Source organism: Ammodytes marinus (assembly GCF_949987685.1).
Source record: "Ammodytes marinus genome assembly, chromosome: 19".
In the NCBI taxonomy this organism is placed as follows: domain Eukaryota; kingdom Metazoa; phylum Chordata; class Actinopteri; order Uranoscopiformes; family Ammodytidae; genus Ammodytes; species Ammodytes marinus.
In genome coordinates, this window is record NC_137223.1 from 13572941 (window position 1) to 13703279 (window position 130339).

The 130339-nt window shown below is 40.8% G+C and overlaps 6 protein-coding genes across 6 annotated transcripts; 4 read left to right on the plus strand and 2 right to left on the minus strand.

Annotated features, from left to right (window-relative positions):
• The first annotated feature begins 6922 nt into the window (after nt 1–6922).
• On the plus strand, nt 6923–13145 carry eif2b4 (eukaryotic translation initiation factor 2B, subunit 4 delta). Its single transcript, XM_080047920.1, has 13 exons — nt 6923–6959; nt 7473–7510; nt 7617–7803; nt 8046–8258; nt 8357–8439; nt 9348–9439; nt 9557–9671; nt 10330–10406; nt 10585–10687; nt 10799–10926; nt 12161–12338; nt 12450–12630; nt 12808–13145. Exons 1-13 carry the CDS (start codon nt 6938–6940, stop codon nt 13005–13007), a joined length of 1617 nt encoding a protein of 538 aa, XP_079904046.1. The 5' UTR covers nt 6923–6937; the 3' UTR covers nt 13008–13145.
• Nucleotides 13146–14240: 1095 nt separating this feature from the next.
• On the minus strand, nt 14241–16772 carry atraid (all-trans retinoic acid-induced differentiation factor; the record flags this gene model as incomplete). Its single annotated transcript, XM_080047921.1, has 7 exons — nt 14241–14378; nt 14816–14916; nt 15039–15160; nt 15270–15341; nt 15749–15817; nt 16365–16498; nt 16680–16772. The coding sequence occupies 7 exons, from the start codon at nt 16770–16772 to the stop codon at nt 14274–14276; spliced, it is 696 nt and encodes a 231-aa protein (XP_079904047.1). The 3' UTR covers nt 14241–14273.
• An 811-nt stretch (nt 16773–17583) lies between these two features.
• Nucleotides 17584–45203, plus strand: snx17 (sorting nexin 17). Its single transcript, XM_080047366.1, has 15 exons — nt 17584–18323; nt 22147–22221; nt 24030–24147; nt 25712–25776; nt 27359–27469; nt 29464–29554; nt 32589–32676; nt 35895–35964; nt 38033–38125; nt 38316–38519; nt 41146–41274; nt 41742–41819; nt 42047–42121; nt 42917–42958; nt 43099–45203. The coding sequence occupies exons 1-15, from the start codon at nt 18264–18266 to the stop codon at nt 43216–43218; spliced, it is 1419 nt and encodes a 472-aa protein (XP_079903492.1). The 5' UTR covers nt 17584–18263; the 3' UTR covers nt 43219–45203.
• A 417-nt stretch (nt 45204–45620) lies between these two features.
• Nucleotides 45621–55727, minus strand: znf513a (zinc finger protein 513a). Its single transcript, XM_080047618.1, has 5 exons — nt 55624–55727; nt 54499–54635; nt 52268–52402; nt 48671–49462; nt 45621–48511 (listed from the first exon to the last, which is right to left on the minus strand). The coding sequence occupies exons 2-5, from the start codon at nt 54536–54538 to the stop codon at nt 47577–47579; spliced, it is 1902 nt and encodes a 633-aa protein (XP_079903744.1). The 5' UTR covers nt 54539–54635; nt 55624–55727; the 3' UTR covers nt 45621–47576.
• Nucleotides 55728–57856: 2129 nt separating this feature from the next.
• Nucleotides 57857–77393, plus strand: LOC307265623 (E3 ubiquitin-protein ligase RNF19B). The gene is made up of 10 exons (XM_080047397.1): nt 57857–57969; nt 64990–65661; nt 67357–67883; nt 69522–69727; nt 70064–70211; nt 72440–72602; nt 73007–73121; nt 74979–75110; nt 75389–75659; nt 76511–77393. Exons 2-10 carry the CDS (start codon nt 65509–65511, stop codon nt 76776–76778), a joined length of 1983 nt encoding a protein of 660 aa, XP_079903523.1. The 5' UTR covers nt 57857–57969; nt 64990–65508; the 3' UTR covers nt 76779–77393.
• Nucleotides 77394–79821: 2428 nt separating this feature from the next.
• On the plus strand, nt 79822–124162 carry LOC307265958 (low density lipoprotein receptor adapter protein 1; the record flags this gene model as incomplete). Its single annotated transcript, XM_080047814.1, has 10 exons — nt 79822–79957; nt 103858–104000; nt 105922–106034; nt 114484–114598; nt 115019–115091; nt 115446–115532; nt 116915–117042; nt 119963–119997; nt 123294–123322; nt 124116–124162. Exons 1-10 carry the CDS (start codon nt 79873–79875, stop codon nt 124160–124162), a joined length of 855 nt encoding a protein of 284 aa, XP_079903940.1. The 5' UTR covers nt 79822–79872.
• Nucleotides 124163–130339: the final 6177 nt, after the last annotated feature.

Consider the following 130339-nt stretch of genomic DNA (forward strand, 5'->3'; position numbering starts at 1 on the left):
CGGATGCAGCATGTTTTGTGAAAGTTATTAAAATGGGATTCACCAGATTTGTAAACGGTCACTTGACCGATGATTGGAACGGGAACATGTAAATCAGAAGAGGGGTTGACAGATGAAATACAAATCACAGTAAGATGAGATCTTTTGCATGACGCGTGACACATGATGAAAGAGAAACAGATGATTAGATGGGAGGCTTTGGCTGGTCTGTCTGTTGGCAAGTCCTCTGGCCTAAGAGCCGGTAGGTGACAGCGATCAGCTGTCCCCGCAAAGAGGGAACAGTGGGATTATGATTTGTGTCTTAACCATTGTGTCCGGTGTGAGCGACCAGGAATCCATTCAACTACAAAAGATATCTGATATTCCTAACACCCCGATTTATATCTGGCAAGGCCGTGGCACATAACTGACATTAGTGGAAATGTTGCATTTGTGATACACCCTGGCTGGGGGCCATGGGAAATCTTGAACAACTGTCGAATTTAGACAACATCCTGTGGCGGACAAAAACGGGAGCTATAAAGATGCGACGGGATGGCTATTTGTGGACGGCGAGTGCCTCGAAAATAGCGAGACTATTAGGTTTCAATATAAGCCCCCCTCTCTGAGCTGGAGCTTTCTGTGAATGAGGCCCGGGTTCCTATCACACCCAACCCCAGTGCTGATTTTAGAACACAGGTGTTGACCTTAGTGGAGCGGCTTGTGCTTGCAGCAGAGGAAAATGAACCCCAGAGCTCCTGCCTCTACAGTATTGGTCACTCTATGGTCTCACAGATGCTCCAAACAGTCATATAAGGATCTATGGAATCTATATGATTATGTAGAAGATAATAACATTAGGTATTATGAAATAAATATAAAACTCTTTGGCCAAATGGTTTGACGATGGCTGATGATAAAATGTTGCTTTAATTGGTAACATACTATTTTAGTTGATAGACATTTCTTTGCATTTTCAAAGATCTTTCCTGATTTTTACCCTCCCCACAAATGCAGCTCACGTAACTTTCAGTGTTATTTTGTATGTCTTATGATGGCAGGGTGGTCACCTTCTGGCCACTGGAGAATTTATTGCTCTGTTTTATGGTGTCAGAAGAACCTCCATATAACTTATTTGCACTCCTCACATAACATTGACTGCAGTTCATGAACAGAGGTTTACACTGCAACTTACCCAAGGATTGAACACATTTGGTTGAAGCACGCTAGTTTGCTTCTTTGGCTAACTTATACCTCACAAGGGGTAACCATCTTCAGGCATCACGTCAACACACAGAAATGGCTTTTGTCACAGTTCTTCGACAGCCGTGAATGTCACTTTTTTCCCTACACCGTAAAAGATACAATGAAGCTAAAGTGAAGCGCAAACTGGTGGTGAAACTCAAGCTTCAGCTGTGGCTCGTGGCCCGCCGTAACTGCTGTTCTGACTGTACCCCCCCAAAACCCAATAAAACACGCCCATCGTGCAGTTGCTTCCTTGTTTCTCTGTATCCCTCTTTCTTTCTTCCTTTTTTTTCTCCAAAAAGAAGCCATGACATTCGGTGTAAAATACAGGCAGGGGTGGGGTGGGGTATAGGCTTGGGGGGGTGGGGGGTGAACAGAGAAACGGCAGGGGTGTAGGGTGTCTCGAGCCCAGTGTGAACAGCTGAGAGGTGTGATTTCACAGGCTGGCTCCCCCCTGTCAGGGCCCTGATTGGGCCGGACAGGAGGCGCAGGAGAGGCCCGGGCTTCTAAAGGACACCAACAGGTGGGAGGCCGCTTTGGAGGGGGGCACTCCTGGCGGGATAGAAAAGGCAGATCTGCAAGGCCTGTTGAGGGCACAATCCACTGGGCCAGATACGGAGGAGGGTGGTCGACCGCAGGATAGCTGAGGGTGAAGAGAGGCGTGCTGAGGGATAGTTTGAGATGAGTTTTTTGGGTGATTTAAGGGTGGAAAGGGCAGCGGCAGGGGGAAGGAGTAAGGTTTGTCTTTTTTGTTTTTGGCGTTTTCCAGTAACTGATTTCCTTTTTTAAATCTCTGCCTTTTTGTTGGTAGCTTTTGTTTTTTGTTTTGGTAATGTAAAAAGTTTCCATATTTGACCTCAACAAAATTGGCGACACAGAGATGAGGTCTTCTGTTCAAGTCAAAAGTCTTCTAGATTCAAACGTTGCACACTTTTCAGTAGTTTCCCTTGATTTGCAGCACCATGTGGGTCAAATCAGGCGTTGAAGCAGTTGTTAGAGGTTTTCTGTAGTGTTCTATTTTACGATAGACACGGCACACTGCGGCATGCAGGGCCTGACACCTCTGTCAGGTGAGGGGAAGCTTGAGGTGTGATACAGGAAAAGAATCAGGGAAATTTGGTGACTTGACATAGATCTCTCAGAGCACAGTCTTATCAAAGTGGAAGGGCAACTCTTACTAATGGCCATTTGGTTTCAGAGCTGGTTGACACAGCAGCGGTTAGATTTATTAAGGAAGTTAACACCATAGACAGTTTAGAAAAGGCTGGCCTCCAGTTTAACTCTAGTTCCTCAACACAAGAAAACCAAAAGAGGAGACGCAACGGATTCAATGAAGGTGAGTTAAAAAAAGATTTCAATGCACTCCAGCTCTTTTTTTGTTGAAAATATGCACCTTTTTTACAGTTGTTTCTTATTATTTCTGTTCTTAAAACAGTTTAAAAAAATGGTTTACCCAGTTGTAGGTATCAAAAAGACTCTACATGGCATAATGTTTAGGAAAGAGGACAGAATGTGACCTCTATCCACTAAAAGTCAGAATTTGCCTCGCCCTCCAGAGTTATTTAAGCACAAGAGATTCATCATCACTGGCATTACCCATCACAGAGTTACTCATCAAACCATTTTTAATACTTGTCCTCAGGGACCAACAGTTTAGTTTTCATTTAGTATTTGAAAGTCCTACATGTTGCTTGTATTAGAAGGCAAAAGCAGGAAAATTTGCCTCACTTTTAATAAAAATCTAAGTTGAAATTTCCCTCCAATTCAAACGAAACCATCCAATTTATATCAAGTCAATGGAGCAGATGATGGAAAGTGCCATCACGTGTTTTCTGTAGCTGTCCACGCTCTGTCACAGTTAACCATTGTTAAGGCGGGTCGTTCCCGCTACTCTACAACTGTGGCTATGAAAGGGTGCTTTGTGTCCGAGGAGTGGCGGCGAATCCAGTTGTTGCCCCTTGTGAGGACATGCTTCCTTATATCGCCATATTAATACACCACTTATGGAATGTAAGGAAGTGTGTGGTTTCAAGGGGACTTGAGCACCAACCACACTGGGAAGAAGAGACATTTCTGATTTTATTCTTTATTTAACATCTTTAAAAAAAAATGTTTTATTGTATGACACTTATAAAAGATGGAAACTTCATTCGGCACAACTGCTGGAGTGTGCCTTTGCCTGTTTTATGAGATGGGAATGGGGGTGTCAGGGTTCATGATTTGTGTGTTTGTGTGTGTGTGTGTATGTGTGTGTGTGTGTGTGTGTGTGTGTGTGTGTGTGTGTGTGTGCTTGTGCGTGTGGCAGGACAACAGGTGTAAAGGCCTGTTCCCTCTCTGTCAGCTCAGGCACGTGTGCAGTTAGCATTACTCCCAGGGTCTTAGGGACTTCTTGAAAAAAGAAAAAATTCCTGCCCTGCCCCAATGGCTGACAGTCAAGGAGGATTGACAGACCGCAGCTGTCACCCATTATAGCAACGGCAGCGGGTCTCTCAAAAAAGGAAGGGGGTTGGGGGGGTTGGTTGATCTAGAGATGTGGAGCTGTCACCGATGGGCGAAGGTTTGGCTCGTGTGTAGGCCGGATCTGGGAGGAAACAGGGCGATGTCACACCGGCTGCCAGGGTTCCCAGAGCTCTAAATAGGAACTATATGTCTATGTGGGAACTATGCAGGAAATGTCTGTGGTGTCTCAGTTATGATATTCTATTTCTCCTCTTGTGTTTCATCAGGTAAGGCTGAAGAGGACATGACGGCCCTGACCGCCCGCAGATGATGTCCATCCACTTCTTTGGTTCTTTCTCCTGTTTCATTTCCTCCTGTCATTCCATGTCCTCCACCTCCTGTAACTCTCTCTATCTCTCTCTCTCTCTCTCTCTCTCTCTCTCTCTCTCTCGCTCTGCTGGTGCAACACGCCTTGCTGTGGCTGGTCAAACGGAACCAAGTCAGGTGTTTCTGTGAGGTTTGGTCCCCTTCAACCAGCTACTGCGTCGTGAATTCAGTCAGCAGACACCGGCGTTGAAATCAAAGACAGAGTGGGGTTGTGGTGTATGCTGCCTACTTTAGACGTTGTGGTCTATGATGGCAATGGTAGATTCATTATTTTACATGTTTGGTGTCGTTTTTCATGTATGACAATGATTGTGTGGAGAAGCAAATAAAAGATGCCGAACAATGTGCAGAGGTGAATAAAAATGTGTACCTTTTTGAAAAGAAAATGATTGTTGTATTTATTGACAAATTCACAGGCATTTTTCCTTGTGAAAGCCTATTCTAAACTAGGTGAACGTAGATATAGAATGGTAGAAAATGTATTACTTATTATAATTTATATACTTTTTTTTTAAGATATTTTTTTGGCATTTTTATGCTTTATTTGATAGTGTAGAGACAGAGTTGAAATGAAGCGCCCCCATAATGTATATACTATACTTTTATCAAAGTCTTATTCTGATAACAGTATGAGGGGTTGTCATTATAGAAAGTAAAAGTCTGATGATAATATTTTGCATTGCACTACCAATTTATTCAATTAATAAGAGATTAACACAGTATGCAAAACACCACATTCAGTAAAAAACAGCTCCACTAAAAAGTCTTAATAGACTAGACAGAAAAATAGTGTTCTGCGTGATTATGGAATTACTTAATAATGAGCAAAACAAACAAACAAAAATTTGAATTGGATAGTAAGAAGAACCATACATGCACAACATTGAGAATTGCAATACTCCTAGAACTGATGTTGTTGTTTCCTCCTCTTTTATTTTTTAAATGTATTTATTGTTTGTTTATTTTACATCAGTGCACCCTGAGCCTATAGGCCAGAGAATTCAGACCATTCAGGAGACAATGCAAGACCGACTGAAAGCTGCAATTTAAAGCTATAGTGCATAACTTTTTCATATGTATGAATGTCAGTTACATTCAAGGCATTGTCAAACCAGATGACACAAAGTTGATCAAGAGTATCAGCTCCATAAGACTCTCTCTGTATTTCTCAGTATGGCAGCGTTAACAAACTTGTGTCACACCCCACGGGAGCTCAGAAAAATCCCAAGAAGCGCCCAAGACATTTTTCAGTTGTTCTTATCTTAACTCATGTAGATGGGTTGACAGTGTTGTTGTAATTACTCAGAATTCCTCATGGGGGCAACAGATATAACGCACTATAGCCACAAATAAGTTAGAATTAAAAGACTGTGTGAGTGTTACTTCCATGTGTTACTTGTTCAGGGCAATACACTACAACAGAGATAGTGGCTGCCCACTGCTAGTTTGGACCTTCAGTATGAATTCACAACAAAAAATAATTGCAATTACCAAATTTAGTTTTCAAAGCTGCAGAGGTCCTAGTAGTTACAAAGCATACAGTTCACAATGACTCAATCAACACTCATAGCTAAAGGGTGTTCATGTAGACTTGACGGCTTGTTAAAAAGTGACTTAAATACCGTACACAAACTGTTATAAAGTATAAGTTTACTGAAAAAAGTTGTATGGTAGCCTATGTATTTTTTCAGAATTCCGAGGTTGTTTTCTTCTTGTTTTCTCCCCTTGTATAGCCTATAAGAAGATAATTTTAAAATATCGGAAGGAAAAACAAAAGTAGCCTACATTTAAGAGTTAATGAAAATATGACCATAGAAAATACATTGTCTGAGGATAATAATAAAAAAACTATTTAAAGGAGTAAGTGATATTCAAGTTTTTAATATACTGCTCGTTTTTATCCATTAAAGGTGCACTGTGTAATATGACATCATCAAGAAAGTTCTAGAATGCAATGCTTCCTGGGTAACCACAACCCTTTTAATAACAACAGAAGCTACAGTGGCCTTCAAGTAGGCCTACAAGAACAATTCTAAATTTTAAACAATGCACCTGATGACATTCCAAAAACATGGATTCCTCCATAAGACTTGCCTGCTCAATGTACAAAATGTAATATTAATATTTGTAATTCTCCGCTCAGGAGGATAATTCAGATTATTGGCAGAGGCGATTTTACACCAATGAGGACATATTTATGAATGAGGATATTGATTTTAGCTAATGAATTACTTAAAATGTTACACAGTGTCCCTTTAAGGAGACAGGGCGTTACTAACGTGAACGATCCATGGCGACGCTATCTGAGAAGACGGCCGCGAATCCATGTGGTGGTGACATAGGAATGAGTAAGGGAAATGCAAACTACAGTTAATGACAGGAAGTTAGCTAAAAGGACCATATCACTTATTACTTCTCCTTTAATGAAGTAGGCCTATAGAAATACATAGCCTATATGAGGCGCTATGATAAATAAAACTCCTCTATAGATTTGGATTAAAGTACAAGATATTAAAATAAATAGACTTAAATTACCATTATTGCGATCAGAAATCTTATATGAAAGAGTGACTGGGATGTAGTGTAACCTACAACAAGAGCGAGAGCCCAATAACTAGTAGGCTACTCAATCATTCATTGCAAATCCTTCATGATTAGAGATGAATAGAAAGCTAATTAAATCATATCATACCACATGAATAGAGCAGGATCTGTTCTCGGTCCAGTAATTTGCAGCAATGCAACCTACCTGTTGCCATGATGATGAAAGAAGACGACGGAGGATAAGAGGAAACGGCAGCGCTACGTTTCTCCACAAGAGGGAGCCACACATTTCTCCTGGCGTTAGTTTCTGCAACAGCAGAGGAAGTGAAGCGGCATCGTAAACATGGCTGACAGTGGGGAGACAGGTGAGTGCGTGAGTGTGTAACAGCTGGACTTTTATAACCGTCGCCAGTTTTTGTTGATAACTTTGCTGCGCGCGCGGTGACAAAATGTCTCGCGCTTACTATTCGTGTAACGGGGCCTTCGGGTTCAGGCTTGTGGCAAAGTTATTTTCTTTATGCTAGTGCTGCTATCGTTAGCACCGAGAACAGTGGGCTGGCTGTGACAGCAGCAGTTTAACGGCAGACATCGCGATGTTATTGCATCATCTTTTCAACTAGTTATTTTACTTAACACAACAACTTAAAAAATATATATTTTACGTTTTCACTGTGCTGTGAGGATAATGGCAGCAAACCAAGTGGTGTGACTGATGTCGTTACCGTGATGCAAACCTAAACTTAACATACACAGCCATATACCAGTATCGTTAACAATGAATTACTGATGCTATCTGAAAGCTGACTATTCTGTATTACTGAGAGTGTGAGCTGAACTGATGTAATCAATCATATAATCATCCATTGGTTGTTTTACAGATGGACTTGGCCCAAAAGATGGAATTCAACAAGCCAAGGTAGGCGTGATATTGATTTTAGCCTCTGAATAATATCGGGCTTCATATTTGGTTTTATTTGTTATGCTCTCCCCACCCACCACCACCTTCCTTATTTGCTTCACAGACTGATGGCAAGGAGCTGACCAAAGACGAGAAGCAAAGGCTGCGTAAAGAGAAGAAACAGCAGAAGAAAGGCAAAGAGAAAAAGGATGACAAGGCGTCCAACGAGAGCGAGAAGGAAAAGAAGCCTGTCGTCAGTTCAGCTCCTCCGGCTTCCTCCGTGCCCTCAACGCAACCCACCACACAGAAAGGTGAACATTATTACATGGACTTGTTGTAATCGAATGGCATGGAAGAGTGTCATGATAATCATTCATCAATCAAGTTTTATTCATATAGCGCTCTTTCATACAAGTGACGTGTAATTCAAAGTGCTGAAAGTAGATACTTCTATAAAAGCCAGACTAAAAAGATGGGTTTGAAGTTAAAGTTTAACAGTATCAATAAGGAAAATACGTATTAATTTCTTGCTCTCAACCCTGTCCTCCCTCAGCTCCTCCAGCAGTGCCTGCTCTGGTTCCTGGGCCCGCCTCAGAAACCTCCGCCCTGGCAGACAAGCCAGCCAAGAGTAAAGCAGAGTTGAAGGCTGAGAGGAGAGCTCGCCAAGAGGCCGAGAGGGCCTCCAAACAGGGCAAGAAGGGAGATGTTGTGGGACAGCAGGCGCCAACCAGCAAACCCAAAGCAGTTCCCAGTGAGCTGCAGCCAGGTACTGTGAGACAATTGACATACTGCCTGTACAATCTGAATGTATACACACTGCATGCTGTGGAGAAAGTAATTTTTTTTGTGCGTGTGTATTTTCAGTGGTGAAGAGGCTCCCAGAACATATCCAGCTGGACAACCCTGACGTTTTAAAGAAACTGGCAAAGAAATATGAAAGACAACAGGTTAGCTACTTTTATTTGCCCTCATCAAAAACCTTTGATCGTGAAAGTATGCTTTGTCTGAGTCAAAATAAGTGTAAACACCTAGAAATTATAATAGTACAAGTAAGGAATAAATATAACTAATTGATGTGTTGGCAATTAAAACTAATAAGGAATGACCTGGATCTTGATTGTTTTAATCGGGCACCTGTTCCGAAGACACATTATTTAATGTATGTAATATAATTTGTGATTTATGACGTTACACATAGTATATAATGTGCTTTATTATGTAGTATATACTGTAGGCTAACAGTTCCATCCTTGCAAATGATCCTTCTTGTAATAAATGACAAACGTATTTGGGGGTCCGGCAGTAGTTCGATAATCATGTTTATTTATCCGATGCACTCTTGCATTACCATGAGTCATAACTGCATGTGATTGTACCTAACGTTTCTTTCAGACACCAGGGTACAATGCTGCTACTGAGGTCAAGGTCTGATGTTCTGAAATGAGTGCCTTTTGAAATTTGTCTTTTGTTTTGTTTGCTTACATGTTATTGTTATTGTACTTGTGACACCACTCGTAAGTTGAAGAGGTAGGAATGCCAACCTGTGGTTTGGTCCACTGGGGTGGTATTTTGGTTGGATGTGTTCTATTTTTTTGGTTTATTTTTATTTAACCACAACATCGGAAGTGTTTGCTGTGTAGGTTTATTGTTGGGTTTTCTTTTAAATATGAAGTGTTGGTGAATTGTATTTATTTAGTAGCAAAGGTATTTGGATCTATAGTGACCTTTGTTTCTCCCTGTGGTCCATTGAATTTTACTTAAAGACTTAAGCTGTTTATTCTGTGTTAATCTTCTGACCTCAACTCTTAACTACCGGGGATTGACGGTGGTGGATTTTTAATTTGCTTTATTTCAGATCCCACTCCGGTCCGACTACGGATACAAAGTCAGCCTGTTTTCCCATCTCCACCAGTATAGCCGCAAAGCCCCTCTCACACAACAAATCAGGTAAACTGACAATATTCAGTACAGCACAGTAACACATGTCATGAGTCTTGTCTGTCGTTGCCAGTAATATGTCCTTAAATGTCACAGATTGTTATCAACTGTTGTTGTCTGTTGCAGCATACCTTCCACGGTGATTCATCCTGCTATCGTTAGACTGGGCCTCCAGTATTCACAGGGCATTGTGGCCGGGTCCAACGCCCGCTCGGTGGCCCTGCTGCACGCCTTTAAACAGGTACAGTGCTTAACCATCCCATAGTGCTCTCTCTCTCTCTTCAGAGGGGAAGCACTGAGGAGAATATTATTTATTTATTTATTTATTTATTATTATTCTTTCGGACAATTCCACACAATACACAATTATCTCTTTCACATCATACATCTTAATTTGTGTTGTCCGAAGGGTGACGGAAGAAGCCTAAGGCTTATCGAGTCCCGCCCCCAAATTATGAAAGTGCAGGCGATCAACTGATATTGGACTAAAGTCTTTGTGAATATGTCTCAGCACCGTTTTTTAAAAATTGAAACATAGATTGTTTTGTTTTTGTTTTCCAGAAAACTGAGACATTGTACATTTTGCAGTGTGAGCCTCAAAGGTTTACTTTTTGACTTTCCCATTGACTTGAATATTAACTCGGAACAGAACTTTCAGGAGCTAAGCAGAAAAGGTTACTTTACTAACTTTTCTAAGACAGGATTTCTTCCTAAATTTCCTGACATCACAAACACACTTTAAACAGCATTTAATTTAGCAGAATTCAGACAATAGTAATTGCTTTAGTTCTCAGCTTTATATCTATTAACATCTCGCTTCCATCTTTTCAAGAAACCTTTAACTCCTGTCTGTTCAGTATCAACATGATTTAAAATTGACAAACTTGTTTTTTCTTCAGGTAATAAGGGACTATACTACACCCCCAAATGAGGAGCTTTCTAGAGACTTGGTCAACAAGCTGAAACCTTATATCAGGTACAAAACATTGTTCCAGTGCAAGTCACGTATCAGCACCAGTTTATTTGAGTAGATTGCCAGATTTGATTACTAACTGTTCTCCTTCTTTGTCACTTCATGAATGAAATCAATTAACTGTTAAATTTGAGAGCTTCACGCTCAAAATTATTTATTTAATTACATTTTTTTCTTGCAGTTTTTTGAATCAATGTCGCCCTCTGTCGGCCAGCATGGGCAATGCCATCAAACACATCAAGAAAGAGATCTCCAATATACCTAGTCAATGGAAGGAAGAAGAGGTTACTGTCTCACTTTTTCTTCTCCGTATTTTGCTAACAAATATGCAAACAGATGTAGCTGCTATTCCGTCTCCAACCCCAACACTCATGCCTTGTCCCTTCTCTATTTAGGCAAAGAGGAGTCTGCTGTCCGGCATCGACAGCTACATCAACGAGAAGATCATCCTTGCCGCTGAGGCTGTTGCAAAGTCCGCCATCGAAAAGATCAGTGATGGAGATGTCATCCTTGTTTATGGATGGTAAGCCACTTAAAGAGGATACATCTAATGCTTTTGCATTAAAACTTAACTAAATGAAATGACCAATGTTATATATATATTTCGAATTCTTTACTAAACACATCACAAATGTTTCTATCAATTTTCAAAATCAGAGAAATAATTCATTTGAACAAAGTTACACCGTTTCACCCGGTCGCCTGTCAACTAAGTCTTCTTCCTGAAAATCCCAGTCATCGTGATGGACCCCGTTTATGCTTTGCCCTCGCGTTTGTTGTAGAGCAGGGGTGTCCAAACTTTTTTCACTGAGGGCCACATACAGAAAAATCTACGAAGGGCCGGGCCACTTTGCAAACATAACACATTTATCAGGACATGTAGCTGCTCTGATGTTTAGTTTCATAGTGTCTTCGTAAATTGTAATCCTTCTTCACGGCAACACTTTCCTTGCACATTAAACAGAAACATTCCCCCTCTTGTTCAATGCCATTGATACACCGAGTTTTTTCTGCTTTTGCGTCCTATGTCCAGCTGGGTGAAAATAGTAGCCAGCCGAGATCCCGACCCTCCTAGGGGGGTCCGGGGGTATGCCCCCCCGGGAGATTTTTTTAAGTTTTTAAAGTGAAATGCATAAATCTGGTGAACTTTGAGAGGGAAATTAAGAGGCTAAATCTGAAGAATTGTGTTTGAAAAAAAATGGAGACACTGTGTCAGATGAATTAGAAGCTATTGGAAAAGGACACATGGATTTTCCATAATAATATTAATTTAAAATAAAATATTATGCAGGGTCCTCTGGGATGGGCTTGGTGCTCTTTTTCTTTTATGGGGACATATTTCTCCGTAATATAATGAGTGCATTTAAATTATTTAAAAATTAAAAGGGCCATATTACATTATATTTTAAAAATGTGCCACGGGCCAATCAATCAGTTTTGACACCCCTGCACTAGTGGGTTCTAAGAAATGCAAAAAAATAAAATAAAAAAATTATTATAATTTTTTTTTTTTCAAAGGGCCATATTACATTATATTTCTAAAATCGGCCGCGGGCCAATAAAAAGCGGGCCGTAGTTTGGACACCCCTGTTGTAGAGTGTGCAGTTCCCTGTTTCTAAAAATTGCTTAATAGTTTGTCACCCAAAGTAAATGTAACATTCAAGCCTCTTAACACTTTCTATTCCCCTTTTTTTTTTTTTTTTTTTAACCAACTCTCATTTTCATCTGTACATTCACCCCCCCTCCGCTCTGCTCAGCTCGTCACTGGTCAACCACATCCTGTGCAAGGCCTTTGAGAAGAACAGGAAGTTCCGTGTGATCGTGGTGGACAGCAGGCCTCGTCTGGAGGGCAGAGAGGCCCTGAGGCGCCTGGTCCAGAGAGGCATCAGCTGCACCTACGTCCTTATATCAGCTGTCTCCTACATCCTTCCAGAGGTAATAACACAGCCTTGCTAGATAGAGATAAGGCATTGATATTTACCTCAAAAGTCTCAGTTTTAAGCACGTTGAATGTCTTTACTCATTCCCTCAACTTGGATGTTACAGGTATCAAAGGTGTTCCTTGGTGCTCACGCTCTGCTGGCCAACGGCTACGTCATGTCTCGCGTGGGGACATCGCAGATAGCTCTGGTGGCCAAAGCCTTCAATGTGCCTGTGCTTGTGTGCTGTGAGACGTACAAGTTCTGTGAGAGGGTGCAGACGGATTCCTTTGTGTCCAATGAACTAGGTTTGGGACAAAAATGGCCACTTGCTCTTTGTACTTGACAATTGATAGTATTTATATAGCGGAGGTCACTTTAAGACATTTTACATCATACTGTACATATAGAAAAATCATACATATAGAAAAAAGAAAACAAAATGCAGACAACTGACAGAATGTATCTTTTTCTGTCCCTTCCAGATGACCCTGATGACCTCATTGTGACCCGTAAAGGGAAGACCCAGCTAGAGCACTGGCAGCAGGTGCGTTCACTGGGCCTGCTCAACCTGGTGTATGACGTGACGCCGCCGGATTTCGTGGACCTAGTCATCACGGATCTGGGGATGATCCCGTGCACTTCGGTCCCTGTGGTGCTACGGGTCAAAAACGTGGACCAATGAACCACATGGATGTTTCTCTTGTGTTCTGACTTGTGTGTGCACTAACAACACAAAATATCGTGCTTTTAGCATGCAATAAATATATATCTGAAATAGCATAAGCTTTTTAAACGGATTCCATGTCTGTTTTTATGGAATGATTGGATAATTACAGAGATTAGTCTTTTCTGAGACCGATCAGCTGAGGTGAGTACTTCTGCCCTTTCTTATTATGTTGTGTCGGCAAGATGTTTGAACAGATCTATGTTTTACGCGGCAGAACATTATTAAAAGCAGAAGAAATGTTAAACTAGGATGCAGCGTTAAACTAGCCAGAATCGGTTCCCTAATTACAATGTGAGCAGCAGTGTCTCGCAGGAATTTTATTGCTCATATAAATTATTCCGTCTAGCTTTTAACGAGCTGATCAATTGAACGTGGTAGTAGTAAAACATTTCTTTGGAAAAGGAACTTGTTTATTGGATTGTTTATTGTTTTGTCCACAAAGTAAACATGTGACACTCATGCTTCGAATTTCATATTGGCACAAATTTCAAATCTTAAAAGGGGGAAACAAAACTTGAAAGAATCACTCTTTCCCCTTTACAGTTGTCAGTTATTAAGTAATGCATTTAAGACAATTACCAAGCTATCACATGCGACTTATGAACAACCCAATCAATGAAGAGAACATTGATTATTATTGTATAACTTTAAAAAAAGAAAAAGATTAAAGCACAACTTAAAATTCTGATGGTTCACATCATGATTCGTAAAAGGGAACTTGACTTGGGTTTTTGCTCTCAGTAAAATACATGTTCAACATGCAGGAAAACAATCAGCCACATTCTACAAATCTCCTCAAATATGATTGAGGATGTGTAACATTTCCATTATGTAAACTCACACACACACATTCAGTGCAGGTTTGGCACAATTAACAGCAAGAAAATCATCAGGACTTAAACACAACCTAAATCATTAATATGTTGCTAGAGTAATATAAAAATATAAATTAAGTGTTAATTGTATTATTGCCATCTTGTTCCAAATCTGGAGCAACACGTGTTCAAATAAATTTTCTCTCTAAAATTGCACTGATGATGCATTCAATGCCAGTTTAAAAAAAAATCCAAACTTAAAAGGTAGCTGCTCTACCAAATGTGCAAAAAAAATTAAAAGAAACCCGGGGTGACCTCGGACTAGGTGTCAGTATTTTCTCTATGAGTTCGGTCAGTTTCAGCTCAGTAGATCATTGTGGATAAAAAAGTGGACTTGGGTCCAGCTTTAGAGGGACTTGACTTTACGCCTCTGGGTGACCCACAGCAGGACGGAGAGCACAACCATAGACGCTCCAAGAGGCCCGAAAACCTGGACAGCTGGGAACTCCCCCTGTTTAAAATAGAACAAATTTCATCCATAACTTTATCTAAAGGTGCAGTATGTAACTTTGTCCATGTCAAAAAAAGTTAACATTTGTTGAACACTGTTTGAAGTTAGAACGCTACCTGAAAAGTTAGTTTCACTGTTGTTTACAGCAGCAGGGCCCACAGTTTGGTTTACAAATATATTTTAGTCTTACGTTTGGTTCCAGGTTCCTCAAAATAATGTGTGCTTTGATTTACGATGACAGACTTAGTCAATACTAAGAATAACGTAGAGAAAATATGTTTTGTAAAATAACTGCATGCTCTGCAAATGTAGAAAGAATCCCACTCCCTTGAAACTGCATAGTGTACCTTTTAATGAAAAGATTCCAATGCACCTATATTCCACTAAGTAATAAAGCACATAATAACATTCAGATGAAGCCGCTTGGAAGAACTGACCTCCCGAAGACACTTGTAGCCGTGGTAGTCGTCAGCACAGCTGCACTCAAAGAAGCTGGGGCCGTAGGGAGCGCAGAGGGAGTTCTCCGGGCAGTTGATGGCTGAGGATTTTTGAACAACAATTATGAGATGAACAGATGTTGTGCATTACCAGTAGGCTGCTGCCGTTTTAAAACTGCATGCAACACAATGGATGGAAGCTCATTAGAGTGGGGGGACTCACACAGCTGTCCGGTTTGGTTGCACACATCTTTCTGGCCCTCACAAAAACGATTACCATCTCTGACCTCCACCTTTTCCCAGGAAGCGTTGCCTCCCGGACAAACTATGTCTTTTGGCAAAATCCTATAGAATAGAGACATACACAAAATGAGAAAGACATTTCATTTTTTTAACTCTATCCTCATGAGCAGCTGACATAGTTTCAAGTCAGTTTTTGTAAACAAATACTTACAAGGAATTTAACTGAATAAATCCTTGAAATGCAGTGGCGCTGATGTTGACAATGGGGTTGAGTGAGAGGTCTCTGCAAAGAACAAGTTTATAAAGTAAAACTTTTGGAAGGGCAGTGACAAATGGTTTGCACGTAGAATTTAATAACGCAAATTTATTTATTTCAAACAGTACTCAAAGTTCTGTGGGTTTTATTCTCTTAAGCTCTTTTTCTTTTATTTCTCTTTTCTTTCTCTTAAGGACTAGTTGGAAAGTTTGGATCCTTGTAAGTAGGAGAGCTTTTTTTTTTCCTGCGAGGAATGAAAACTCTCCTTAACTCCTGCTGGCAAACAATGATCCCATAAACACTAAGATCTTTCCAAAGAATGGCCGTCCGTCACACAGAGGCACCAAGGCAGGGTCTTCCTCTGTATTGTCTGTGCACTACACTGTATGTTGTATAAAAGCGGCATGAAACAAACTAGTTTCTGTACTACATACATAATTAATACTGCTGACGCTCCCTGAAGATCCTCCACCCGAGTAAGTGAACAATTGCTCAGATCCAACCTGATACAAACAGAAAAGCAATGGTGAAATATTAACAAAATAAACTTTACATTGTGTGATTATTACTTTTAAAAGCGTATTAACAAGCGACACAGGTGACATCATTAGCACATGCAGCCTACAACACACCGTGGTCTGTGTGCATACAATTTAAATAAGGTAACACAACCTAGCAATATTTTACTTCCCTGAAGCGATACAGGTTTTTTGTCTTTAATCTGATGTTGATTTCTTTCCCAAAAATTCCAAATGACCATATTGACTTAGATATAATTATAAACAAGTACAAGAAAATGTATATTATATTTATATTTTTTTGAAAACAGTTTAAAAAATAATAATGATGTGTCCTTTACTTCTATTTTTATTTTTTTTTACACTGAATTGGCTTATTTTTGTCTATCAACCTATTTATTTGTCTGTTAACTTAATTGATTATTTAAACTAGTGTTCTGTACAATAGTAACAGGCCACTATTCAACGTTGTGTACTAAAATGTAATATCTATATTTCCGAGGGGAACCTGAATGCAACTTGAAAGTCCTACCCCATGATGCGTTCGGGGTCGCTTGTGTTGTCATTTCTAAGGCAGCAGCGTCCGTCTATCCGGCCAGCGGATGAGACGCAAAACTGGCCAACTTCGGAGCTATTCAGGACTGTCCCCCTGCAGAGCTCACATACCTGGGATCACAAATGATAACGAAGCGGGGAAAAAGCCTTAACAACAATATTCACACTCATCGTCGCTGGCACCCACTGCTACTGTAAACACACCGAAACGAGCTATTTCCCACTGATATGCTGATATGTGGATTACTTATTCTAGTAGTCCTAAAGACCATTTGCAAAATCCATGTCTTACCTGCAGCTCGGGCAGCTGATAGCTTCCGTAAAAACATAAACTAAAGATAAAAACAAACACAGCAGTTTTCAGCTGGCTGACCCCAGCTTTCATTTTCATCGACTGAAGTCATATGATCCTACTGTAGCGGACATGTGACAGGAAGCTACTCCAAACACTTCATCCAGGCCAAACTCAATTCTGCGCTGCAATTACGCATACGCACATATGGAGCATTTATTTGCGTATATGTGATACATATAATAAACAATAGCACGTGAACAAACACTATACGCATCTATAATTATTTTCATTTTTGTAGAACATTGATTTGTGTCGAAATATTCAATTTTGCAGCCAATCAAAATCCTGTGTTTTCATACAATGTTTGCAATGTTTTTCACGTTTGGTTGTATGCTAATGCAAGCAATATATTATTTATGTAGGCTTACTGCACAATAATCGTTACTTTTTTTTTCAATTATCATTTTAAAATATATATTTGCAATAAAGCCAACTAATCAATGTGGTAATTTATATTCACAATACGATTTAATTAAATGTCTTAAATTAGTGACAAATTCTGAACGCTTTATTATTTTATTTTATTAGACCGTAATGAATTTGGACTGCGATTTCACTGTCACTTTGGGTTGCACCAAATAAAGTGGGGGATTCGATCTAGACATTTCCATGATATACGTTATGGAGGAGAAGAAAAGTCTTTGTCACTTTAAAAAAGATGATAAACCATCTGTATGACTTCAAGTGTAAGACATGTGACGGAAATTATGCCAGTGTTGTCTTTATTTCTTTACCCCGTGACGAGCGAAGCATCCCCCGGCTGAAAAAACGAGATGGTTTCTCCCGGACGGATTGTTGCAATGCCTCTTGATGGGCCAGTAGATACACCGAGCACAGGATAGCTTTGACGTCTCTGGTACTTGTTCCTTCTCTGCCGTTTCTACCACATTTTTTATCCATGACTCTCCGCCGTACAAATTGTATCTTCAACAAATAAAGGCGCGAGGGAGGGGGAAACTAACAAGCAACACCACAACAAGTGCAACTGTCTCCCCTCTCGTAAGGGCTTTTTGACCAACAGCTCTGCGACGCTGTGTTGTTCGCAGGAACCAACTGCACCTTTTCTCCTGGAACTTCATCGGGTTACGCGGAGGAGCAGTTACCTGCGTACTTTGAAACTCGTCCTCGACAGTAGGTGGCTTTAAGTTATCACAAAAGTGTTAAAAAAAGGACATTTTAACGCCAGTAGTGAAGGTGTAATTAGTTAACACTTGCAACATGGCTGCTGCTGCTGCTGCGGGCTCGGCGGTTAGAAAAGTTTGACACCGACGTGGGAGAAGTTTGACGCCAATGTTAGCTGGTGCGTGAGTTGTTGGCCCGGATCAAAAAGTCGTCGGGAGGACCCCACAAACCAGTGGATGAACCTTGTGAGAGCCTCCTCCTTCTGCTGCTGCTCCTCTGTAGTCACCGCCGACAGTCACTGCAGTGGACTTTGTTGGGGGGAAAAAACTCTAGTGTCTTCTCCATCGAAAGCTGTGCTGGCTTGCATCTAAGCAGCAGACATTGTCAAACTAACAAAAAATGCATTTCTCCATACCCGAAACGGAGGTCCGCTCTGGAGAAAATGGATCAACCTATGTGGTGAGTCAGGTCATTGTCTCTGTGTATTTGTTTTCTTTTCACTCAACATGTTCCCTAAGGTCTACGCTGGTAAATGATCTGATTTGCATGAGCAGTGATGAATTGCCATAGGGCAAATACAATGCCTCGTGCAATAAGAAAAGCATGAAGCCATACACTCACTTATTTTTTCTCATGTCCAGTATTCGTGTTTCATAGGGAAACTGTCTACAGGGGTGATGGAAATGTAATTAGATAATTAAAACATAAGGAAGTTGAGTCAAAGTGTTTTTTTAACCTTCAATACATCCTGCTAAGACAAGGCTATTGAGAGAAATGTAATCATGACTCAACATTATGTGTGGCAATGAACCATCAGGCTAGATGTTGTAATGTCACCTCAAAATGTTGCATTGTCTTAAGTTGGCACCACTTTGGCATGTTGTCATTTGCTGTCAAAAGCACCTGAAGAGACTTGAGTAGTGGCTTATGGTTGTGGCCCAGTTGTGGTTCCTTACCTCAGGCAACAACATGTGCTCTTTTTTTTAAAAGCTTTGAGTCAGCAGCACTTCAATTCCTTTCTGAGATGTGAAGTCTGCCACCATGGTATCACAATGTTACCTTGCTATTTATAGGCAAACAGCCTACAGTCAGCCTTGTTTGTTTTAGCTATTGAGTCAAGTCCTCCCAATTAACAAAATATAGTGTCTTTGACAGCAAATGAAGAGAAGCAATCATTTGTGTAGCCATCCTCTTACTTGATTTTCATACAGCAGGTTCCCATAGCTTAACTGTGTTTATTTTTATTTTCTGTTTTTCGCATTGTCTATTAAAAGCAAAAAGTTTCTTATGCACCATGAATTTCCATTGCGTAGTTTGGTCAAAGACAGCTCTGCCATAGTGATGCATCATAGACGTACACAATCGTTGCTCTATAAGTTAGATAATAGCATAATACTATAATAACACAATAAACTTGATTTGTATACCACCTTTCATACAAGTGCTTTACAATGATAAAATATAATTTGCTGTGAGCAGTGGCATTGGTATGAATGCGTGTTCATAAAAACATGACCATGAACGCAAGCTGTTACAATGCTAGGCAACAGCTTGGGTTCAACTTTATTTCCCGTTCAATTACGGGATTACATTTTTATTTTATTTTTTCATTGCAAACGGATTAAGAATCAGATTTCTGGAGGAATGCAGTTACTCTCACATTCACCAGATGCTTTGAAATAACGTCTGCAACATATGATTTCCATGTGACATCACACCGGCTGTTCTCAATGTCGCACACCTGTGACTATTTTCCATCGTGACTCCCCTATGCTTCAAAAGAGGAGAAAAACACATGTTTAGAATTGAATAAGCTTGTTCATATTCAAATGTCAGTGAGTTCAGTGTACCTGCTGCCTCAAGAAGTCCAAAATTACCTTTGGATACAGACTAGGTAATAACCTTTTTCTGTAGAAGCAGTGAATACAGTATTACATTAGCAGGGATTTGATTTTAATGTCATGCCATTTAATGTAGTTTTCCATCCACAATATTCTACAAACGCTTTACCGACTGTTTTTAAAGTCAACACGTGTCTAAGTTGAGCGTTTCAGGTGCCATCTCTGACACGTTGTTTTTTTGCCCGTTCTGCAGTGCTAGCAGCTTTAAAGCGACAGGTTTCTGCCTCTCAGCTGGCAGTCCTGTGACCTGTCATTGTGACCTTCCTGTGACCAGCCCACAGGAAGGGACTTTGCTTGATTACAATGCGAAGAGATGGGCTGTGTACCTTGGAACCAGTAGGCCACAGAATCTGCTGAGTTTGCACAGAGCTTTTTAACAATAACAAGGGGCCACAGTTTTTTTTTTTATATATATAGCATGATTCTTCCTGTACAAGCACAGACAAATCACACTTCCTCATGTCTGGTCGACTTGTATATTCCTCGTGTGTGTGTGTGTGTGTTGTGTGTGTGTGTGTAATCTTTTGGGCTTCTGTTATTCATGGTGACTCATTTACTTTGGACAAGGAACAGGTTAGGGGATTAGATATTAGCAAGTTCATCTCTTCAAAGTTTATAAAGCCATATATAAGTTGTACAAACGTAGATACAAAAAGAGGATTCTTAAAATGTGATCAAATGTGCAACTTCCTTTTGAGAATTCCTCATTCTACACTTACGTAATATGTGAATGAAAGCATAAATGTGCATATCACAAGCAGGTGCAGCATTTCATTAAAGATAGCCAATTACATTTTTTAAATTGAAAAACAAATGTATTTAAGTAGACAATGTTTTTCCCCCCGGTTGGATTTACATCGGGTCAAAAACATTTCAATTATAGTTTTGAATCCCAGTCGGATCTTCATTGAGTCGATACAGCAAATACCTGACTGAGATAAAAAAGAAATAAAGGGGTATTTAAAATAGCAATAAATCAGTGGCTATATTCAAAGGAATTCCACCTTTTGAAATGTCCCCGAATTAAACCGCTTACTGTTCACAAAAAACAGTGAGGGTAATTTTCTTTGCCAAGACATTTTGCGTACTCATTCCTCCTTCCTGTCTGTACTACTGCCTACACACACGCACACACACACTCTTTCTCTTTTTAGTTCATGTTTTGGCCTTCCTCCAAATACAAGTATTGGTTGGTGTTCTTATTGATCGGTAGTGTAGGTCAGCAACAGCATGTGCAATAGTGTGGTCGGGAGTCTTCAAACTATTGATTTTTTTGGACAGATAACCCACAATGTTGACTATAAATAATCATTTAGCAAGAAGGGGAAGGGAATTGAAACGCTGACCATTTTTTCTTTGACACCCAAATGGGCGCACACTTCCTGTCATCCACAGCCCCAGCTGAGCACCGCCCAGGGGAAGCTGACATTTCTTAGCATAGTGAAGGTACAAGAATTGACGTAAAAAATAAGCAATATATTTTAAGTTTCTTCAGAGGTGGTAGAACTGTTCTAGGCCATTTAAATTTTTTCCCCCCCATTAAAAAATGTCCAGAGATAGGGTACTTGTGACGAGCGTTGTAAGGAAAGGTGATCTATCATCTTCATATATAGATTTTCTTTTTTTATGAGAAAGGACAGCAACTTCAAATTGTTTAAATCACAATATGAATCAAATCTTTAGCAGTTTTTGGCCCCGAGGGATCATCAACAGATTCTGTGGTGGAAAAGTTTCTGTGTCATGTTTTTGAGGCATTCTCTCTAAAAATGAAGACAGCTTTAGTGTTTAAAGTGGCAGGCTTGACTGGTGGTTAAACAGAATTGTGGTATCTTGTGAAAAACATGACATTCTTTCACAGTTCAACAGTGCTATTCTGTAAGCAAGCCTGTGTTTTTAACCAAACTTAAAAGATTTTTTTTTCTTCTAATTTTGCCCGAAGGCACAACTAAAGTATTTTGTTTTTATTCTTGTGGTTTGGTATCATTCCCGACGCTTAATGAGTCTGACATGAAAAATAGATTTTACTTTCTGAGACTGGCTCTAAAAATGATGGAAAGTAGATATTTGGATTGTTCAAAACTCAAAATGGATTTGTTTTTTGTGGAGGAGTATCCAGTGATGGCTCACAAACAGGTTTCCGAGAAATAATTTTGAAAAATCCTCATGGGATTCTTCATTTACTGATTTTTTTTTTAACCCTCTGCATAATGCAAGAGTAGAGTCTGTTGTGATTTAAAAGCATGTAACAGCTTTTGTTTTTCTACTTTTGGAAATCAGTCCGGTTCACACTTCAGGATGTAAACACTGTCTGTCACTATAGGTCACCATCTCTATATTTACACAGTCCTTCTCCTCACATTTGAATTTGCTCTTCCCCACAGGCCTACAACATTCACGTCAATGGCGTGCTGCACTGTCGGGTACGCTACAGTCAACTTCTTGGCCTCCACGAACAGGTACGTTTTCATTGGTCAGAATACCTCCATTGCTGTCAGCTGGCTGAACGCTGTTTAAATGCCACCACATCAACCCAGTGTGACCTTTCCTTGGTCTTTGTGTGGTACAATCGATTCATCGGTCCTCCCCGTCACTTTGAATCACTACCACCATGGTGGTTTGAAGTCTTGCGCTGCTATCCCTCCCAGAGTGTAAACCAATGCGTGTAAATAGCGGGATTGTGGAGGAGGCTGGAGGGGGTGGGCGACGTGGAAGGAATGTTCTTGGCCTTTCTCTCACTTCACCTGCTGGGAAAAGAAACTTAATCTGAAAAAGAAATGTTGTCGGAAAGTGTTGAGTTGCCATGTCCTGAGCATTTACTGCTCTGTGCCTCAGTGAAGCTTTTAACAGCTATTTCTTAGAGCCGTTATCTGGCAATTAGCGTATTCAGCATCGACTTGTTTTTCTGTAGAGCTGTGGATGAAAATGACCTGACAAATTGAAAGTGGTTAACAACATACATTTTCCTTGGGAAATGCATTATAGATGCGTTGTCTGATTTTTTTTTTAGTAGACTGTTTTGAGTTTTTTGTGCTATAGAATGTACACCAAGCTATATAGCAGGCTTCCATAAGTGGCCGGTCTCCTGTTTGCACACATTAATAAATAAGCAAGCAAGGGCCGAACTTTTGCTATCTCCGTCCTCAAATCTGTGTGTTCCAGCCTGACGGTAGCTGTTGCCTGGCAACAGGGTGTGGGTAAGACACACTTGAATCTTTAAGAACCAACCCCTCAGGGCTTCTCGTAGCGTACGCATGACCCCAAAACACTGCGGTGATTGCGGGGCACACACTCTACCCTGTTATTGCAGAGAAAATCTGAACGTTAATTGTTCCTCTTGTTTTCTCTTTTGTGAGGGTTTGTTACAAGATTATGCTCCTGCTAGATCCAGATTATGTCTACACAGCCAACCCTGAAAACAGGGAAGAAAATGCATGAGCTCATATTTATTTCAGATCTTGCGGACTGATGCAAGTGTAACCTTTTGAGGCTATGAGAGCTGCTTTGTATGTGTGAGCAGCACTGGCTCCGATGTAGAGCAAATACCAAAGGGCAGCGTGAGCGTGGAGGTGAAAATCACCTCATCCCTCAATCTCCCTCTCCTTCCCTCTGAGGCCAACCTCCATCACGCCATATGTGCAGAGCCTGAGTCTTTCATAATGAGAAAGAAATGTGTCTGTGAATTCCTAAAGATGAGTGTGATGTACATCCTTCGCCTGCAGCAACAAACAGGTTAGAATGAAAGCACATTAGAATCATTAGAATGTCTGATTGCTTTTAGCTCTGCGAGAGCTTAGCTTAAGACTTCCACGGTTCAAAGCCACCAGCCCTCGGAGGAGAAATAATGGAAAGAAATGAGTCAAGAAGCTGGAAGACAAAGTAAACTTGGAATGACTAGACATTCAGGGTTCCAGATGTTTCTCTGTGTGTGTTATGCACGGAAACTCCACCAATGGAGTCGTTGAAGCAGGGGCTTAAAATAAACCTGTGATTCATCTCAAAGTACGGCATGAACGTACCTCTCAGAAAAAAAATGAAACCTAGAACTCTTTCATTTACGAGGCTGCTACTCAGCTCTGGAGTTAATTGCTTTAGGCATCTGAACTTCTACATCTGGTTTCACAGATGTTCTAAATTTGAATTAACATAATTTTTTTACTCGACCATCTAACTTTTCTCAAATTCCTCAAGAGAAGAGACATACTGGATGATGTACAGTCGGCTATCATGCAACCTCACCTTCACAGCTGGTGTTTTGTACCAACAGATAAAGAAAGAGTATGGCAGCAACATGGTGCCTGTTTTCCCTCCAAAGAAGATCTTCACACTGACTCCTGCTGAGGTCGAGCAGAGACGAGAACAGCTGGAGAAATACATGCAGGCTGGTAAGTTATTCATGCCGAATGGACTTTTCACAGATGGCTTGTATTGCGTTTCACTTCATTGCTGGGTGAATTTCAAATTTCAGCTACAGTGTGGATGTTTTTGTCAGGTACCATTTTTTAGAATTTCCGCACTCACATCCATGACTATTATCTTTCTCCTTTTTAAGCTTTGGGGAGTTTTTCTTTTATGCTTTGAAAGGGGAATAACAGCAGCCTTTCCAACACACTGAGGCAGACTTTGTCTTTTTGAAGCAGTGAAATGTTGCTGCAGAAAACACAATTTGCTTCAAATATGTGTTTTCTCCCCTACAGTCCACAAGAATGAATTTGCTTTTGTGTCTGCTGGGAGCCACAGCCACTTAAAAGCATAAAAGTCTTTCGCTAAAGAGCTGTGAGGATCGGAGCAGGGAGTGAGCTGGGACACTGAGCCAAGGAAGCCTCACTAGACCCAGTTGTGCTGACACACCTGATGAAAAATCTCTAGTCACGATTTCCGACCGTAGAGGGTTTAGTGATGGTGTGCCTACTCTATATACACACAAAAAAACTGAATGCTATGAAGAATAGTTCCTACTTCTTCGTTGTTTACAGCAGCAGAGTCACACTGATTTATTTTTTATTTTTTCATAAACATGCCGTCGCTAAACCTTTCCTTTTTCTTCACCTAACATTTTTCAAGAACCAGGTTGGGAGCTTCACAGCGCAGTCTGGGAGGTTTTCAGCATATTGCCCAAATTTTGTAAACAGGTCAAGGGTGAACTTTTCTTTGCAAAACACACATAAATAAGTGGAACTGGCAGCGTCGCAGAGGGTTTGTTTTAAACCTCTCAAGCCCTGGCAGTTACAGCTGAACAAGGAAGCGTTGTTCAAGTGTGTATTTGCTCATAGTCTGGGAGCATACGTGCACAGGGTGTTCTTGGCTACAAGTTCACTTTGGTTACATCATGACTTTTTCTACATAGTTATGGAAAATGAGCTGCCACAAACGCAATCTGCTCTGACACAGATGGCGCAGAACTTTTGACATTTTGTCAAGGGGTTGGACAACGCTGCATTAGGACAATAGAGAGAGACACTTTCTTTTTCGCAGTTAATTAAATACACTGCTCTGCAACGGAAGAATGCCTCAATTGAAAACCGAAGATATGAGCAAGAGGTTGTTAATCTTGTCTGATATTTACCAAAACTGGGGCCAGCATTATGATAAAACTGGTGTGTAATCATTTGAAGCTAATCGAGCATATGCCAGATAAAAAGTCAATGCGTTTTTTACGTTTCTTAAAGGCCTCCTTTCATGATGTGCCATTTTTTTTTATTTGAAGTTATCGCAGGTCAAAGCCCTATCATAGGAACACTATTACATTGCATGGTAAGGGGAGGAACTAGACGAATTGGGAAGGTTTGTGTTGACATACCATCCAGTAAAAGACTGTTGACTAATAATCGCTGAGTTACCAAAACACATAAGTTTATTGACTTCCCCTGCTCTTCCATTTGACTGTAAAAGGGAAACATGACTTAGACTGTATTCATGTAAACATTTCGGTTTCTTTCTTGTTCACAGTGCGTCAGGATCCCTTACTTGGAGCCAGTGAGATGTTCAACAGCTTCTTAAGGAAAGCACAGCAGGTTGGTAGATCATTTTTCCTATTTGTTGTACCTGCATTAGTACCTGCATGTTTTCTGTTGCGCTGGGGGCAGTAACTACTGCATGGTTAGTAATTACTTTTGGCAGTGTGGTGGAGTGGAGTAGCATGCATTGCACTCTTATCTTGGCCGAGACAATGACTTATTCAGACCAGGTAGCCAGGTGGATTCGTCATCGTTCAAGCTGCGGCCTAGCGTTTGCGTTCGGGGAAGGCTGTAAATCCTATAACCTTCACGGACAGATTCATCCGTCGGCAGCCACGTCACACAGCCGTTCTGCTTCCCCTCCTCTGTCTTCCTCTCCTGCGTTTCTCTCTCTCCCCTCCCCCCTACAGCAGTGTCTTGTGCACTGCAAAGGGACAGCAGGTGCAGAATAGGAGATGAGTTACCACCCGGCGTTGTCATGTCATCTGCACCTTTAGTGTCAGGGCCGTACGCACAGAGCAGCCCCCCTCCTCCCCTCCTCCCCCCCCCCTGCTGAGGGAGCATGGGAAATCACAGAGGGTTTAGCAGATGTGGTGAGAGACAGTAGGAGAAGTCAGGGTTATCCAGTTCAGGATTCCATACTTATTATTCCATACTTAATAGGTCTCTTTTGAGAATGACACCCTGTCTCTAAATGAGATAACCTGTATAAATAAAGGTTAAATGAAAAAATGTCATCAAAATAACCTCAGAAGGTTTTTATTTAGATATTTAAAATATCCACAGGTTTTGGCAGTTTATTTTTATATTTTTCTTTATTTTCATAGATTGTGTCTGTTTTTTTGTTTGTTTCCTTAATTTGTTGTGTGAGCAGAGAGCGTTGAAATAAATGAATGAGACTCGCACTGAAACAGTTTGTCAATTATAAAATTAATTGGTTGACAGAAAATGAATATGCAACGATTTTGATAATGGTTTCCTCATTTTGACTGACTCGATGAATCCAATTATTAATGGATTAATAAATTAGCTCCAATCCCGGGTTCTTCAAGGAGCAGAATATACGGGTAATTGCACATGGCTAGCGTTTTATTATGGCTATCTCTTATGTGAAGGAATAGACATTTAATTCATATTTCATATTTCCATGCAGCACTTTTTCTTGTCTAGTGATTTATGATTGGTTTTGCCTTCAAAACAAGGGGGTGGGGGCATGTCATAGTAATATATTATCAGGATGTTATCATGGAAAAATTGACTTTCGGTGAAAACAATTTTTAGTCCAATCTCGCCCAGAGGATCGATGCAGCTCCACTCAGAGAATCTTTTTTTAGTGTCAAAGTAGATTCATTGGATCGTAGTGCCAGAGGAATTCCATTCCATTTTATTTTCCCTGGTGTGATTTTTAAAGCCCTTTTTTTTTTTTTTTTTTTTTTTTTTTTTTTAACTGCTGCAACTATGGAAATTGTAGTTCATATTTTTTAGTTTGTTTTTATTTCCACTGGGAAATTAACTTCCTCTGTTGTTTCCCCGTGTGACTTAGGTGTGATTTTGTTGTTGACACATTGCATTCTAAACACCAAGCCAATGAAAGCTGATGGACCAGCCTGTTTTGTTGTGTTTTGTGTGGTTCCCACAGGAGACGCAGCAGATTCCCACAGAAGAAGTCTCTCTAGACATCTGCCTCTCCAACGGTCAGAAGGTTACAGTCAACATCCTGACCTCAGATCAGACAGAGGACGTCCTCGAGGTAAGCGCTGGAGTGTACTGCTCCTTCATAGAGTGCATAAACACAAAGCTCGTCCATCCAGTATGGGATGGTGATCGCAAAAAAGAAAAATATTTTTGAGGTTTGAAACAAAGAGATGGCCCCCTGTTTTGACATCTGGCTCATAGATATCCAGTACTTTTATATATTGAGAAAATTAGATACGAGATTTCCGAGAAAGCAGATTTAAACAAATGTGGCTTCCTTTCCTTGACTATATCTCAGTTCTGAAGGGACCTACTTGACACCTCAAATAACTTTTATTTTCAGTTTGATATTTTACATAGAAACCTGTATAGTTTGTTGTTTTTTCTATTCCATTTTTCAGTGTTTTTTCAGTATGTATGTTCATAAGAAATCTATAAATAAAGTAGATATATTTAATAAAAAAGAGTGCATAAACACAACCAGTATATAATTTATAGAGACTTTTACTCACACATTTGATTATACAAATTGACACATTGTGAGATGTGTTCTGGCCAGGGTGCTGAATGTTTCAGTCCACTGATTGATGGTACACCACTTGCAATATGTTGAGATTTAGTAACTCTCTCTTTAGTGCATAGAGGTAATATAATTATGTTGAATCAACATATGTTGATAATATAATATCCTTGGAGCTGGCAATATTGCTTTAGAATCTCTCAATTTTACAGGCACCACCAATAGTAACCCACATTAATTTACATTATATACACTCTTCCCCCAAAGCAAAGATCAGAGGGCTTTATGGGAAAATAATTAAGCATGTGTTTTCATTTATAGGTCAGGTAGGAGACTGCTAGTGACCAAACTTTTTTTTTTATTAAGCTCATTCACTTCACCTCATGGCACATAAACACACACAGAATAAAGAACTCATCACAGTATTTGTGTCATCATAATAATGTCCTTTGGCTCCTTGCCTTGAATAATGCTGGTTAGAGAGCTCTCAAAGTGAGTACTATACCTCAGTCAGAACAAGGCTGTGTTCGTGTTTGAGCATGCGTTTGCTTAGCAATTCGTGTGACCAGGAATGACAATTTTTTTTGTCTTCAGGAATTGCACTCACATTGTAGCATTTGTGTGCTTTTGCAGTTAAAGGGCAGGACTTAAAAATGCAGGTCTGAGAAGCGTTATGGTAGCACTGGACAGATCTGCAAAACAATGCTGATTTCACAACCAAACATCAACACACTTAACCAAGGAAAGTCAGTCGAGTTTGTGTTTTATCATTCCAAAATGTTAGTTTGGTATAGTCTGCCAACCGAAGCGCTTTCATCTCTTTTGAATTAAAAGGAGTTGATATTAATCATACTGAAGGATGCAACACAGTACCTGCCAAATCATCCTCCATTTCAAATCTGTCATTTAAAAGTTGCTTTTATATTTGAGACGGAAAAGAATGACTTGCTTTATCGCAGTTTTCTGTCTACTGGATATCCCTATCTTTAGTAATATACTTATCTACCTTATCCTGATCAGTTATTTCTAATCCTGTCAGTCTTCAAACACGCTCATCTTGGTTTCTGGTAAACGATGGTTGCGTTCCGAATCGCATACTCTTTCTTTTTTATATTCTACATACTACATCCGACGATAAAAATAATCTAGTTAGGATGCAGTAGGCATACTATTGGGACATACTTTTCTCTCTTATGTCATCATAACATTGCGCCTTGATCTTGCCTCTTGCTTTCATATCGCATGTCGCATCCCCGTTTGTTTTCATATGGAGGCTTCGTCGATGTTACGTCACTTCACGTGCGCACTGGATTGTGGGTCAGAATTGCCCAAATAGGATGCACTTTTCAACACTAACAATCTTGGCCGCATGAAGTATGACATCCGGGTACTTCTAACCATCCTAAATCTGGCCACAAGAATCGGGACATCCTAAATCTTTTTTCTACATACTATATAGTAGAAAGTATGCGATTCGGAACGCAACCTAAGACTTGAGTAAATCTCTTCTTCTCTTCATCTCTCCACAGGCTGTTGCAACAAAGCTTGACCTTCCAGATGACCTAGTGGGATACTTCAGCCTCTTCCTCGTCCGTGAGGGGGTGGATGGAGGTTTAACATGTAAGTCTCTCAACAGAAAAAATCCCAAAAGAATCAAGAACAATGTAAAGAATGAACACTGCTGTGATCCCCCTGGTATTTTAATACAATGTATAATCTCCCATTTATATGATTGGTTATTGGTTCATAGAAATGGTAGAGAGAGAGAAAAGTAATGCAAGCTTAAGTACATCAATATATAATTCAATACAGCTGATTATTTCGAGGCCCCCTGGAATGTATTTTTCTTCAAACACTACAGCTGCAAACCATCAGATAACCAGTTTTGTTTATTGAGGCAAAATAAAAGCACACTTGGTGCTTTACTTGATAAAAGAAATAATGTAAATTTAAACAACCTTATCAGCCCAGCCAAGGACTTTTCTCAGAAAACACACAAATCCCACAGAACTTAGAGGACAAATCATTCTTACCAAACATAAAAAGGACAGAAACTAGCCGTTGGAATTAGAAGTTGCGACGCTTGTTATGTTGCATCAAGGGAATGGGAACATCCTGGCTTACCAAACCAAAGGGAATGATGTACTTTAATGTCATGCTTTTGGATTTTGGTTTACTTTTAGATTTCCCACAACGAAGCATGCAGTTAGCTCTGGTAGTCCATTAGCTCAGTTAATCCGTCTCAGTCTTTGCAGATGCACTTTAGTTTCATTAAAAAAATAAATAGTGCATGCAATGAGAGTATTTGACTTCCTACTGTATCTCCTACTGGAGCTCAAATGCATAATTCATTTATGTTGTCCTCAGAGGCTCAGTGAAGGCCGGCCTCTGTGGGTCCTTGCAGAACACTTGTGCAGCGTTTAGAGAGCAGTGAGCTTTGCACACCCAGCTCTGTGCACAGGATAACTTTGTAGTTGTGGTGTATGCTCTTAAAAAATCTGACACCTGTCTGTCCCACCCACCCCACCCCATTTCCTGTATGCACTGGGCGTGTTTGTGCCTGGAATAAAAGTGCTCAAATATGAAATAACATGAGACAAAAATGTCACAAGGATTACCACAGTGGCACATGCGTAAAGGTTGTCCTCCCAAGAATATTTCAGTTTCCAAATCCCTTTATTTCCCATTACACCACATCCCTGTTGGACCCCACCCCCTAAACCCAAAGCTTCTCTTCTCTAGTCTTCCCGCCTGCCAAATGCCCACACACCACACCTCACGCCAAATCCATTCCAGCCAGTCCTTAAAGAGTGGTGCCAGGTGAACTCAAAAGGAATGTGTAAATATTGCAGGCATGTTGTATATATTCTTGGCACAATTGTAAATGTTAGAGTCAGCGTAGTATGAAAGAGAAGGGGCCATGTGTTAAATATGACTCGACTACTAAAATAAATCTGGCGCAGCAGGCCTCAGATCAAACAGAAGTGGTGGTAGTGTTGACATAACTGGATAGCGAGAAGAATTCAATTCCTCCCTGACAGGCGGCAAGTCCCCCAGAAGTCTGCGCGTGAATCAATATTTGCTGCTAAATGTGCAAAGACAAAAAGTCAACCAGTATGTGGTTTGAAATAGCGTGCATTTTATGTTTTATGTAACATTTATGTCACACTAGGCAAGTTTGCCTGTTCTGTGCTGCAGGAAGATTCAGCACGATTCCCCCCCTCCCCCCGCTGGCCCGTGGTCACACTGCTCGTGGCCTGGGCACGATTGCACCTTGCCTACGTCACCGTGCGCGTTTAGGATTTGGAGCGTAGTCTACTTAGGCTATACGACTGTTTGTGAATATTTTCATCCGGCCCAATTTGCATCATATATTCCACTTCCACATTAGAGCAACGAGAATCCTTAAGCTATTGTTTTTTTAAAATGTGGCCTTGACGTAATAGGTCGCGGTGGACAGTCTCATATTCGTGCAGCACGCTGTTTATTATTAATATAACGGCCCGTCATCAGACCATACGTACCGGATGGTTTTATACACATCGATCGCTCTATCAAGTAATCCAAGTCAGAACTTTTTGTAGGCTATGGGCAGAGATCGTTTTTTTAAGTGTCTTTATAAAGTTTATTGTTAAACCTTAGTGTAGGCTACTGTTTCCTTATCACCGGGCCGCGGACTCCCGCTGTTGTTTTGGGTTCGTCTCAACCGCCATGCGACAGCTGAAGGGAGGAAAAAGAAAAAAAATCATCCGACGAACGCGAGTAAACACGAAAACCTTTTTGCTTTGCTTTCTGCGCTCACCTAATTAGCTCTCCCTCTTTTATTAGCCCACGCCTAGGCCTACACACACGTTAATTCTCACACATTTTATGTAGCTACAAGTCCAAGTGGTGAGCAATTCTGGTGCCGACTAGTAAGGCAGCGGACGTTAACGGACTATGCATCCTTAATAAATTCACGTCAGGAACGCCGCCTGTGCGCTTGCTTGTGCGCTTGTCATCTCATTAGCATCTGTACTTTGGCCACGGCACACCTCTCCCAAGTGTGCCGTGGCCAAGGGGCTGTTCCGTGCTGGAATACGGATGGCGTGGTCACACTAGCCAAACGTTCTAGACTTTAGTATGCAAATGAGCTTGGGTACGGGGCGGCGGCCCTAGTGTGAGTGGCCCCTAAGAATGCTCGAAAACATTTTATGCATTCACTTTGTAGTTTATTTTTTTCTAGTATTAAATTAACACACATGCATGTAGGCCTTCTTCTGTGCACAGCATATGTCACTCTAAAGGAGTGAACATACTTTTACAAACCTAATGGCAAAACAGTAGCAGCAGCGAGCACCTGGGATCTGCTTCATTGTCGTTAGTGAACCGACCCCAGTGTAACGGCTGTGGATTAGGGACAAACAGACAGACAGACGGACAGACAGACAGACAGACGGACAGACACACACACAAAGAGGCCCATCATCTTGTTTCAAATTTTAATACTTGCACGCAAATCCCTCACAGAAAGTTTTACCCTGCTGGGTTGTGTCCGCATGGAGTTCTCCCATCCCTCATTGTGTGTTAGCATCATGTCCCTGGGACTGAACTGGACCTGTGCTTGTTCCTTACTCACTCTCTCTCTCTCTGTTTTTCTATGTCTCTCTCCAAGTCGTGAGGAAGCTGCAGGAGTTTGAGCTGCCTTATGTATCCATTACCAGCTTGCAGAGCTCTGAATTTCACATACTCCTACGGAAAAGGTACCTGCCACCTGCTCGTATCATCATGCCATTTCATTCATCACGTCCTTCTCAAAGTGCTCTCCCCCACATGTAATCATAGCTGTGATTCATCTAGCCCTGTAAAGAAGCAGGCCGGGTTTTTGGGCACTGCCTGCACTTGGTGTCATTTCATTCAGTCAACCACTAATGCACTTTTGTTTCCTTCTCTCATTCTTGGTGTTGCTCCTTTTCATTCCTTATCTGCAGCGATGCACTTGTTTCCCTAATGTGTCAGAGCAACGGTTAGCCTAACCACGGGCCGCTTATCCGACTTCACGTCTTCTGCAAAGTGGCAGTTCATTTGTAAAACAGACCCGAGTCTTGTGTTTTTGTCGAGCACAGTAGTAATCGGGACTAGACAGGTGGTGCGTTTGGTTGCCACCACGCCAAGGTTTAGACATTGACAGGATTTCGGTGTCGGGAAAGAAATGGACATGATCAAATTACTTTTATTAAACCAAATATTGCAAATGTTACAATACTGTCCATTTTAACTGACAATACTTACAACAGCTCAGCAGACTTTTCAACAAACTGATATCAGCCCAGTATCTTTAACTGGTCATGGTGTAATTTTAAACATGAATCAGAACTGAGTCAACATGAAAAAGAACATATGTTATGTAGATATGATGACTTTTATCTTGATACTGATTTAAGGTTGTGTTGTTCAGCCCTACTTTATACGTCCCTTCTGCTGTTTGTAGCATCTTCAGCTATGAATGACGAATCACTGGGAACCAACTCCCTGTAATTAGACACGTCATTTAGGTCGTCTCTAAACAATATTTATTTTCAACAGCTAATATGTTCTGTTAAAAGACTTGACGTAAAGCAAGCTTGAAGAAAAAGGAACGGCCTCAATTAATTCCCATGAAAATTTAACCAACCAACCAAGTCTCTGTTAAAATATTGCTCTTTCAGCTGAAATCTGAACATTTGAATATTGTAATGAAAAAGGTCTGTATTTCTTGAGGACTGTTGTGCTGGAAGTGTTTACACTCGGTGTTTTTCACAGGTAGGGATTTTATTTGAAGGCGGCTGGCGCTGCAGTGAGGAGGAGGAAGAGGAGGAGGAGGAGGAGGGTGGGTGGCTCCACCAAAAAAGTGTGAATGTTTCAAACTAAAATGCGAGGATACATGACAACAAAACCTCAGAATAAAACAGTAACTGAACTGCCCCTCCAGTGGCGGAGCTGACGGGGGGTTTACTATTCCCTTTGGCTTCACAGAAAAAAATGGTTAATTTATCTTATTTAAAAACAGTCTAAAGTCATTGATTAAAAATGGATGGAGGTCAGGGCTGCTTTTTTGCAGGGAAATGAGCATCCGTCACCAAGAGCTCCATGTCACATAGTCTTCCTGGGTGGGCCACGCAAACATATTTCATGCCTGGAAAAAAAACTGATTTATTCCCCCGTCCCCCGGTCAAGCCTGAAGTGAGCGACTGCTCCCCATTTCCACAGAACATTTTTCTGCTTCCTTGTGTGCCTGTTCTTTCGTCACCCTGCCTCCCGTTGACTTGCGGTACACAGGATGTTTACTTTTCTTTCTGCCTCAAGGAAAGTCTTAGTCCTCCTGACCTAGTTTCTCTGTGGAGTGTAGAGCAGCCACGGGAAGAATGAATGTAGAACTAACAAGTGGAGGTGGAGGAAAAACAGACCCCCCAGTGTATGCGATCCAGGGGAGGACCAGGTCAGAATGAATGGGAAAAAAAGCTCATTTTATGTCTTAAAAAATATGTGTGCTAAAAATGGAGCAAACTCTGCCTCTGTCCAGTGAAAACATTGAGTTTTCATAATGTCAACCCTATCCCCCAAAGCATTTATGAAATTGAATAGGAATATGAAAACTGTTAGTTTTTTTTTTGCAGGTCAGCGGCAACATGCACTTATACTGTATATTTTTTTTAAATGCAGGAGTGTGGCTAATAATAGACATTTTCTGTCTGTATATGCATTAGGAGAATTCTAAAGACCGTATTTCTCTACAGGGGCTTTCAGTGCACTTTTTATTTGAACTGCAACAGCAAAATAAAAGAACTCATCTCACTCACTCACTCACTCACTCACTCACTCACTCACTCACTCACTCACTCACTCACTCACTCACTCACTCACTCACTCACTCACCCACTCACCCACCCACCCTCCTATTGATTCCACAACTTGTACTTGCTTATTCCTCCTCCTCCCCTCCTCTCTCTGTCTCTTAATATATTCCTCTCCCTGGTTACATGCCTTGAATTTCTGATGTGGCCTGGCACCGGCTTCACATCTGCTTGAACAACTTCTCCATAATTACAACATGTTGAATTTCACACCTGTAGTGAAGCGTTGCGATACCTGAGATTTGAGCAATAGTGGAAGAAAACCAGGTACCAAACCAGAGTTGGTTAAATAAAGACAGTTCACATCCAGGGGCTTAAAGATGAACACATTGGAAGTGAAATATCTTTCACTTTGAGTTGACTATGCCGTTAAATATATGCCCCTGGCATCCAACAGATCTCTATGCCCCAGAGGTATCATTACTAGCCTCCAATACAGCTTCCAGCATTGCCTTTAGTAATGCTGTACCTTCTCACTCACATTCAGCACACCAGCTGTCCTTCAACCTCTACAGGAAATAACCCTGGATGAATGCTTACACTGCTGTCTCGTCGACACCCAGTCTCTCTCATTTCACAGATTTGACAAAGTGTCCATTCAGGTCTATATTTACCATCACTGTATCAAAGCGGATTGTCCAGTGGCCAGTTTCCGGACAGCTTTGGGATCCTATCCCTATTGTCCAAAGAAATAAAAACTATGTATCTCCTTATTTGTTGATTTCTATTTTAACAGCTTAACTGAACTTTTCTTTCCTGAGTTGAGACCATAATAATACTTCTTAAAGTAAGTAAACCATTTAAACTCAAAGTGCATTTTCTCAACGATGGAAACAAACCGTTTTCTTTCAACTCTTGAAAAGTTGTTAGTTTTTTTAGTTGCGTTGTTTTTACTGGACAGCGATGTTCCGTAGTGTTGCTTTGTATGCAGACAGTCATAAGAGATTATAGATACTTTGTGCCAAATGTGTGCTCGGGGCTTTCTAAATCTCAAACAAATTGTAACAAAGCCACTTTGTTAATCCTTATCAGTGTTTGGATATACTTGACTGACAGAAGACTGACTGTGCTTGTTTTTCTTTCTGCAGCTACTGGGACATGGCGTACGATAGTGACGTCATGGACAACAGAGTGGGCCTGAATTTACTATATGCCCAGGTAAGAGGTCTAATTTTTATAAATCAAATCTCAGTATTGGCAGTACATAAAATGCTTAAACTGTAGTTTTATTTATAGCTGCAAGAGTGATCCTAAATAAACCTTTTTAGTTAAATTCACATTGAGATGTGGAGCCAAACAGTAAATCCAACTCAGACATGGTTGTGTCTGTTTACCTCCTGCGTCTGCTGTGTTTTATTGAGCTCACCTGAGGGGTATACTACGAAGCGAGATTAAGGGCTGAGCGAGGTCTGTTGAGTCTAAAGCCAGAGTTTTCAGTATCACGAAAGGTGGCTCTCTTTTTACCTGGCTAGATCACCGTGGTAACAGAGGCTGCAGGGCTAACCTGCTCAGACCAGTTTTTGTTTCAGAGTTTGAGCTTAAATTCGGCTCTTAGAGCGCTGCCATTTAAGGAAACTACACATTTTGAAATCCCGCGGACCTGACTATATTGTCTGAGCGATACTTCTTACTGAGTAAACTGGTTAAATCAGTAAACTTATTGATCAGTAAGTTAATGAACGAAACGAAGCCGTGACATAAGGCTTACAGCAGAGTGAACTGTAACATCGCGCTGCGGCTTTTTGCCACATGCATACAGTTATTGATGCAGAAAATGTTAAATGGCCTAGACCTACTGTATGCAGCGCTACTCTGCTCTCATCTCAAATGGTTTTACCTGGCGATCTACACACACTGGCTCTTAATAAAGTGTTCTATAAAATCACAGTTTGCAACATTATTTCACTGTAGGTTTCTTTCTTTTCATCAGTAGCGATTACAGTTGGGACGTGACAGGTGACAGCTGTCACAGTTCGGACATCGCTGCAGACTCGCAGGTTAAGCTTCTCACAGTAGATTCATATTTGTCCGGAAAATACAGACTACATGTTTTTTAATGTAGGCCTATTGGTATTTGTAAGATTCAAATAAAAGGCTAATAGTCTAAATCATTATGATGTGGACCAAAACTAAAGTGATTTTCCATAGGCTATTCATTTGGGGACAGTGTCAGACTCAAATTACATTCTTAAGTGTGGGACTATAGGCGTAGTGCTAAAAATATAGCAAAGTAGCCTATATATATTAGGCTAAATGTTATAGTGTTTAAATCCGAGTTCAACGTTTCATTCTTTTATAATGTCACGTTACGCACTGCGAGAACGATCGGCAAGATAAATAAATCATGTCCATGCTGGCAGCATTCCACTCTCCTTAGCCTATTTGCAGTAAGAGTTTTTTTCGGCTCTCTGATTTCTGCTGTAATAATTCAGACTGACAAACTCTTCCTCTTGAATGAAGTTGGCGACACACTTTTGTTTTACTCAGCTGCTCACAATCAGTCCGTTTGTGTAAAGTTAGCGGCACAAGATCATTCCATTTTGTGCGGATACAGAGTCAAATGACGGGTCAAACGCCCCCTTTCATGGGGACGCGCACAGAGCCTGAAGCCGAAACCCTCGTTCAACATAAGAGGTTGATAACTTCCTTCGTGATACCGCTTAGCTCTGAGCGAGGGTATGTGTCATGTTGAACCAGATCAAGAAAAGAGAGCCGGGCTCTGTTGAGTTTGTTTCGTAATATACCCCCCTGGTGCCTCGAATCAACAAAACTAGATTACGCACTGCGTTGGGCCTCCAAATGCCTTTGTCCATCCCCTGGGTTTCTTCCATTATCGGAAAAGTGATGTCGGATTGTTTTGACTTTGCCACACCTTGACTCCTGTTCCTCTGTGATCCCATTAGTAGCAGATTCAATTTTGCAGCGACAACAGTGATGTTTTATATCAAGCATTTTTTTTTGGCTGCAATGGAGATTAAAAACAGGAACTGCTGAGTGTAGCTTCTGTGTAACAGGGTATGAAAAAAAGGACTCAAAGAAAGCTAAATAGTGTTTTCAAAGCATGTGCATGTTTCTCTGTAATTCTTTGCTGACCCGCACTGTTTACATGAAAGGCTTAAGGGCTGTGATTTTCACTCACATGTACCAAACACAAAGGAACTGCCTCATTTTGGCGTCTGTGCAGAAAGAACTTTTATTTCATTTTTTTTATCTTTTGCTTCACCAGACAGTGGCTGACATTGAGCGGGGCTGGATACTGGTCAACAAGGACCAACACAGGCAGCTGAAATCACTACAGGAGAAAGGCTCCAAGAAAGAAGTAAGTAAGCAAGGGCATCGCAGATAGTACTGCCTCTAGTGCATTCTGTGACGCTATTAACATAGTTTTCCCCCATGATATGAATTTTTAATAACACCAATGCAGTAGAGATTTTTTTTTTTAATTCTCCATGGATAAGGCAAAGACAAATGTTTTAGAAAAATGTCATGCTTTTTCTCCACCCCACCAGTTCATCCACCTAGGTCAGACCCTCAAGTATTACGGCTATATCAAGTTTGACCCTTGCATCACCGACTTCCCCGAGAAAGGCTGCCAGGTGATAGTCAGTGCCGGAAACAACGAGCTCAACTTCCACGTCAAGCTGCCCAACGAGCAGATGAAGGAAGGAAGCTTTAAGGTCACGCGCATGAGGTGTTGGCGAGTCACGTCTTCTGTGAGTGTTTTTATTTTTTAAGTTACCGTTATTCCACCACCAATCAACACTTCTAGCATCGAAAAAAGGAAAACAGTGGCACAGAAACACATAGATTTGAATGAGTAGAATCACAAGTGTCTCTGTGTTTGGGCGTGAGGGATGAAGAATGAGTGAATTCACCTTCAAGCATGGCTGTGTCTCTCTGTAGCCCTGAAACAATAATAAATTGGAATCCCTCCATCTTATTAGACTGAGCTGGCAGCGTGGAGATGCAGCAGCTCAAAACACAACAACAACAATTGGCTCTTGTGTACAACAAACCCCCCTCTCACCGCTGCACCAGAAAACAAACGTCTGCCAAGCATTAGTTTCTTTACACCTCCCGCTCGCTGAAAGTGCTGACCTCCAAGCCATTCGTCTCCATGAGTCCAATTACACGAAGAAGCAACCCACACAAGGATAGTGCTGTATTGATCCATCAGCCTCACACACACACACCAGCATCTGTTTATTCAAACTGATAATTGTCTATTGGTGAGAAGGGAATTTGGAGACATGCAGTTAGAAGATGCTACTACAGCGCCTGCTCTGTATACAATCCACAGAGTACAGTGCAAACAGCTCCACTTACATAGAGAGAAATGAATGGACTTTTAAAGAAATGAAAGACAGAGCAAAAGGTGTGGTGAAGGTTTCATGTTTGACACATGAGGCCTCTGTCTCCTAGTAACTGCATTCTTCAGCAAACTTAAGATGCTGTCATCTGTCAGCAGCAGACCAAGATTGATTGATTGCGCCTGCTTACAGTCATTTGGATTGACGGTAATTAATCATTACAGTATGTTGCCAGAGGGGAAAAGAAGGAACAGAACATATTTTCCTATTTTTTCATTCTTTTAAAGGAAACGTTGCAGGCAGGAGACACAAGCAAAACAATGTTCCTATCAAACTGTTAAGATGAAAAACAAATGGAAAAAAAACAACATTGAATAAATTACTTTTAAAGGTACATTCCACCAATTTTAGACCTAGATTTCAAGTCTTTTATTCATGGCGAGTGCTACTCTGTCTGTATAAAAATGGCACTATAACATATCTTGTAGTTCTGGATGAGTTCTTTTAAGTCGGTTAAGGACACTGCGGTATATCTTGACTCAGCGCTTGGTCGAATTTCAAATTTCATCCGGAAAAACATAAACAAACAAATAGCAGCATGTGGGCGTAATTATGTGTGTCAGAACTTTTTGTTTTGATTCTTCTCTAATGAGTCCCACAACTTTGTGGAAGTGCCATACTAAATCACTGGAGTAACCCGAGGTCCTTTGACAAATTGACAGGCTAAATTTAACTCCCTGATTGCGGCGGCATTTTAGTTCATTTGAAACTATAGCTGGCAAGAAATCCACAACAAAATCGTTGTCAGAAGAATGAAAAAAAAAAAAAAAAACTCCTCACAATCAGCATACATGCAAACACAGTTTGTATGTACTGCTTTGTGGCTGCATTATTTTAAGCTTTCGTCTTTTTGAAAAGAGAGGGCTCGACCATCTATTTTCACTTGTGAATTGCTGAGAAAAGATTACATACACAGCTCTACCCACATTCTTTCAGATAGCATTTTCAAAGATGAAGATACAGACGCAATACCTCATTTAAATGGACATGGAGGGGGGGGAAACAGTTTAATCTTAAATTGTGTTACTGTTTCGAGCAGCGCACACATTTTTTGAATCACAGAAGTTTTTGCGATTCTCAAAGTGAATCTCCACATCAGACCTGGACACATGGCAACACGGCTAAAATTTAAAATGCATCTCTTGGCTTGTCTCAATCACAGACTGAGCCCCCAAAACACTGTCCAGCATGGTTGTTCATTCCTGAGCTTTTCCTCGGAGGTCAAAGTCATTTTAATGAGCCCTTTCCTTTCCAACAAACTTCAAAACATCTCCTTCCTGGCAACGCTGCAACCCCCCTCGTAGTCTTATTTTTGAATTGCAATGCGGAAGAACATGTATAAACAGTAAGCATGTGTGTAAGACTTTTTTTTTCTGAATTTCCTCTTTGTGTTATCTGTGTGTGTGTGTGTGTGTGGTTAGCCAGGGAGGTGCAGCTAGTTCCTGGCCCATAGTCCCAGAGAAGAGCACTGGCTCTATTAATGAGGAATGAAGGCTAGTATAGTCTTTCAGGAGAGCTGAATGTGTGTCTGTCAGCGTCACGTATTTCTCGAAGGCATTTGAAAATTCTGTATTCGCACACATTTCCTCTTCTTTGCACCTTGTGTTATATTAGCATGTGTCTTCTTGAGATTCGGCTGCCTGCCGTTGGTGATGCAGCAGCTCACGAATGCCAGGATAGGAAATGCTTTTCTGCTGCTTACATGACCCCCTCTGGTCATAGAGTTGAATAGCAAGCTGCTCCTCGACTTAAGAATTCCAGTTGGATGTTGGTTGGGTTAATATGGAAATCTGGTTCAGACCCCTCAAAACACAACAAGACAAAACACAACTTGGAATTCTGAGAGAGGGAAAAAGTCCACAATAGAGTAAAGATCAATCAGTAGTGGTTGAACGTAACGGTACGTGTGGTGTGTTGTACGGTTAGATTGAAGATGATAATCTCCATGTTTCCGTCCCGACTTCTGCAGCAAGTCCCGGTCGCTAATGGTACCACCAATCCCTGCAGCTCGTCCAAAAGTGATGTCAAGCTGGAGCTGGCCTTTGAGTATCTGATGAGCAAGGACCGCCTCCAGTGGGTCACCATCACCAGTCAACAGGTAACAAAGGGACACAGGGTCAATGTGGGGGCAGAGAGCATTAAAGGTGCACAATGTAACTTTGGGTGTGTCAGAGAATTGAACATTTTCTAAGGTATATTCTCATAGCTTAATAAACAAGTTTGCCTCACAGTTAAAATGGGATCCCTGGAACACTGTTTAAAGTTAGAAAGCTACCTGAAAAGTTACTGATTAACTGTTGTTGTTTACAGCAGCAAGGCCCACAGTTTTTGTAACAAACACATGCTAGTCTTACGTTTGGTTCCAGGTGCCTCGAAGTAAATTTGTCTTGATTTGTGATGATGATTAAAAATCACCTTTTTAAGCAATTGCTGTGATTATAACGGGTAAAGCATCTTGTCCCTGCAAAAGCTCTTCACTCCAACTACTTGCAGAAACGCTGTTTAAAAAAAACAATATTGAATGGTGTTTACCCCGTTTTCTTGACTATCAGTGTGTGATTTCAGGCTATCATGATGAGTATCTGCCTTCAGTCTATGGTGGACGAATTAATGGTGAAGAAGTCAGGCGGCAGCATAAAAAAGGTTTGTGTTAAAAAAAAATCCAATGCTTCATAAGATTTTCATACTGATATAAGTAGAGGTTATTAACTTGTTTTTCTTTTTCTTTTGGTGATTATGGAGCTAATATGTCATTGGGTTGCACTGGGAACAAATGTTAATGCAAAGAAAACACAAATTGAAGGATTGATTTTTTGATACCATTTATTGTGTTCTTCACATCTTCTGCTTGTCATGTGTCACCTTTTTAGATGCTGAGGAAACGACAAAACGGCTCCATTCACCGACCAGACAGTCAGCAAGCTGTGAAATCTCCCCCTCTACTGGTGAGAAATGGGATAGCACACCTTAAAGCAGCTCTGAGTAACATTTAAATGTCTTTTAAACAGCCTCATGTTTCCTCTCATAATCATAAATTACCTTTAACAGCAAACAAGACCATCAGTGCAAAGAAAGACGTTTTTATATAGTTTTTATTACTGCGTTTAGTCTGGTCGCACACCCAGTCCGATTTTCGGTTCACGCGTGCATGCTCTATGGTCACATATCCATATTGGTCGCAGATTTCAGTGTGGCGCAGCAAAAAGCCTACTAAAACAAAGTTTACTTTGCCTCACCAGCATCATCAGATAACCATTATTCATCTGAAATAGTCATTATTTACAACAACATAACACATAACCTCATTGTGATCCATACTAACTGCCGTCTCTCGTTCATTCGCTTTGTGTGAGGACACGGAATCTTTCAGCTCCGTGAGAGGTGACACTGCATCAAGTCATTGCAATCAGGTGTGTGTAGCACTTACTGGCATTAGTTGATGCTGTGTCACTAACCACTCTCACAGAGCCGAAAAGAGTCCGGTGCCCTCACACTTTTAACACACGGACATGCACTATATTGCTTCCTGATCATTTGAATCTTGCACACCCGGCACAAGCTAGAAAACAGCTTCACGACAGCTGGCGTCGTAAAAATACTACCGCTTTTGTCCAAAGGTGACGGCAACGTGCAATGTTACTCGTAGTAGCTTTAAGTTTGGAATTTGGTTTTGAATTGATTTTGTAGATTTCAGACACAGTATAATTTAACCTTTTTTTGTGTGCCTGTTTTGGCTGCAGGACTCCCCTGACCCGAACCGTGAACAAATCGTCAAACTCTCAGTGAGTATATGTTGGACTTTAAACATTTACTATTGTGAGGTATGGTGTTTCAAAAATGGAATATGTGAAAGATGGGGTTCGAATAATGTATCAATATGTCAGTTGGGCGTTGACAAAATGCTATCGATGATTCCATTTAGACCAAGCTGAGCTCGGTGTCCCTCCGAGGGATAAGCGCCTCCAACTCAGCCAATGATATCAGCGGCAACGATTTCCATGGCAACTATGCTTTCGAGGGAATCGGGGACGATGACCTGTGACCGCTGATTGGCCCCCCGCTCCCCTCTTCATTCCACTGTCAACCAATGGGACGACACAGATTTCAAGCCGAGCTGAGCCGAGTTGAGTGGACCACACACACGTGTCCAGTTCTGCAAGATTGTAGCTTCTTCCTGGAGAAATCGCTGCCTTAAGCTCTTGTTTAATCTTTTGACAGTCTTCTCTCTCTTTAGACTGTAAAAAGCTCTCAGCTTGCCTTGTATTTTTAAGTTTCAATCATCATATTCAATCGAAACTGTATCTCCTGTGTTATCAAACTTGTGGCAACATACAGAAAATAGCATGTACGGCTACAGGTACTCAAATTGGGATGCTCTCCATCTTCGGGTTCCATTCACATGGACTACTCCCTGGTCAACAATATACGTGAAGTTCTATAATGCAGTTAAATTCCTGAGGTACAAAGTAAATTAATATATTTTAAAACAACATGAACACCTGCTAGATCCTGGATTCTTCCCTCAGCAGTTGCATGTTCCTTCCCGGAGACCAGAGAGCCAAATCTTTAGTAGACCTGGCACTAGTGATAATACAGCAGATCTGGAAGTGGTGTTCTTTTTTTTTCAGAAATGCTGCAGAGTCCAGTGAATGTCTTGAAATTAAAACTGTAAACTATTCAGAGCAACTGCTTACTTATATGGCTGATCAATGTTTAGCTCGGCTATATACCAAAATGTCATGTTTTTTTTATATGGTTAGGTTGCGCATGTGCCAAGTCAGTAAATATCTTTGTGAGATAGCAGTGGTGTTTTTAAGCTTAAGTTTGTGGCACAGTCACTCATCCTGCCTTCACAAATAGTCTGATGCCTTAATTTGACTTTTTTTCAAGACATTGAGAATATGGAATAAACGTTTTGCGTCAGCCGGTGTCACCTAGAATCTTGCAGAACTTAAATGGAAGGTTGATTCGGCCGAGCTGCTTGCACTTGCCGAACCCATGGTTTTTGCACAGTATTACAGGTGGAGATGAATGTTTGAGTGGAAAGCTTGAGCATGTCTTTTTAAAGTTGTATGGAGATTTCCTTTCCCCCTCCTGAGGGGCTCTGTAATTCCATCTATGTTTCAAGGTTTCTCATAAATGCCAAATTATAGTTTACTAAAGCATTTTGCACAAAAACATAACAAATTAAGACAATGTCACTTTTTATATTATGTACATGCAATTAAGTATTCTGAACATTTACTAATATCTTTTTATCATCAATAGCTTATTGTAATCAAATAGATCAATGTATTCTAAGCTGTATAGAACACACATTTTAAATGAACTAACATTTATCATTGTTTACATCTGTAAAGGGGAGTAATAAGGGGAGTAAATTAGTCTAAATGGAAATGGTGTTTACAAAATCTTGCATCCTGTTCTTTTTGAATGGGTCATTGCGTTGTTGGGGGGCATTCTTTGGGGCTTCAGTTCATTGTAATTTGTATGTACATTGTGCCAATCATCTCAGAGGATTTAGTTGAAAAGGCGCTCTGGTGAAGTGGCTAATGTGATCACGTTTGCTGGAATGAACAAAGTTTGTGAAGAGCAAGCAACAAAATGAACATATCCTCCCTCCGTTTTATAAGACATTTCATTCCATTTGTATTGCTGTCGGCATCTGTCGGCATGTTTTTAAAGCTTCTCAATGTAAATCGATGCCAACCTTGCCAACCTATCAACAGCTTTACTATTAACTGGTAGCCACAACTGTAAACAAATTGTTCTCAATGTCAATGTTCTTTCACTGCTGTGCTTCTCCTGTTGTATTTCACAATAGAGCGATGTTGACACTACCATTTATTTGTACCCCCACACCCCCCCCCCCCCAAGTTCCAGCGTGTTGATAAATGTATAGGTGCCAAATTACTCTAAAGTGCATTCATCATCAGCATTGCTTTTTCAGAAAGAATTTCAAATTTCATGATTGTATCGACTCGATTCATTCCACTACTCTTCATTTTAGATTTTAGTGGTGATATCAGCCACAACTGTCATGATGCTAAAATAAAACTCTGAAAATCGGTAATCCTGTGGTTCTCATTTGTCAGTTAAGGGTCAACTAGCGATGTTTTAACCATTACTAAGCATTCTTCATCAGCAGCAGCTTTTTTTTTTATTTATCTTAACTAAAACCTCATGGTGGCAGGAGAGAAAGTCATGTGATGATGCCACATTTTTGTAGAAAAAATAAATATACATCCAGTCTGTTTTCTGACATTCAATGAAATAAATCCCATGTGTTTATTTCAAAATACTCACGTTAAGGCATTTATGAGACACTGCATAAAGACAAAAATGGAAACTTAAGGGATGTCTGTTCTAATCAATGGATTCAATGTTCCATTGCATCATGGCAAGTTGGCAACCTGAAAAATCTCTCTTGCATATAATAGTAAATCAAAGAGAGTTGAGATTAATCACAGTTCCCCTTATCTTCTCATTCTAACTAAATGACATCGCACATTCAAAATAAAAACATTCAATATATATTTAAAGGTGACGTAAGCAGTTTATTTATGTTAATATAAGTGTTAAATTGCTCTTTATTAATAAAGTGATCACTTACACAATATGTGCGTTTCATAAAGCCGATCTCTCAGTCAGCTGCTCTGCATGTAATCGGCAAATAAACTTATTGGAGGATCCCAAAATGTATATCCAATCACAAGAGAGAACACTACAAACCGAAACCTGTCTCACTGCTGGTGCACGCCAGAGCGACACATGGGTGAATGTTTATGCGCCTACAATGGCGGAGCAGGTAAAAATCCTTTCCAATGTCCGTTTTGATGGTTTTTCTCATGTTTTATCACACTTATGGATCTGAGATGATGCTAGATAACTCGCTGCTTGAAGACCGCAGTGCATTAATGTGGTGACGTAGGGACGAGCGAGGGGACTGCTAACTGCAGTAACTGACAGGAAGTTAGCTAAAAGAACCATTCCGCTTACAGCACCTTTAAGTATGAACTTCTAGCAGTGTGTTACAGCCACATTAGAAAAGAAAACGACAATTACACACCTACATGCTTACTAAGTGTCATTTTTTTCAAGTAAAAAAAAAAACACGAGAATAGTCTAATTTTACAGTTAATAGTAATCAAAATGAAGGTGTTTAAGCAGTCGCCCTCACAAAAGTGAACAAATTTGAAGATTAATGATATGTAGCAAGTACAAGTTTTTTGGGGGAAACAAATCATTTCAACAACATGCTCTTTTTAAGACTGATGTCACTCCTGAATCACATCACATCTTTTTTTTTAACCGTGCGCAATTTAAGTCTTGAACCTTCCAAATGCACCTGCATGTGTATAATTGTGCTTTTTATTTAAACATACAACCAAATCTAGACTAATGAGGGCCTTTCAAAATGCTTGTGCATGCAATTTTAGTGTTTAAAAAACTCATATGTATAGGTTTGGTCAAATTTTTAAATCTGCCACATCACATTTTATAATCCTGAGCAGTTTGGCAAGAATGACAATAGAGTTTAAGACACTGGATATTATTCATGTAGGTTAACCAAACCTTATTCAACAATGTCGTTTATCAAGGGTCAAACAGATCCAGTACTATTAAGTAGCACTTTGCTAGTAGTACATACATTAGTAAACTAATCTGAAGGCATGCCATTACCAGAGCTTGAGCCCAAAATGCAATCAACTCACAATAATATGGCCCCTACAAGGACCCATCTCTACTTACAGCTGCACTGTGTAGTTTAAAGTATAAACTTAATTAACTAAAATAAATTCCTTTGTTATTAAAATAAAATTATGGAGCAAACCAAAATGTAAGTCAATTTGACAGGAGGATGGGAAACAAATCGTTTATCAGAGACATTCAAGTGAGTGTGTAATACAGAACGAAAGCTTTAACCAAATGTGTTAAAATATTAATTTCTTCTTATTTAAAAAATAAACTTTATATGAACTACACAGTGCAGCACAACTGCCTAGGTGAAAATAGCTGAGTTCCATGTGTTGAGTATTTGTTATCTTTCTCTGTCCTAGAATGAAGAACCAGATATGTGTTGTAATATGAGAGGGAAATGTCAGAATTAGCCAAGTGTTGTGCAACCTACAGAATGATACAGTCAAGGGACTTCCACGGTAGAGAAACATCCATTTGTCTCTTAACGCAAACACAGAGTACAAGACAAACTCTGGAACAGACTCATCAAAAGATTCTGAAAACAATTGTTTTTCATAACTGTGCGAAATTCTACATATAAACAATTAGCAGCCTTCGAAGACGTCCGACAAAACACTAACGACAGATACACACACTAAAACAATATAAAGGCTCTGTGAAAAAAAATAAGTTGCTGGTAGCTTAGTTTAGTGTTAGATTTTATACAATCTCAAGTTTGTAGCAGGAGTGTATTGTCTGAGCTTCCTCCCTCGACAGATACTGCCCCTCCGTTTCATTCCTGTGTGTTTGAGTGGCCACACTCATCCCTTTCCTCACTTCCTCCTCTTCACTGTTGCCGGTCATTGGAACTTTGACCCAGCCGTCTGTGGCCAGGCCGTGCTTCTTCTGATGCCTCTTGTAATTGTCCCAGTGGCCGGTGGTGTAGCCACACTCCTGACACTTGTACGGCTTCTCTCCCGTGTGCCGCAGCATGTGGCGCTTGAGGTTCATGCTCTGGTTGCAGCTGTAACTGCACACGTCGCACTGGAAGGGCTTGGCGCCAGAGTGCACCCGCTGGTGGCGCTTCAGGTTGGCCAGGTTCCCGCAGGCGTAGTCACACAAATGGCACTTGTAAGGCTTCTCTCCTGTGTGCACTCTGTGGTGCCGCTTCAGGTTGTCGAAGTGCGCCGAGGCGTAGTCGCACTGGGGACACTTGTATGGTTTCTCGCCGCTGTGGGTTTTCATGTGGCGTGCCAAGTGGTTGGGGTAGTGCGTGAGGAAAGGGCAGGCGGCGCAGGTGTACACCTTGTCGCTGCGCTCGCCGGGGCTGTTGGGAGAGGACGAGGAGTCTTTGGTCAGCATCTCCAGGGTACACTTGGCACAGATCTGGGCAGAGGAGCCGTCCTCGTCCTCCAGGACAATGCCACACAACCGGCAGGTGAAAGGGAACAGTGACGGGGGGAGGGCGGGGCCGTCTACTACGCCTCCTCTGGTCCCTCTGCTCTCCAGTAGGGGCGCAGGCTGGTGGCCAGGAGCCGGGTTAGGGGCTGGGATGGGCGCTGGTGATGCCCCCTTCAAGTCATCAAACGCTGATAGGTAGTCATTGTTCTGGGCTGTCAAACTCAGGTTTGAAGTCGGCCTCGCAACTTCTGAAACTGCACAAAAAGATTCATTGAGAATTATTTACTAAATTACTAAATCAAAGCGTTTGAAAGGGTCTGTAGTATGTTTCAAGATTGCATATCATTCATGACTATACTTTTTTTTTTAAAGCAGCTATGGATGAAATAATTAACAAATTAAGTGATACATACCTTTAGCTGAGACACCAGACACTTCCTCGTCAGCTGTTTGTCCAGTCACATGTCTCTTCAGGCTGTTCTGGCCACTGGCAGGTTGCGGCGGGTTGTCCTGTCCCGCCCCTGCATTGGGAACATGCATGCGCTGGTGCCTCTTGAGGTTGCCAAGGGAACTGCAGGCAAAGTTGCAGCGGTCACACTTGAAGGGTTTTTCCCCGGTGTGAATGCGCAGGTGTCTCTGCAGGTTGACCAGCTGGGCCGAGGCGTAAGTGCACAGCGGGCAGTTATAGGGCTTCTCCCCGTTGTGTGTTTTCATGTGACGCTTGACGTGGTTGGCGTAGCGTGAGGAGAAGCCGCAGAGGTGACAGGAGTGCAGTTTGGGACATTTGTCCTCATCCGTCAGTGCTTTGTCCCCCATGTCGCTTTCCACCTCCTCCTCTTCTTCTTCTTCTTCTTCCTCTTCTTCTTCGTCGAGCTGCAAATGTGAACCGGAGCGCATCCCGCTCATGCTCCCAAAAGGTGAACAGAAGTCCGTGCTTTTGGCTTTGCAGCACCTGAGGCAGTACGGGCCGACTAGGTCCATGCCAGGTCCCAGAGGTTCATCTCGGAGCTGTCCACAGCCCCTGCAGGACAGGAAGGGGGGAAAGCCGGGCTCGGACTGGGAGGTGCTGCCCTCGTCTTGCCTAGCGGTGTTGGTTGTTGTGCCGTGCGAGTTTTCCGTTTCACTCTCCATGCTGAGCTGGCCGTAGACGGGGCTCTCCTCATCACCCAGAGGATACACAGAGAAACCAATCTCAGCAGCTACTTCTGATCGGGAGAAGAAAAAGACAGAAAAATACATTTCTTCTTTCAGACACTCAAAATCCACTTGTCATTACAGAGCTACTGAAAACAGACAAACAGAGCATCTTAGTGACCTGCCAATTATTTAAAGTATCCTATCATGTTGTAAATATATCACCGAACTAATACATTGTGTAACAGGTTCATTACTAAACTCCCTACAATCCAGGGAAAATCCAACAATTTGTTTTTCATAGATACACAGGATGATGACGTGTCATTGGCTGAGGGGCAGCTGGGCAGAGATATTTGACAACCCCAGTGAAAAGTGACAGAAAACCCAGATAAAATACCACAACAAGATATACACCAGGGATGCCTTTTTTTAAATAGGGCCTTCTGACACAATAATAGATATTTTCACATAGAACACAAACTCCAATATGGTTTACACTGTTAGCATAAAAATAATGACACCACATCTGATAGTAGTACTTCATTTTACCGAGACATGCATACGAATGAACTAAAGTCAGACTGGGTTATAACATGAGCCATAGTTTAAAAGTGAGACACCTAACAGCACACATCCAGTTCAAACTCTATCTCCTCAATGATCTGACAGAGGAAGAAATCAACCATAGACTGTATACAAAGGATCAACCAGCGACGCTCTCTATTTTCCATCAGGTAACTTCAGCACAGAGAAAGATCTCTCTTGTCGTGGCAAAAGAAAAAAAAAGTGAATTTTCTGGGAAGCATTTGATACTCACAGTGCAAACCTGCAACGACGACTGCAAACTAAGTAAAAAATGTTTCAACAAAAAAGAAAAGGAAGAGATGCTTTTCCCAGAAAAATCTCCAAGACAGTGCACAGCGCGCTTTGGTTTGTGCATCCGAGAGCAAAACCAGCCACGAGAAAGGAGAGGCAGCTTCCTTCACAGACGAAGGCAGAGGCTGGATGTGAGGAAGACGAGAGGGGAGGCTGCCCTTTTTATCCTGCCCCCACTGCAGCCCTGCGTGGATGATTACCAAAGCCTAATGATGATGATGATGACTGTAATGGTTGAGGGGGGGAGGGGGAGGGGGGGGAGGATGATGATGATGATGATGATGATGATGATGATGATGATGATGATGATGATGATGATGATGATGATGATGATGATGATGATGATGATGATGATGATGATGATGATGATGATGATGATGATGATGATGATGATGATGATGATGATGATGATGATGATGATGATGATGATGATGATGATGATGATGATGAAACTTTAATGGCAGTGGGCCGGTGGGAGCGGCCCATGATGCTGATGATGATTATGAGTAAATGCCTTCTTCTAATAGTGTCCTTGATGGTAATAGTCCTATTTTTTACGACCATTATATCATAATGGTGCCTCTTTCTGCTCCTTTTTTCTTCTTCTTTTCCCATTTGCAGCTCACTCTCTCTGACAAAGGAGTGCCATGCTTGGGGGAAAATATGAGCTGGTGGTAGTTTCCATTGCTCTTCCCTGTCTGTCTGTCGCACATAGAAAGGGGGCACGCAATTGAGAAACCAATTCACAAACAAGAAGAGGCCTCTACTTTTCCCTCAGCCATAAAACCATTCAAATAATTCAGATTTCAGATTGAGATTCGTGATGTTTTTTTTCGTGACAGCAGGATGTGCAAATGTGTGCAGCTCACACGAAACATAATGATGCAACCTCCGTCCTTTCATCAAAGGAAGATCAAAATTGCAAAGTAAATGTGAAATGTGCTATAATGGCCAGGCTGTGTGATCCTCCCTTTTGTTTATAAATCACTAGACACTCTTGCCATATTTCGGGATGTCTTTGAAATATACAGAACACACAAGCAGGAAGGTCAACATGCATTGTTTGAAAACAGTGAGACACTAGAAAAGAGAAACTTTTTGGGCAGATTTTGCCCTACTGAAAAGTGAATGGACAGCTACAGTATAAAGACAGCTAACCTTTAAAGTAACAATCCATATGATTGTTACTTTAAAGTAACAGTTTCTTAAATACTATTTAGTGTCAGCATTTGGGGGCGGGGTTAGCTATTCAATGTGTTTTCATTCTCTATATGGTAGAGAGGGGACACCGCAATGTTGCGCTGGTAGTAAGAGCGAACCAGTGATAATAGGCTATCCTCAGACTGTCTGTCTTGCCTATTTTGTCGCGGTTAGGGAAGAGCGGGAGCTATTGGCGCAACCAAATCTTCAAAATCATACACACATAGAAACTAATTTTAAGCAACAAATAATGTATCTCTTAAATGTACTGCTGATGCAAACCAAACCTACAGGCTGATTCACATTAAAAGCATTCCAAACATGTGGTTTCTTTAATTGTGAAGTAACCACTTGAAACACAATGAACATTGTCATGCCTCTAACCACTACGGATCAACAAAAACAAGCCTGTTGGCAGACATTATTGGCAGTTTTGGTCAGTTGGTTCATTTCAATATTACATTGAGAACTGGAAATAGAAGGAGCTGTTAGAAGAAAAGTTGTAAGCGACAGGCTGCACACCTCCAACTCCTTGTGCGATGCGTAGCATGAAAATAGATCAAGGTTGCGGTTGTTTTTGACTTACTAAAAGAAAATTTGTTTTTAGGCTGTGCTGTTAAGGGATACACCAGTTGCATACACTTCTGTTATATTTCCAACATAGTTTGTTGCTTATGCACTTGTTGTAACCACGGTAACTACAGGTGTCGCCGCATCTACTACGATTGACATCTGAAGGATTATAAAGTTAAAACTTTATTATATCAACAACAAAAAAGGAAAAGAGATTTACAAACCTGAGAACTTTTCCAGGCCTAGAATCTTGTGGTCATGATCAGGATCTCCAAACTCAAGATCTTGTCCCAGAATGAAGTCTGTGTCTAAGGTGAGGCTTCCTGGAGCTTCAATGGCTACACCATCTTCAGAATCCACTGCAGTGACAGAAAACAACCAATTACCATCAAAACATTTACACCTCCTCATGGCCCTGACACATGACAGCAGAAAGGAACATGTTAGAGAAACTGCCCAGTCTTGAGGATTCTTGAGAACAGACGCAACCGGAGTCGTTTGCAGCCCAACAAAGAAATCAAATCTTCAAATACTTGTTTTATTGCCTCTAAGGAAATATCAATAGTTGTAAAGATTGTAAAGTCTGCTGCAAAATGTTATTGAAGAACTCATTATGTATGTTGAGCTTTGCTGAAGGGGAATAAATGAATAAATGGCTGAAAAAAATTATCATCATTTTCCAGATTTGCCCAAAAAAAATGTTTTAAACCAAAGCTTTTGTGATCCCCCTGTCAAGCCATTTAACGTATCCAGACGGCATTAAATGAATAAAAACTGCCAACATTTAACAGATGGTGCTCTTTTTCCAGCAGCTACAGCTAATGACGCCTGAGATTTCTAACTCGGTCTCCCAAGCCTAATGGCGTCCAAAACAGCTATCTCACAGCTGTCACTATTCAGGAAAGCTACTAGCAGGCTCATTCAAGGGCACCATGCTCAGCAGCCCTCTGCTTTGGCAAGTCATTAACTAAAAGCATCAATGCTGCCATCTACTGGTTATTTAAGTGTTTTTCACAATGACAAGAACCTAACTAGACTGTGTGGGACGTTTGCTCTTTTTCACAGAGCCACACCTCAAATAAACATTTAAAGATGGCTATGAAATAGGTGCAAAACAAATCTCAATTTCACTGGGACATGTTAGTCAAGAGAATGGAAATATTTGATTGTAAAAGAGGCACAGAAATGCAGGACATTAGATGTATTATTAATTACTTAATGACCATAAGATTAGTTTTTGGTGTTTTAAGTATACAGTATATACCGATCAATAACGAGCGCTCGGATACTGAGGATTTTCCAAGTTGTGAATATGTTTTTTTTTTTTTTTAAGATATTTCTTTGGCATTTTTATGCTTTATTGATAGTGTAGAGACAGAGTTGAAATGGGGCAGAGAGGGGAGTGACATGCAGAGAACGACCGCGGGCTGGAATCGAACCCGGGTCCGCTGCTGGCCGAGGCCCAATGGGGGCACGCCCTACCAACTGAGCTAAGGGCGCCCCCAAGTTGTGAATATGTTTTGTCGGCATGAACCGATTACTGTTGCTGAAATACTTATATAACAAAAAACTAAATTTCGATGCATCCCAGGAGGTGGTAACATCAACAACAGTACCATCTTAAAGACAAAGTGATTGTCTGGGTGTGTTTGTTAGGAGGAAGGCAGAAGCGGGTTCAACAAATACTACCCCTTTGATCATTGGGAACTTTTGTATTAAGCCACACTGATTTTGTTAGCTTTCATCATGGAATCAGGACAATATGTTTGGTGCATAATGAAACTCTGAAGTTACTGATTAATTGCTAATACGATAGAACAGGTACTACATATTGAATAATAAAAAGTATCTAAAAATGTCCCTGTTTTTAAACACAGTTAATAGCTCTAATATATTCCCATTTGTACAAGCATCAACATGCACATTTTAAAGGAATTCCAATTAATGCTGAATGTGACATTACATTTGAACTGCATTACTAGTTCAAATGTCTTTTTTTCTTTTCTTTTATTTCTTTACCTTATTGTATTTTAATATCAGGTGGACATCCCTTATAAGCCCTTCGGGGTTTCTTTTGTCCCACCCGTGCATTTATGTATGTCTATGCGCATCTTCTTGCCATTTTAATCTTGTTTATCTGCACAAATAAAACTAAACTAAACTAAACTAGTTACAGTACTTTTGGTCAGCAGCATGATCGATGGGGAAACATATCCAGTACTCAAACAGCCACGCCTGGTGTCCAGATGTAAAGCTGAGAAACAGGGCCCCATGTTGTAAACGAGCAGGCCAATATACCGATGGGGATTTAATTTGAAAAGCTAATTGTCAAGCCACAGCTGCTGTACCTTGTTAAAACAAACATGATGTGAGCAACACTTTCCAGTCTAGGAGCTCGGCTAAACATCATGAAATCACATTTTCCACCTTCTAGAGAGATCGCTGAAATACCTACACTTGACTGGCTGTGGATTCTGTTGTTTTTTTCTTGGCATCTTCCAGTCAGCCTCTCCCTCTTTTGCGGCGTCTTCTCGCAGACTTTCACAACCATCAGCTCATTCTCGTCCGTCTGGAAGTTATTCTGCAGTATTTCTGTAGATGTGAGCGAGACACAATCAGTTAGAATCAATACAAATTATTGTTTGAAGAAAAACAAATCCCTACAGATACATTTGAATAAATTGGTAGCAAAAAGAAAAAAGAGCAAATATTTACATTTGACAAGCTGGACACAGTTAATCTTAGGCATTATTTGCTTTAAATATGACTTGCATGGTTAATTGATCATCGAAATAGTTATTTTCTGTTAATGAACTAACCAGTTTTAACAAAAGGTGTCACTTCTTAAATTGAATTCCGAAATACAATAACACAGTTCAATTACTATCAGCAATCGCTTACTTCAAAGTGAAGGTGAAATCAATACAAATTCGGCTCATACACAGTAGTACAGCTTCTTTGGTCAATAACTATGTGTCACATAGATTTTTCTGGCCGCTTCAGTCAGTTAAGCCCAAGTACCAACTATATAACACCATGCAGCCAGACACTATACGAGTGTCTTACTACACTAACGACTCAATGCTTTTGGCAAATATATTAAGTCCCAATAAAGACAGCTAAATACTATAACACAGTGTAGTTAATAAACTCTTACCTAGCTGTTTATTGGCATGTGCCAATCATGAACAATGTCTATAACAATATAACTGACAGTACATGTCATTTGAGTGTGTTTACTGGGCGTGAGCTGATGTATGTAAACAAACACCAAAAAAAATGGCTAACACATTAGCTCTGGTGCTGCAAATACGACAGAGAGCATTCAAGCGAGTCAGCTAGCACTTTAAACTGAGCCCTGTCCCCCCACACAGGACACAGCTAGCGTGTGATGTCAGTGTAATGGCATTTTACACAAACAAAAAAATACGCATATAAAAACTGACAGTGATACCTAATGAGAAACTTAACTAAACGCGTCCTCATCAGCGCGTAGTAATGACTGACAAGTAAATATCAGCTTTGGCTAAACATGTTAAGCTACAGCTAAATTAGCCGTGGGGCTATCGAGCTAACTTACCTAAAAAACGTAAATATTCCAATGTGTTGAGATGTTTTTTGTCATCGGAAGATACGCCATCACACGCCTCAAATGCACGACGTCTGGAGATCCGCCATGTCTTCATGAGCCGCGGCGACAAAGAAAGGCAATTAATGGTATTTTTCATAACTTAATTGATTTTGTGATTCCGCCTGAGATCCAGCTGCAGCAACAACAATGACACTTCCGGTGCGAGTCCTTCAGAATAAAAGCGACACTCACACAAACATGGTATGTTTAAAACTTTAATCGAGCACAAACTTCACACATTATACATTATTCTCCGTTCATTTATTCTTAAGGTGTAATTAAATATGTAGACATAAAATAACAAAAATATGCATTATTAAACATTTTTACTGATAATTTGCCACTTTGCCACACAGTGTTTTGTCATGAAAAATGGATGCACAGTATAGTTATCATATTACATACATAATGTAATACAAGCATACAAGGTTTGTAGAATTAGCTGTACAGCTGCTGAATTGCTGTTTGTTTATATCTGCGCTTGGGTCCTTTCCCCGATTAATAATATTATAGGCGGCACAGATTCACATGTTCCTTGGTCTGTGTATCAGACAGAACAATGTGACATGGCAGTGTACCATTTCTGTAAAACTTGTGCATTTTAGGTAGGCCTATTGTTTTAATTTAAATTCTGTTTTAGCATTAGTAGTGCTAGTGCTGCCTTGTGCTTTTGACAATTTTTTTTGATAGACATGAAATAAATAAGTGTCATATTAATCAGACAGATTATTTAAATTGGAACTTCTTTATATGTGTGTGTGTGTGCGTGTGTGTGTGTGTGTGTGTGTGTGTGTGTGTGTGTGTGTGTGTGTGTGTGTTTAGTTATTAGTAATGGCTTTATTTAACTGGCATGACTGTTGATAACTAAATTAAAGTATTTTGAAACCATTTTTGTAATTGTTTAAATTCTTGTCTTTTATTCTGAAGGCTTGGGGCGCATACCGGACATGTCATGGTTGCTGGTGGGATCTTGATTCCATTGTTAACATCTCTCTTCCGCCTAGTTCGTGTTTCCGCTTCCGAAAGTCATTTCCGGTTGTTGTAGGCTGGTCTAGCTCATTGAATCATTAGTGCAGATGCTCTTTTGGTTTTGGTTCCTAAACTCTTTGTTATTTCACATCTCTACGCTTTTCGTCGACTGTCACTTCTGCGGACTTTCAGCTAGGCATACAGAAACCCTTCAACCAGCCTCTCACAAAAGGCTACACCATACTATCTATGGGCTACACCCACCGTGCTACCATTCATTAATTTCATTGCGTATAGGCTACATGTTATTTAACATTCCCTTAAAGCCCCAATGAAATAACTTTTCAGTGGACCGCAGGTCAAAGATAAACTTTCAAGCCACCGGCAGTGTCCATACCTGCAGTTTTTAAACTGATCGCTCCTGTTTTTTGCATTTCGTCTTTCAGCCTTTTCATGGAAATGTGGTTCACTTACAGGCTATCCTATTAGCCAACTGATATTTATACAAAAAAGAAGGAAAAAAATATATCCCAAATTTGGCACAGTTTAGGTTAAAGCGTTCAGCTTATTTGGCAATTTTGTATTTAGTAGGCTAGCTAAACAATTCATAGATAGTAGGCCTAGCCTATGTAAAAAAGAAATCCATATAGCTCAATGATGATCTTTGACCAAACTATGTTATAATCATTATGGGCCTGTGTGTCTGCATTTGAAAATCATAAGGCAGATTACCAACAAAACAAAGAAGTAAACTCTGAGCCTAATAGAGAATCAGATCGCAAGAAGATAAATAGTTTACTTTTATTTCATAGGCTAATAAGCTGCAGGGCTACATGTAAGTTTTATATTTTAATATCAAATTATCTGGAATATTTGGTTACCTGGGACAAACTATGTGTATTCCTACTAATTTGTTGTGTGATAGCGCATTTATGAATCGGAGTTCCTGGGGTTGTGCGTCATCCCATTGGTTCATGTCACTGCAGTGTGCCTCCCCTCGGGCCGCCGCACAGTCATGAGTTTGTTGCTGCTGTAGCGGGGGGGAAAGGCTCTCACCGCGGATCTCCTCTGCCCTCTGCCTCGCTCTCCTGCGGCGGACAGACGGACCGGGTGCCTAGCCATCATCATCACCGACTATAGCCGCCCTCCCTCCGCTGCAGCGTGGACGGTCTGATCGTGTACCCGTGCTGTGTGTGTGTGTGTGTGTGCAGCAGTAAGGAGGAGGAGGAGACGGGGGGAGATTTCTGTGCTAGTGTTTGGTCCTCGAGGGGAGGAGCCAGTTGTTGATTCTACGCTGCAAGGAGAAGGCGCCGCGCACACAGAGAGGTAAGACACTTTACGTAATGGGAATTATTGTGTGTTTTATCCGCAGAGTTTCAAACCTGCATTTAGACGGCTTTAATTTCGCTATCACTGCCCTTGCCTCTGAGGTGGATATCTCGAGGTGGAAGTGAATGCGAATACGTACGTAGTCTATTAAAACATGCCACTCCCTGCAATAGCATAGATGCACAGATGGACCACTCTTTGAATGATTGAAATTGGAGTATTAGAATGTGTAAATGTTTTTTTTTAAATAGATCTGGTGATTATCTAAAGCTGCCTCTCATAAGTCCTCTTTTTATAACACCTTTCATTTCCAATTGCATCCCCAATTTATAGACCTGCCCTTAGCCTAAATGCTTTACTGTATTAGATCATTGGTCAAATAATAATAATTATCTTATTGAATAAATTCAAATGGATTGGAGAGTTGTAGTGTAGCCTACTAAGAAGAAGACATACTGGCATTGCTGAAATGTCACAAACATATTGGCTAGTAGGCTATAAAATGATATCATGTACAATTTAATACTTCACATTGTGGTTATCCAATCTCCAAAAGCAGCCTGTAGGCAGCCAGAGGTCACTCACTGCTGAGCAGCACATGGTACAGAAAGTGAATGTTTTGGTGGGTGATGCTGCACGGACATGGACACAGGGAGTGTGTGTGTGTGGGTGGGTGGGTGTGTGGGCAGGCTGGCTGAGGTCACTCTCGTGCATCTGAAACCCGCATTGCTGATGTGGGCTTGTGTCCAGTGAAGAGATATTTAATAGGGTGTATCATCGGGTTTTCCCCTCTGCTCAGGCACAGCTCAGAACATCAGACCGGTTAAAAAAATAGATTAATAATAATAAAATATGACCTTCTTCTCTGTTTCAATGATTGCATAGCAACAGCTTGTTAACAAGTCTCAGAGAGAGAGAGAGAAGAGAGTTGTGATGATAGGCTAGGCAACAGTTCATTTCAATAATCCAGAAAAAAAGCATTTACCCGTTTGGCTTTTTGTTTTTGTGTTTTAAAGGAGGGGGACAGATGTGGTTGTGTAATAAATAATCCCATCAGTCATTGTTATTTCATCTGTGATCAAGCATCAACAGGGAGAGTGCATGGCTCTAACCGATTGACAGTTATTAAGGAAGTCTGAATGGCTACTGAATCAAGAATGACTTGCGTGTGCAACTAGTGACTTGATGTTCATTGAGTCCAGGTTTGAGGAAAAGCAGTTAAGTATTTAGCTGAGGAAATTCAATTCACAAGCTCCTGTTTGTTTGTAGATGTAACACGGTTAGATTAGGTACGATTTAATGCATATTCTCTCTACAGAAAGCCACATCTGTACGGGTAGAATGTCACAGTAAAAGGTTAGCAACTTCCTAAAGTGTTTTACTCCAGCGACTATTGCCACTCCAGAGATCTAGAATCGCACCTCCGTGAAGTTAGGGACACTCACAAGAGATGGATAAGAAGAAACAGCAGAGCAGATGTTTTTTAGCTCGAGTAATGGGTCAAGCATTAAAAACACAGGATCCTAAATTTCCCACACTGAAACCAGGTAGATCACTTCATTTTGAGCTTCTCTGCCTGGTCAATGCCCATGTCTGTCTGTACCCTATACCAGGGGGTCTAAGGCACGTTAAAACTAATCTAGCCGCCAGCTGGAGACTTTCCTGTTAAAATGATAACCCCAGTGACATCAACAGGGGTTGTTGTTGTTGTGGAAAATGAGGGCAAATCATTTATCACGCTTTCTGTGGAAAATGTGTTTTGAGTTTTTTGTTGTCAGCTGGAAACTGGTGTGGATCGGCACGCTGAATCATGCCAGTAGTGAGTGATGTAAACAAGGCTCTGCTGGCCAAAGCCTTCACAAAGCCTAGTTGGAAATGAATAAAAACTGACGGGATTCACTTCTGTGAATTCAGAAGAAGATGCAGTGTGGCTGAATATTTAATTTACGGGGGGTTCTGGCGTATACATAATGGAATGAGTTGTCATTCAAAGGTTAGAGGCGCCCAAATCGGTCAGAAGGTCAGACAAGCCATCTTGTCAAGGTCCTCTTGGAGCTATATACTGTAAGTCAACAGACCACCTCTCCTCACTGTGGGCCCACTTTTCGTCACTACCCCTGTACTGCTGAGACGTATACGTGATTTATAGTGACTATCCCTTTAACATCTTGAATGATGGCCTTGATTATGAGGAGCTTGTTCATGACATTGCCACTGAATTATTATCACATTAAATATGCAGTGGAGAGAAGTTAAGAAGAAATGGTCTGAAGAAGTATGTTTCATAACACATTAGTCTGGTATTAAATCATACACCTACAGGGAGTTACTCTATGACAGTGGTGGATATTCTCTTTTAAGACTACTTGACTTTTTTCGTGCAGTTTTGTGACTACTGAACTCTCGCCGGCGGGAATGGGTGTTATACCCAAACATGTAGCATACGGTTATGATTCACTTTGAGGCAGTTTTACTCAATAGCCTGACAAATACTCTCAGCTTTATCGTAGTAATTCAAAACCTGATATTTAGGTTAGAATTTCCCCAATGACGGGAGGGTGAAAAAACAAACCCTCAGAAAGAGTGGTTAAGCTCTTTGTTACTCTGTCTTGGCACAGCATTTAAAAAAAAAATGTTCCGGGACAGATTTTATGTTTGTTGTGTTGTATAGTTAACTGTAATCCCCCCCCCCCCCCCCCACACACACACGCACACACACACACACACACACACACACACACACACACACACACACACACACACACACACACACACACACACACACACACACACACTCACACTCACACACACACACAGAAAAGAAGACAGGGCTCCAACCCTCCCTGCTGTCCTATCATTGAATATATTGAGGGAGAGGTTATGACGTTTGTTTAATGCATAATCATTTCAAAGACATATTATGTATAAGATTGGATGTAAGAGAACGTTTCACTATTAGCTCAGCTACGAGTCTGCATTGTTTAGTCTATTTTTGGCGCAAACGTCTTGAGTTTGAAATTCTTAACTTGAGACAGACTTGTTGCATTTTGTTCAGTCATTAAATAATTGTTTTGTCTTGTGAAGCATTGAATACAATTGAATTTTTCACCCTGCAGGTTAACAATGGCATATATATCAACAGCGCCTATATACCGCCATGTTAATCTGCTCGTTCCATCACTCCATTAATGCTCAGTTATTTTGAGGTAAACCTAATATCTTGTCATGTATCATTCTATGCATGTACAGTATAGTTTGTTTGTGAAGTCTGGGTTAGTAGGGTTATCCAAGCTTTTGATGCCCCACATGGACCTTTATCTGTCATTGTAAGTTTTTTGTTTGGCACTACTCTATTTGGGCATTTCCACTGACTTTAGGTCAGTCTAAACAGTAGCGATCATTGTGTTTGCGTGATAGTCACTGGTCGTAGAAGACAAAAACTGCATCTCATCATTGAGAAGCTCCTCTTGCCATTTCCCCCAGAATGCCAATGTGTATGTGCACGACGTGTGTGTGTTTGCATATCAGTGGTTCATGTTTCAGCAGTTTGATGGATGGGTGATCCGATTCAAGATGATGATGATAATCATGATCTGTATAACAATACTAGGATGTTCAGCACAGATTTTGCACGGGATGATTGGAGCGAACAATTTTGGTTGTATTTTTTTAAACAACGTCTTTAATGAATTGGAGATTTAGCCAGACGTGTTCTGCCCTACTTTTTTTGCCAGTTAGTTGGAAGCCTCAGTTTGACTTTCCACAATTCTTTGGGTTTCTATGTGCTCTGTTTCAAAACTAGTCTGAGTCCTCATATCCCTTCAATATGTGTGTCTTCATGTGTGAGAGTAAATGCTATAAATAGACAGCAGTGAGGTGATATCTTCATCATCAGAGGTGTGTGTGTTTCGGCGAAGAAAGCCAATACCCATGGGAATATGGTTGTTAGGGTAATTCAAGCCGATGCTTAATGCGGTCAGTAGGAATTGGACGCAGAAAAGCTTTCCTGCATACAAAGGTTTCCTCGAGAGATTTGAGCCTGAATGTACAGGCACTACTACAGGAGACTGGTTTTCATGTTGGGGAAAGTAAAAAACTGTCATTGCACCTTTTGCACAAATACCACTGAACTCAAACTGCTTGTAAATGATGGGTATGTTATGGAGGCGGTAAACTTCAATGGATAAACAACATCAAAACCCTAAAGCTCTTCAGCTGCACTTACTTAAAAATATTTTTCTTAGTTCCTAGAAACCTTTCAGAGTAGGAAACAGTAAACGTTATATGGATACTGTAGCTGTGACTTTGTCATTGTATCCTCTGTGTGAATGTGACTACTCTACAAACATCTGACGTGTAGCCAGCTGATATTGTTTTATTCATTTTTCTGGAAGGAAACCGGGACCAGCATCTTTTGAGAGGCATCGATTGACCTCAAAGTTGCAGGCGTTGAAAAATCACTAGCATGTTATTTTATATTCTTGTTAATTCGGAATCTTTGTTTCCCTTTTATGGATATGTAAACTGGCCCTTTGAGGACTCATTTGCTCATCCCATCCAGACAAATTTGTGTTGGCACCGACCAATTTAATTGGTTCTTTCAACATCCTTTAATCTGGCTTTTAAACATATTTCAATATTTGATTTATACATTTTTAAACACAAATTCCTAGAAGTGCCATCTAAGAGAATCTTTTAATGTGGCTTGTTTGAACGTGAAAGCTGTTATAATACCAGCATAAACTATTCACTCTTGACAAAACAGTCGTTTGCCAAGTATTTCCCAGCAAAACTGAATAGGAAAAAAAAATCCCATCTCGCATCTGAAATATTAACACTAATCATCAGTTTATGGTGCCAACTTTTGAACGAGCAAGAATGTCTTTCTTTCTTTACTCTGAAATTACCATTCACAATGATGCGCTGCTGCAAGAAGAGCGTGCTTTTCGTGGCGATTTGAACATATCCACTGGACTGGAATACAAATACAACTCTAACTCTGGGTCTCTATGTAGGAAGGCAGGTTGGGCACTGCTGTGTTACTGAAATCCACATTATTTGTGCTATCCCATTTAAAAGACAAAGCTGATAAAGCTTATTGCCTTACACTACCTTTGGCCATATGCTTTGAAGCAAGTGAATCCCTTTTAAAGATCCTTCTTTTTGGGTAATTACAGAACTCCAGAACATCAAACTGTTTCAGTTCTTTTAACAGATAACAAACAAACCATCCTCGTATCCTCCTGTTGCATGGTCCGATTTGACGTAGTGGCGTTATGGAGACAGCTATTTTAATGGTCTCTGGGTTTACATGAATCACCTCATGCTCTCTTTGCTCTCTGGGCCTGATTATGAAAGCTGGCCGCTGCCTAATGGAGACAGAATGAGTAGTCTGTGCTGTCTATCACAGCCCCCCCCCAAGATCCTTTCAGTCAAACAGCCACAACTCTCTCTCTCTCTCTCTCTGTCTCTCTCTCTCTGTCTCTCTCTCTCTCTCTCTCTCTCTCTCTCTCTCTCTCTCTCTCTCTCTCTCTCTCATCCGTCTGCTGTTGTTGTCTCGTGGCTGTGACCTTATTGCTCATGTCTGTAGCCGAAGTTCCAAACTTCTCAGTGTGTTTTCTGTTTTCGAATTTTCAATTCGTACATACAGTATTTAAAGGAATCTCGGGGAGATTCGGGAGTTATATGGCATAGCTTGATTTTGAAGTAGTGTAGTTGTGTGACATTATTGGACGCCTAACCTTAAGGTAACCTGGTTACATGTCTGCTCAAGTTTTGGAGAACATTTGAGAGACTGAGCACACTATTCAATACATAATATATCTTAATGTATTCAGTTATGAAGTAGTTCAATAGTAATTCAATATTAATAGCTTGCTTAGGATGACACAGATTTATTAAACAAAATATCCTAGCACAAACTGAGCCATCTATGTTTTTGTGTTAAGTCTTGTTTGCTGTCATTGTTTTGTAGAATAGGAGCCTGAATTTTGCAGATAGAAGGAGCAAGTTCAACGATAACAATTATTTAATGTATAGTAGCTTCACAGAGAGCTTTTCTACATCACGATTTCCTACATCAATGCTTTCACATTATAAAACAAAGAAACTATTACTACAATACTACTTATTGTGAAACATGTTTCTTTAGTTATTACTATTACACTCATTGCTGTGTCTGTCTGTCTTTCCAGACATTAGTTTAGCTTTGTCGCCAGATAATGTCTCATCTTCTCCCTAGATGCCAAGGTTGTTATTGTTCACTGTGCTCAGCTCAGACCCACAACATTGATATGCTAGGCGCCCAAGCCTGCTACACATAATGCTAAAGTAATGCAGGGTGTGTGCTGAGGACAGACAGCATGATTTATGTTATCATAGTTACTTGTTTGCTGGTAAGTATTTCATAGAATCTTCCCACATGCTTTTAATAACCTTAAAAGCTCCTTGCTATTGCTATAGGCCTACTGAAAACGTGTTTTTGAGAAGTGCTATTTCAGATTTATCTTGTTTTCCTTTCCTGTTAATCATCTTGCGACCCCTCTTGGGTCCTGACCCCCAGGTTTGGAACTGCTGGTTCAGATCAATATATCCAAGTCTAAATGTCCTCATATATTTCGAATCAATATATAATCTTTTTTGGATAATCATATGTATGTATAGGCCTATAACAATATGCAAAATGTGTGTATGCGTAATAACATGTAAAATCTGGTGTTGAATGCAATACATTTTGTTCTGCTTGAATGCATTACGTTGAACAAAATCTTTAAATGTGTAAAACAAAAAGCTTTAACAACTATTTCAGTCACCTTTGAAAAAATCCCAAAAACGAAAGACAAAATGTAATCAGATCATCATGATGTCATCCCACTAATTATGCTGAGCTGTTTCTAAGCCTCTGATGCATTTATCCAGGTCCCATTTTTTTTAAGTAGAATCAAATATTTTTGGACAAAATGTAGGAATAGTTCATTAGTAATTTGGTCATGATTGTGATGAGTGTCTGTTTCCCAGGGCAAGGGACTGAAGAGGAGGCCTACACTGATGAAGGACAGTCTGCCATTTCAGCACTAGCTCAGGTCGAGGGGACCGCCGTGGAGGAGGAGGAGGAGTGAGAGAACAACGGCGAAAAGAGAAAGTAAATCACATGACCTGCAGGCCTCGGAAAAAAGACTCCAAATTAGCAATGCTTCCCTCGGGCATGGATTACCTCCTCCCCGTTGTCTGCCTCCCCATCTCTCCTGCTCGTCCTCCCCTCATACAGCAGAGCAGCCGGGCAGCTCCAAGACTCTGAGCAGTGAGAGCTCTCGCTGTGTTCCCACTCGCCCACGCAAACAAACACACACACACACACACACACACACACACACACACACACACACACACACACACACACACACACACACACACACTACACACGCACCCTCTCTGTTTCTCGGACACACACGCATACACACACACACACGTTTTGCTTTTGCACCCTGCTCATGGTCGTTGGCCTGCCCTCCTCAGCTGCTGCTCTAGTCCTAGACCATGAAGAGGCCCAAGCAGCAGACGGGGCCGCTCAGCTTCCTCAACTTCTTCAGCAGGAAGCCCAAAGAGGAGGCCAGGCCCGAGAGGCCTCTGGAAGCCTGGCCCAGGGAAGAGGTGGCCATCACTCTGACCCCCAGCGAGCATCCGGAGCAGGTGAGGTACCCAGGAAGACAACAACAACACAACAACACTGTTATTTTTTTTAAGTTTATTTTTTTCATGCACTTTGAGAAAAAAAGTTTACATTTCGAGAATAAATTTGAATTTCGAGAATAAAGATGAAATACAATATTGAGAAAAAAAAATTAGAGGAAGTAGTTTGAAAAAAATTAATGCACCTATGCAGTCCAAATTCGATGATAAAGTAGAAATTTCGTGAATAAAGACCAAATTCAACATAGAGGAAAAAAAATAAAAAATTCATCCTCTCACTTTTTTTTTCCTCTATATTAAATTACAAAGTGCTTAACAGGGGTAAGAAAGTCAGAACCCATTTCAGTTGAGAAGATAGGCAGACAGACCTAAGCACAGAAACATTAGAATATCATATATGAAAAACAGAAATAAAATAGAATATTAAAACATAATATAATCATAACAAGATGTATTTTGTCTTAGTTTTGTTTTGGATTTAGTCATACCTGGTTTTATTTTTTCCAGGTTCAGTTTTTATAAACCTTCATAACAAGCTTATTTGGAGTTTATCTGTATTGCTGGCTTTCTGAACTCTCAAAATTAGTATTCTAACTGATGAGAAAGCTATTTATATACTGTATATATGTTTCATTATTCTTACTCACTGTACATTTTCCCCCCTGGTTAGAGGAAAATGTGTTACGTGAAACAACTGAGTTTCAATTGTGTTAAAAGTTAAAACAGATTTTGTCACAGTATACCGGTGATTTTATGCACCATTACTTGCAAAAAACAAATCTTATTTTTGAAATGTGGAACATGCTCTCTACCACTTCATTATCCCACTGTACTTAAAGTAAGAAGATTAAAAGAGAAAATATGTCTTTGCCGCTGCAAAGTTTTATTCATATTAGGGATGAGACAGAAACATTTTAGATGTTTAGTTTTGTTGCCAGAATCCAAACAACTCACAAATTGTTGTGTGAGAAAGAAGAGAGGCTGTGGATCATTAACCTTGGATTTAAGCTGGCCTCCTCCCTCTCCCATGCTGTTATAGCCCAACCCCATTACAGTGTTTATTTAATTCATTGGTCATTTCAGAGAAATTTATGTTGCCTAGAAACCAAGTACACAAATTACACTAAGTGTCCGTAGACATGGACACTCGCACACATCAGCTTTTCTTGATTTCGTAAGGATAGACATTGCAGGGGACATGTTATATCCTTATAAGTCTCAGTTGTGCTCTGTGTTTTAGACAAAGTGTTGTAAAAAGGAAGAAAGAGATAGCCCCCTGTTTTGACATCTGGCTCATAGAGTTCTCCAGTACTTTATATATGCATAATATTCAATATGAGATTTCAGGGAAAGCAGAGAAGTTTAAACAAATATGGCATCCTTTCCTTGACTATATTACAGTACTGAAGGGAGCTACATGACACCTCATTGACTTTTTATTTTCTGTTTAACATTTGCCTATAGTTTAAACAATGTAATTAGAAGTTCTTAGAAACCTGTAAAGTAGAGTTCGCCATGTTTGTTGTTCCTTTGTATTAAAATTAAAAAAATGGTATTCCTTTTTTCAGTGTTTTTTAACTGTGTATATATGTTCATAAACAAATATATAAATAAAGTATTTAAATTTTTTTTTTGTAAAAAGAACATGATTAGATGTGGTCAGTAAATCATCAGCTTTTGTATTTGTTCACACAGGACCTCACCCTCACAGCAGCAGAAGAGGCTGGAGAATCAGGAGCGTCTGGAGGAGGAAGAAGAGAAGGAGGAGGAGGCCCGGCAGCACCACTACCAGCTGCTGCTGGGTCCGAGGTCGGGGAGAGCTGCTGTGGTGCTGCAGCCGCGGTGGAGTGCATGGGCGCTGCGGGCTGCGGCTCCACTGGTGTCCTGTCCCTCTCCACGTCCAGCCAGGAGCAGCTGCTGGACGAGCACCTGGTGGAGGAGTGTCCGCTGTGCCTGCTTAGCCAACCGCGCTGCCACTTCCCCCGGCTCACCTCCTGCTCCCACCGCACGTGCTCCGACTGCCTGCGCCAGTACCTGCGCATTGAGATCTCGGAGAGCCGGGTGGGCATCGCGTGCCCGCAGTGCCCCGAGTCCATGGCCCCGCTGGACGTGCGCGCCATCCTGGACGACCACACGCTGCTGGAGCGCTTTGAGGAGTACCAGCTCAGACGCTTCCTGGCCTCCGACCCCGACACACGCTGGTGCCCCGCGCCCGACTGCAGGTGAGAATCAAGACTAGAGATGCACCCATCCACTATTTTTCAGTCCGATCTGATCCCGATATCCGGCCGGTACCGATACTGTCTGATTTCATAATTATTATACATTTCTTTGTTGGTGGTGATGTTATGTGTAGGGTTAGGAAGGCTAAAGCGACAGAGCAATTCTCATTGTGTCACCTTAATGTTCATAGGTCGGTAACAGGATATGGCTGCTGATGGGAAATCCTAATGTGTGTGTGTGTGTGTGTGTGTGTCTGTCTGTGTCTGTGTCTGTCAGTGCTCACAGCCTGGCCATGATGGACGAGCAGAGTAAGAATCAATACGCGCTGATACGCTTGTCAGTTGCCGTGGTGAAATGAATATGACACGGGGCAACGGGAGATCATATTTCTGTTGGAGTTTTGAGTTTCATGTATTTAAAACTGATTGTTTGCAAGCGGAGGTCAGTGTTGTTTTAACGTGTGAGATGGTTCCCACGTCATAGAGCCTTAAGTTGGACCCCATTATGTAAACTGGTTATGCACAGTTATGGTTTGTGTATTGATTCCCCCCCATGTTCCCAACATACACACATTCCTCGAGGTCTTAGAGACAGAAGTTTAGCTGTGGAGATTATGCCGGCTCTGAGATGGTCTGCTCTGCTTGGGTTTATGTGTGCACATTTGGTCATGTTTCTACTGTAGGTGTTTTTTTAAATGAGCAGCTTTTTTTTGTTGTGTCTGCAGCACGAATACTTTATGTGGAAAATGTTTCTGTGCTTGTATTGACGTCAAGTAACAGAACTTTCAGCCAAGATGGATGTGTTTTTCTAAAAGGCTTTAGCCAAACATTGATCTATTTATGATATAACAAACGGAAAAAAATAAAGGGCAGCGTTGCCTGTCAAATGAAATTTGATTGAGTTGAATGATGTCATTGTCAGCAGCCCATGGCACGTGCTTGTGTGTGTGTGTGTGCGCGCGCGCGCGCACGCTCGTGTGCATCAAGACTGTGAGCTGCTACTGAAATATGGGCAACTGAGAATGTTCAGCCTGTCTGATTCATCTACCATTTATGACAGAGCTGAAAACCACAGAAGACTGGAGCTGCCAAACGAAAAAGCCTAGAGAAGCTTTTTCGAGTACTTATCAGACTACCTGGATGCTAAAGACCAGATATCACTCAAGTTTACTTTTACTTGTATTCTGTCAATTATCACATTATCTTTTTAGTGTGGAAATGTATGTTTATGTCCCCTCCAAGCAGTGAGATTGGGCCCACAGGCGCCAAGCTTCTTGTTAGTGTCACAATGACAGCTGGAGATCTCAGGATGGAATTATTTCTGCTTCAGGTGTTGAACTCCGGAAAGCAGTCCCACAGACGGTTGTATCTCTCTACGAATTTTGATTCACCGAAGCACGTAGTGTACAGATGTAACTATTCATGAGCAAAGAAGCAAAATGAACAATTCAGTGTGCTTGACCAGACTAAACAAATGAACAATACAAGGATTGTGTTCCACTGAAGATGTAAGGGCAACACGGTGAAATAGTGAGAAGGGAGAACATGTGGTTTTAAAGCCCCATGAATGGTGTAAATGAACACATTCATGATGTCCATTCCGTAGGTTTTTTATGTGCAGTTTTTTTCTCTCCCTAGCTATGCGGTGATAGCTAACGGCTGTGCAGAGTGTCCCAAGCTGAGCTGTGGCCGTGAGGGATGTGACACAGAGTTCTGCTACCACTGTCGCCAGCTGTGGCACCCCAACCAGACCTGTGACCAGGCCCGGCGCCAGAGAGCCCGCCACACGTCCGGCGGCAACGATGCCTCCACGTTCTACGTCTTCAATGAAGAACCCGGGGGAGGTGAGACTTTCAACAACCGTATAGGCTTCCCTTTAGCCCCTTTGTTTTGTTTTTCTGTTACATTTTACATAAGGAGGGCCGGAGCCAAAGGGGCATAAGTGACATGTTCGGCGAAAATGACTTTTATATATCATTTTAAAGGTCTTGATTAGTTCTATCAAATGGTAAAAGAAAAACGTCACTTTACATTTTACTTTTTGAAATAAAGGCTGCAAACATAAAGTAAAATTAATGTAAAATACTGAAAATGTCACTTTGCGCCAAGCCCTCGGAAATGCATATTGCATTCAGAACGTTTGGTCACACCGCTAATGTATTCCCTCACTGTTGCTGAAGATGCAGAGGAGATCAAAGCGTGCCCTCGCTGCGGCGCCTACATCATGAAGACCAACGACGGCAGCTGTAACCGTATGAACTGCACTGTGTGTGCCTGTCAGTTCTGCTGGCTGTGTATGCAGGAGATCACCGACGTGCACTACCTCAGGTACTCAGTCCACACTCCAGTATTATACTGAACCCAACACTCACATCTTACTAGTTTCAGCTTCTGAAATTGGAGACATTGCTCATTATAAATTGAATATACCTGTATTTCAGTTTGGGGCTGTTGGTTGGTTAACACAAGCTATTTGAAGATGTCGACTTTGACTCAAGGAAACAGTCAGGGACATGTTATTTGATTATTTTATAAAACATTCAATACGATCTTGTTATTGTTGACATATACAATACTGCACAAAAACCCAAGAGTAAGAGCTTCAGAATGTGATCATTCGTCTAACAGCAGCATGAGGTTAGGAAATGCTTGGTGGCACAAGCCCCCAACTGTGGCAAATTAAAGACACTGAACGCTTTCTTCAATTCTTCCTAAAGGATGAAAACTTAATAAATAACTAAAAGGAATACACAAGAAATACACACCTGTGTTTTGGTACCAATACTCCATCCATACATTTTAAATCAATGCTCGCTCGGAGATACAAACCGGGCCAGTCAGCAAAGCGCGCACAGTGTGTCATTGTTTGGAGTCTCCACTGCTTAAAAACAGTTTGTCTGGGCTTTCAATTGATTTTTCCAGTCCTGGAAGGGAGTCACTGCTGCCTTGTCATCAATTAATCAGCTCTCCGCCTCCATATTTCCAATGCGGCAGAATATGTAACTCAAGTTACGGGACGAGCCTAGAAGCTGAATTGCTGAATTTGAAGGTTAATCTTTTTCAACTGGCCAAGGTCAAGTTAAGAACTATATCATGTGAAATATGCATATGTATGAATTTTCCATGTACCGATAATTTTCCAGTTGAACACCGTAATATGTAGATGGATGCATGTCTGACAAGAAAGAGGGTTTTTACTTATCAACACTATCTGATTGAGCCACGTTATCTTTTTACACCTCCTATCCCGCCCCTTATCCTTTTCTCTCCCCTTCTCCTGGTCGGTCTTTCACGCTACAAATTGCGATATAAACGTCCTATAGAAGGGCAAAGCTTTTAGCATCACACTGTGAACCTGTCAGTTCAGTGTACCAGAGCACAACCTTTGTATATCACCATAATTCCCCACGGCCAGGCTTTTAGAAGCCCAAAGTGACTTGTGCTGCTGCGATACAAAGGCATGCTGAGAGGAATAGCGTAGCCTTAAAGTGCTTTTCGTGTTGCTTACATAGTCACTGCTGCTGCTACGAGACATCTCTGCTTCATTAAGACCAAACAGCATCAGTCAGTGTTGTACTGATTTCATTGTTTAGAATTACACCACAACCCCGACGGGTGATAGTACATTAAAGTAGCACTTTAAGGCAAACGCTTATTATACCTAGCGTCATATCAAGTGACATAGAATCGATTCCTCGTAAACAGACTCATATTACTCTTCTTTTTCATTTATCTTACAGCAGCACGTAGGATAAGTGAGTATGTGAATGGTAGCTAGTAAATGACTGTAATTGAGGGTGAGAGGCTAAAAGCGGATGCATATGAGGTAATTCCCTTTGGGTAATGATGTAATGACTGACAGTGAAGGTTGCCCATTTTAATTTTTTTCATTAAAAGCAATCAGTCAAAATGGTTTTATGTTGTTGTCAGAGTTGGATGATACTGCATGACCTGTACGATGATGATGCTTTTTGTGATCAAAGCGATGAAACTGATTTATTATTTGCGTGTGTCTGATTTAGTGAACACATATTATTTGTGTTTATTTGAAGTTTGAAGTTTGGATGAAACCAAAAATCTGCAAAAATGAGCTAAATGCTAATGTCAGCACGCTAGTATGGCACCACAGTCATGTGTATTTATCCTCCAGGGACTTTGCATATCTTTATCAAATGTCATTGCAATATAAAGCCAATAGTTACGATAGCAATAGCAATAATAGTCATAAGATTTTATCCTTCAAAACCAAATATTTTGACCTTATGTTGGTGCAAGAAGATGAGTCAGGGGATCCCCAATGTCAATATAGTCAAAGTAGTTCATGAATGTGTGTACAAATTTTGATGGCAATCCACCAACAAGTTTTGAAGATTTTCCGTTTGGACCAAAGCACTGGAAGCAACGACAGATTGTACTCCTCATTGTGGTGCGATTCTGCACAGGGGGATTGGTGCTGTGTGTTTTAAAACATACTATTTATTTTGTGTTAATTCTGTGCATAAACATTTAATTGAACCCTTATCTAATCTGATAGTGTGTGTCTGTTTTTGTCTCAGTCCCTCCGGGTGTACATTCTGGGGGAAGAAGCCATGGTCTCAAACCCGCAAGGTCCTGTGGCAGGTGGGCATGTTGCTCGGAGCACCGGTGATCATCTCCCTCATAGCGGGCCTCGCCATCCCTGTCATCATTGTGGGCATACCAATCTACATGGGCCGTAAGGTACGAAACATTCCAGTATATCCTCTGTCACGTCAACATATTGCATATGTTACATATGACTTTGAATGGATAGACTTACTTTTTGAGTTATGTCAACAAACAGTATTAACAGATGTAAAAATCAACATGAACATATTGGAAATCATGCAGGTTAGGTGAATTCTAAACTAATTAAGAGTGAATTGAGTATGCATCTAATGTTTAAAAAGTGTCAATATTTTTACTACCTTTATGTTAGAGATGTGTCATAGCTTGTCTCAAAAGCAGTGTATATTTCCCTCTTGTGCATGCTGGGATGTGTGTAACAGTGGACATGAATAAGTTGCAGAGCTTTGCAGAGAATGAGAGGACGGATCTAATTAAATTCCCATTATCTGATTGAGGTTTTATTAATCGCCTTCCAGGTCCATGGTCGCTGTAAGAAAAACAATATCTCAGGAAGTAAGCACTACTTGACCGTGGCAAGTGGGGTGATGATGTCGGTGTTTGTGTCGCCGGTCATAGCAGCCGTCACTGTGGGTAAGGAACAGTACAACGACAACATTAAATATACTATTACGTGAAGTTGTTGTCTTTTACACTGCAACCAACTGCCAGCTAACTTAGCTTAGCATTAAGAACTGCTGGCCATTCAGCAGCTCTAAAGCTCTCACTGATTCACACATCATTTCTAATTTATTTAATCTGCACAAACATGAAACATTTTAACCTCCTTAAACCACAGCGTGATGTTTGTACACTAACCCTTTTATGCAGGTTAATATGTGAGCATTACATGTACTAGTAGGTGGATTGTGTTACCTTTCAACCCCCTGTTTCTGGTACTAAGCTAAGCTACCCATCTTCTGGACGTAGTAACAGTCTTGCCAAGAAAGCAAATAAGCGGATTTCCGAGTGTCAAACTGTTCCCTTAATAAATTAGGAGTAAGCAGACTAAGCACACAAGCAGTTCAAAGTAGCGGTTTGATGACTCACACCACTTCCTAGCCTACTGTAGGTAACATTCACAGCTGTGACAGAAATCCCTAAGGCTTTGGTAGTCTCTGTGTGCAGTGTCACAACCAACCATCACTGTACCGCACACTGGCGGGCTCTCCCTTGGTACACACACACACACACACACACACACACACACACACACACACACACACACACACACACACACACACACACATACATTTAGACGTGTCGTGCAGTACTCTTACCCCTCACCTCTTACCCCTAGGTCACATCTCTGCCTGACCACATCTTTATTATTCACTGTATTCTTACTTTGGCTGTACTTTCTCTCTGCCGTATATGTTTTATCGTATCTCTTCTGTTGTGTGCCTTTGATCATGCACCACGATTCTTAATCAGTTGGCCATATTTCAGTCGCAGCTCACAGTCTTGTTGATGCGCACACACACACACACACACACACACACACACACACACACACACACACACACACACACACACACACACACACACACACACACACACAAAAAACAGCCTTTCACGTTCACTCCTCTCTTTCTGTGAGCTGGCAGACTCATCCTCTTGGCCTGGTGAAACCCTGTTGCTGAGTCAATAGCGTCCCAGTGCTCCGGCGGTGTTAATGATGTCCCTTTGTTTGGTCGGCTCTCTGCTTTGTGCTCCCAAATTCCTGTCTCAATCACAGGTTGCATAATCACACAGAGCAGGGGGGGGGGGGCTGTCACACAACGGGTTATGAGCCATTTTTTTCTGAAGTGATTTTTGGTAGGTTATGATGTAGTATGGAAAGAAATTTGCTTTGGTAGACTAGTTATGTGTGTTTTATATTCTGAGGCAGCTTATTATTTTATTGTATGGACAAAAATGAAAAGAGAAAAGAGAATCGCAAGGATTTAAAAGCTTGCGAGAGATACGTTACTGAAAGAAGATACAAGTTCCTGGATCATAAGCAATAGTTCACAGCATTATTTGAGACATCATAATTGCATGAATGTGGATGGAGGGTAAGATGCCAAGAAGATGAGTGTTTACTCTGTGTTCAGTCCATAGTGAAGAGAGAGGGGCTCCCTCATCTGTTTGCTTTGGGTACTGCAGTAAAAATAATAAAATGCTAAACTGTTTAATGGAGCACTCCACCAATTAAACAAGTCTTAAAACTTAAATTCCCCTGAAAAAAGGGATCCCTTCTGTGCAGTCAGCTGTGTCATGTCTTCTGCCTAAGAGCTTTTGTCAAGACTGAGAAAATGGCTTGGTTTCGGCAAGGAGACAAAAACAATTAAAAGAAACACTGCATTAAAAGGTGGAGCTTGAAAGATGGGAGGATATATCGAGCATAGGGAGCTATCTAGTTCAGTCTGTATCTAATTGGTTTCCTACACTTTTTCTGTTTCCCTGCAGGTGTTGGTGTGCCGTTAATGCTGACTTATGTCTATGGGGTGGTCCCCATGTCACTCTGTAGGAATGGTTGGTGTCGACCGCAGAATGAGCCCCCTGAAACACACAAAATCCAACTGGAGGACTTAGCCAGCTGTGAGTACCAGAATCTAAAGGAATAGTTTGACATGTTAGTAAATACGCTTAACGGTTGTCCTGCCGAGACTTTGATAAGAAGAACTACCACTGCTCTCAGTGTTCCTATGTAGTCAGGGAGTTGTATCTAGACGGCAATTAGCTTAGTTTAGCATCTCCACGGCTCTAGTTTTTCTTTGATAACTGTGACGTTAACTCAGGTCAAGGACTCTTGAAGTAGGTGATATTTGCATTGTCATTTCTTCCCCAATCTGATGGCTGTTCAACTTCTCTTGTAGATCTTCTATTCTCTCATGTAGTCAGTGACCATTGGCCGGGCCGGAGCAACCCAACGTCTACGGACACCAGCCTCCAGGAGGTCAGAGTCAGTGTACAGGAAGTGGGCGTTCTCCCCAGTACTAGCACCACGCCCCCGGAGCTGGATAGATATGAGATTTTGGATGAAGCCACGAAACACCAAGGTTACTTGCAGCAGGGTAGCCAATCAGACTGCGAGGTGGTAATTGTGCCTGACAGCGAGCTTGATGACACACAAGCGCTTCCTTTGAGGTAAATCTCACTCTCCTATCCCTCACTTTTTATGTTTTTTTTTGACAGGATTTTTTTTGCCATACTTATGGCTCTATGGTTGGTAATGCTAGTCTGTCCGTCATATTTTACATGTCTATTTTTAGTTATGTAGCCCTGTACCAAGCACTCACTCTGTACCAAGATGCACCACAGAGCGCAACAGCAAGTCCTTCATACCTGTGGGCTGTGGCCAATAAACAGTAAAACTCGTCCCTCCGTGTTTCAGAAACTCTGTGTCAATATACTGCATCTTGGACTGTTCACTTGCACCCTTTCAGATTAAAACAATTATTCATGTATACTCTATTTCATGTGCAATATTTCATCAGTGCAATAATTGGACTGTGCACATCACTTTTTATTATTACAGAGTTACATCGCTGTTATAGTATGGGGCCTAATGATATTGATGAAATATTTATATTTAAAACATTTTCTGATGTCAATCTTTGTACATATTACTTATATTGTGCTTACTGTAATATAATGTTAATTTTATTATTATATTGGCTATATCTCTTTGGGAATAAAGCACATACTCCTTTACACCTACATTCTTATTTCTTCTATACTGTATATACTTCTATTCTAAATTGGAGCAACTTTAACAATCCCCCGGGATCAATACAGTATTTCTGATTCTGATCATGAATAGCAAGTTGCCCTAAGGGGGGCCCTGTTTGTCAATCAAATGTCCCAACCACTACTGGATGGATTTCCATGACGTTTGGCAGAAGTCCCTCCAAGATGTGATTTATAATACTGTTGAATTTTTATACATTTCATCAAGTCAGAAACAGGATTGCCTTACACTGTGTTTTTCCTCACAGGGAAGGAACCAATATTGAGGTCCGTGTGGAAATAGAGAGCCAACCCAGAGGCGCCCGCCAGTCCAGCCTAAGTAGCATCCTGTCTAGCCGAAGCTTGTCAGTAGAGTCCATAGGACACTCGCAGTCCCAGTCCCAAGACTACCGGTGTGCCTCAGAACTGGAAGGGAGACCAGAGGGGGGAGGAGGAGAAGCAGAGGAGCAGGAGGGAAGAGAGAAACCGGGAGGGGAAGAAGGAGGAGACAAAGGGACAGTTTACCCCGTCTTTTAAATGGACGGTGTATGAGCTCCTCCAATGCAGCCTCTCTACTAGGTTGAAGATATGTCAGGTTTTAAGGAAATAAAACAAACCAAGTGACCTGAAAATCGCTGTCCAAGGCCACCTTCTGCTCATAGGACGGGCCACCCCCCCCCCCCCCCCACCCTTCCCCACCAGTTGCCTTCTAGCTCCAGCCTCTAAGGAAGACGCGGGTTTTAGAGAGAGCAAATGAAAAAGACGAGAGTGTGCAAGAGTGTGTGTGTGTAAGACTAATAGCATGAGACTATGGCATTAATCTAATGGAGGGGGATAAACTATAAAGCAGGACAGGATAGCATCCATCAACAAATCGAAAACAGAAGTGACTGGGATCATGTACGCTGACAAGTTCACTCTGTTTTTGTCTATGTTGTTCCTTCTGAAAGAGACTACCTTACCCCCTCTATTTTAAAATCAAGCCCTCTTAGGCTGTACTAGTCTTACACTTCTTTTAGTGACCTCACCACCCTCCGCCCTATCCCTTTATAAATAAACACACACCCACAAGCATGGTTTTGTTTTATGAGGGATGAAGATTCTGAACTACTGTCAATTTAATAAAGTAAAATGCTTCCCAAGCCAAGTTTGCGAGACAGTTGTTGGTTGGGTGATTTCTTTCTACCCTACCTTACCAATATCTCCAGTGTTTTAGGATGCAGTGGTCACATCTGAATTGGGCAACCTTAAACAGACGACGCATGCTGTTACACTGTATACTCGTTAACTCTTTTATGAAAGAAGTCCTGTTGAGAAGTGACATCTGAAAACTGTTGGAGCCTGTAACAGTTGTTCTCTATTGGAGTGTAAGGTGCTCTGTGATTGGATTGGACTGGAGGGCTTATACATACCACTAACTTTAACTGTTCATCCTAAATCCACAGTCTTCCATGGAAGCAAACAGGGGGCAATGTCACTTTTGCATTGTTTTAGTGCACCATTTGAGCCTTTAGGCTATTTGCTTTGAGACATTGCTTCAGTTTATAAAAAAAGAAAGAAAAAAAGCTAATCTAATGCAGACACTTTAGTGTATTTGTGACAACAACATTGCAGTCTTTTTCGGAAGAGTCGCACATTTAAAGGTATCTGCACGATTCTACTACTTGCTGTGTATCCAGGATAACAGGCCGATTCTCACACACAAACACACACACACACACACACACAAACAGACAGTGTAGATGAAGTAGTGTGTGCTGCTAAAGACCCTCTCAAATGATCACAGAGCACCACAATTGCAACAGCAGCATGCCACCTCAAGCTCAACTATGATAACCCCTTCTAGAGGATTTATAAGAATTAAATGACTATACGTGCTCTGCTTAGCTTCCTGAGTGTGAAATATCTATGAGAGATGAACTCCGAAATGACATGATAACCTGTGCTGGGTTGTGGAGGGAAATAAAATAAAGATTTCACAATGAAGGACAAAAACACTACACATGTTTTGTATCTTTGGGGAAGTTTGGCATGTACAGGAAGCATTCTAAATTTAATTTGGGATGTTGCAGGTTATGATAATCATATTAGCCCAATGGTTTCCATTTCTTGAATGTATTATTTTAACCAACTCCAAGTCTATTTCAACACATTAGTTTTCTTGTGTAATTCAAACAAATTTTTTAGGTTAAATAATGAAGTATTTTGCAAGGAAGAAACACAAAGATTATAGTTAATTATGAAAAGATGAATAGAAAACCTTGTGGGGCTGAAATGAGTCGTTTCCCTGCTTTACTGTTATCTCACAACCGCTCTAGAATTCTAGTTACCCGGGTCGCCAACAGCAATGAATGGGAGCAATCAATAGAGGGCGCCAACATACAATAAAATAAAACTTCCAACATTGGTTGCAAATGAAGGCTAGTTTTGTAGTTTGGTTGCTTGCGGTTAGTGGTGGGAGATTTACTGATATAACGTATAGAAGTAAACGCAATACAACTTTGCAGGAACACCCACGTTTAAGATAAAACATCTCATGATGCAGAAAGTCCCATTTCATAATAACACAGGTTTATGTAAATATTAGATTGTATTAATTGCAAACATTAATGTGTGTATCACTTTACTGGTAAAACGTATTTAAATGTCTTATATTTTCATGAGTAGCTCTCATGTTATAATATACTATATATATATTTTTTTTTATTATATTTATATTAGGCTTCCATTTGTACTAAGAATCTCTTAAGTAGGCTAACTTGTAACTAAAGTTATTGGATACACGTTAAGTAAATCGTAGCTAGTAGAATTTTGGAATTACCTATTCAGAAAATAAAATAGGCTAGCCCAGTAAGCCCACTCGAGTTTAGTAGGCTACATAAAACTCAAAACTGTAGCCTACTGTAAAGCAAAGTATTTGAGCCAATGTAGGCTACAGTAAGTTATCACCACAATACCATATCTCAAGACCAGGGCACGATGGGAGAAAATGTCAGTAAGGCTTTAACCTTTTCCTTCGCTACATAAGCCTATAATTTGAATTATTTAATTAATTAAAACTACTAAAGCGTGGTGTTTCTGACGCTCGTTATATGCCAAAGGGATGATATAGCCTTCTTTAAAAAGCACCTATTATGCTTTTTCAACTTTTATAACCTATAACCAAACAACAAAAACCTGGCGACAGTGCATTCACCACTGGTCGATAAACCACAGAGAAGTGCAATTGTAAGCTCATTAGCCAGAAAGTCATTAGTGAGTAGGCCTATGTCCTCACTGCAATACTGATTTCTCATTAGGGTTGCTGCTTTAGACTGGAACACTTATTAAGAAGCTTGAAAACTGTTGGCTTATCAACGTTTGGAGGACACGCCCTTAACTTTGTGAGCGGTGCTTGCAGTAGGTGCACGTGCGTGCCCGCCCGCTGCCTGTCAGTAGTCTCTGTGGGGAGGGCGCCGCGCACGAGACACATTCAGGGTGGGAGCTGAACTTGTACCAGCGGGCTATCTTCCTTCGTCTTTTCCCTCGTTTGGTGCATCCTGCCGTCGTGCTCGGCCCTGCCCGTATTTACCTCCCTGTGGTCCGGAGACTGGGGGAATCCACCTGCCGGGGAGAACAGAAACACCTCGGGATGGACGCCCTCAAATCCGCCGGCAGAGCAATTATCAAGAGCCCCGGAGTTCCGCGGCACACATGGGGAACTTCAAAGCACGAGAGTGAGTGAGACGATGCGTGTGTGTTTTCAAGTGTTGGGATTTGATAACGGTGTTGTAAAGATTGTTGGTTTAAAACCTGTAAAATGTATCAAGAGAGGGAAGAGGAAGACAATGTGTGCCTCTGGTTGTTCTTAGTAAGCTAACCGGACTGTTAATGGTTTCGTGCTGGAGAGCTTTTGTTTGTCTTGTTGCCAAATGATAGCAGAGCAGAACGTGCAGTGGTGTAAAAAGGCTATTATCAAGTTGAAATTGCTTTAGCCTACTTTACTTCCTTGTGAGTTACCCATAGACCTATAAGGAGTTACCTGGGTAGTCCACCTGTCATTTTGTTTTACCTAAACAAGTAGTCTATTCAAGCGAGCCTATATTTAAAACTAACTAATTAGAACCTCCACCTACAATTAGTCGAATGTTAAAGGTCAAGTAAAAGGTAATTGTCTAGTGTTTATAGTTGATTAATTTTTTGATTTATTTATTATCCGTTTGAATTGATTATTTTGTTTTTTGGACTGTGGGTTGGACAAGACAATTTGAACCATCAAACCCTAAAACGAGGCATATGTCCTATACTGAAGTACAATATTAGGTTCTATCCTATGTCGCATTGTGTATTTTATTAAATTCTTCTACTTTAAAAAAAAAAATTTCATGTGTTTTTACAGCAATACATTAAAAACAGAATAATATTTAGTGTTAATGAAGTTAACTTTAAGGTTTTATGGATGTTGTTTTTTTTTGTCAATGAAGGCCTTTTTTATGATTCAGAACTATATTCTACATTATGTTTAAAGCTGCTCTTCCGTCACTCCAGCTGGCAGAGCAGCAGGTTGTGAGCAGGTCAGAGCAGCAGCGTGGCTCGTCACACCGTCAGTGACAGGCATGAGAGTGAGGTGCTGATTTGCCGCCCGAAGCTCTAATGTCTCAGCGATGTGTAAAGTGTTGTCTTGAACGCTCCCCTCCTTGCAGCTACATCGCCTGCACGCTTCCCCCCATCCACTACTGCATACTACTGGCATGCTCCTTTTTGCCTCAGCCTGGAACTCCTTCTTGGTGAATAACCAGCCGCCCATGCCAGCTTCCATTAAACATGACTGATTAATTTCACTGCCAGGGAGATATGCCAGTTTCTTCACACTCTAGGAAAATGTTATACATTAATGATTGGATACTCTCTATTGTGTGTAAGCCTGTTGGATTTACAAGTTGTGTCATTGGATTTACCAAATCCGGCCAATTGACTTTGGATGCTCTATGTTTTTCTGAGCGCAACATGTTTAAGGCTGACTAAAACTTGTTTTCCATGCCAAGATTGATGGATGGCAGTCGTTATTATTTTCCTTTTTAAAATCCCATTCTAATCATCACAATGGTTTTATGATTACAACACGCTGACAAACACCCCATCAACATGTTGTGTTGAAAAACAATGTCTGTGTCAAATTGTCAGCAGAAGTCCCTGCATTGTTTTCCTCCCTTAACCGTTGTCAGAAAAACAGCGAAGAAAAAGCGGGATGATGTCTGAACAGAATCCCGTTGGATCTCGGGGTGCCTGATGACAGTTTCACTTTGTATGTAAGAGCCATCAGAGTAAAAACACAGCGGTCACAAACAATACAGACAGACAGGGTGACTGCTGATGTCCAGAAGCTACTTAGCAAGCAATTTGGAGAGAGGACAACGTCTCTATGCCAGGCCAGCATGTGGCAATGCGACAGAGATGGCTGTCGGAATGCAAATAAGGAATCATTGCAGCTGGTGCTTAACACATTGAGACACATTAGGTGTAAATAAAGTGAAATACCAAAAATTAGACGATTTGTTTTAGAGCCGTTTACTGACCAGAGGCAATTTCATGCAGAATGTGGATGTAAAAATGTACATTAGTTAATTTGCCAAAAGATTCTGTGATATCAACTGTGCCTTGCCAAGTTTTGTAATAATGGGGTTTACAAAACATACCAGCATGATTCATTTCATTAGTGTCTGACCTCTCTGCTAACGCCACCGTAAGGTCAAACTATTCCCCCCCAGGTCAATGACCAATGTGTCTCAAATGCCACTTTCAGACAGGCGCCTCGTTGCGTTAATGGCAATTCTACATTTGAATAAGCACCTGACCTGTGTCGCGTATGTTTTATTAGACATGATGTCAATCTCAATAGGTTTGACTGAGTGAGATTTCTGTAACACAGAAAACGTCTAAAACAAATGCTGTTAACTTAAAGGCTACTACAGCGTAAAGGCCTACAGCAGCAGCAAGGTAATCTGCATAGAGAAGAATAAATATGACTGTTAGGTGAGCCAGCGGGTTAATAAACAGGGAAAGGCTGCAAATGAGCAGTTTTGAATGGTTGAGGATGTTCTTCTCCTGTCACATCAGTCTTAAAAGATAATTATTTTGCCTCTTGGAGAGGGGAAAAAGAGGCTACAAACAGAAATAATCAGACCCACACTCCTCGCTTAAATTGATGATTTCCATTTTCCAAACGGCATGGAAGAAATTGTCAACATCAGTAGAATAATTGACATAAAACGTAACAAGATAGATATTAAATGCAACCCAATTTATATTATTGTCAGTCTGTGATTGGGTACTGCCCAACATCATGAAACATAAACCAGAATCACTAATAAAATATGAAATGAATGAGGAAATGTAATCAGGGATCTGAATAGGGAGTGCGTTTCCTTTTGGCTTGAATTGCAAAATATGCATCTCTTACTCAGGCAGGCTGTGAGAGAACAGGATACCATTACTTTCTTGCAGTGTCAGATGTTGTGGCTCTTGTCTTAAAGGTACTGTCAGGTCTGAAAGAAGCCATAAGGAACGTTGATGAAATGGCCACTTATGTCAAAGTGGCCAAAACAGAACCAGGAAGTCAGCAAAGTAACATGATTTGTGGCTGCAAAAGGCTAAAAAAGTAATCCTGGATCTTCATGAAATTTGCTCTAGATGGTTCACTCCATCTATTTTTACATCCTTTTTTTAATACTAAAATTTTGGCAAAAATATGAAAGGTTGTCCTGTTAAAAACTGCAAGGTGAAACCACACCTTACCAGATCAAATCCATAAAGTGGATTAAAACAAAATACTTGGTCCGGACCTGGATGCAGACTTTTATGCCTTGTTTCCACCGAGTAGAGCGGGTCAGGTCAGAGCGGCTCAGAGCGGGACAGCTCACTTTTAAGAATCTCGGTGGTGTTTCCACCGCCGACCCTACCCTTACTGGTAGGGCGGGGTTTAGTCTGGACTGAGATAGCCGCCGCCAGAATGTGGGTCAAACTATCGGGCTGTGGAACAACTGTGGTCAAGCCAGCGGTCTCTCGTTTTTGCTTGGTCAAACCAGCCGCTTCTTTATTTATTCCCCCATGTTGTTTTGAGCACAGAGACGGCTCGGTGCAACTGATAGACAGTGAGCAAACAGCGCTGGCTGTGGCAGCTACGTGACATCGTAGCAGTGGGACACAGTGTAGCCAACTGATTCATTTAATGACGAGGAAAAACACCACACAATAAACAGTGCTGCGCTCACATTTTTGGCAAAACACAAGACTCTCTTCACTCTAGCCGAGGTGACTACACAGGGCGGAAATGATTCTTTCTACCAACTGTGGTCAAGCCAGCAGTCTCTCGTTTTTGCTTGGTCAAACCAGCCGCTTCTTTATTTATTCCCCCCGTGTTGTTTTTGAGCGTGTATTTACTACTATCTATGGCGTAAACACACAGAGACGGCTCGGTGCAACTGATAGACAGTGAGCGAACAGTGCTGGCTGCGGCAGCTACGTGACTAGCAGTGGGACACAGTGTAACTAACTGATTAATTTATTGACGAGGAAAAACACCACACAATAAACAGTGCTGTGCTCACATTTTCGCCAAAACACAAGACTCTCTTCACTCAATAATTCTTTCGACCAATCAAATGACGGCAGTGTGTAGCTCCGCCTTTTCGGCACCCTTTCAGGTGGCTAGTACCCCTACGGAGGAGTACTGAGATTAGGAGCGGCTCAGAGCGGTTAGGTGCGCTTAAACCATACCCTGCCCAACTTTTGGCAAATGAAAAGCCAAACTACCCGGACCGAACCGCTCCGATCCGACCCGCTCTACTCGGTGGAAACGAGGTGGTCCAGCATTTAAAAACTGTTATGCCTCGTTTCCACCAAGCAGAGTGGGTCGGGGCGGCTCAGAGCGGGACAGATCGCTTAAACTAAATATGGCTGGTGTTTCCACCGCCGACCACACCCTTATGGAAGGGTGGGGTATTGACTGGACGGCGATAGTTGCCGCCAGAATATGGGTGAAAGTATTGGGCTGTGGAACGACTGCGTTCAAGCCAGCCGTCTCTCGTTTTTGCTTGGTCAAACCAGCCGCTTCTTTATTTATTCCCCCCGTGTTGTTTTTGAGCGTGTATTTACTACTATCTATGGCGTAAACACACAGAGACGGCTCGGTGCAACTGATAGACAGTGAGCGAACAGTGCTGGCTGCGGCAGCTACGTGACTAGCAGTGGGACACAGTGTAACTAACTGATTAATTTATTGACGAGGAAAAACACCACACAATAAACAGTGCTGTGCTCACATTTTCGCCAAAACACAAGACTCTCTTCACTCAATAATTCTTTCGACCAATCAAATGACAGCAGTGTGTAGCTCCGCCTTTTCGGCACCCTTTCAGGCGGCTAGTACCCCTACGGAGGAGTACTGAGATTAGGAGCGGCTCAGAGCGGTTAGGTGCGCTTAAACCGTACCCTACCCAACTTTTGGCAAATGAAAAGCCAAACTACCCGGACCGAACCGCTCCGATCCGACCCGCTCTACTCGGTGGAAACGAGGTGGTCCAGCATTTAAAAACTGTTATGCCTCGTTTCCACCAAGCAGAGTGGGTCGAGTCGGGGCGGCTCAGAGCGGGACAGATCGCTTAAACTAAATATGGCTGGTGTTTCCACCGCCGACTACACCCTTTTGGAAGGGTGGGGTATTGGCTGGACGGCGATAGCTGCCGCCAGAATATGGGTGAAAGTATTGGGCTGTGGAACGACTGCGTTCAAGCCAGCCGTCTCTCGTTTTTGCTTGGTCAAACCAAGTGGCCAAAACCGAAATAGGAAGTCAGCAAAGTAACATATTTTGTGTCTGCAAAAGGTTAAAAAAAGTTATCCTGGATCTTCATGAAATTCTCTTTAGATGGTTCACTCCATCTAGTTTAACATCCTTTTCTTAAATACTAAAATTCTGGCAAAAAGATGAGAGAACGTCCGGTTAAGTTCTGTGGTACTTAACAGTCACCATGGCTGCGGCAACCATGATATGTGTTTTGAATATTGTATTCAACTGACAGTGTGCAAGTCTGACAAATCCATTAGTGCCTGTGACAGCTCAGGATGAGACACACCGTCTGCATTATGATTTAATAAAATCCAGAATGATAGGTAGGTTACCCTGTCAAGTCATACTGGGCCTGGCCATGTAAAGAGACACTATTTTTTTTAGAAGTAAATACAAACTGGCAGAATAATGTCATTTTCAGCCTACTAACATAAAAGAGCTATTTCTAGGCATGTATGAAGCTTGTCTAGAGTTATTTGGCCAGCAGAGAAAACTGACATGGACAGCCTTTCGTGGCCACACGATGTCATCTGCTGAGGTCAAAGCCACTGGCAGGACGGAAGAGGACACAGCATGTGCCCGGAGTGCAAGCCATCCCTTTGGATAACATCACATAGAGGGCCTTTGTCTATCTCCAGAGTAACACACACATGCCCTTGGCACCAAGGACTTTTGTGCCGTACAGTCCGCATCAATTTAAAATGGTTTGGGACAGACTGAGTTGAACCCAGTCAGAATGTATCCTTAGATTTAGGATTATTTTTTTGAAAAATATTTCAGTGGTGTAAATGAAATAAAATAGCTCTCTTCCACTGCACAGCTGTAGCCTGGTGCTACCAGACCATCGTACTTCATTTCATTTGTACAGAAGGTCTGGAACTGCTGTAAATGGCTCACTCACTTGGAGGCGGGTGTCTGTTGAAGTTTAAAACTATTGGATCTGCTCAGTGCCACTCTGGATTAGCCAACCAATCGCATAACGTTTGGTCGTGCTTTACGTCATGAGCCGGCTTCTGACGGTGCGTTCCAGTCGTACAGGGAACTCGGAAATTTCCGACTTCACTACATATTGTAGTCTATGGATTTACCGGTACCTGGCAACGGTAACAGGGCTCAACAATAAGGATTGCCCGACGTCCCGGGGCAAGTAAAACGCCACGTCGGGCCAGTAACTATGACAACCCACTTGCCCGAACGGGCAACCGGGAGTTTTTCCGAAATTATTGAAAAAAGAATTAGGGGAAGGTGGGGTGATTTGTGCAACTTTTTACTCAAAGTGATTTTAAAGTGAGGCCTTGACAGTTATGTCTCCAACTCAAATATGTACATATATTTCAGGATGTTGTGCATCCCTGGCAATAAAAACTTTGGATCTGGAATAAACTGTTTAAGAAATATAGCTTTCGGAAAAAAAGTTGTCTTGTCGCACAAATCACCCCACGTAGTGGGGTGATTTGTGCGTCATTGTGTCACAATGACAAAGTCACCATCATCATCTTTCTGGCCATCTGAACTCTCATCAGTGGTGTCGTTAAGTGGAATTGAGATGTCACTCTCTTCTGAGCTACTGTAGACAATCACTTTCTTTTGGTGACCAGCGTATACAGCCATGCCACTGGCACAACTCTCAGAAATGTACTTTGCACTAGTTGCTCCGTGCTTGTGGAACCAACTGCCACCTGACAAATGTGATTCCCCCTACATTTCTGCCTTTAAATCAAGGCTCAAAACCCATATGTACACCCTGGTGTTTCCTCCCCATTAACTATCTTACCTCTGCACTACTATCTGTGTTTATGTGGATGTATGGGCTTTACGTCTTTTATTTTGGTTATTGTTATTGTACCTTCATTGTTTACCTACTGAATGCACTATGTACAGCACTTTGGACAGTGCAAACTGTCATAAATGTGCTTTTATAAATACATTTTACTTACTTACTTACTTATAACTCACCCAGGCCCTTGCGCACAAATCACCCCATCCCCAGAATTTTGGATAATAGGCATGATGCAGCAATTTAGGGTTGACATTGTGCTAACTATATAGACTCAAAGTGTAGCATACCAAAGCACTAAAACATGTGTCAAATGTTTTCAAACGTGTCTATAATTGTTCAGACACAATAATCAAAAAACCTTGATCATGGAAATTTTACTTTGAAAGGCAAAACACAGTTTTTTGAGCTTAAACGTGCTTATATCTTATTCCTTGTGTCTCCCTTCTTTACAGGATGAGTCAAATGGACGGCTCTTCTTAAATATGTGGTCACATTTCCAATTTCTTCCACGGTTTTCTAGAAACAAGGGGTTTTGCAACTTCCAAAATGCACAAATCACCCCACCTTCCCCTATAATGTTTTTATTTTTTATAGCGCCAAATAAAATTCATCTATCCACAGTCTTTTTTCATTATAGAACTGGTGCTCATTATTAAATAAACGCTTAGGCCTATGTTACTTATCTAATTTATGTGCGAGTAGTTGTGTCTGCTGCGTTGCATCTCTCTCCTCTGCCCCTTTTAGTGAAGGGGGGTGGGAAACACAAACACACACACACGCAGATCTCGGCAAAGAACTGGTGCGCGTCTTACACGCACACAGTTAGAGAGATAGGAAAGAGAACTACACGCGTTACGTTGGTGTGACAGAAAGTACATAAGCCAACGAGTAGGCCTAAATAAGTAGACCCCAGCCGTCTGAAAAGCAGCAAAAATATCCGCGTTTTTCAAATGCATCCAAAGTGAATCTAGTAGTATTTTAGCTAGGATGCTAACGTTAGCTCTGCTGCTAGTAGTCTACTACCAGTTTAATGTGTGCAGTTCAACACAAACATCAGCAACAGTTAGCAGAGGAACATCTCTACAGCCTGCATGTACATCTTAATAAATGGACCAGAGGTGTCACTTCATACCAGGAGGAGAGAGTGGAAGCTTGAAACTAGGCTACTGGAAAAGTGTTCAAAACAGCCTGTCCTTAGCCAAAAGTTGAGATCTGCCTTAATAAGTAAAAAAACGCAGCATTCAACTGAAACTGGAGCGCGACTTCGATGTCACCGTTCTCAGCCACTTGCTCTGTTTGCTGATTGGACAACCAAAACTCTGGACGAGCAGAATTCCACTAATACGCCCCATCCCCAGACTGACTACTGAAGGGAAAATTAAATTTGGGCAGAAGTAGGTGGGCGGGTGGAGCCAGGCTAGCTGATTTATATCGAAGAAGAACAGTGAAGAATAAATTCTGAAGTGTTCTGCTCTTCCCAGGGTTTGCTTTGAGAAAAATGTCATAATGCCTTGACTGGTTTGCTCTGCTCTGCTTTGCGAACTGTCCCAAGAAGAGCTTGGTTTGAAATGAGTGGACTCGACAGTCATTAGGCTGGACTGGTTGGGAGCTCTTGGCAGTGAATTGAGCCTGCAATTCTATTAAACCCGACAGGGGCTTGACTGAATGACATGCAGGAGTCAGTGGTGTCAGTAAGCACTGAACGTCCAGGAGCAATTATCTCTAAATGGCTCGTTAAGAATTAACCAAAGAGGAGAAAGAGCAGAGGGGATGGAATGTAGAGGGGTTATGATGGAGGGAATACAGTACATTGTCAATAGGAGGGATGAAGTCTGGGGGTTACTGTGCAGCAATTTACAGAGAACTCCTTTCGGTTTCAATATAATTACATTTTTTTTAAAGGCAGAGATGATAATTTGGGACTAGTCTGGCTGAACCGTTTCCGCCAGCGTCTATTAGCGCTGGCGTCGGCTAACAACGCTACGCCATTTCCTGTTGCTGGCGTTCCCGTATTGAGCTCCCTCTCAAACTAGGAAACAATTCGCTCACAGTCAACCTGTGTGCTTCTGTGCAGCGCTCTCCCTCACACACACACACACACACACACACACACACACACACACACACACACACACACACACACACACACACACACACACACACACACACACACACACACACACACACACACACACACACACACAGGGTGTGAGAAGTCACATTACTGTAGACAGAAATAATACTGTTGACAGAAATAAAGTGTATTTCGGGATAATAATATTGGCGGCGGTGGTCCGGGACTAGCCTAGCCTAGCCTAGCTGTCCAACTTCATTGTACAACTTCCCCCGGGCAGAAATACCCTCATAAACTCTGGAAAATGAAGCGTGGGGGTTTGAATTGAGCACCGGATCTTATAACCAGCTGGATTAAGATCCGCCGTTCCCTTTCTTTGGTGATTTACTGGACAACGGGCTGCCGATGATAATGTTACCAGAGATAACACTGTGTGACTACGTGGCTAGTTAATTCCGGTTAAATTATCCCGTGAGCTCCTCGGAGGCTAAAGTGTATGGTGTCTTGACATGCTAGTTAGAAAGCAACACACTGTGTATTCCTTTTGTCTTTAATAGTTTTTTTGTGGCGTTTGCGGGTTAGATTTAGCCATTTCTCTTACAGCCTCTGGACGTGAAGACCTTCCATCAAAATAAATTCTCCCCCCGGCACTATTTTGCAGGACACCGCTGCTGTTTCCCGGGATTAGCCCCGCCCTAGATGATTGTGATTGGTTTAAAGAAATAAAAACAGGCCAGGCCAGTTTCCCCCCGAATAGACGGCTCTAAACTGAGTGCTTCCAGACCATACTACTTGCTGTAGTTTGGTCTGGCTTTGCGAGACTAATTTGGGACTGATGGAGCGTTTGGATTTGTGTTTCGGTGTGTCAACTCACATACTTCTCCATCTGATAAACAGCTCTGCAACCAGTTCCAGGAATCATTGAAGTACATGGAAAGTTATTTTAGTGTGCTGGCAAGACTGCATTGTGAAACCAAACCTAACCATATCAAATCCATAAAGTAAAAAAAATTTGGGTTCCGACCTGGGTGCAGACTTTTAGGTGTAAAAGCCTCTTTAGTTGTTTTTGTCACTTGGTGGTCCAACATTTCTGGTAGATTGAAGAAAAAAAACAGTTGTAGATCTAGTCATCTTGAACTCACTTAAGCCAATATGTGCTTTAGACGATGATTTAACTGAGCAGATCTCCCTCCTATCCTCTGCATAATTCATGCTCGCACTCATCAGTCTCACCAGTCACAGACTGTGGATAGATGATAAGATGATAAAGTGCTGCTTTAATGAATTTCCATGGAACGCACGTTGAATAAAGTTAAACCTGTCTAATGGATTTATTATATCGAAGAGGAGCAGCTGCCAAAGTTGTGGGGTATTGCTAACGTCACACCAATGATTGACTGGGTTATTTAAGCCTATCGTGTGTTCCTAAGGATCCATTTAACGCAAGAAACTTCCAATTATCATTACGTTATCAGGATTTGGTGGTGTTTATTTTCCTCATTCTTCTGTAGATGAACGAAGCAGCAGTAACATGTTAACATTCAGCCTTTTTAAGTAAGTTTACCTTAAAAAAATTGAATAAACATTCCTTAAAGGAACTTCACACTAGCCATTTCCCTTTTTAAGCACATGTATAACTGAGTAAAATCCCTCAGAGACCATGATGTTCAAATGCAGTTTTATTTAGTTTATTTTTGAGTGTATGACCTCCTGACTCTTTGGTCAGAAGAGAACTACACGAGCAAAATCGGATTAGTAGGATTATTGTCAAAAGCACGGCTAACCCAGTGACAGCTCTGCACAGACTATGGATTTGTCTGCTTCCCACTAGACTTTTCATTTTTCTCCAGTCTTTGATTGCTGAGGAACTTTAAAAAAATATGTAGTCAGTCTTTTTGCATTGTATCTGATTTTTGGGTCTCTTGTAATTGAAGAGCATTATATTACTATTAGACAAACTTTTTCCATCATCCTCTCGTGACTCCAGTTCAGTTAACAAAGGTGCTCTTTTAGTTTGCATTTCCCTCGGTCTAAAAGAAACACAGTATTGAATAGATCCACGGTGAAGGTATTGCCACACTAAACATGCTTGGAGCAAATTAAAATTAAACTCGAGCCCTTTCTTCCTGGTTTCCTTGGGCAAGTGAGAACAATGCTATTCAACCTTGCGCTGGGTGCCACACTACGTTTAATGCTCCTCTTGTCACACTTGTTTTCCTGTGTTTTTAATCCTGTGGTTGCCATGGGTTTCTTTAAATTTAATAAAACCTCATAGTTTTTTTTGTCATATCTGGCTTTAGTCCAAGCTTGGCAAGAGCACATCAGTCTTTTATTCCAAAACTATAATTCTGTATTAATGCCTTCCCAAATCCCTGTGCCAAGGACATTCACCTGAAGGATAAGGGAGGACGTGTTAGACGAATACATCTTGACCACAGTAAGGTCTTATGTTATGTGTAGTTGCTGCATTGACAGTACAAGTACAGTGTGTGTAAGGGGGTTGGGTTGAATCTCTTCCAAATCCATTTTTCATTTTGTTGGGAAGGTTGTGGCAAATGTTACTTAAAGTGTCCGCCTGGATCTACAGTAAACATATATATATATATATATATATATATATATATATATATATATTGATTTTGTTGTACAATGCTGAAATAACACAATTTCAACTCAACATGGACATGTTTTCACGATAAGGATTTTCTTTTCATTCTTCCATGTGCTGTCTTCCTGTTGCCTTGCCTGTTACAAACTGCGAGTATATTTTCTTCACAACTGCACTCCACAAATATTGATTTTCAAGCCTCGGCCTCATGTTATTGAAAACTGCTCCACATCATATTCCATATTGATTTTGTATGCGAGACCCTTGAGAGTGGGTTTATGTTCATCACATTTTCTCACGGCCCACAGTATACATATGGTTTATGTTGTAAGTGGTTCCGTTTGGTAAATCATATTTTCATTTTAAAGCCTTTCAGGTTATCTAAGCATAAATCTTTTCAGCGTTAGTTTTCTTTTTTTTCAAGCTTTTTTTTTTATTGATAGTTTGGAGAGACATGGTGCAGCGGAAGGGATGACATGCAGAGAAGAACCACTACACCACGAGCACCCCCAGTGTTAGCTTGTTTAACGTTGACAACCATGAGGGCATCCTTCCCTCCTGCAGTCTTAAACGCAGATTGAGAACAGGTTTAGCTCTGTGTTACACCTCTTTAAACATCAACTCGTGTAATCAAACCATATATAGCTATATTTTGCATTTTATGTTGTTCTGGACTGTTTTTTTAAATTATTTATTTAGCTCAGATGAATTTCCATAGCCCGAGGTAAAGTGAATTATGCAACACAAGGAAAAGAGACTTGGGAGAGATTGCTGTTCACACACACACACACACACACACACACACACACACACACACACACACACACACACACACACACACACACTCACTCACTCCCGTGTAAGAGACTTTTTGAGCATGTTATCTAATGTGCGTGTGCATATCAGCTGAAACTGGTCCTCCACAGGAGAGCTAAATCCCATCCCTGTGTTCTGTTCCTCTGAAAAATTCAAACTCCCCGTACCATTTCTGACACATCGGGTCCCAATCTGAGCTCAGCACCGAGAGCCGAGGAACCCAGTCCTAAAAATAACTTTGTACGGTCAGTGTGAAAAATGGAAAACCTCTGTAGCTCAGTACTGTCTAGATGCAGAGTGTGCATGCTATTAAGGCTAAAACAAAGCAAAAATAAGATCAGTTGAAGTTCTCTTCTCAGAGTTATCTCATGAGTTATCTTGATGTCATGGTTGTCAAACAAATTAAGATGAGCTGTTGATGTTCAAACCAGCTGAGGTTAGTAAATTAGCTTATAATTATTTCCCTGTGAAATTAGTCATTAAGTGTGAACCCAGATGATGATGATCAACTTTAGAAGCTGCTGACAAAATTAAGCTTCAGATAAGCCGAACAAAAAGTGCTACATGTAACGTGCTTTATATAAGTGTAATTTTTGGATTTTTTTTATTTAAAAAAAATATATATATATATATATATGTACATCATCAAGCATCTTCTCAGCCAAGGTTCAGTCGGAAGAGATGTGTTTATGCATAACGATACCCGAAATGGCATTCACTTATTTCTGGTCTTTGGTTGTTAAACCTATGTATAACTTACTCGTGCCCTTCTGGCCTGTGAAACCAAACCTAGTGTAGACCTTTTAGCATGCAGTGGTATTGAGTAAAGAAAAAAAAAAGTAAGTGACTATTTTCCAAACTGCACAGCACAGCTCAAACACTCACAGTGATTACCCCTTAATATCCCCCCATACTCTAGAGACAGGAGGCCGAGGTATCCAGCTGTGTCAGACTGGCATCCATCACTCAGCAGGAAGGGTCTGAAGTGTTTTACTGCATTAGAGGGGATTCCTTTGGGGAAACCCTCTCCTATTAAAGAGGCACACAGAGATGAACTGTCTTCAATGAGATCAGCAGCAGCTCTGGAAGGTGACTTGTTTAGCTTTGGTCTGATAATGTACGGGGGGAAGCTTCTGCAAAGTAATCAAATTGTTAAGTTTTAGATTGGGATTTGGGAAACCTGTAAAAAGGAGAAAAAAATCTTTTGTCAGTCGGTCACATCTTCACATTTTGAATAGAAAACCAAATATTTAAAAATAGACATATTATTCCATGAATGGGTCTTTGTTCAAAGGATCTATTTGTAGTCGATGGAGATGTTTAAATGGGAGCCAGCCAGATCTTTTTTACCCAGACTCCAGGGTAAAAAGATCTGTATCAGCAAAGATTAAATCATGCCCTGTTTGAAATGCTAATGCAAACAATCCTTCCATGGCGCTGAGCAATTATGCTTTATGAATAAATAGCCGCAAGCAGAGTTTTTCACTTCAGTATGGTGTGAGTGTGTGCATTGTTAATGTTAATGCTATTTTGGCTTTCACCAAGTGAACTATAATATACCTCACAAAATTAGGTCGATAACCTTGTTCCCCCCCATACTTTACAATTGGCAGTTGTAATTTTTCTCCTCACTGGTTCAGTGACTGTGAGATTCCTGTTCAAGTTATAACTGTTGGCTAAAATATTCATAGCGGGTCATTGGGTAGATAAATGGACCTGGGTGTTTAAGACCTCTATGGTAATTTCCAAAAGTATTAATTTAACAGATGGCAGCATCAGTCTACATGTCAGGCATATACAAACAGTAGCTGCTGAGTCACTCAATAAAAATGACCCGTGGCACTTTTAATCATCATTTACAGTGCAAGTCAACCTCCGTACTTAATGTCCTCCTTTAGTCAATGATAAACTAGAACTGTCAGGAGATTGTAAATAGTATGTGTAATGAACATATGTTCCTTTTTCAAAGTGTTGTATTTGTGATTAATTAGCACACTATGAAGCAGATGAATGAGCATTTAAATGGCCATACGAAAGCTGCTCTGAAAAAAAACATATATCAGAGGATAGGGCCAACAAGTCCTCGACCAATCAAATGGGTTGGTGGTCAGTGCTCTCATCATTTTAGTTGTTAAATGTATGCAACTCAAACTACTCTACTGTTCTAGGTTATGAAATTATTGTGGTTAAAATACCCAATATTGCAAGGACACTTGCTGACATACACTAACTACTGTATGCCTACACAGCCCAACCCCTGTAAAATAATGACACTTAAGTTAAGTTTAATCTTCATAACAACTGGCTGTTTGCCGCCAAAACAAACAAGCAATTTACAAGCTGTACTAATTGTTTTCTTTGGCCACTTGGGGGCAGAGTAATAAGATGTAAAAACAACATTGACATAATAATAACTTTTTATAAAGTCTTCGTGGTATACATGTTGGCAAACTTTTGCCTGTTTGAACAACTAGCATACTCAAACAAACAAAACGATAAGTAAAAAGCCAAAATGCTCAGTATAGTTGAGGGAACTTCAGAGTCTGATTATACAGTATCTCACAAAAGTGAGTACACCCCTAAATTTTTTTCAAATATTTCATTATATCTCTTCATGGGACAACAGTAATGAAATGACACTTTGATACAATGTAAAGCAGTCAGTGTACAGCTTGTATAACAGTGTTAATTTACTGTTCCCTCAAATTAACTTGCTACACAGCCATTAATGTCTAAAGTGCTGGCAACAAAAGTGAGTACACCCCTAAGTGAAAATGTCCAAATTGCGCCCAAAGTGTCAATATTTTGTGTAGCCACCATTATTTTCCAGCACTGCCTTAACCCTCTTGGGCATGGAGTTCACCAGAGCTTCACAGGTTGCCACTGGAATCTTCTTCCACTCATTCATGATGACATCACGGTGGATGGTGGATATTAGAGAACTTGCACTCCTCCACCTCCTGTTTGAGGATGCCCCACAGATGCTCAATAGGGTTTAGGTCTGGATACATGCTTGGCCAGTCCATCACCTTTACCTTCGGCTTCTGTAGCAAGGCAGTGGTCATCTTGGAGGTGTGTTTGGGGTCGTTATCATGTTGCAATACTGCCCTGCGGCCCAGTTTACGAAGGTTGAGTGCACTTGCTCAGGGTCATATCAAGAGGTTGGCTTTGGAAAATAGACCTATGAATACTGCCAGCATTGCTGCAGGTCTTGAAGGGGTGGGGGGTCAACCTGTCAGTGCTCAGACCATATGCAGCACTCTGCATCATACTGGTCTGCATGGCTGTCGTACCAGAAGGAAGCCTCTTCTAAAGATGATGCAAAAGAAAGCCCGCAAACAGTTTGCTGAAGACAAGCAGACTACGGACATGGATTACTGCAACCATGTCTTGTGGTCTGATGAGATCAAGATAAACTTATTTGGTTCAGATGGTGTCAAGTGTATGGAGCGGCAACCAGGTGATGAGTACAAAGAAAAGTGTGTCTTTCCTATAGTCAAGCATCGTGGTTGGAGTGTCATGGTCTGGGGCTAAATGAGTGCTGCCAGCACTGGGGAACTACAGTTCACTGAATGCCAACATGTACTGTGCCATACTAAAGCAGAGCATGATCCCATCCCTTCGTAAACCTGGCCGCAGGGCAGTATTGCAACATGATAACGACCCCAAACACACCCCCAAACGACCACTGCCTTGCTAAAAAAGCTGAGGGTAAAGGTGATGGACTGGCCAAGCATGTCTCCAGACCTAAACCCTATTGAGCATCTTTGGGGCATCCTCAAACGGAAGGCGGAGGAGCGCAAGGTCTCTAATATCCACCAGGTCTGTGATGTCGTCATGAATGACTGGAAGAGGATTCAACTGGCAACCTGTGAAGCTCTGGTGAACTCCATTCCCAAGAGGGTTAAGGCAGTGCTGGAAAAATATAGTGGCCACACAAAATATTAACACTTTGGACCCAATTTGGAAATTTCACTAAGGGGTGTACTCACTTTTGTTGCCAGCACTTTAGACATTAATGGCTTTGTGTCGAGTTATTTTGAGGGGACAGTAAATTTACACTGTTATACAAGCTGTACACTGACTACTTTACATTGTATCAAAGTGTCATTTCTTCAGTGTTGTCCAATGAAAAGATATAATATTTGAATATTTGAAGAAATGTGAGGTGTGTACTCACTTTTGTCAGATACTGTAATTATCTGATGGTTTCTCAAAACAATTGACCTCCTTCACATACACAATCATTTGATTTACTGGATTATAGTGAATTACTGAATGTTATTTTTAATTATTGCGTTGCCAACATCCGCTATGAATTCTGCATCCTGGACATTTCGCTTAGAAAAAAAAAATTAAGTGCTTATCTGTCCTTTTGCACAGCATCATAGAGACCAACTGTCACTGTCTGCCAAGCAAATATTAGCAGAGTTTTCACTGTGGGATGCCAGCTATAAATAGAGTACAGGAAGTCATTCAGGAACAAATATCAAACGACTGTGTTGACTTTTAATTTTGAAGCATGTAATAATGCTCGCCCGCAAAATAACCCCCAGTGCTAATCCCATTTCACTCCTCTGGACACTTCTGAAGACAAAACATGTCTGAGAGTAGAAAAGATAATGGCTGTTTTACTACCGTGTTTGAGTATGTTGGTTTGATCCCTTCTTCATTAATGATTCACAGAGACTTTAAGAGGAATCGAAACCTGTGTTTTGCAATAAACCTCCTTTGAAGGCAATTACCATTCAGGTCGTTATATTATAGGGTTGAGATTTTGTTTTCAGTAATCATCATCTGAATCTTTAATGCTTCCAAACACACTTTTTAATGTGACAGCCCAGTTTTTTTTAATTGGTAGATATATTTTACCTCAACCTCTTGCTGTAGTTAAAGGAACACTTTGTTATTTTAGGAAATACACACATTATGCTTGGACTTAGTTGAAAACCACTTTCATGTCTCTATGTTAATATTTGGTTAGCCAGCAGCTGGTTAGCTAAGGAAATACATCCTAACAGGGGGAAATATTGGCTTTGTAAAGTCCACCTTTAAAAACCATAACTTGTTGTTTGTACTCCTCTTACGGATCAAAAACAAAAATGGATAACGTTGAAATGAATTGTGCTTCATATCTACTGTACATACACAAGAGTGGAAATGGTCTTATCTAACATTTGGAAAAACGGGAAGGACACTTTCCTAAATCAAATACCTATTAATATTAATATCTTTATAAAGTGTTTTTAAAAACATACAGTACATACATTTAGTTATCAGCTACAGTTATTGATGTGAGGTCATGCCTGAGTTTCTGCTTTAAGAATACAAACAATTAGCTACTGATAAACTCATTATAACTCACTCATCAAATTCCCGTTTCTTCATTCATATTCCCAGTGTGTCCCATCCAGTTCACACACTGTGTAGTAGTAGCTTTATTTGATCAGCTGTGCATCATTTACACAACTCACATCATCATAATGATTAACAGCAGATAGGGTGTTTGAGCTGCAAACTATTAATTAGGGGGTTTGATGAAACCAGGATTACGTTCAAAGATCCGCACACACCAGCCTTGATTCATTCATGGACCCCTGGGGAAAATAGTTGTTTCATGACCCTGAATTAGCCTATTTAAAAAAAAATATTCAAGCTTTTTATTTATTAAAATGTTTAATCAGATTAATCACAGGATTCTGTGGATTAATCACTATTAATTTTACCATTCAAAATATGCCCGAAAAATTTGAATTTTCTCTGTATATTGTTGTATGAACGGAAAGATAAAGGACAGAAGGTGGATATGTATATTTAAAATTAGTATTTTTATTAATTAAAAATCCAAATGATGGTTTTAATACTGAAAATACATTTTAATCAAACTAAAATATATACCTACCACACCATAATTCAATTGGTCTGTCTCTTTACTATGTCTTTGGGCAAATATAGGCTATATAATTAGCCTGGCATTCCCAGACCTGCCACTAGGCGCTGGCAAATTAAATTTGCTGCGCGTGTTGGTCTGGACACGCTCCGTTGAAGCTTTATCAAGAAGACCAGAAATCTGGCTATGGTTTCAATTGGTTCTATGTAATATGGGCGCGCCAGAGCCCTTTATATGGTACTCTGGGGAGGACGTAACCGGATGACGACAGTGACGTGCATGCGACGTCGAAGCCGTGATAGTAAACATCAAAGATGGCTGCGGATATGTTGTGTGAGTTTGAGACTGCTTTGGCCTCGACCCTTAACGATTTGGAAGACGGCACTCAAATCTTTCATTAGCAAGTAAGTGGAATGTTCTGTTTTGCCGACCGACAACGGCAAACGTTTAATTTAACAGTTTAACAGCTGTTCGCTAAACGAAAGGGGCTTACGTCACCTTGTGCATCGCTCTGATTGGTTGTAGTGCTATCCAACTGCGTGCAGTGGCATTTGAAATGCACGAGTAGGAGCCGCCCCTTGAGTTGGAAATTACTATTGATCGTGGCCAGACCCTCTATCGTTCAAGATATCAGGGTCTGGATTTCCAGGCTACTATATAATGGCATTTATTTGGTGAATCTATAGGTTGTGCATTCTTGAATACAACTTGATAACAGTGTGTGTGTGTGTGTGTGTGTGTGTGTACGCGCGATCACGTCGTAGGGGACTGTTCATTTGTACCAGGAAGCCGACGTTATGTTGATTTCTACTCACACGCACCTCTGAAAAAGGTGGCTGTGTTCTTGTTGTGATTTGTCAGACTTTTGTCGAACAAACAACGATTTTTGGTTTCTGCTTCTCCCTAAAAGCCATACTGTCATAATATCCATCAGCTTTAAGCCAATTATGTGATGTGACTAAAAAAAAAAAACAACGTGTCAACATAGCTAATTGGAGCCGTTCCTCTAACCGCTGTGTTTCGGCTCGGGGGCTTTCATCAGGGTGTGCATTAATTCTTTGATTCCAGTTACCAACACATTGTGGTATGTATTTGCAATTGTCTCTACGGTATCTGAGGTGCCATACTAAGTTTTTGGGGTATAGGGAGTTTACTCAAGTTTAATATTTGGTAGCCTGATAATGTGTTTTACATTTTTAAAGCAAGAAACAGCCAAACCGTCCAGTTCCAGTTTTTTTGGGTGAGGATTTGCTGATTTTCTTAAGTTACCTCATAGCAATATGATTCAGATAGACCCTTTTCCCTATTCCAATACATGTTTTGCCAAATGTGCTGAAGTTTTTGTCCTTATTAAAACTTGCTTCATTTTCATTTTCAACACTATCTTAAGTCGGCAGATTGTCTCGAGCATTCCTGTCAGGTTTATGTCAGTGTGAGGACCGCAAAATCAAATGAAGGAAGTCAAAGTTGAAGTGGTATCATTTTGAAATAGCATGATATGACACAAGGTTTTGTATCTGGGCCCAGTTTGGATGTGTAATACTCCATTCCAGAGGTGGGAGTTTTATACGCTGCTCATAGGAGTGCAGGATAATTCCGCAGTTATCAGAGCCCTTTTACGGGGGTTTGTACACTTCTTTTGATGCCAAGCCAAGGTGTTCAGTAATGTAATTTACAGCACCACCTCTTCGCTGCTGCCGGGCTGTTAGTGAATCTCTGGTTGCTTAGCAACATCGACTGTTTGAGCGTATCTCTGTTACTGTCGAAGTTGTCAACATTTGAAGAGCAGATTGTACTCTAGCTCTGATTGGGCGAGACCTAATATCCCAGAGGCCCCTCTAATGAGCTTGTCTCTTAGATATACATTATATACATGAGGGTTCATTTGGAGCCTGAAGAAGTGAAGCTAAAGTAGGTATGAGAGGTGAGGGGAGGGATAAAATGAAGGAAACTCTAAGAAGAGCAGGAGCTTGAAAGTAAGGACTTAGCTTTACTCTGTCCCCCCTCAGGCAACCAGTTACACCCCCTCCCCCCCCCCCCCCCACACACACACACACCATGTCAGCCCACCATCTTCCCTGAATGTGCGGCCTATTTTCCCTGTCAAGGTGGTGTCCTAGATTCAAAGTTCCATCGGATGAGTAAAACAGTAACGCAAAGAGATTAAATCAAGAAGGATGTGGAGGCTGGTGGGTGTCAGTTGGGTGTTGGAGTGTTCCCTTACTCGTATATTGATGTACTCATTCCCTCAGATTTCAAACCAAGATGACATGTGAAGTGAAACCTCCTTTGGAAAATGGCCTACTTATTCACCTGTAGGGGGAATTGAAAGCAGGGAATGTTATTTGCACCCTGGAGCACACACTTATTCCAACCGTTTTTTGCTTTTAATTCAGATGATGGTATCTTGGGAAAATCGTGTGTGTGTGTGGGCCTACACCCTGAGTGCATGAGCCCTTTCTTACTATAGTGTGCCTGTGTGCCACTCTGTGCACTCCTGTTTGGGTTATTAATTATTACCCATTACTGGAGGTGTGCAGACAGGGCAGGAATTTACCCGGCTACAAAATGTGACTTCTCAGTGTGAATTAAATTACCGAGCGTGGAGCTCAAAGAGACAGCTGGTGATCACTGTACGTAGCTAAAGGCATGCTGAGCCCAGGGTACCTATTATTATACTAAAACAACCCAGATCAGCTATTGTGTAATGCTACACTCTTCTGCTGTTTTCATATAACTGTGTTGAATATTTTACAGTGCTGAACATCTCAGGGCGATGGTATTATACCAAGGCCCAGCTCTGTGCCTTTTTGTTGTTATGCATCGATTCCTTTTTATAGTGCGTGTCCCAACTGTGAGGCGTTTGTGTGAACATAATGGAATCAGTGCACTCGCTGCAACAGCCTGGACATGGAAAGTGTTGCCAGGCATCCGTTTTAATAAAGATGCAAACGTCATCAGTGCACCACCGCGGCCTCACCCTCTAATCTTGTTTTGTGCACTTTGAAATTAGATCGCCTTGACTCACACACTCTTACACTAAATACAAACAGATTCAATACAATATACACAATACTATTTTCTATTTTTTTTTACAGTGCAATGCATTTTATTTTATTTTTTTGTCTTCCGCAGTAAATTGTACAACATGTTCAAATCCAATTAGCCTCACTGGGCTTATCCCTGTCACTCTTATCTGTCCCAGTGCCTCTGAAGACTCTCACACAGGATTTATTAAAAATGTAAGCGCTCCTCTTTTAGGGGGATAATATATTGGAAACCCTGCAGCATCAACATGGCGCTCGTTAATAATTCATGTGTGTAGCCTGATGAAGCTACGACATGGACTGTAGCACTTAAGCTTTGTAGTGCTGTGACATTTTAAAGAACCCGACCATGCAATTAATCTTTTGACCAGGAGGAGACCCCAACTATACTGAAGGGTTTGGTATTGGAGTAGATCAGGGTGAGGTACTTTTCTGTTGTTTGGACCAGACCCCTTTCGCTAAGCCCCAAAGCCCTTAGTTTCCACTTTAGATTCTTACAGTTGGTCAATATTTTGTCAGAATGGACATGTGTGCACTGAAAACGACTCTCCAGTGATTTTTGGCAAAGTAATGATATGCTGTGGTTGGTGGCAGAGAACCAAATGAAGAGCTGGACAAAAACAGTACTCGCGTCAAGTCAGATCCAGTAGATTTACCACACCATTTGCAATGACTGGGAGTATGCTCCCATGTGTTGTGATGGTTTTAAAGCGTTCATAAAATCGTTTTGAAAAATTCCAAAGTGAAATGCCTTTCCATAAATAATATCCCTCACAGTTATGCCTTTATTCAGTTAGTGTTGTTGAGCAAAAGAGTGAAACCCTTAGTGTAGCTCTTTGGCTGAACTTGACCTCTGACCCTGTTTGGAGAGGGGAAAGACCAGGGATGAATTTCTCCCTCATGGGTCAAAAGTGCGTTAGAGAAGAACCATAAATGGTATACTGCACCTCTTGAATCAGAACCGTAAATGTGTTACCTTTTTAACTTTATGAATGGCTTGATCCACACTATGCAGTGCACTTCAGTGTCAGACAAAATGAGATACCCTTACTCTGAATTGTCATTCATGGCCCTCTCATGCAGAGCAAGCAAAAGCAACAAACGGAGATGTCCACCATCTAATTAGGTTTAACAACACCAAATGCGCTCTCTGGTTTTGAAGCAGCCCCCCATACTATAATTCAAAATTGATAAATAATTCAGAGTTCTTGGAAGCGTTGTAGTGGGATGGTGTTTGATGCTGTTCGCCTTCACAGCTGCATGGGGTCTGCCAGTGACAGATGGCTCAGCCTATGTAGAGGATCCGGTGCCAGTAGAGTGTTGGACACTGATTGTGTGTGAGAGAGTCCTCTTTTCTTGTCCTCTTTGTCAGTCTCGTCCTCTCATTTCAGTGCTAGTTATGAGCAGTAATACTTACGTAAAGGGAAATGGACACAGAGGGCGCATTTGCGGTTCTGCCTATTATCAGTTGTTTGTATGCATGGCTTGTGTGGTCATCTTTATCATGCTGCTAAAGAAACGTTGTGTGGGTCATGTTTCAGTTACCGGCTGATTAAGTTCATAACAGAATGTGGCCTGTTCCATTAGTCTTGTAAGTGATCCCTCTCCTGATCCTCCACTGCAGGCTTGCCAGGTTTGGTCGATAGATATTTTCGTTTCTCTGCATGGGTGCGGTTCCCCTCCCCGCCTACAGTAGTCGGCCAGAAGACTGCTTGCTGCTACCTGTTGGAAATCACAGCAACAGCGGGACATCTCCGCTACTCCATGCAGTTTATCAGAGCTCGGCTAATTGGCTGACTGACTAGTGGAGCCTGTGTTACAATGTTTTCTCAGAGATCCCTACTGTTTTCCTACTATAGAAGCCATATAGCTTCTTAGCCAGTCAACAATGGCAACAGATCTCAGTTGAATAGGCTGTATAAAATATGCAGAATACATTATCACACTGTTTATTCTCTCAGGGGAGAAAGTCTTATTAGCTTATTGGTATCTACTTATGCACACAAGATTATCCATTTTTCCTATTGAATTACTGTAATAGAAAAGAGAATTGCAGAGTTTTGACAGCGACTGGGACTTTTTAAGTATTCCAACAAAAATAAATTGTCCTTCTAAAATCATTATACAAAGTCTGACTGCATATCAACAGCACAGTCTGCTCAGCTGTGATGTCATTCTGCCAACTCATGGTGTCTGTGCTGAGCATTGTCAACAGCCTGCTCAGCAAACTATGTAATGAAGACACTGACCTGAAAACTAATTCTGACTGACCCTCTAGACTGTAAAATGTATATTGTATTTGTATGATGCATTTCTTTGTCGAATGATCTTTCCTAACATGTGAATCCCCTTCAGAATACCTCCTAATTTGATCCCATACACCAGTGATCTGACTATTTTAAGTGGTTTATGAGATCCATAAACACAAGATGACAATATTTCTGGATGTTTAGGTTATTCTCGACTTTTTCTCAATTAGGTGAAGCACATTTTACTACAAGATTCCCCTACTTGTTTACCCTTGTTAAGCTGTATCGGATCATTTATGTGTTTTTCTTATGTCCCTTGTTCAATCAGAGTTGCCGGAGAACTGGACGGACACCAAGGAGACACTGCTGGAGGGGATGGTGTTCAATGTGAAATACCTGGGAATGACTCTGGTAGGCCAGCCTAAAGGAGAGGACATGGCCTCTGCTGCCATTCGCAGAATTGTTGCCACGGTGAGTCACTGGTCCCATCCTGACTCACACAGCCTTAACAAAGGAAGTCCTAACGACTCTGCCACCTTTTTGAAGTCACTGCTCGATAACTCTGCATTATATTCTGTAGGTAAGGGTAAGACATTTTCAAGAGGGACATTGTGAAGGTTTCAATTACAGCGGCGCTTTTAATAGAGAATTCTCTTGTGGGTTTGTGAAATTGCAGCTCAAACGGCAATGCACATTATCCAAGGGACCTCAAAGGGATGTTATTGTTAATGACCCAGGAAAATATTTTTCTCAGGATTATAATTTATAAAAAAGTGTTTGTTCGCCAGTAAGGGCATTGCATCTAAATAATGGGGTCATTTCTATATCAAGTTTAGCATGGCTGCATGTAAATGTAGCTGCTATTCCAAGACTATCAAGGGATGCACATGTGCAGCAGTCAATACGATAAGTGATATGATGTTTATTTAACAACACTGAGCATAACAGGGGGATTTCTGAGCGTGACTTAATACATAAATACAGAATCCTTCCAGCGTTCACAAAGCCTGTTTTGAGAACTGCCAAAGCGCATTTATTTTCACGTTGTATGCACACAAACGTGTACTTTATATAAATATTTCACCCTCGATGTTATGCACACCTTTTCACTGCCAATTAAAACGGATGTATATTCAGTTGGAAGTGCTTTATCGTCTGAAAGGAAAAGCCTGGCACACGCAGCCCAATCATAAGACTCCCACTTGTCAATTAGAGGCTGAGCCGAACCTAATGGTAGGATTAAGATTCAATTGATTTTACACCAGGACCGGAAAAAAAGCAACTCGGTTGTCTCTGTCTGTTCCCTTGGAAACCAATCAATCTGAATGGGATTAGTTAATACATTTTTGGGGACTTTTTGATTTGCTACATGCTTAAAGTCAGGCATGATAAGACGAGCCTTAAGGACCAAACGTGTGTACACATATATAGAGAGAGGCTGAACTTACTTGGGGTATCTCAAACTGACAGATTGTTTTTTTCCTTGTGGCACGGCCTAAGTGACATGACGGATGAAAAATGTGGTTGTTCGCGCTTCCTACGTGATTGAGCTGCCACCGTCAGCCAGAGCACCATTTCCTTCTCGTTATAACGTCAGTGTCCCGTATTGTAAGTGCGGTGGGATTCACCAGAATGTGCTGTTCGCTGTCACTATCTCCAGGGCATTGAGACTCGTGCAGCAAGCCACGGCACCATTCCTCTTGTCCTTCAGAAGACCTTTAGTTAAATTTAAGCGAAGAATCAACGGCGTTTCATCGTCAGTTTCTCGTCAGCGGTGGCCTTTATTTCACCTCCTGCCAAACCCAAAGAGTTCTCATGCAGAGTGAATGTAGAAACGTGTACTAAATCATTAATAATTAATTTTCCATCCTTCGTCTATATCCTCTCTATTTCTTAACCCGATATCATTTGTGTGCAAAACTAAACTGCTCTCCTTTGCGAGCTAATTGCATGGTAAAGAGGTCATTGTCATTGTCAACAGGCGCTCACACCGACCACAAGCTCAGCACTGTGGCAGCGTTTTTCTGAGTCTCCAGATGGAGCAGAGCAGCAGGGGGAGTCAGTGGCAGTCAGCCCGACCTCGAGTACTCATTCTGGGGCGACACATTGCAGCGCCTCCCCCCCTCCTCCTACACACACCCATTCTGTCACTTTTTTTTTTATTTATTTTTTTATAAATTCCACACATTTCTGGGACAACTCACACAGTCGGCTAAATTTTGCTCGGCAGATACTGTCTCACTTGAGAGTTCTTGGTGTTCAATCAGCAGAGAGATCAAGTTAAACTTATGTCACATTGACTTGCTAGCTCTGTCCATCCCTGTGGCAATATCTTATTTTAAATGAGTGTGTTTTTTATTTGGTTTGTTTTCTTACCATTTTATATCCACAGGCCAGAGCCAGTGCTAAGAAGTTCCGGAAAGTAACACTGACGGTCTCGCCCAAAGGCATCATCATCACGGACACAGAGACAGCAGACCTCATGGAAAATGTCTCCATTTACAGGTAAATCCAAAAAGCACGGAATTCACCTGTATTTTTAAGAGGAGCCTGCACAGTGGTCGGGCTAATTAAGCAAAACGCTCCAGCAGATCACACATTGGTGCCATACCAGAATTGATTCCTAGTCAATGAAGGTATTTTTAGCCATGTTGGCTGCATGGCTCCATGGATGACTGCGTCAGTCTGTCCATTTCTCCATCTGTCCGTCTGTCTATTGCTCAGTCACCACTTTGGTCCAGACTGAAACATCTCGACAACTCCTTGATATGTTGCACTAAATTGTCAGGTATTAATGGTCCCCAAATGGAGAAATCCTACTGACTAGTATTGGATAGATTGGAATAGAATTTAGAGCATTCATGTTTCCCTCAGGATCTATAGTGTAGTCTAATCACTGGTGATCCTCTGACATTTTGGTTTATCAGCATACACTAGTAAGAATAATTACTTTTTGTTTGCAGGATATTGGCCTTGATCAGCCCTAAACCGCTAAACGTCATCATGTTAGCATTGTCACTTAGAGCACACCATGTCGAAGACGGTGATTAGATCGAATCAAAGCTAAGTACTGTCTGCTGCCCCCACACAGTTTTCAGTGTTAGAAAAACGATGAATTAATATAATACAGAGGAACCTGCTGAGTGGACTGTGACAATGAATGCACACTTCAACTGTTCAAGATTGAATAGAAATTGCATTTGGTGTAAAATCAGCAAGAATTCCATTTAGACATGTAGATACCTCAAAGAGTAAATGCCTGGCTTTGAAAGGATGGGTCAGCATTTGCAATATGAAAGAAAACAAAATCACTAGCATGGGTTTCACATCTGAATGGATTGTTCATATTGCTACTAAATTATTTTATTCTTTTTATCACTTCTGTATGCTACTGATCCTTTAAGTTTAGTCCTAAAAACAAAGAACTGGCTTCATCTGATACATGTCGACACTGATATCCATTTATCTAGGTCACTTGTCCCTATGTCCATTGCTTGGGCTCCTTTTTGCCAGATTAAACCAAGCAGGTTTCTGCTTAGAGCTGTTTTGAGTCCTATGTTTTGATCAATTCACCTGGAATCCAATGATAGAAGAGGGGGTCGCCAGAGGATGTCTGTTGCTGTCTGTGTCTATAGAAGCTAACACTTGTGAGCACAATGTTAGCTTTCTTTCGTGTGTGTGTGTGTGTGTGTGTGTGTGTGTGCGCAGACACACAGGTCTGCATTGCCTTGTGATCCACCTTATCAGTGGTAACAGACCACAGGCCAGGGGAATCAGCCCAGTCTCTGATCTCCCTCTCTTCTCTCCTTTCCCTCCTTATCTTCCCCTCCTCCTCTTTTCCCCCCTTCTTTCCTTTTTACTGTTAAAAATAAATCTCTCTCTTCTGCTCATATTAACATAAACAGAGCTTTGAATGCAGGAAAACCCACGACTAATTGCCCACTTTGAAACCAACGCTGCCACTCTTGGCCAATTCTCCCGGGCGGGTAATGATACAAGAGAGATTGAGGGGCCACATGCAGAGCTCGAGTTGACTGAGGATTGATTTCTCCCCTTCATGAGACCCCACCCCCATCCCCATCCCCTCACACCCTCTTTCTCTTCCTTTCCTGCGTCTTATTTTTGTTGCACATAATCCATTTATTGGCCAAGAAAGCAAATGAAGGGTGAAAGAAAGAGATTTTATGCATTCTCTTACATCTGAACTCTGCCATGTTCATTGTGCATAACAAATAAGGGGGGAAGAAGAGTTACACAGTATACACAAGGTGTGTGTGTTTTTGTGTGTCCACGGCGCATGGATGGACATATGAGCATTTAAGTATGCACCTCACACACACACACACACACACACACACACACACACACACACACACACACACACACACACACACACACACACACACACACACAAACACACTCGGAGTGTGTCAGTAAATGTGTGTGTTCGTGGAGTTCATTGTGTATTCCCAGTTACTGGAAGCGGGTCTGTTTCCCTCAGGGGGGAGATTAGTGTCTGGATAGAAAACAGAACAGGAAGGCATTGTGCATCACATTTGAAAATAGGATCCTGACAGCCATGACCCTGCCACCCAATCCACTATCCCACACACACATACCCACCCACCCACAAACACGAACACAAGCCTCACACAGACAGACAGACAGACAGACAGACAGACAGACAGACAGACAGACAGACAGACAGACAGACAGACAGACAGACAGACAGACAGACAGACAGACAGACAGACAGACACAAACAATGCAACATCGACTTGTATCATTGGCATTTAAGTTTTTAGTTTACAACCTGAAATTTAATTTGGCAGACAACAATTTCCTGCCCGCGCACATTAGCAGGTCTGCCTTTTAGTTCTGCTGTACATCTAACTGCTGGCAGGATTAAAGCCCAGCACTTAACTAGACTAGTCTCAATGGTACACTACAATAAAAATGTCGTGAAACTTTTCACTTCTCACAGTCAATAGGCGTATAAAAATATGTAATTTAAATGTGACCAGGATAACACCTACAGATTTGTCTATATCTGAGTTAGCGGTCAATTAGCTTAGCTTGTTGTTGCCTAAAGTCAGGGTGGAAATGCTATTCTGCCTCTGTCAAAGCAAACAAGATATCACATTCTAGTTATTGAGCTTTAGATGTGCTGGTAGGTGGATTGCTGTTTCCCTCTGTTTCCGTTCATTATGCTACGCTAACATAACGGTCCCCTAGCTCTAGCCACGAAGTAAATGCACAGACATGAAAGTTATATTATCTTCTCCTCTAACTCTGACTAATGAGAATAAGCGATGGTATTGACAGCCTTAATGTAGAATAAGCCACTATCTAGGTATGAAAAATAAAATGCAGACGGTGTTTGTCAGCTTGTATTTGGACAGGTGTTACTGATTCATATTCTGGAACGAGCTCCTCCATGAGACGGATACATTTTTCCAATCATGCAGGTCAGAAAAGGAGAGCTTGACCCATAACTGACACTCCACTTGGTAATGCCATTGACACATTGTTCTCACACATCCTGAGACATGTGAGATATGTCTGTGGGATCCGTGAACAGTGCGATATACGGGACGTGTCAGTGTTTTGACATTCATTCGAATATTTTGCCATTTTTCTCAGTTTGTTTTGCTCTTGCCAACTGCTTCCCCGCAGCAAAAGCAAAGGGGCTTTTGTCAGGCGGAGTTGAACAAACGTAGTTAATTGTTGTTAAACAGCGTATCTGCTTTATTCAGTGTAGAAAGAGAATTTGAGGCTTTTGATGTGTGACGTTCTGTTCAGCCTTCGCACTGTAAATATTTAAATATTTCTATTAATATTCCCCTTTCCTCCCCTCACAAACACCGGTGCTCTATACACAGGGAGGAGATCAAAGGCTTGCGCTCCACAGAGCCTCTTGGAGAGATGTGATGCAGACTGACAGCTCAGCTTCTGTTGTTTAAAGCTCATTGAAAACTCGCCGATGCTGTCAACTATTATTTTTTCGCCCTGTTGTTGTTGTTTCAAGATCGAGGCTTATTTCATGAATATGATCCATTGTGTTGCATATTGGTGGCAATTTATGTTTGTTACACAAACTGTTTTAGTATGAGTGACATGTTCATGCACACTTATTTTTTAAGACGCATTTGTGCACCCACAAAAAATAAATAGGAAAAGCTTTTGTGTCTTTGCCCCAAAAAAAGATGACATCTTAAATGTGTATTCAGTCCAATGAGATGTCTCTGTTGAGAGATTCACATTACTGTCACATGGATGACATATTATAATGAACACATGTCTGAGCTTCCCCTGCTGTATGATAGATTTGTATATGTGGAACTGGAAAAGGGGATGGGATACAGTTTTCTTTTTTTCTTTTCGTATTGTTAACCATCTTTGTGTAGTGTCTTACACAAAATTACGGTCATAGATTATGGCTTATATCCCTATTCGGGGACATATAGTGAGACAGGCGCAGTATGTGCACTGACCTATTTGCTCATTTTATGTATGCTTACAGCCGAGTTTTCTGGGAAATTCTATCAACATATTGCTGCTGACACTGTGCTGCATTTCCTGTTGAAAACTCCCAACTTCTGGCTCTCTCCACCTCATACAATAAAGAAGAAATGTTAGCCCAGTCCAAGGTTGCGCAATTTCAGAAGGATAAAAACCTTAATAAGATGATAATGAAGTTTGTATTGAGCAGTTGCATCACTCACTTGTTTTCCAAACTTAAATAGGTCAAGTCTTTCAACTTTTTCTAATTTTTCTGCAATTAAGGCCCAAATATAAGTTGGAGCACGGGGAGATGCAGAGCATGGTGTCCTGGGCATTGCAATGTGGGTCAATGCATCAGTGGTGCAAGGCAGCAAACAATCTTGAGAGGAAAAAACGAATCCGATTTCATGCTTGTTGTTTGTTTGATTGAATAAAATGACTTCATATTTAGCGCCCTCTTTTGAAGTGCCAATAAGCGGCTACCAGCTGCAGATCCCTATTTGTAGAGACAGTGTGCATAACTGTAATGACAGCAGATTTTTACAGGGAGCCACACACACCACTGACTGACTGCAGGGGCCCGATGATAATGATGACATGCATTGAGAGACTCTGAGTAAAATCACCCAATCTTGTCCTTGTGCCACTTACAATAAATGTTGTACAGTCATATGAAAAAGTTTGGGAACCCCTCTCAGCCGGCATTATAATTGACTCTGCTTTCACACAAAAAAGATAAAAGTGGTATGTCTTTCATTTACCAGGAACAGCTAAGTACTGGGATGTTTTCCAAACAAAGATTTTTTGAAAAGCAGTATTTAGTTTTATGAAATTAAATAAAATGTGAAAAACTGGCTGTGCAAAAATTTATTTAATTTTTATTTATTTTATTTTATTTTATTATTTCAGGACAATGCACATTGATAAACATAGTCATTCCAACATGTAAATGTGCCAGATTGTAGCCCAGGGGCTAATTTCCATCTGTTGTCCATAGGCAGGTGGATGTTACAGTAAAAGCAATACAAAAGATATACAATAAATACATAACATGAAAAGGTTCTATAAAAAGCAAGGACAAACATAAGTATTGGTTAAAAAGGAAATACAATTCAATAGAAAGTGGGCCGATACAGTGCAGTGTTATATGTGGTTACATGTTTGGTTATCAGTAAGCCATGTCTTTATTTTGCGCTTAAAAGAGGCCAGTGTGGGACATGCCCTTATAGTTGGAGGTAGTGTGTTCCATAATGCAGTACCGGTAACGGAAAGGGTGTTATGGCTAAAAGCAGTTTTCCTGAAAGGAATCTCACAGTCCCTGTTTGCAACAGCTCTGGTGATCCGAGTCTGTTTGTACCTAATAAACTCTAGCAGTGGTGGTGGCGCCAGGCCATGTAGTACTTTGTAAATTAAGCATATACAGGAGAATTTACAGAAATGATCGAAACTCAGTAAATTATATTTCTCTAAGATGTTACAATGATGGTAAGAGAAAGGGTTTTTTTTTTATCTAGAGTTTTAAGTGCCTTTTTGTACAGAAGCTTAACTGGTTTTAAGGTAGTAGAACCCGACATGGACCAGCTGGTGATGCAGTAGTTCTGGTGAGAAAGTATCATGGAATGCAGAAACATCATAGCAGCTGCATCTGACAGACATCCTCTGATTTGCTTGAAATTACAAAGATTGAATTTAATTTTTTGGGATATCATTTTAACATGTTTTTTGAAAGTAAGTCTGGAGTCTATAATCACGCCTAAGTATTTAAACTCATTGACAACTTCCAACTCTTCTGTGCCCAGGAACACCCCAGAATGAGAACGCATAGTAGACTGTTGCTTCGACAGGTATAAACACACAGTTTTTTTTGCATTTAAGATGAGACACGATCTGTTGAGCCATGTTTGTGTATGTGTAAGGGTAAAATATGGGAACCCTTGTGGTCTTGCTGATTTTAATGCCTGTAACAGCATGTAAAACTGATTACTTTAAACACAAAATTGGTTGGATTATGTTGTTAAGCCTTGAACCTCATATAAAGGTCTGTTTAACCATGATAAAAGGTATTTTAGGTGCCTAAATGCAAGTTCCACTTCTCTTTGACTCTCTGCAGAAGTGAGACAGAATGCGATCATCAAAACAGCTCCCAAAAGATCTTAAAAACAAAGATTATTCATTGTCATGGTTTAGCGGAAGGCTACAAGAAGCTTTCCCAAAGGTTTCAATTGTCAATTTCTACTGTAAGGAACGTTGTCAGGGAATGGAAGGACACAGGCACAGTTGCAGTTAAACCCAGGTCTAGCAGACCAAGAAAAGTACAAGAGCGGCATATGCGGTGGATTGTGAGAATGGTTGCACACAACCCAAAGATCACCTCCAAAGACCTGCAAGAACATCTGGCTGCAGATTGTGTATCTGTACATGGTTCTACAATTCAGTGCAATTTGCACCAAAACATCTGTATGGCCGGGTGATGAGAAGGAAGCCCTTTCTGCGCCCACGCCACAGATACAGTTGCATGGAGTATGCAAAGGCTCATTTAGACAAGCCAGCTTCATATTGGAAGAAAATGCTTTGGACTGATGAGACAAAAATTAAATTATTTGGTCTTTATAAAAAGCAGATGTTTTGGTGCAAATTGCGCTGAATTGTTGAACGATGTACAGATACACAATCTGCAGCCAGATGTTCTTGCAGGTCTTGGAGGTGATCTGTGGGTTGTGTGCAACCATTCTCACAATCCTCCACCTATGCCGCTCCTGTTTTTTTCTTGGTCTGCCATGCCTGGGTTTAACTGCCACTATGCCTGTGTCCTTCCATTTCCTGACAACGTTCCTTACAGTCGAAATTGACAATTGAAACCTTTGGGAAAGCTTCTTGTAGCCTTCCCCTAAACCATGACAATGAACAATCTTTGTTTTTCAGATCTTTTGGGAGCTGCTTTGATGATCCCATTCTGTCTCACTTCAGCAGAAATGCAACTTGCATTTAGGCACCTAAAATACCTTTTCTCATGATTAAACAGACATTTCTATGATGTTCAAGGCTTAACAACATAATCCAACCAACTTTGTGTTTAAAGTCATCAGTTTTACATGCTGTTACAGGCATTAAAATCAACAAAACCACAAGGGTTCCCATATTTTTGCACAGCCAGTTTTTCACATTTTATTTAATTTCATAAAACTAAATACTGATTTTCAAAAAATCTTTGTATGGAAAACATCCCAGTACTTAGCTGTTCCTGGTAAATTAAAGACATACCACTTTTATATTTTTTGTGTGAAAGCAGAGTCAATTATAATGCCGGCTGAGAGGGGTTCCCAAACTTTTTCATATGACTGTATGTTTCATTACACACCGTGACTCATTTACACATCTATTTAAAGCAGCAAAACATGACGCGCACTGCACTGCCAGTTCAGGTAACAACCTCCAGATATACATCAAGGGCTGACTCCAGGTCGATACTGCCTGTAATAGCCTGCCTTAAATGAGACAAAACTAATCCTTGGGTTTTTCTGTGTCCGTCGCTTCAGTGAACCCACACGAGCTGCTGTTGTTGTTGTTGGGTGGGAAGCGAAATGGCTCAGTGGACTTTATCTAGATTGCTTTTAGATAACCGATGGAAATAACAGGCCACTACTATCACTGGATGTGCAGCCATTTGGATTTCCTGAGAACGCGAAATTGGATCCAGGAGAGATTCATTGTGACTTGGGAATGAGGTCTCGAGTGCAACATAGTCACAGCAGTGATCAGTTTGTATTCAAAGACTTTCCCTTACTCACTGATAAGGAGAAATTCAGATATTTTCAACAGAAGTTGCAATATATATATATATAATACATCTTTCTTTTCTTTTTACTTTTAAGCTGTTTGACAAAATACAACGGAAAACATTGAAACATTACAGCAGCATTTGAGTTGATTTTTTTTCTTCGAGCATGCACATTATCTGAAAATATAAAGTACTCAAGTGCTCAGTCAGTGCTTCAAGCCTCTCTAACTCTCTCTCTCTCACACACACACACACACACACACACACACACACACACACTTGTCTCATGCTCCACCGTTCCCAGCCGTGTGACTTCATCTGCATAATATTCATAACCACCACTGCTATGAATGCATTGCTTATGCATATGCAACAAAAGGTCGAGGGCAAAAGCAAAGTTACAGCCTAAATTGACATGTTTGCAGTGTAGTTTACTTTGATGTACAGTGTGTGGTGTCATTAAGAGTGCAGGCTAGCAGCTAATGCCGCATACATGCTGTCCTTTGTTCTGCCCTTATGTTCTATGATTTAAAAAAAAGATGTTTGCCTGAAGACATTCATGTCAACTATTGGTTCCTATTTGCAGGAATCACTCGTGTATCTTCTATGACATATGTCTGGTGGATTTATGGATAATATTTTTGTTTTTTTCCTGTCCCTCTCTTTCCCTAGAATATCATACTGCACAGCAGACAAAACTCAGGATAAGGTCTTTGCGTATGTCTCCCAGAGTCAGTTCAATGAGACCCTGGAGTGCCATGCATTTCTCTGCCAAAAAAGGAAGATTGTAAGTGTTAACACTTGACGTTTTGTCATGCATTGTGTACCTTTTTTATATATCTGTATTATTCCTTTTATGTATGGGATATATACTCTTGGGCTTTAGCAGGACATAAGGTTTGCTTGGGGAGGACTTTACGGAGCATAACTGTTGAGGGTGTGTGGCTCCATCTTGTGGCAGCCCACTTCACATTTGCACTGTCAGTTGTGATTACTGTTAATTCAAGACATTTTGAAATCAGAAAAATATCAAAGTTTAGTTTTAATCAATGTATATCTATTATATCTAAATCTGACCTATTACGGTATATGGACGAAAAACCGAAGTAAAGATTTTAAAAATAAAAACATATATTTTCTTTAACACAAATTAGATTTTGCTCTGTTTCATAGCTGTGTTGTTCTTCCCCTCTTCTTCTCTGTCCAGGCTCAGGCTGTAACATTAACAGTAGCCCAGGCCTTTAAAGTAGCCCTCGACCTTTGGGAGATTGCTCAGGAAGGTAAGTTCACACAGGGAAGTTTAGTTCAGTGATATGGTATCCTATTGGAACTATTTAAAGCAGTAGAGGAAGTATTAGTAAGAAAAGGTCTGATATCCATCCAATCTGTGACTAGTGTCACAAACAGAGTTGCGAGGACAGCTGTTGAATATGTAAAAAAGATCAAAGGAAAACATAAAGGAAGCCTCCATCCTTCTATTTGAATGACATACTGCGTTTTATTCCACGTAAAAAATGCCATGAAACTTGACTTGCAAACATCAAAAGGTCCAAATCCGGACATATTTCAAACATAGACGGATCCTCTAGTTTCCCACAGGGTTTAGTTTTGAAAGTTTTCTTCTTTCTGTTCAGACAAAAGCAAGAAGGCCAGGACCTGCTGCTCCTGTGCAGCGAGCAACGGGCAGACGCAGACAACGGACACTAAGTGTGTTCCAGCAGGTCAGTTTGACTTTGTCCTCATCCACACTCTGTCTCTGCACAAACAATTGAGATTAACAGCAATGACAAGATTTCATTCGTCAAAGCTTTATCATAAGCCCAATGTGAATGATGACTCCTTTTCAAAAAAAAATCTTTATATATATGAATGGCTTCCAATTTAAGAAATGGCAATTATATTAACTTAATTAATTCTTATGGTAATTAAGGAAAATAGCATATGCTTATTTATTTCTTGCACAGCTTGAGAATAGAAGCTCAAAACCACTCTCACGTCTGTCTGTGGAATATAAGGCTAGAGCCAGCATGTAATTAGCTAAACTTATCATAAAGACTGGAAACGGGGAAAATCTCCCTTTTACATAAAATATTAGTTGTGTAATCCATACAAAAATATTAGTTTAAAAACGTCACTGGCAGGTTATCCTCTGTAAACCCACAATTCACTTTTTTTTTGTATTTACCCTACAGGCATGACAATGGTGTCAATCTTCTCATTTAATTCTTAGTAAAAAAAGATAATCATATTTTCTAAAATGTCAAACTATTCATTGAACGCTACGTAAATACACAGACAGCTTTACTTTGACTATCAGTATTTTGATCTAAAGCAACTTGCTAGAAACCAGTAAAACTATTTATTTTTAATGATATATTTTTTCATACACATTAAACTGAAATCTGTACTCTAGATAGCTAAGATGACTCATGTTACATCACCATGGAGAACAACATCGCACTCACTGCAATGAGACGGTTATTACATTCCAATTTAGAGTCAGCAACTCATCCAGGCACACTTTTTTAATAAGCCTCACAAATCTGAGTAAATGCTACTGTAGTCAGTGTCATTAGGACGTTAAAATGACCTTTCCACTTCTGACTTGCACTTTACAATGAGACATGTTATTGTGTAATTTGACACTGCAAGCCTCTCCCACACAAATTATACGTCCATCATTTGTCACACACGTGGAAGACGAGTCACGCAATTACACTGTGCTCATTAGCCGTTCAGGAGAGCAGTGGATTTTAAGTACTTTCCACAACCGTGACATTTATAGGTCAGAACGTTTTCCACTTCCTCAGCGAGGGCAAAGGGTCTGCGAAATGAGACTTTAATAATTTGTTCACTTTTGTTATTAGTTAAAAGTCGGCTTTTTACCACTTTCTTTCAATTAAAATTTAAAGCGTTAGTGGCTCATAGACGGAGAGAAATAAATGTGATGTGAAATCTTCAAGGACCTCGGGAGCACAGAGAGACGTGTGAAAGTTTTGACAGAGATGATTTTACATTCTGCCTGGTATAGAGAAATCTCTTTCCTTTCGTTTCTGCTCTTTGACTTGTTTATGTCCCTGCCACGGTCCTGTGTTCCCTTTAGATCCAGAGGCACACAATCCGGTGATGATGGAAGAGAAGCTCCGCAGGCCCTTCTTCTCTGCTTCACTCAGCTCGCCCTCGCCTCGTAGTAACCCCACTCGAAGGCGACCAATCAAACACGACTCTTGGGTAGGGTCACGCTACATCTGACTCCAAACTTGCTGATTGATCTGATAGCGCCAAAAAGAATGTTTTTTTAATCATGTACTGCAGGGGTGGCCAACCCGCGGCTCGCGAGCCGCATGCGGCTCTTTGCCCAGCTTCGTGCGGCTCTTCAGTTCATATCAAATTATGTGATTATAATTTTTTTTTTTTTTTTTTTTATACTTTTTTTTTGTGTGGGCCTATGTGTGTGCATGTTCGCAAACGTTTCATGCGGCTCTTACGTTCGTTTTACATGTTGTCTATTATTTAATTTTTAATTTTATTAATGTGTAGGCCCTATGTGTATGCCTGTTCGCAAATGTTTAATTGAGGACGCAACATAACGTTCGCAAACGTTTGGTGCGGACGCAACATAAAACTGCCCGCTCAGCTTGGAGGGAGGTTTTCCGTGAGTAAACTATTTGTGTCAAGTTCGCTCCGAAACAGAGTGGGAGAGTTCATATTTTTTGTTGAACGTTATGGCAGGCCATTCTGCCTTATATGCCAGGTGTCATTTGCGCATTTCAAGGCTTCAAATCTTCGGCGCCACTTCAGCTCTCTCCATGCTAAAAGTAAGTCCCACAAAGCAACATGCATAGTAAGAGAAAAACGCTATTTTAAATTGTTAGATTTTTGTTTGTGGACTTGGTTGAACTGAGAGTTTGTGTGTGAGGCAGTGCACACAATGTTCATTGTTGAAAATGACTGCCCTGTCGTCTTTAGTACTGTAGGAGTCCAGTCCTGTCATTATCACAGGGGCGGCCTTAACGATCTGGGGGCCCGTTTCAAGTCCTAGTGTGGGGCCCCCTGTTTTTTTTTTTTTTTTTTTTTTTTATAAATAATGCTTGTGCATGCATGTGCAAGCTCCCCGCGAAAATAAAAACGCAATTTTCAATTACTAAATGAATGGTAGGACTGTGGCCACTAGAACTGGTCTTTGGTCAGCAAAGGTCTTGAAAACAGCATAAGTGTGCTTGTGACATGCGTGCCACCCATGCATGTGTATAGGCACGTGTCCCAGCAGATTTTTGAAATCTGAATAAAAAAATTAAAGTTTGTAGTTAGCGAGTGTAACATGTTCTTAGCAAGGGCAGACTTTCATAAATAAAGGTTTATTTTTTTAGCAAGATATTTGGTCAAAAGCTAGTGGTCATCCGTCCCTCTGTGCAGTTGTTAGGCATCTGGCTGCTAGCAAGTTATGTTGTCTTGCTAATTTTACTATTCCCCTGAGCTGAAATAAATATTGACTTTTTCCTTTATTATCTTCGCCAGAATGCACCAGAATGCTTAGATTACATGTTAAAAACACAAAAAAATCTTCTGGGGGGGATGCCCCCAGACCCCCCTTCAGGGGTTTAGTTTTCTGACAAACATTACAATGGATACTAACATGATTTGGGCATTTGGGATCATAAATCATCTTTGAATTGGTTGTACAGCATATCACATGCTATTCATTCAGGGGTGCAATGGCCACCCCACTCTAACTCTGTGGCCCACCTTGGCCACCCACAGTCAAAATTTCCTGGAATCGCCACTGTGTGTACCCGTGTGCACGATGTGGCTCTTTGCAGTAACACAGTAAAAAATGTGGCTCTTTGTCTCTGACTGGTTGGCCACCCCTGATGTACTGTATATGCTGTATATTAGAGTAGATCATCTGCGGTGGGCTGTATTTCTTAAGGGACTGATCCAACTTCCTTCTCTTCTAAATAACGAATTCTAAGTATTTTTCTTAAATGTTTGATTTGCATACCTCATACAGCATTAGTACACTTTTAATGTAAGCTCACATGAAGACCTCCACATTGTCACGCTATCATAAAAAGGCCAGTATTTTTGCCGGTTTATACCAGTTCTATGTATAGATTACTGCTTCCTAATAATTTTTTTAAATAAAATATTTTGTATAACACACCATTATGGCCTTTACTTTTATTAGTATAAAAACCTGCATGTACTTAATTGTTCCACTACTACAGTAAAAATAACATTTATCTATTCATTTCAAAGTTCCTTTTACAATTTTGAGGATTAAATCAACTACATGATTAGTTGGTGACTATGAGCTAATTTTCCATTAGTGGCTTTCTAACCATTTAAAAAGTTAATCATTTTCATTATTTAAATGTTTTAATTATTATTTAGGTATTCAACGATAATTGGAGCAGTTCCATGTAGTTGTTTATATATACAGTATATATTAAATATTCATGCTGCAGAGGCTCATCAGTCCCCATCCTGGTGTTTCCACTTGCAGATCCATAACACTAGGTGACGCCATTTCCATTTGAATATTTCTCCTACAGACTGACCTCCAAAAATGAACCCTAGTTCATTGTTTTCTATTTTCACTGATAGGATTCCTTCCTCATATTGGGACAAATTATGCTTTTAATTGATTCAAATTTCATCAGCTTGTTCAACTTGATATTTATACTTTTATGCTCTCCTACTGTTGACCCAGATGAGCCAACATTTAAATTAGGATTAAAGTCATATTATCCTATCAATTTCAGTTAGATAGGATAATATTTATTTGATCATATCTGCCAATATGTAGCAAATTAGTAGTTCAAGTAGATTTACAATGGCTGTATCACTTGTTACCCCAAACACTATTGCACGAGCAAAAATGTACATGTTATCTATAGGTTTCCAGACTCCCTCACAGATATTTTATAGTCCTCGTAATGTCCTGGTAATCGCAACACATAGTCCACATCAACAAGACGCATTGTAATGTATTTGATTCTTCTGCGCATAAATTATTTTGTGTGTCCATGTTGATAAAATGAGTCCTGACAAACCACTGACTGTGAAGAGAGGCACGGGAATCAGGCTTTTAATGTGCAGTCATTTATGCAGGTATTGATTCTGTATATATTTTTTTATATCTCAACAGGATGTGGAGGATGGACTCGAGGATGCGTTCTCAAGGTAACCTCGACTACATATGAGACTATGGATATATTCTGTACTTCTACAGTACTGATTGTTCTGGTGCACAAAATGCTTAAAATGCTCCCCCAGGAAACAAAAAATAAATAAAAAATAAATGTTCATGTCAATTCTAACTCTAAATGGGAACAGATCACCTATTGAAGGCTGTTCAGAAATGTAAAGGATGATGGTCAGCTATCGTTCACCTTTCAGACTATTGACACATTGACTGACACAGATTTTTATTGAAATTCATACATTGCCAGACACAGACAGGGAGATGCAATGGGCTCCTTTTCCAAGGTAACTCCACACAAAAACAGATGACTGCATCGTTGGAAGAAAGGGTGTATGTAGACAACTGTCTGAAGGTCACGGATTACTGCATTGATGGTGTGACAACTCGACTTTTATCTGAAAATGTATCTGTACAAATCATCATTGACCAACAAGGTTTTAAAATCAATCATCATATAGTATAGTTTTCATAGGATATTGGCTTTGTTAGTTGCCCTGAAATGTTTCCTTTTTGATATAACAAGCAGTTGTAGTTGCTGTAGGTTGTGTAAAGCTCTGGTGTCTTGTTAAACCAGAGCTGAATAAAACGAGACAGCTTTAGAGTCCAGCAGCTGTCAGCTCTAATGTAGAAAGAAAAACTGGCAATTTCAGGTGGTGGGATGTGGCTTGATGTGAAGTATGTTGACGTACTTCAATGAAATATGCCAGTTCTGATTTAAAAAAAACACTCCTAAAAGTGACGAGTAGTTTTTAAACCAGAGGTTATCTTAGCTAAAAAAAAATGTTTATACTGTATTGTGAATTGGGGATAATGTGTAGTTGATTTATTCTTTGATAGCAGTGACTCTAGTAAAACAATGTATGAGCTGCTGTGGGATTAACAGAAAGATACTCTATACATTTCCGACCATGATTTCAAAACTATACAGTATATTCTATTAAAGTAAATTTATTATTACATTTCAAAAGGAGGAAAAGAAAAACAAAACCCACTCACAGCTCAGTTTTAAGTCACCTCCACGTACTCGCACGCACATACGCGCACACACATAATTTCCTTTTTTTATAGTGCTGTGGTACAAAGCCATTAAAGAGTTATAGCCGTAAGGCATCTATCTTCTGGTTTTATCACTTGTGATTTATTGAATAGGACATCAAATCTAAAAGATTTGAGTTACTAGTCGCTCCTTAAAAAACCTGATATTCTCCAATATGGAAAAAAAACGGCAAATACCAGAATATATGGTGTTTTGAATTATTCCTCTGCCAATGCCTCAAACTATCATAACGTTCTGTTGAGGAGCAGCGTACTGCAGAATCAAACCAAGTTATTTTATCCAAATTCCTCTTAAATGTGACATTTACCCTGTCCCCTTTCTCTTCTATTTAAAGTTCCTCTCCTTTTCTTCTCTCCAAAAACATTTTCTATAGATATATGTATGTGTCGTATGTGTATATAATCTCACTAGTTGTTGAATAGTTGTCCCTCCCAGTTTTATTTTCTAAATATGGCGAACAAAACAGGAGAGATGGCGTATCCTTGTCTGCATTCTCACTGTACAGTTAGAATAGCATGTGTTACTAGTGTGCAGTCTGACCTCTTGATGGGTCACTGCTCCAGCCCCTAACAGTAGAAATGCCTATCGTTTCCTTAACTGCCAACACGATGGCCACCTCAGCTGACAGGAGCACGGTGACCGATGAAAGGAAGTGCCCTTCACGAGCGCATCAGCACTGTATCACTCAACATGGATTACAGTGCAACACGTTTTCTTTAAAGGCGTAATGGTCGGTGAAATTGTCATTTCATTTCATGCCATTATAGAATTGCCTGCAGAGAGGCTTCGATGTAAGACTGCAGCTCATAACGGTGTGATGGAATAACCTTTCTTCTGCACTGTCAGTCAGCATACACACACAAACGCACACGCACATCATACAATGTCATGCACTTGACATACTCTCAGCAAACCCTTGCCCAAACTTCAAACCATTTGATAATGGCCCCTCCATGCACAAAAAGCTGTGTGGAGTGTAGGCAAAGCAGGTTCCAACGTTGTCTGAGGCAACTGAATGGGTTTTCCTTTCTTCATATAACCTGCCGATACTGTATGCGACTATGCGTTCGTGTGTCCTGCAGTGTTGTATTAATCCTTTAATGAGTGAAAGACATGGCTCCCCACACATTAAAGAGAGCTCAACTCATTAAGTGGTGTTGCCTGTGGCTAGGCTATTAGATGTGCTTGTCGTGTTGGCGCATGAAACACCACAAAGCCAATGGTTAAATGAGACAGAGATCCTCGTGCAGCAGTGCATGTGGAAGCTGGGGCTGGGTTGCAGGCGCCAGAGATCAGCAGATGGAGGCTGGTCATCAGCAGGGATGAAGAAGCCATGGTCCCCATGTGCGGATGGATGAAGTTAGATCATTTAGATTGAGACATTTAGATATTGTGGAAGCTTGAATACGCTGTCTACATTTTGCTGCCCGAACAAAGCTTTGTGAACTGTTTTGCCCTCAACTGCTGAGCGGTGTGTAGCTCTGCTCATAAAAATAAAGATACAATCTTAGGAATGTGTTGCAGGAATAAGGAATTTAAGAGGCATTGTTCACATCCTTTTGTTTTTTATGCTTTATTGATAGTGCAGAGAGACAGAGGTGAAATGGGGAAGAGAGGGGAGTGACATGCAGAGAGCGCCCCATTGGTTTGGTTTTCTGACTAGTTTCAGCCTCTGTTAAGCCAGATACAGATGGCCTTTGGCGTCCTAGTCTGTCGGTTGGTGGTTCACTTTATTCAACTTGTGAGTAACAGCTCAGCCTCTATGGGTCGCTGGTAGCGCGTTATAGTCTTTGAACTTTAACTTCAACTGATGCTGCCAACCCACTTCAATGGAACCATTTCCAATTAACTGTATCGGCACAGGTCAGGGTTTGTGCCTCTGGAAAAAAGAATCTAATTGTAGAATAGTATAGTTATTCAAGCGCAGGCTCACTGCTTTTAACCAGGGCAATTGGTGCTGACAGCCATTGACTTCAACTTCAGTTCAGCTGGGTTTAATTAAATGGTCTGATTTATTTGTGAGATTTCTTATATAAATGGTGACCCTGGAGTTTAAATGAGTAACTGCCGTTTTGGTACTGAGCCAAATGAATCATTTAACCTCTGCTAAATGTTATTCCTTCACTAAGAGTTTGAAGACATTCTAATCATTTTAACATTATCTAAACATTTACTTTTGAGTTCCTTGATTACTTCTGTCTTTTACCTGACACGCAGCAACATGGAAGTAGAGGACATGGACACTGGTGAGTGGTGGTACAGGCATGTTCTTTCAATGCTCCGTACTGCACGTTGCATGGGGCATTACATTTCACCTGATTTCATCATTTCATTCCATTTTGCATTAAAACACACCGTCAAAACACAAAAGTAAATGATCTAAATGACTGCTTCTCATCCTTGGACTCATTTGTGATGAGCTGACACTCAATTAGAGCATGTATGGCATAATGAGCATGACTACAGCTGTACAGGTAAAAGTACACTTACAGTACAAAGCTACTTTGAAGCCTGTTGAATACCCACTGGAATATAAATTTAGCCGGCCAGACAATTACTTTTTCCCCTACAGATTTTTAGACTTGGTAAGAATTGTGGTGGTTTAGTTATTACAAAATGATTTCTTGAAATGTCTCATGCCTGGTTGTCTAAAAATTATTAATAGTAGATGGTTGATTTTGAGCAACAATAGAAATATTTTTTTTAATTATTTAGTCATTTTGGGACAGTGATTAAAATCCTAACCTTTGTTCAAAGTCTCCATTTTGTCAGTCTTAACATATGGAAATATAAATCAACATGTGTTGTAGAGAGTTGGCTTTGTGCTCTAGTAATCACTCGGCTTGTATTGTGAATGTATAGTTGTACAAGTGACCTTGTAGATAATGTAATTCTTCACTCGTCAGCCACTAATGGCTCTTAACATTACACTATGTATGTTTGCCCTCCCATTGACACATGGTCATCCAGTCATTCAAATCAACATTCTTTTTCCTTCTTAATTTTTAACTGTTGCATATCCTGTCCATTCTGTCTCAGACTGGCCGAGTCCCGCTCCGAACCCGTCTCTTACAATGCAGCTCTGAGTCTCCAGGATGTCTCCAACCAGAAGCTGCTGTCTATACGCAACAATGACTTTGAATAACACACTCCCGGCGATATCGTGCAAACTTGCAGCACTGCAAATACTGAAATAAATAAATCATACCACATGCACACATGCAAAACAATAACTGCATGCATCGCCTGAACAGACGGCAAGAAATATCAGGCTTCCTTTGGCACAGCCTGGATCAGAGATGTTTGGTATTCTGTAGTTGCTGCAGAGTACACTCCCCTCAGTGTAAACGGCTGTCTCCGGCCATTTTTCATATTTCCACAATACTGCCAAGATGAAAGAGACACAGTGTGTACACAGCACTGCAAGGCAAACAAGAATCGCATATTTCGACTTTCAAGAAGTTTCCCCAGAAGATCGTAGGGTGAATACTAATGATGGACTCTGCTTTTAATCAAAATTCATAATTAAAAAAATCCCTTCACACGTGGATTCCTCTTGTTGAACCTGATGAAGATTGTCTCTTCATCAAGAAGCTCAGATACAGTATGTGTGTGTACATTAAACTGTCATCTGAAAGTTTGCTGGTCTTGATGTTTGCAGTCACTAGTAGAAGTCCAGTGTTCATCAGCAAAAATGGTACACATTTTCAGTCATGACTATTGGCTTAATTATTCACTCAGCGTTTGGTTTGTTGTGCTAATTCAACCAATGAAACGGGATGTTAATGTGGTAATATAAGACAGAGGCACACAGACATACTGTGCACCCATTTATTATCTTTTTTTTATTTAACATAAATATGTCATAAATGAAAATGAATGTAACATTTACATTGTGATACAGTGTAAATGTTATCAACAAATCATACATAAGGACATCAATGCGCTTGCCAAACAAATACAGTCTGACATGTAATGTTTCAATATTGTACTTTAATGCAGTTGGGGGACTCTAAAAGAAAAGGAATTATCTGAATTTAAGGAGCAGAAGCCAAGATATCCTTACTTGTTCCAAAAACACTGGATCCTACATTTCCCATAATGCAACGTAATAGCGTCCCTTGTTTGCATGTGCTTCTTTGTTTTAGCAAAGTCAATAGAAATCCCACTTTTATAGATATTTTGTTTGCTTTTTACTTTTTTCTCTCTGAAACATCCGGACAGTCCCGTAATTGGTATGCTGTCTTACTCCAATATGGCCAAAGTGTCCAAAAAAATCCAATGACTATTTTACATTCTTCCTCCCCTTATTCAGTCAGCTGCCACTCTAAATGAAGATGATACTGTTAAAGAATAGCGATGATGTAAGGTTTTGAGTTACAACTGTACGTATGGCAAACTATGAAAGATATTTCCATATGCTGTATTTTTTCAGTGTCAAAGCTGTGTAATGTACAGGGTGTATGCAAATTGTATCATTATAAATAAAGTAGAATGAGTAGAATCTTTTAATAAAAAAAAAATCAATCACTTGATGAGATATGAATGTGTAGATGCTTGCATGTTTTGCATTGAGTTTAGACTATTTCTAAAAATGTAATTGTATTAATGTTTTATTACTACAGGAATTGCTTTATTTTTTCAAAATAGCCATTAATGACTACATGTGCAGTTGATAGTTATAAAGACTCAAAAATCAAATTCACACCGTCCTCCCATATCTGCAATCTGTGCCACAAAAGCCAACCATTTTTACCCGCCGCTCTGATGACGTTTCCTGTAACAAGAGGATATTATATTGGGCCCCAGGCTGGCTGCAGTGGTCCTTCTCTCTTTTCATGGCTGAGGATTATTGTCAACGGCAGGTGGCGGGATGCAGCGGAGGACTCTGTGTTGTTGTCATGACACCAGCGGCAGAATAATTGGATGAACTTATCAGGTTACCATGTGAAGCTTAATTGCATTGTTTTGTTTGTGACTGGCTGAAAATACCAACCCCATTGCAGGTTTTGAGTGGAACTTATGTGCTGTTTGGATCCTGCTTTATTTGGGCCATCTTTTGTATCTTTCAGCATCGACTGTTTAGATCAAGGTCAGCCGAGCGCTCTGACAGTGTGCAGTGCAGCGTTGTCATTTTGCCCTACCCATTTCCCCATGAGAAGACCTGATTTCCCCCAACATTTTCTCGCACCTTTTCTGCCCCGTCATTTACTGACAGAGTGATCCAAGGGGGCCTATGCGTCAGTATCCGCTGATTCAGAGCTATCAAGTGATGTTTGGAGAAGGGCTGTTGTCCAAGAGCTCTCGGACTCAGAATCGTTTTTTTCTTGCCAACCAACAAATAACAGATCTTTAAAACACATTTACTCATAAAGATCAATGCTGCAAACAGGTTCACCACACACTGCATTGTTATCCCACTGTAGACCTACGATGCACCATATTAGATAAAACACTTGGATATTGTCTTCACCCAGTCTTTAAAAATAGATTTTCAAACACAAAAAGCAGTGGGATATTGATTTGATTTTGCAGCCATATCCCTCTGGATCATTATTAAGAACTGATCAATTACTGTATGAATTCTATTGTGGCACATATCGCACATATCTGGCCTCTACAGGCTCCTAAGAGTGTTGCGTCATGTTACACTGATGTGGTCAGATTCCAAGCAAATCCAAAATAGATGCAGTTTTCTGGCCCAGCTGAGAATGTTCTACACAGAAGGCAGGGAGGGAGCGACCCCGCACTTGGAAGTATGAAGTGCCAATTTGAGTTTGGAGTGCACTGAATACAAATCAGCCAGTGAAGGTTTGAGGCCAAAAAAAAAACATTTCAGGCTTTTTTTTAAATAAGAAAGAAAGATCTCAAAGTAACTTAATGGGGAGAATCAGATAAGCTATTATTAACCAGAATAACCGCTGATGTTTACAGTATCGGTTTACTTTTCAATGAAGGTGCTTATTTTCTATCTATGCAATTTGTGGGATTCCAACAGTGTTGTGATGTTATGATAATTTTGTGTATTAATCACAATCAGTTGTCCTAAACTGTTAAAATGTTGGAAACTGTTATGGTTTGTTACATATTTATTCATAATAAAAAACTTTGTACAAATATTTCATTGTGATCGTTGTATATGTTTTTTATATATATTCCCACATTCATGAAGCTTTTCAACGTAAATGTATATTTTGCACCTGGAACACTTTACAGTGAAGGTGTACTTCACTGGTATAAAATCCAATCTCATCAAATTTGCAGGCGCATGTTTCTGTGAGAGGACACTGTTTGTTGAGTCTGATGGCTGTTTATAGAGGTATGCAAATAGAATTTTAATCTCTTGAGATGTGGTAATGGATCCTGGCAGGTTGTCTCTCTAACCTCGTTATCAGACCGCGCTGTCGGTGGAACACCTCCCACGCAGACGGGTTCCAAAAGTTCCAGAAAATTCAAGGTTTTAGATTTTTTTTCTAGATCGGTGTTCATACAAATGACTAATCGTGACGCTATTTAAAGAATGTGTCTTAAGAATACAATTCTTTCCACATCTATCAAACTGTCACTTTATCAGTCTGTGGGGAGGAAAGTAGTGCGTTGGAGCCTCAGCAGTACTGTGCCCTTTTTAAAAGTTTGGTTTCTAATCCTGGAGGACTTGGCCTATCCTGAAAAAACTCAATGTGACCACAATGTAAGAAAGGAGATCACATTGCAGTCAACACCAGCAAAACATGATGAAAAACTGCACTTTCAAAGAACTCGCTCAAAACAGAATAGCTACTCCGTGTTACTTGATGTGCTGCACTGACAACCGATATCCAGCATCTGTGTGCTGTGTGGCATTGCGTTTGTGCGGTGACCAGAATTTTTTATTTTTTGCAATGCTGTTGAAATTGGCTTCAGGAGTCTGGCTTGCTTTTTGCTGTCCGCGCTGGTCTTTGACAGATCAAGGCTCGCTGCAAACAGACTACCAGTGTGTCCTGTCTGCAATGATGTTATATATAAGAGTGAAATAACAGATTGGATGACTGCACATTTTTTCTGGTACAGCGCTCTACGGTTAAAAAGCAGCACTGCCACTACTTGGTGTGCTGAGCAGTGACCCCAGAGCACCTTGGGCTCTATACAATTTTGGTCAGATGAGGTTGACACAATGTATAAAGGATTTTTCTTTTAAAGCTCATTGTCCTAGAATAATTTCAAACTATCCACACAAAACATAATACCTTTTTTTAACTCACTAGATTCTAAATTCTGTTCTACTTTTGGGCAACAATTACCAATGTCACATTTGGCCATAGGGTACGCAAATGAACAGCTCTTTTACTATTCATTACTGTCTCATTAATTGGTGATGATAAGATGCTCCACACTGCCCTACTGGTTAATATTGGCTTATAGTTTCACCGTCTGTTATTGAGAATCTATTGATACTATGAAGATTTCCCGTTGTAGTTAGAAGGTATGACTGTGTGCAGGTTTTGGAGTAGGTAGCCTTGAACCATTTCATCTAGTGTTTTAGTGCGTCTAGTGTTTTTATGTGTATCCACAGTTTAAAAGTGCTGTGACACATTGTCCATGGGTAACTGGGACAGGGAAGATTTCAGCAGAGTCAGTAGCAGCAGTTCTTCAACTTAAATAAACTTTTACCCCTAAAAAACAAATCAGTGGCTCCGTAAAACATCAACAGTTATAGGTTGTCCTTTAGTGAATTTCAAAAGATATAGATTTTTGCTTCCTGTTTCAATGCCAGGCCTTTTTTTTGTCCATCTATTCCCCGCTCCATTACCCAGCTAGAAAGACATAAAGTACAGAAGGGGAGAACAGAGGAGGCAGCTAATATTGCTGCACATGGAAACAGCGGGGCCAAGTGCTACAGTAATGAAAGTGGACTCCCATACACGGCCTATATTTATAAATCTCTTTATTTATAGATGCAGTAGGTGCTTGGATCTCCGACTCTCATCTAAAGTGTAACCCCACAGCTTATATCGTCCACAACAACAGCCCATAAATCGTCCGGAACAAGTAATGGAAAGAAGTTCTCTGTGTTGAACTGAGACAAGAGTCACAAAGAAGAAGAAACAGGCAGAAAAAGTCTACAATATACATGTTTATTCCCTGGAAGTTGAAACGCTGTAATCGCTTTCTATTTTTAAGATGAGCAGTATTTTTTTGGATACTTCTGTAATAAAAAAATGTATCAGGTGAAGTGGTCTTTTTGAATTTGTTTTAAGTCGTGCATAACTCTAAATGAAGTTGTGCATAACAATAGAGGTGTTATCACGGAGTAAAGGGAACAGATGGATTCAGTAGCTCTGTAGCATAAGAGTATACGGTAATCTTTTTGCAGTGTGTCGGATGTCAGTCCCACCCTGGCTCAATCATGTTCACAGACACACGGCTTCACTGAGAGCATCTTATCGAGCCACTTGTCGACAGCTCCTGAACTGAAGAGCTTTAACAAGGCTTAAGCTGATCCCTTCAAAACCCCTGTCTGTTATCCCTGCCATCACACCACCATCCTGAACGTATCAAGCAGCTTTTCCCAGTGGTGTAGAAAAAAAACAAAAACAAACAAAAACAGATGATTAGAAGACAGCATTGTTTTTACGAGTAAGGCTACTCCTTAAGCTAATAATGTGAAACATAAACCTTAATGTGAACAGGGGGAAATGCTGATAAAGTTTGAAAGAGAAGTTTAGTAAAGTCAGCTGTTAACCTGTTTTAAAATGATGAGATATTAAAAGCTTAATTGTTGCTGCATTCTTGTTTAAAACACAAAAGAGAATGGGAGGAGTTGTTAGGGTTTTATTGTTTTATTTTTTTTATAAAGATTGACCTCAATCATCTCAAATAAAACGTTATTTATGATGATTTGTGCACCTTAAGGTCGATATTTAAGATTAAATAGGTTCTCATAAAGTTCTTACAAGGAACATTAATAACGTCTGATCCCCTGCATCACATACAGGCACTGTATGCACGTAGTACCTCTGGAGGGAGTGGATTTTACAGTCATTTTAACAACCATCCTTACCAAGTACATTTGTAGCACTTGGAAAGTATAACGTGCATCAAAATACTTTTTGTGATGCCATTTGGCACGCACTTTGTGCATGACGTGTAGTTTTATGCTCTGCTGTAAGTCTCGGCAAGCGTTTAATTGTGCCTCTCTTGAGCACAGTTGAAGTGATTTATGCATTTCAGTGAGAGAAACTCCATTCTGTTAGCCACGACGTAGTAATGGGACATTCAAAACA

Bases quoted from the DNA above. Each gene is read 5' to 3' on its own strand.
- snx17 (XM_080047366.1), top strand. From the start codon at position 18,264: ATGCATTTCTCCATACCCGAAACGGAGGTCCGCTCTGGAGAAAATGGA. The intron at 25,777-27,358 runs GTTGGTAGATCA...TGGTTCCCACAG, and splicing joins TCTTAAGGAAAGCACAGCAG to GAGACGCAGCAGATTCCCAC. The intron at 32,677-35,894 runs GTACCTGCCACC...TTCTTTCTGCAG, and splicing joins CACATACTCCTACGGAAAAG to CTACTGGGACATGGCGTACG.
- LOC307265623 (XM_080047397.1), top strand. From the start codon at position 65,509: ATGAAGAGGCCCAAGCAGCAGACGGGGCCGCTCAGCTTCCTCAACTTC. The intron at 67,884-69,521 runs GTGAGAATCAAG...TTCTCTCCCTAG, and splicing joins TGCCCCGCGCCCGACTGCAG to CTATGCGGTGATAGCTAACG. The intron at 75,111-75,388 runs GTGAGTACCAGA...CTTCTCTTGTAG, and splicing joins ACTGGAGGACTTAGCCAGCT to ATCTTCTATTCTCTCATGTA.
- znf513a (XM_080047618.1), bottom strand. From the start codon at position 54,538: ATGCCAAGAAAAAAACAACAGAATCCACAGCCAGTCAAGT. The intron at 52,403-54,498 runs GTAGGTATTTCA...CTGTCACTGCAG, and splicing joins GAATCCACAGCCAGTCAAGT to TGGATTCTGAAGATGGTGTA. The intron at 48,512-48,670 runs GTATGTATCACT...CTTTTTGTGCAG, and splicing joins GTCTGGTGTCTCAGCTAAAG to TTTCAGAAGTTGCGAGGCCG.
- eif2b4 (XM_080047920.1), top strand. From the start codon at position 6,938: ATGGCTGACAGTGGGGAGACAG. The intron at 6,960-7,472 runs GTGAGTGCGTGA...GTTGTTTTACAG, and splicing joins GGCTGACAGTGGGGAGACAG to ATGGACTTGGCCCAAAAGAT. The intron at 9,440-9,556 runs GTAAACTGACAA...TGTCTGTTGCAG, and splicing joins CCTCTCACACAACAAATCAG to CATACCTTCCACGGTGATTC.